We start from the raw sequence: 144,179 nt of genomic DNA, 5'->3' as shown, positions 1-144,179 counted from the left end.
AAGTAGGACACTGCCAGCGGGGTGAGATAACCACTTTATTCCGAAGCAAATCATCTCCCTTCAAGAATGTTCTTGGGTCAAGTGGTATTAATATGAAAACAGCCTTAATTTGAGATCTTCAAAAACTGTTTTACTACATTGGAAATGAGTGCAATTATCACACTCCATCGGTTCGCTCATTTAAAAAAAATGAATTTAAGAGGGCCAATATCAGACTAAATGACTAGTTAAGATGAATATTTTATGCAGTGTATACATCTTGTGATGCCCGCCTAGTGATGTTGTGTGGTTGAGGAAGAGAGGAGTGTTTTGCATGATGATATTAGAAAAATATGCAGAGCAATCAGCTGCATTTAAGGAGTCTCGTATTCGCCTCCTCAACCACCAGTGATATCACATTATCCAATTTTCACATGCAGAAAACATTTCACACCTGAGCATACTGAATCTGAACAGCCAACTGATTGTGTGGGTCAAAGCACAACTGAGTGTAATATGACAATGTTATTAGTCTAATTACAGAACCCCACACCAAATATGAGATTTTAGTACAACAGCTGTTTTATATTACAGGGTGTGAGGGGATGGATAATAATGGGCTTTGAGCTGCAGCGGTGCAGCAATAAGAACTTTTTTGTGTTTTTATACGGAGTGAGTTTTATTGAACAGATGGACCTCTCTTGTCCTGAAGGAGTGAGAGGTCTGTTAGTTTTCATTCCACCCTCTAACACTTTAATTAGAGGGGATTAAGTGGGCAGTAAGTGACCGGAGCAGGTGATCAAACACTGAACAGGGTAATAATAGTCACACATATCAGATGTACGCACTAAATGTGCAGGTTTTTCACTTTGGCTCCAGATAATACTGTGAAGTCACATTAATATGCATAATCTTATATGACACTATATTCTAACTCACTAAACTTAAATATATTCCTCTGTCAAGACTTAATATCCTCTGAATGAAATTAAACAAATTCCAAAACTCCCGGCACAACACAAGGACGTGATGAGTCAGATGATCATTATACATTCCCGAAGTGCTTCATTTGCCTCTGTAAAGCTGTCAATCTACCAAAGTGGTGTTAACAGACCAACAAATCATTGATTAATGTCTCATTGAGGCTAACATACAGTAAAGTCAAATATCCTCTACAGCGAACTGAAAGCCACAGAAATGCTGGTTTCAACAAAGTCTGTATTAACAGGTATTGTAACAGATGTGTAAAATACAAAAAAACAAAGCTGTCATTACATTGTTCAGGAGAGATTAACGTTTTCATCACCCTATTTAATGTAAATTAGGAACAACATTTTCAGGTGTGACCACACCATTTATATCTACACATAAAAATATCCTGGCATGGTGCTATACACCCCCTTCATGGCTTTGCAACGCTGTCCTTAAAGACAGCATATGTCAGGTGTCCCTCTGTCTTTGTATACACCTCTGCCTGAAGGTTGCATGTTTCACTATGTTGTATATCGTATGGCTGTATGTGAAAGAGATACTTCTTCTACCTCTGAGCAAACTACCACATATGACAGAATTTTACACTTTCCTTCTGAGTGAGTGGGCTGTTCTCCATCAACAATGCCAGCCGTGTACATATCTAGTAACTGAGGTATAGATGTCAAAATGTACACATGTGTAAATGTGTTTAAAAGGTAGAATATGAGTAGCACCTGGAAACTAGATTTGACAACACATGATCACTTGCACTAAAGTTTTTCCAAGAATTTTCGTACTTTCACGAAACAGAAAATCCAAACTGCACTCCTACATCGTCCAACGACTGGCCATTCAGCTACACAACAATATCGCCTGACACGTACAGTGAGGAAAACTCTCAAGCTTCCATTCCGAACGACTGCACTTAACCCATAATGTCAGTGGGTTGTCAAAATAGCAAAGATGTGATGATTTATCTGGCCCTAAATACACATAAGCTTATTCTTGTTTACAGAGATCACTGCAGTGGTTAGAACGAACCATGACAGAAATCAAGCATGTTTTACGATCAGGGAGGAAAAAAGTCTAGTCCTGAAGGAAACTGGTTGGATTACACGGCCTTTCGAATAAGTAACTATCTCCATGTGTGTCTATGTGCTCTCAGCAGAGACTGGTAAGAAACAGGATCCAGCAGTGACTTTCCACCATAGGAATGTTGGGGTTCATAAAGAGAAGAATTAAGAACTGGTGGCAGAAAGACAAAGACGGGGGGGGGGGGGGGGGGGGGGGGGGGGGGGTGCGGGGTGCGGGGCAAGAGGCTATGGTTGTCCATTTCTCACTTCTTCTCTGTCAGTGCAGATATACAGCCCTTTAAACAAAGCCCTCCTTTTAGCCCTGGTTCCTGATCTTAGCTTTCCTCAAGTCAATCTATCTTTAAATCCCTCCGTCCATCCATCCTGCAGGATGTGAGGAAAGAATCAAAAGGAGGGAAAGACTCTGTCAATCAACTGTTTGTCCACAGGAGAATGTATATAAAATGTGGTTTAGGTGTAAGCAGTTTCATCTGAAACCACTGGAAATAGTAGGAGTGTAACGTTCCAACATCTCTGCTAGGTAATGATTCTTTTTTTCCCTCAGGAAGGTCTTTGAAAGACTTTCAAAGGTCACATTTCATTCCAGTCCAGACAGACATAACTTAACTGCAATGCTTGACACAGCCTGAATTTATATACAACCCCATGCTGTCTTCTACCAGTGCCACGTAGCCATAAATCTAAGAATATCTTATAACTGGGACTTCTTTTGTAGAAATATTTCATGAGTTAAATGTAAATTATGACCATTTGATGAAGAAGAAATTCATCACAGGCTGCATAAGACTTTCAAGAGATATCTAGTAAGAAATATTTCCTGCTGAGCTTATTTAGTAAACATCCCGTTTCTCATTAAGATCCAGATGCACAGCTGTTAAAGCTTTTTCAAAATCAATTTGTTTGTCTCTTTCCCTCCAGCTCTGGCAAAATAAATGTACGTGCTGTCAGTATGAAATGACTCTTCCACGGTGCACTTAGGTCATGTTTAATGAAACAAACAACACCCCGCCCACCAGCGATGTGTTGCCGTCTCCTCGCGCTGCAGTTGTCCTCAGGTGACTTCTGCCAGGCTGGGAGAGAGTAAGCAGAGAACGAAAGAGTGGAGAGATGTCTCAGACTGCCCAGGGAACAGCGCAGCATCGGCTCACAAATCAATGGGTATTGTGAAACAGGGAGAAAAGCGCCCGCTGTGTTACACTGAACCAAACTGCATATGCTCGCTCCCACCTGTGGAACAGACTTGTGTAAGGGGAGACTGCGTGGGGTGTTTCTGCTTAAGATGGGGGAGATTTCAGACAATCTGGCCTCAATCATAGCCATAACTAATGTCACAATGAAAGATGAAGGGGAGGAAAGAAGGCTGGGTGGATTGTAAGAGGAGAGAGGTGCAAGGAAGTACAGAAAGGTTTATCTTATTTCCACATTTACAATGTATCTATGATAAATTTAGCTTGACTATATTACAGACGTAATCAAGACTGCATTGGTAGTCAACTGAAACACATCTTATGTTCTTGACATCTGCAGTGACTTATTTCCTGGATAAAAAGAAAACTCAGCGGGTAACAGAGTTATTTTGTCTGTTGGCATTTGTGAAGCCATGAATGTTTTTTTTTAAGATATCAAATGCCAGCTAAATTTAGCTAGCAAGTTAGCTAGCATGCATTGATATAGATTGATATTCATTTGATAAAACACCAACTCAATCGTCGTCTACATTAGTGGATGCCTCTGATACAAGGGCCAGCTCTATAAAATGTGGCTTCAATTTTGGGCTAAGTGTGTTTGGTTTTTTTTGCTTTTTTTATCAAGCTAAAATAATCCTGTTAATTCTCACCCAGGATATTCAGTTCTTTTAATGTCGAATGAGGATTGATATGTTTATCCTGTTTAGCTATCTTAAACTATCCTAAACTTGCAGTGCACTCCACATTACTTGTATTTCATTAGCTAACTCCTTCGCTATGATTGTTCCCCCCTTCAGCTCTGGAAAACCAATCATTGTTGGCCAATTTAAATGGATCACCAGTGGTAAACCAGTGCAGGAATGAAGCTAAATCATTCACTACAGTTGCTCCGCCCTTTAACTCCAGAAAATCAATCATTGTTGGTTGATGTAAAATGGATCGCTAGCGGTGCGCCAGTGTAGGAACATAACTACAGACTCCTGATTTAAAAACTTTGTATACTGAGAAGTACACAGAATAATCTGGCAGTGATAATTCGAATAATAGTTACTTAGAAACAAATGGTGTTTTCACAGAAAATAAATTATGTTGGATGCATGACTACTGAGGTTCTCGTAATATGCATGCGCTTTTCAGTGATAATCATAAGCTATTAAGATTAAAACCATAGTAAAACCTTTACTTGCATGGGCATTCAATCATTTTGTGAGTTTTAGTGTTCAAATGGCAAATTCACATTTAAATGTCAAATTAATGCCATGTGTGTATCTCCAAGGAATGAGTTGTTTTTTTTTGGTCACAGTATCTTTATATTGTATTTGGACTGGTTATTTTTAGTGCTTCGTTTTTAGAGAAAAATTCATGTATCAGGTTGAAATGTCTTGATCATGTACCATGTCAAATCTCATGTCTTATCCTTATAACTCAGTTATCCACAAACAAAGAACAGGCGCATTGCTACTTTTCTCTTGATGCTCAAAGTGTTCATGGCTGTGAGTTTTGTTCATCTTTCGGTGACCAAAACTCACAGCAGTTGAGTGCAGGATTCCTGCCGCATGCCTCTGCAGTAAAGGTAGATGAAGAACACATCGGCAAGAGAAGTAGGAGGAGGATGGGGAGATGATGGGACTAGATGAAGGAAGTGTGGCAGGTGGTGCAACAGTGCCCCCAAGTGAGAAGCGCAAGGAATAGCAGATTTTATAGCTTTGCCTCTGTTATTCTCTCCTGGCAGCCCTGTCTGTCCATCAGCAAAGAGCCATTACATGCATCTTCCTGTTTGACACCTTCTATGGGGAGCCATGCCGTTTTATGATTCAGGCTTTATGTGGCTTTCAGCCTAGATCACCCTGTCAGGCTTAAATCCCCATTGCTCCAACCTTTGACACATTACCCTCCTTGTTTACGGTGAAGAGCCCTCTGCCAGTAGATTTTATGTCAGTCAGCAAAATAAATGGAATATAGGTGCCAAGAGTCCAACAGGGCAAGAGTCAGGGAGTACAGATAACCATCACAGTTTACTGTAGAACTGGTCTTCAGACATTTTTTTCTACCATAGGAGGTATCTGTGGAGAAGAGTAGATGAATGTCTTATTTGGATGGTAAAGACAAGCAGAAAAGAGACTGTGAGGGTCCTTAATGTTATTCAGATCCTGCTGACCTTTCTCCTGACATTGTTGGTTGTTGTTTTTTTTGAAAAGGGCAACCATAAGAAATAGGAGCAAATCTTTCCATACAGGCAAGGAGCAGAGAGGGGAAAGTCTCTGAAATGCTAACAGTGTTTGAAATGCATGTAGAACTGATTACAGCACGAATACTCACTACTCAGAGATGCAACCTGGTAAGTGAGTCATGACAGTAACATGCAAAATTACAATTCTAAACTTCAATTCTAAACTATGGACATATTATCTATATAAAAAAGGGTTGAGAAAATTGGGCAATCTAAAGAATCAAATCTTCAGGTGATGTTCCACAGGTTAGAGAAAGCAGCAATGTTGTGGGAACAGAATGTGACACAGGTTGGGCAGACCCAAAGCCTTTGAAGGACAGACACATTCACCACATCTGTTTAAGATCTATGGGACCATGACCATCTGAGGCAGGAGAGAGAGAAAATCCAGAACTAAGAAAGCTAAGTTTTTCTAAACAGCACACCCGCTGTTCTCTCTGTCAACTGAAATTGGTCATGGAGAATCTGCACTTGCCTTCTTTAATGAGCTAATACTATAACAAAACAGAGGGAAAAAGATGATTGACAAGGAGACAGCGGAGGTGTGTGTCTCCTGCTATCAGAGAGAAGATAGAACAAGAAGGCACAGAAGGTAATGGTGTATTGATACTACAAGTAGTTTATTGGCCAAAGAGAAAGTTTTCACTGAAATATATAGTTTATCAGAAATGTTTAATAAATGATGTGTAAGAGATGGCCCAGCCATGTTTAATAGGAGAAACAAAATCAATAAAGACGCAATAAGAATGAAATGCGCGATATGCAAGAACTGTCTGGTAAAAGTAAAGTACACAGGCAACACCATGAACATGCATAGCCACTTGCAACGACACCACCCTGACCTACTCATCGAGAAAGTGGCTTATGTTAACTTTGCAAATCTACCTGCAAGAGTTAATGCAATACTTAAAGCAAGGCTCCCTTTCTTGTCCCCAGGGGTTGCCAGTATTATGAAGTCAGTCATTTGGTTTATTTGCAAGGACCTCTCCCCATACAGCATGGTCAGAAATGAAGGTTTATGCCAAATGCCACCAACACTGGAACCAAGGTATGACATACCGAGCTGAAAATATTTCACCGGAAAAGCTATTACAGCTCTTTATGATGAGACGACAGGAAGGGTGAAGGACGCGCTTCATTCTGCAGAGAGCATTGTGCTCACCTGCTATGAATGGGCCATGGAGTCTTACACGACAATCTGTGTGTTCAGGGACAAAGTAAGAGTACTTGGGCAATCTATGATGGCATCTACATACACTATCTTGCCAACAGTATTCACTCACCCATCCAAATAACTGAGAGGAGCTCAGTGAATTCGAGTGTGGTACTGTGATGGGATGCCACCTGTGTAACAAGTCCAGTCATGAAATTTCCTCACTCCTAAATATTCCACAGTCAGCTGTCAGTGGTATTGTAACAAAGTGGAAGTGATTAGGAAAGACATCAATTCAGCCATGAAGTGGTAAGCCAGGTAAAATGATGGAGCGGGGTCAGCGGATGCTGAGGCACATAGTGCGCAGAGGTCGCCAACTTTCTGCAGAGTCAATTGCTATGGTCCTCCAAATTTCATGTGGCCTTCATAAGCTCAAGACCAGTGCACAGAGAGCTTCATGAAATGGGTTTCCATGGCCGAGCAGCTGCATCCAAGCCGTAAATCAGCAAGTGCAATGCAAAGCATCAGATGCAGTGGTGTAAAGCACGCCACTACTGGATGCTAGAGCAGTGGAGATGCGTCATCTGGAGTGACGAATCGTGCTCCATCTGGCAATCTGATGGATGAGCCTTGGTTTGGTGGTTGCCAGGAGAATGGTATTTGTCTGACTGCACTGTACCAAGTGTAAAGTTTGGTGGAGGCTGGATTATGGTGTGGGGTTGTTTTTCAGGAGCTGGGCTTGGCCCCTTAGTTCCAGTGAAAGGAACTCTGAATGCTTCAGCATACCAAGAGATGTTGGACAATTCCATGCTCCCAACGTTGTGAGAACTGTTTGGGGATGGCCACTTCCTGTTCCAACATGACTGTGCACCAGTGCACAAAGCAAGGTCCATAAAAACATGGATGAGAGAGTTTGGTGTGGATGAACGTGACTGGCCTGCACAGAGTCCTGACCTAAACCCAATAGAACACCTTTGGGATGAATTGGAGCAGAGACTGAGAGCCATGCTTTCCCGTCCAAAATCAGCATGTGACCTCACAAATGCGCTTCTGGAAGAATGGTTAAAAATTCCCATGAACACACTCCTAAACCTTGTGGAAAGCCTTCCCAGAGGAGTTGATGCTGTTGTAGCTGCAAAGGTTGGACCAACGTCATATCAAACTCTGTGGACTAAGAATGGGATGTTACTTAACTTCATATGCGAGTCAAGGCAGGTGTGAATGCTTTTGCCAATATGGTGTAAATTTAGTGGCACAAAGAACATTAATACACTTTATTTTCATGTATTTTTTAAATTTCAGTGTGTCCACTTCTTCAGTGTGTCAAGCTACATCAGTGTGTTTGGTAACACAGTGTGCAACTAACTGTGCAAATTTGCTGATACCGTTCAAATAAATTGGAAGGGAAATATTGATTTAACTAGTTTTGACTATATTGGTCCGCTGTATTATCATTATAATGGGGTGTACGTATTAAGACTACCCAGATTGTACACAGCAACTTGTATTTGAGGTGATTAAATGTTACGTGAACCGTCGCTGTGCAATATTGCAATATATTGCAATATGCATCGTACTGCAATGTACTGTAATACAATCGTATTGTGCCCCATGTATCGTGATGTGTACCGTATCACAAAGTCCTTGCCAATACCCAGCCCTAACTGATGCTGCAGAAATTAAGTACTGAAACAGTTTCAAATTTTCAGAATCAACATGTAGTGAAAACTAAATTAGACAGGCAATATACAGATAAATTGGTGATTTCTATTGCCATCTGAAAATGCTGTTTGAATCTTTAAAATGTAACTTCTGTTGAAAGATTATATGCAAGTATTCGGCAAGTGTAGGGCTAATGAAAACATTTCAAACCAGAATAAACTCTTTCCCCTGGCAGTAATGCACACCATACAGTTAGTCTGCTTGATAATTGTGCTAATACTGCCAAAGGGCTAGCAGTTTAAGTCTGACCTGGAACATGCATATGAAAAACATATCTGCATTAATTATAGACTCAAGTACTGAAGCTTTAAGTCAGAGCAGTTCATGCATATGTGCACTATGCAATTAAATGTTCTGTGATTAATTACATGGGTTGAGTAATTTACGCATTTAGCATTCCTGGCAGTAGCATGTAAATTATTCTATTAGGAGAGACGGAGTAAGTAATGACTTGCACAAAAATGTGTTATTTAATTATTAAAATATTTAAAGTAAATCGTAATTTTATTTAAGATAGAATACAAATAAAATAATAACTAACCACATAGGCAGTTTTAAAGCAATAATGTCGATGCATGAGTGTAATAAAAATAAACTTTCAAAAACAGATCATCCACACATCTTAGTAATGAAGGTTTGGTCAGACATGACTCACTTGTTAAAAGTCAAAGCACTCAAAGCAAAATTTTGTAAATAATCATTAATATCTTATTTCACTGCTTATAACTATCATTGTCAGATTAGCTAATTTCTTTTACACAAACTAATAAGCTCAGCTTCTCCTACTGTCGAACAAATTTTATTCTGACAGGTTAGCAGGAGAAATAAAAGTGAGCTCCTCTTTTTCCCTTGTTCAGCACGACAGCAGCTTTGTTCTTAAAATAGTCTGTCTTGTGATTTAAATTCAGTCTGGAGTATTGAGAGCAATGAGACAAGATCAAAGAGGTCTCTTTAGACTCACTTACTGCAGAAGAGAGAGGAGGCGAGAGAGGAGAGGAGAGAAAATACAAGTCTCGCTGGATCACACAGGGAAATTGTTCTCTGCTCACTTCCAGCAAATCATATTAGATAGAGTCACTGTGGCAACTAGAGAAGATAATCTTTAATGTGCTCTTTAATGAGAAGGAAAATGTTTGTCTCTTGCGATTGAAGCCCTCGCTGTGCAAATTATATCCAAATCAGTTCACCAGCATGGGCTCTTCACTGATGAAAAGTGGCTGAGGGATAGCATTCAATTAGCACATTAGATTGACACAATCAGAACATGTAATGGGTTTTAAGAACCTGACTACAGGCTCATCACTCAGCAACTGTGAATGGATTCAAATGTTTCATTATTAGCCCACTGAAATAGGGATATTACTTTGGTCTTTTTCAGTTGAAGGAGAACCTTGAGCTGGTTCTAAATCTACTGTGTAACATCTACCTTGAGCCACCACACACACTGGAAGATTTGGACAGATTGGTCTGGTTTGCTATGGAGCACTGTAAGTCGCTGGTGAACCAGACAATGAAAGCTGTTCCAGAAACATCTAGATAGACATTTTTATTGCCTGTTTTAAAATAAAAATCCACATTAAACTTTCTCTTGTAAATACAGACAGTTGAAAACGTGAAATTCATTTGAGTATTCTACTTTCACGTAATAAATTCAAATGAACATTTTTGTTTTATCCAACTGTAATGTGAAACTAATATTATTTTACATGGGGAATGTATGTATGCATTGTAGCAAATTGGCCACATATAGATAATACACGACTAAGAAGTACTGCAGCTGTAACCCCTGATCCAAAACAGCTTGGACACTGTGCTAAATGTCAATAAAAACAGAATACAATCCCTTGCAGACAAACTGCTTTTACTGACAACAGTTTTAGGAAGTGTTATTAAACCCATGTGGTAATATTCTTAAATACAACCATGTGTTGGACAAAGTGATTAACCTCACCAAATCCTTCTTCTGAACAACTGAGCTTCTCGAGGATGTCTCTTTCATGCCCAATCATGATTCTACCACCTGTTACCAATGAATCCGTGTCCCTGGAACTTGGAATGTTCAAAACAGGAGTTTCTGAGCTTCCTACAACTTTTCCAGTCTTTAGATGCCCCTGTCCCAACCTGTTTGAAATATTTTAGTGTCCCCAGATTCAGAATTAGCAGATTTACAAAAAAATCTTAAATTGATTGAGATAACACATCAGGGTTACATTTAGTTTTGCAACTCTTTTCTCTCTCAAATTGGAGGACTTACAACAGACAAATTAAGTAAATATTCAAAATTAAAGCAACAGAGTCCGAAATATCCTGACTTGTAGTCATGGGTCAAACCGAAAAACACAGACTTTTACCATAATGCCACCAGAACCAATATCAGCTTGTGTCAGGTGACCAGTGTTCTCTAACTGAAAGTCAGTGAAATGTTCGCTGACTTCTCTTCCTCCCCGGGGTATTCCAGTCGGTCAGACTCAAGGACTGCTCAAGATACCAAGGACTGTGATGGTCTCAAAGTCTGCTGCTCTTAGTCCAAATCACCCGCTTACACACAGTATTTCCGCTATAAGCAAGACGTATTTCAGCCATTAAACAGTTAAAAAAACAAAAATGTAGCATAATTGGGAGGAGCTACGAGCCACTGCATCTTCATGCATTGCCATAGCCAAAAAGGAAGACTTCCAGCACACATTTAAATGATCACCTTCAGATGAAAAATCTGAATTTCTCAATTAATTAGAATATATTGTAAGTCAATTAAGGTTGGGGTTCTATCTGATGATAATTAGCTAATGATCAGATTTGCTCTGAATGCAAGATTGTTAAACCCCTACAATTATCCCAAAACCAAGCTGAGTGTGTGCAGTCGGAACAGATGTGTACACACAACACACGGGAGCACAAACACACTCTGTTTACAGTAACACCAAAGCTCTAGCAATTATGGAGCATCTTCACACGCCTAATTAAGGCTCTTCAACCGTTGTTCTGTCGGTTGTTTTTGTTTTCATGTCTAACATGCAAATTGTGCTAATCTGGCAAATTAAACACCCTGTCAAACAAACCTGCACAGATAAAAGATAATTATTTTAGATGACTATATGACTGCGGGATGATGATGTGAAGAGACATTTTTAACTCTGTGGTTCATGGTTTGTGCTTTATCAACATCTGTCAACTGTGGATGTTCTGGTCAAATATAATAGAATTACTGATCTAAGCACATCATTGCAAATAAAATGGAAATGTTCTCCAAAAGGGGAAGCAGTTTAACAAGTTCAACAACCCGTTCCATCAGAATAAAACCCCTTTATAAACCGGACAAAAAAAACCACTAACTACCACTAACATCTGGCTTTTGTCTTCAGTGGAAAAGGACGCAATTAGCACTCATTCCACGGTCAGAAAGTTCTGCGGTAGCCACAGGTATTCATTGGATCCGGGCCCGATTGGCAGCGATGGAAATATTTGGATTTGGCATGCGAATTTTTCCCCTTTTCCAGCAAGTCAGTATGATGTGCATTGGAGTTCTGGATATTGGTGTGTAAATCGTTTCCAACAGACTCCATTCAAGCATGACTCAACGAAAGAGAGACTGAAGTAAAAGTAAAAGTAACCATCATAATGTTATCACTGACTTGCATGCTACTTTCCACTGTTTCCGGCACATCTGTAATGTCAAACAGCACACATCAGAAAAAAAACAAAAAAAAAACGGAAAGGGGGCGTTCTGGTAGCTCAGTTGGTAGAGAAATCGGCCCAATGGTGTGGTATAATTTTACACATTCCCCATAACCCCAAACCCCTGTGCAGAGGAGAAACTGTGAAATAAGTCTGATTTTCTGCAGAGTAACAGGGCAGCTTCAGTCGACGGGTTGATTAATCAGATTTTCTATTGGAAGGACGTCAGTGAATTTGAATTTAAAGGTGACAAGTGAGAGCACTCCATGGTAATGCTGTATGATATCAGCTCCTCTAGGCAGCCTGAGAAGATTAACGGCAAGCTGTCAGCACAGTGTAATCACTGTGTGAAATCAATGCCTTTTTTCTCTGTGCTTGTCTGACTCTACTTCAAACTTACAGTCATTAGATTATAGGCGGAGGCGTTCATAGCCTGAAGACAAAGATCAGGACAAATGAGTAGAACCATGAAGAACTGTCTGCACGAGTGGAATGTAGATTAAATCGCTTAATGTAACATAATAGGTGTTACAAGTACTGTATATGTGCAAGCCTTACAAAGCTGGTGGCTTAATTTTCAGCGACATGAAAATAAAGTATACCACAGTGCACTGCTGGAGACTCATGATCTCTCAACTGCTGGCCACGTTGAAAGACAGGCTCAATGTGCAGTGAAAAACAAGTATTCACTTTGCATTCAGTATGGCATCCTGTATCTCTTGACTCAAAAGGTAAACCCATGTGTGTACACTTTTTTTGTTTGTGTGTTTCATCGTAGTTAATATACCTATCTGGACATATTTAGTCTGTCCTTGTGCTGTGATTCAGTTTAACTGGAATGTGACTTGAACACTGTCTGTGAAAACTGCCAGAATTTCATTGGTTACTTTAAGAAAACAAGCTGTGAGAGTTGGAAAGTGTTCAGATAATCAGCTTTAGGTCATTCATGTCAAGCACAAACAATCTTGGCTTTATAATCCTTTTTGCCAACTTGCCATCAACCTCACAATCACACTGCGAGCCATTACGTAGAAACCCAAAATACTGTATTAAAATTTCATAGTGTCCGTTCAACCCCCGCTGTGACAATAGAGCCTGGAGCGGGACATAAAAAGCTCATTTCTGGTTTGGATTGAATGCTCAGGAAGTGAAAACATACAATCCTTTTCATAACGGCGGAGCATATCAGTGCTTAAACGAATCTCATCATGCCAGCAGCTTTAGCCATCACTATTAATAATATCCACTTTTCATAAAGCTGCTGATTTCTTTTATTTACGCTCAGTCGTCTCTGCTGGCTGCCAGTGGAAAGCAGGCCTGCGTAATCACTGCTAATAAATTAAGCCCAATAGAACTGTCACATCTCATTTGGACTCATTTGCACATGATTGTGTTTGTTTATGTTCAGTCTGGTTGAAAAAAGAGAAGACGCTTTGACTGGCAAATCGCTGGAATTAATGAATTTCACTGCTATCCCTGCCCACCCTCCCCTCCTCCCAACGCTGCATGAGAAATCAAACGCTTTCTCTGTTTCCTCTGGCAGAAACTCAACATGGTGGAGCGATCCTGAGACGAACACAGCTGTCAGACGTCAACAGACATCTTTCTTTGATATGCTGCGTGTGTATGCGAGCGTGCGTGTGTGTGTGAGTGAGTGTGTGTGTCTGTGTGTGTGGAGGCTTTCTCCTGGATTATTAGTGTGGTGCATGTAATAAAAAGTAATCAGCGACCAGGGGAAAATGATTAGGCTGAAGATGATGACAGGCACTGAGCTGAACAGTGAATGACAGTCAACAGATCGGCAGCTCGCAACCACTCTCCTTTCATTCTGTTCCTCACACTTCCCTATTACACACTGCTGTCCTGATGTAAAGGCAGTTACAGTAATGTCTAATGTGTGGTGTTAAAAGGTTACAAAACAAGGTCACACCTTTATATGAAAATTTGAATCAAGTGAATTATGTTTTTGGACACTACCATAAATGAGGCAAACTGGATTCCGAATCTACAGCATTGGACTTGGAGCTAAATTAAGTTTTTGTCCTGGGCTTGATTAAAAGCTGGGGAATCACCAAAATTTAATAATTCATCATAAAGAGTACATGAATATATGTCCCAAAGATTGCAGCAATCCATTCAGTGATTGTTGTGACATTTCACTCTGGACCAAACTGATGAACAGACAGACCTAACTGCATTGCCATGCCTAGAGCCACAGCACTAGTATGGCTAATAATTTACTACAGAATAATTAGTAATTGTTTGTTTAACTGTTATCATAAAAGTAATTACAGTAAAGAAAATTTTGATTTGCACACAGACTCTGAGGCTTGCTGAGCAAAAGCTGCAATCTATGCAAGTGGCCTACACCATTCTGAGCACTAATACATGCTGGTGTGTCTGCGTTGGTCAGCAGTTAAATTGCCAAAATGACTGACGGTGTTGGTGTTTATATGCCACTGTATTGGGGTCATGAATGTATTCTTCATATAATGTCACCTCAAACAATGGTGAGTGAAACTGAGAAGATCTTCTAAGAGCTCGAACAAATAAAATATAGAACATTTTTACTGAAAGTACTGCAACGCATAAGAGAGTGGTGTTTTCTGTGCTTTTCCGGCTACTGAGAGACATGGATAAGGAAATGCATTTAAAGTATTTTCCTAAGTCTGGTGGTAGGATTTGACAACTTGGTTTGTTGCCTGGAATCACTAATTTCCCATTACTTTACGCACAATATGCCTTAAGACATAAGTCAGAGAGTGGCAGTACTGTCCTCTGTGTTTATGCTTCATGTGGAAGCCAACAGGCTGTAACAGCCACATACAGACAAGCATTAAGCACAGTGTCCTTTTTGGAGGTCTGTAAAGCTTTATGGAGAGCCTGCAGCCCGAGCGCCTTCCCAGTCCTTCAGTCATCCAATGGGGAGATACTGCAAGTGAGTTCTGGACTATGGAATTTTCCTAACTCTGACAGCAGCACAGACAGTAAAGGTGAACATCAAGGCATCACCACATGCTAGGAGCAACTACTACATCTACAAAAGCACATCCCATGAACCATATGTGTCAAACTGATCCAGTAAAGGGCCATGTGGCTGCAGGTTTTCATTCCAACCAAGCAAGAACACACCTGATTTGGATCAGCCAACCAATCAGCCAACCAAGCAAGAACACACCTGTGTTCTTGCTTGGTTGGAATGAAAACCTGCAGCCACATGGTCCTTTACTGGATCAGTTTGACACCACTGCCATAAACTATGAACTATGATTTGCTGACAGAAAAATTTACTGTAAAGCACACAAGTCATATAGATTCAATCTCTGCATTACACTGGCATTTGCCATGACAGGTAAAATTTTCTTAAGTTTAACATGCCTTGCTATAAATAAGCCATGGAATCAATTAAACACAGTTTATGGACTTCTTTGAACAATCCATGTGCAATCTAACATCCCACGTATTCTTTAACTATATCCTCCATCAGAACAGGTAAGTGGGGCAAATATATCTGTAGTCCTAAATTGCTTTTGGGAAACCGTGAAGTCTATCTGGCTTCAGTCCAGCAGCCCGTCAGAATCGCAACATCAATCACCCCTTTTCTGCTGTCAGGTACTGACCTGAACAGGCCGACAAGAAAAACCCCCCGATTACAGTCCTCATCAATCATCAGTGCGTGATCATGATATCTGAATACATCAGCCCACATCTCCTCCACGTCTCCACAAATCACTGCTCTGAAATCTGAAGAGGCAAGAATATGAACACAGCCTGTACATCTACAATTTCATTTATCTGTCCATGTCTGTCTGCTTGTTTGACACTCAGTAGATTGCACACACACAAACACACAGATATGCACACACACAGTGCAAGCTATTTATTTATTAGTGTAGGAAAACGGATGTTGAAGATAAGATAAAAAGCATTCCCGAGTTTTTTTTAGTGGAATGTTGTATATTGAACCTCAGGGCTTTTAGTAAGTAATTAGAGATTACTTGTTTGTCCTTAAGTCCTTAAATTTGATGATGCCTGATTTTAATCAGAAATTGATTATATCATACTTTATCTTGGCAAAAGTGTTGACATTATGTAATGTACTGGAGAGATGTCAACTGAAGTTAGCATGCTAATGTGCTAGCCCTAGTCTGTCCAGTCCATCACACTTTCACTTCACCTCATTGAAAAACACTCCATTCAATCTCAGCATAAACCAAATTTATCTCATCATATCAACAGTCTTGGTCACCTCTGGTTTAGTCTAAATAAATCCTCAGTTCACAGCTCTACTAAGAGTTTCTGCCCACTGCTGATGTCAGATGCTCTCTCGCTCCCGTCACAATCCACGCCTCGTGTCTCCCCACCTGCTATGTCTCCTCGTCACAATCCTTGTCAGAGCTGCTGTAAATCACTTCCAAACTGTATCCCCTGTCACCAAACTGATCTTTCAGGTCGCCAAATCCAGTTGAGCTGAGTCCTGACCTGAACTATCCCTTTGATGTGAGGTCCTGGTCAAGGCAAATTCCAGGGCAGCTGGCTCCACAGCTAACTGAGTCATGAGCTATTTAGCTAATAGTAGCTAGCTGCAGCCAACGATAAATAACAATGTGCAGCAGTTGTCGGTTACTCTGGTGATTTGTTTGCCACTATATTTTTGGAGCTACCTTTCAAATTCTGGCAATGTTTTAGATATAAAGATAAAAGTTTTTTTTTTCTTTTTTTTTTAGTAAATAAGCAGAGTTGAGGAAGTTTCTTGAAATATTAATTATTTGATCTCACAAAGTTACACACTGAAAAAGCCCCAAAATATGTTTTACTTGTAACTCAACTGGAAAAGTAATGACTTGTTAGATAACTATTATTTTCAGTCCAACCCTATTAAAGGTGCCCCATTAAGACTCCAAACCCTCCATATTCTAACATCATAACGTACTTAACACGTACAAAAATAGAAAACAAGATACGCACAGCAAAACGAAATGTTTCACAATGATGCAGCATGTTCACACACACACACACACACACACACACACACACACACACACACACACACACACACACACACTTCAACTCTGTTTACCAGTAGTTAATATTAGCAAGCCAGTTAAGAACACTCACTATTGAAGTAAGGCAACTGTCATTACAAGGAGTCACGGTCCACCTCTGTTAGTATAGGTAAACCACCTTCTTACAACTACCAACACAGCCCAGCCTGGGCCAACCTTACCACTGCGCATGAATGTCAACACTCCATCAAACATATACAGCAAACAAGCCAAATGCCAAATTGTTGAAGTATAGAAGTACTATTAAGATAACTACCTGTCTTTAAATGACATCCTGCACCATGGTTGTGAACTGCATGGGTAACACTGAGACAATAACATATTTAATTAATCATCTAATTATGAAGTATGATTTAATCCTTCCATTCATCAAGAGGGTGGAGCTTAAAAAATCGGAACGATCCTTGCAGCAACCTGCCTTTCCACACTGCGTCTCAACTATTCAGGTAAGACACAAACTGATGTAACATACTGTTGTGCAGCTTACTCTGAGAGAAAGATGGTTCAGCTGTACAAATAAATAATGTAATGCCTCACAAGGTGAGGCATGTTTTCTGTCTAATCAACATGACTTCCTTTGATAGCTGACTGTGTCAACATCCTTGCCCTTCACTATATGTCTCGCTCGGCTGCTACATCTTCCTACGCAACACCTTCCCGACGCTCCACAGCAGAGTCAGAGAGGATGAGATTAAAGAGGCAAGGAGAAAGAGGAAGCAGTATTTTCCCTCAAAGGTAGAGAGGCTGCGTTAATGAGCGGTGGTACGACAGTAGATTCTAATTAGGATGTTGAAACTTCTGTAGCTTTTAAAGCCTTCCATTCCTACCTTGCTTCTCCTTTGCCTTGTCTGACGGGTTGCCACTTTGTGTGCAACATTTTAGAACATCACCAAGTCATAACCCAATCAACAGGAGTTGCTGTAAATAAACAGAAGGACTGCCAATAAGATGTGCAGACTGGGCTTGTGTGATGACTTCACTGAAAAGCAATGCGGCTTCCCTACAGCGGTCTCTGAAATCTGTAATTGAGGAGCATATTGACCACCATTAAAGCCGCCACAGTAGTCATTGTACTGAAGAAAGGTGCGGTTCCATATCAAAGACAGCAGGGTGAAAATCAACAGTGCTTACTGGACACCCGGATTACAAAATCAAAATCCCTTCCTTGTTGCATAAAGCTTCAGAACATCAGCAAAAAGCAGAAGATACCCCTGGTCACAAAGGAAAAAGGAACATTAGCTTGAGAATCCAGATTGCTTGCCCAGGGTTAAATAAGGACAATTTGAGTTTGAAATAGTCTGTGAGTGGATCATCCATGAACACTGTGTTTTGTAATGCACTACCACTCAGGGTCACAGTTCAGATATTTGCTTGAATTGAAGAACAACAGAGATTTTGTTTCCTTGATGGGAGAGAGCGTAATCTTTAACATGTAGAAAACTAGGAACATTCATGTAATTGAAGATAAATTATAGGAAGGTATTCTTCTTTTCTACATCTTCAGCACCTCTTAGATCAACCTAAGAAGCACCTTTTTGGGTTTTGCGACTTCATCAGTTTATTGTTGCACATACTCTACCCGGGCTTTGTATTCCCAAACAAAAAGTTGTAGAATCTTTTTATTCATTTCATCCCTATAGTTACTTCTATGTTCCATGTGAAACCAGCTTCTCCAACATTCAATGGGAGAGCGAATGTTCATAGCCAATGAGCTAAGTGGTGTCTTCAAAATGATAATTACAAACATTTTGATAGAATTTAAAACAGAGTGCCAGATCCTGGACTTTTTTTCTGCTGGGTTTACACTCCACAGATTCATAACTCCCCTTTTCAAAATTTCCGTTGCAGGAAAAATCGCTGTACTTGGCAAGAAAATATATTTGCTAAATTAGATCAAAGAGAGCCCTCCTGCTGTTAATTTTTGGTTCAAAATGGTCTTTAATGTGTTACCACTTGAGAGGCTAATGCTGTACTTAAAGGTAATTAACATTATCTTTCTGTAGCAAAAAAGCACCAGAAAATATGTTGTCAATTTACTGTAGCACCTTAAAACAATCAGATTCAGACCTCAAAATGAAAGAAAGAGAAAGGCTTGCATGAATCAGATTGGCTTTTTGTGAGAAAAATTCATTGACAATGACAAGGTGGATACTGTGTGTATGGGATTCATGCTAAAGTATGAGGAGGCCCATTGCACTCCATCTGATTAATGATGAAGATGTAGTCAACCTGACATATTTGCTGTGCATGTGCTGTTTCTAAACAACATGGACTTGAACAACCACCCCCAGTAATAATGAAGCACAGCAGAGTGCCAGGAAAATTTAGTAGAGTGTCAGGAGCAACCTGACACTCTGCTAAACCAAAACTCCTACCATGTGCCAGCAAGTTTCTCTATAGGCTGTACAATTTTGACAAAAAGAAATATCATTATGGAACACACCTAGCTAAAAGACAAGAACTTGAAATATTTATCCAATTTAGCAGTATGCAACAGGTTTTGCTGAATTTGAGACTAATGTCAAAAGCCCATAACCATTGTGTATATTGATCTGTCTGGCTGTAAAGGTACTTCACACTCAGTGCTGTTTGTTAAGACAGATCCATCTTATCTCCATTGAAATGAAGTCAGTTTGATCTACTGCTCCTCCTGCTGTGGGTCATTTTCATTTTGTCGCCGAATGGAGAGTTGTGTGTGTGGCAAATGGTTGAGAGAAGCAGAAAACTCTTTTGGCAGACACGATCTTCTTTTGCGCTTAACTGGCCCGCACTACCACTCCCTTTGAACTGAACCCTGGGAAAGATCAGTGACACTTCTTTGGGGAAAGCTTCAGGAAATCCTCAATGCATGGGCAAATGTTAATGCTTCACTGTACTTAAGACTTAAGAGCAGAGGGGGACCTGTCGCCACACAAGAAAAGAGCCAATTAAGGCGTATCCCTGAGAGTGCTGGGGTTGGAAACTGTGGGGCGCAGAGCTGTCATGCTCAGTTGAAGCTTTAAGAGTGTGGTTTGGCACATGTTGTGGTGGCAAAACTGGAAGGCTGACGGAGTGGAGAGATGGTTGAGAAATGGGTAGTTCTTCAACACTGGCATTCATCAGTGAATCGTCATTTAACAAAGATGTTATCCCACAACTCTGCATTGTCGCTCAGTAGCTTAGTGGCAAAGCATCTTTTGATCGGCCAAGTATAAAACAACTGCAAAGTATAACTAAAGTATAACTAATTTTTTTCTCGCTGTTTAGGGATCACCATCCAGGAGCAAAAGCAGTGCTAAAAGTGAAAAGTCTGACGGAGTGAGATAGAAAACATTTTTCATGTTGACAACCATGGTTGAACTACCAACTGTGAAACTTCCAAGAGGCCTTAGAACCAACAACCAAGATCACTGCTGTTTGTCTAAAAAAATTCATTACATGCAAATTGTTTAGTGAATATACACACAACTAAAGTACCAGATTTTGCACTTTTACTCAAACTGCCATCTCTTATAGAGGAGGGTTATGTGAAAATTTTAATATCTCTCTTATTTGACTTTATTTTGTGTTCACTATGGCTGTAAAATAAAATGGAATACGATCACAGCCTTCATCTGAGACATTCATTTTTATGTTACAACTATTCTGCCGTAAGCTGCATCGGCAAATGATAAGTGTGTTATATCATGTGTTCATAGGAAGAGGGGATAGGACATTGGTGTGAGATACATGAGTAAAAATGCGGTGGATTAAAAAGTCTTTTTAGAACTAGAAATGTGTCAGAGATATTAAACCCAGCAAATACATTTTTCCACCACCAATTCTGATAAAAATATACCATAAAAACTGTGTGGAGCCAGATTCAAAGACAATTAAAGTCAAATGCTTCATTACTTTGCAACCAAAGGGAACAAGGTAATATTGTCCAATGACCTGTAATGTCACAAAAACCCCTCAATCATGGTCAAGCTGAAGTATGAAATCACACTCATTAACTAATCACTTCAACACATACAAACTGAGAGGATCCACAGGCTGGCGACAGGTGAACTGTGTATTAGTCACAGTTATAATTTTGAAACACACAGGAATACAGCAGTGTGTCTTTTACCACAAGGTTATTGCTTGTACAGTCTGCATGAAGATGGTATAGACTGCCATGGAAAAAAAAAAAGAAAATTCCATGAAAAAAACAACAAAATGGAATAATCCAAATTGTGAGTGGTAGTCCTAGTGCTAACAGGCTACATTTTAAATTAAATTAATTCAGTAAATATTATTGCTTAATTGGAATTACATTCAGGAATGTAATGTACAGGGGATTGCAAGTGTGTGCCCGTGCAGGTGTGCGTGTGTGTGCGGGGTCATAAGTGGCCAAACAAGACATTTGTGCCCTGGGCCATTTTAACAAGTAAATGGCCATGAAGCAAGCATCTTTGCATCAAACAAGCATCTTTGCTATTTAGGTAAGGTAATGATACACCTGAGCAGACTGTGATCATGTATAATCACAGAGATTATTCATAGGCAAACATCACCACCCTGTGGCCAAGGACAGGTTTCCCACAGCAAAAAAGTAAGTAAATTATTCCGTAAAGACCGGCTCCTTTGAATCACATTCTGGTATTATCAGTGAGCATCAATGTGTTTAAGATCACATTAAGTAGAATATGAGATCATTCCCTAAATCATGCTAGAGAACATCAATTAAAGCAAGCAGCATCTGATGCTTTCTGCATATACACACTGCTAACTCTAATGTGCCTTAGACTACAGTTTTATTGTTTGTGGGCAGTCATCTGTGTGTGTGACGGGGGCACAGGAAGTTAAGGTCAGTGCAGGCCCAACTTTAAATTGATGAGACCCTTTGGTGCTTTTCCATCAGCTGAGAGCCTTTGAGACGTCTGCAGTTATGAATCAGTGCCACCGACCATTTGACATGAAATGAGACATGGCTTAATGACAGTCTGGCAGCATTTAATGGCTAGTGGAGACACTACTAAAAGATGGTTTAAACGGTGACTCATTTTATGTGTCTGAAAAGCGCTCATCTGCTGCCTTAAGTGGAATGTGTTTAACAACGCTACTACATTCCTGTGATCTGGGAGATGAATTCAACTATTGATTTTTTCCTCCTCGCCTCCCTCACAGACTGGGCCACCAGAACACAACCAGACACTTTAAGCAGTGCTTCTCATTCATCCAGACACTGGTTTCCACATTGATTTACCAAACGCTTTGGATTAGCCAAGTCATTAGTCAACAGTATTAGAGATTTTCAGCAATTTGGAATATTACATGGATGAGCAGGGACTTAATGGAGACCCCAGTGTCTTCGAGAGAACAAGAGATTGAAAGGTATGGTTTGATAAGCAGCTGTACAAAAAAATATTAAAAAATCATTCATCATCCTTTGTTAGGTAATGTAATGCTGTTGGAGAAAAAGTATTTGTATTTCTTCAAAGGGAATTCTTCAAGCTGGTTCTCAGTTGGATCTGAGCCACTGGGAATCCACCTGTCCTCCTGGAGGTGTGCCTAGATTCCACTGTAAACACGCCCATTCATTCACCTAGCAATATGTACAGTTACCAAAATGAGTTAATCCTTCACCTGCTGCAGCCCTTAAGTTATGAACACATTAATAGTTACAATTCAAGCAAATATTGTGCAATGTTTCAGAATCTGACTGCACTGTGCTAACTTGGATGGGTATGTAATGTATTTGGGCAGCTCTTTTATACCCTACAAATTGTATTGGACTGAATTTCACAAATTCTGATGGTGAAACGAGTCATTTAGCAGGGGTTGTGAGGTTTTATTACTGTTTTATAGAGGCATCTTTCACAATGTTAGCTTTTGGGGAAAAGCGCATCACATGACGATGTAATTAAACAGCTTTGCCATGACAAAAATTGTCTTCAAGGCTTGGCACTCTTGGTTACGGTCAAGCCAAGCTCGTTAAACAATCATCTCATCTTCGTTGGTTTCAACAGCGGACTAAAAACCATACCGCAATCCACTGTATTGCTATTTACTGATGGGTGCACTGTCTTGAGAGAATGGGACACACAGTTCCAAAAATAGAAAATAAATATGTGGTGGGCCAATGTTGAAATTGTGGCCAACCGCCAAAAATAAATTAATGTGTGGGAAACACTGCAATGTCTTGATTAAAATCTCTATGTCCAACTCACCCCAGTAGCTCAGTTGGTAGAGTGTGCGACCCATTTACAGACACCTTGCTGCATGTCATTACCCTGCCTCTTGTCATCTCCCAAATGGCACTGCCAAGACAAGTGAAATATTTCTCCCCCACAACTTGTTATACAGTTTCATCAGAGTTTTTTCAGATTCCATTTCCTCATAGCATATTAGGGGATGAATAGGCAGTGCAGTAACAGATTTTTGCCTTATGTGTTATCAGCACTGTCAGGTTTAGACAGTTTTATCAGCGCTAACGCCAGAGCTCTCACTCTGAAGATCTGTCTGTGTTCTTTGTATCTGTGGACGCACATTGAAAAAATGCAGGACAAAATTCTCTAGTTGATTGAATAGCCCTGCAGCTGCCAGACTTAACATGAAGTTTGCAGATGTGTACATAACATAATCTGTCTGTGGAAAATATTTTTCTTCAGCAGGTATTTTAGCTATAACAACCTCCAGCTAGCTAAGCAGTTCTATGTTTATATGTGCAGTATTTATTCAGTTTGGGAAATCAAACAAACAATCTCTGGCCCTTCAAGGTGTCCTCAGCAGGGACTATATATCATCACAATTTTGCTCTTATGTGCCTTCCACCTTTGCAGAAATATGGAAAAAATGAGCAAATATTTTTGTCTTTGTTTGTTTTGTTTTGTGTAGAACTGCTTCTGACTTGTGTAATCTTGAAAAGCGCTAGTACTTGAAAAGTCCAAAAGTCAAAATATACTGAAAAAAGATTGATGTAATAATTTCCTATATCCACGACATGTTTTTGCCTAATGAAATCTTCTGCTTCAATCTATATTTGTTGGTGTTTAGCCTTTCAAAATTAACATTAAATTAACAAAAAAAAATTACCCTGTGCAAACTCTGGGATTTACAGCACAATATAATCAGAAATATTACTAATAATTCCACTTAAAACAGACAAATAAGTAAACAATTTAACCATGCAGCATATTCTGCCATGTTAGAATCAAAGAAAGCAATGAGAAATGGTAAAATAAACACAATCTGAGCAAGTAAACAACAACAGGCAGGCATGAATCTCTACTACTGGAAAACGCACGTGATATGAAGTTAAGTGGAGGATGGAACATCAGTAACGCAGTTGCCAGCTGAGCCGATCTACTGGAGCAATTTGATTTAAAAAAAGGGGGGGGGGGGATTGTGAATCCTGAATGCACCAAAAAAAGTAAATATATGGCCTGTGTTTTAAAGAAGCAGAATAACCCTTTACGGAAAGGAACACTAACTTTCCCTGGGACACAAAAATGTATCACGCTTCTCTGTAATTTTCACTGAAATGACTTGTAAACCCACTGCCAGTTGATAAGAGGTAATGAATTTTCCAATAAACAGCTACAGTCATCTTGGGATTAGTTTAATTATATCACAATCTCTTTGCGGTCTATCAGGGGGATCACAACCCTCTCTCATCTCATTATAATTCTATGTGAAGCTTTTAAATGTCCCAAAACTAAAAGCACTGATCTGCTGCCATGATTCCTTTAGGAGAACAAAAGATCTGAGGAGACATGGAGAGCAATTTCACAGTTGTGATCAAAATACTGAAATGAGCAAAAACAGGATACTGCAGCTTAAAACAGTGGCGGTGTTAATGTATTTGTTCTAATTGACTGATTTGATTGATGTTTAGTTCACTGGGCAGCAAGACTAATATGTTTCATGACTGTAGGCCTACAAATATCTCAAAATGTTCTCTAAACTTTACATAGTGTATGGCCATATCTTGAGGCTGTTTTCTGAGCAAAGCTGGGATTTCCTCATCAAGCAGGAACACTTTTCTCTTGTCCTCATTAATTCAAGAACAATAAACAAAAACCCACACAGATACATACTGTAACTGAAGCCTGATTCAGTCTGGCCACAAGGTGTTTTAGTGTTGAACATCCCTTCACCAGACCATTCTTCAAAAGGACAAAGTGCTCTTTGATTAAAACTGCTGCGAGCAATGCATTACAGCTGACAAATGGCCTTCCACTTATCCCTCTGAACCAGCACTATGATAAAGCTCCATCCTCACACCACACCTAATAGGAGCCACTGTCACCTTATAGAGACCCAATTTAACACATAACATGTGGTGTAAATTGAATGATGATGGCTTTCTAATGGGCGTGCACTCACCCTGGCCTCAGTGAAACTCACTGTGGCCTGATCTGTGTCTGTTTGCTGTTTTGGTGTAGCATTTGTTGTTTGAAGAAAGTTGTTTGGTGAATCAGTCTCTAACCTTTGGGCAGCTGTAGACAAGGATGGATTCTTTCCATGTGTCACTGGTACAAAAATACAACAAGAAAACCATGCAGTAGATGTTTTGTGTTTTCTGTGTATTGACAGACCCTCTTGTCCTGACAGTTCGACATTTACAGGTTTGCCAGCAAAAGTGGAGGAGGTTGGTAGAGAGCTGACAGCTGGAGGCTGATTGCTGAGAAGTGGTTGATCGCTACAACTCCTCCATCACCATAATCTACAAATACACACACACACACACACACACACACACACACACAGAAACACAATTACACACTTGCAGTCCTGCCCATCACTCCAAATGAAGCACTCTCAGAAACACATATTACCAATCACAACCTCTGAAAAATGCAAAACCTCCATTCTCTGCTGAAGGACCCAGAACCCACAGCATGACTGGCTAACACAACATCCTGGTTCAGTGTTTCAACCTTTTTGTATTTAAACAGAATAAATCAGTGAAAAGTGCAGTAAAAGTGGTGCAACAGCAGGAGGTCATCTGCCGGTCTGGTAACAATGTGCTTAAGTTCATTGATCTGATTCTATGTTCTAGATTTGATTTAATTTGCAAACTAACAATAAACAAACAATAAACAACGAATACAAGGTTAATTTGAGGTCACATGACGAACAAGTCTGCTGTCTGTGCTTTATTCTAATGTGCACTGTTGCTGGGGCAGCTTTTTTACTGGGCTCAGGGACTGCGATTTTTGTTACTGCATTAGAGGCTGAACAGCTATCAGCCACAGCCGCAGCTCTTCACTTGTTCTTTTGCTGAGGGGCTCACAGTAAACAAATACATAATTCATGTCCGAAAAACAGTAGAATAAAGTTAATATGTCTTAAGTAGGAATGTAACAGTACATGTCGGACATCACTGTTCATAATAAGAAAATGTCAGACTCAGTTCTGCTCTACACTCCAATTGAGAGAGGGGCAATAAAGCGTCTAAAAGCTGATTGCCATTAAATAATAAAAGGAGAAGGAAGCTAAATAAACAAAACAAAGAAGACACAGATACTGATTAAGCAATATGGAGAGTTCAAATGAGACACTGCCTGCTTCTTTCAAATTAGCAGTGTGGGTTTCCAGTGAAATATTAGCGATGGAGAGAAAGTGGTGGATCAGAAGAGGATACCGTGTCTTCTATTTTGCGGTATGTGACTGGAAATATGTCAAACTTTCCTATGCATATTAAACCGCATTTCCTAGATGTGCTTGCCTGCTTTTACACCTTGGAAACCCAAAACCAAGACAGATACTGAACTATGACTTCTGTGTTCCATTACAGCCCTATTAACAAGTCAACTTTATTTATGAATGTAATGTCAAATCACATCAAGAATATCTAATGACACTACTCAATTAAAGTACATCTAGACCATACTATTTAATTTACACAGACCCAACATTACCCCATGAAAATAGTGGTTGGTGACAGCGGCAAGGAAAGGCCTTTTGTCAGAATCATATCCTTTCTTTTTTTAATTTTATCAATAAAGCTTAATTTGAATGTTCCAATTTCTGCCTCAGTTTTCACCATGCACAACTCAATCAAATCAACAAAAACAAACAAAAAATATGAGCAGCTTTTAACACATTTATCCTTTTTGTAAGACATACACATAAGATGACCAGCTGACTGAGATTTGAGTTTCTTTGTCAACATGTAATATGCTGAACTCTTTCTAGAATAATCAAAAAGCAAATGCAATAACTCCATAGTCAAGTATTTCTGATTCACTGATTTCTGCTTGGGTCCTACAAATCTCACACTGGACATGAATATCAATCTTAAATTAATCAGTCAGAATCTCAGCAAAAAATATATTTACGAAGGGTAAATAATCATATCGAGAAAAAACATCATCACCCTGACATACACACACACACAGAAGGACACATAGGGTGTATATCAAGGGCAGATATTTTACTTCACTTATGGGGGTGGATAAGAAGAAATGTACAACTAGACCTACTGAAAAAAGATTCCGGATAATGAAAGATAAATCACTTCAGCATTCTACCGGCATGCTCTTAAATGCAGCTGCCAAGTATTTTGGCCATGGGACACACAAGGTTCAGCTGTTGGGTAATACGAAGAAAAAATGCTGTCATAACTGTGAATCTGTTTTGTTCTATAAAGGTACATATGTCAGACACATCTTCAAGCCTAATCACCAGGATGAGAATTTAGCAGTTATATTTCGCACATGTCATGGGCTACATATTGTATTTACTTTTCCACAACACATATCGTATTACATCAACATTATATGTTTATTAATGCATGCATGTCCCATTGACAAGGGACCACAGCATTTCAACATTTGTAAGCGTGACACCAGTGGTCATTTTTAAGGAGAACTTGGGATATTTTCCAGCTATGTTTGTGGCAACAAAGAACTTATATTTTTGATGGGAAGTTGGGAAATATTTTCGATGATAGACATTATTGAGGGGGGCCAAATCTTGGTTTCTCCCTTGACTCTGTCTAGGGTGTCTGTATATAATAGATACAGCACACATATATATTTAAAAAAACACAAAAGCACATTCTTTTCTGTCCATGAAAAGGTTCAAAGCTTGTATTCTCTATAGGACAGGATCAATTTCTGATCGAGACAGCAATAGTAAAAGATGGAGAGTACATTTCTCTTTCACGCTTTCTCTGATCTCAGTGAGTGGGGCCTCAGGTGAAGACAGCTGTCACCCTGATCTACAGCCCCCGGCAGCCTCAGTAATGTAGGCCAAATTGCCTGAGTCGCTGGAAATGATGCAGTCATTGTGGAGGAAATTGGAAATCAATTCTTGCCATCACTGAACATAACTCCCTTTTTTAGCCGAGCCAGGGCTCAAACGCATTTGTGTTGGCTCCGACAGCTCCAACAAAGATACCACTGCGTACAAAAATAGAAGCGGACAGGAGCAAGATAAAGAAATGAGAATGAGAAACAGCTGGGGGGATAGCAAAGCTACTCAGGCAGTTCAACCCAGAATGTTCTGTAGATTCAGTCAGGATGCATTATAGAATTTGACACATCACACATTATGATGAATGATGATGATTATGAATTGCAATGCCTGTGAGGTTACACATCCTGAACAATTACTGAACGACATTTGACCCCTGAAATATTGATCTATGAATATAGACTCATGAAAAACAATAAGGGTTCTTCTGTCGCTCTGCTTTCCAGTCCTCAGGGTAAAGATTTCTCATTTAACTGATTTCTCACCAGTAATTTCAAGCAGTTCTCAGTAATGAGTTTTCTTAACAGATTTGCAGAACTCTCTTAGCAAGACCAGATTTGGCTTCCTGGAGCTAATCTCAACATTGTTTACAACTCTGCTTATTTCTTCAAGGACACTTTCTCTGTCCCTGGAAGATTATGAAGTTAAAGGCCATTATGGTGTGTTAACAGAATCATAAATAAGGAGCTCTTTTGCGGACACAGTAATTGTTGATATACTACATATAACTCATGTAGGTCATAGCATGAGGCATGACAGAGTACAGTGCTTCTGCATGCTGAGCGCTTCATAACGACAATCCCAAGGGTGCCTGAGCTCAATAAGAAGCAATCAGCAACAGCGGCACGCCCTCCCCAGCCCGCCTCCATCTTCCCACAAGGCACCGCTCCAAGTCAGCCCCTATCCATTATGCATCAAAACCCGTGCTACAAATCTCCTCAAATAGAACAGAGTGTCAGGTATGATAAAGAACAATCGACCGAGGGGAGGGAATCAAGGCACCAAAATTCCCAAGATGAAAAATATTCCACTTTGCTCTCTGATGTCGTTCTTTGTTTTTCTTTGTTTGTGTTGTTATTCAACTTGTATGTTCATGTCTCTTGTGGGATGCTTGCCGAGGCACAAGTCATCCGTCATCCTAATTGGTTGTGTTTAGAGAGCAACTGTTGTGTTTGATAGAGAAGCTTTTCCACTCCTCCTGGTCAAAACAAAGCTGCAGTCTGCTATCAAAGATGGATAGCTATGTAAATACAAGTAGCCACAGATGTGATTATCCCAGCCTTGTCTGTTCGTCCGAATATTTTTTGCCTCAGTGTGTTCAGCTGTTGTAATACAGCATCCTTCATCTTTATATGCCTGGAGCGCTGTCAGACTAAGCTGGGTGGAACCCTGCAGCCACTGCTTCTGGTTTTAATTAGATTATATTAGTTAAGATGTTACTGGTTATGTTAAGATACATGGAGAACTCAAATGGTGGCTGCCACTCATAGAGAAAGTTCCAGTTCCTTTTAATCAAAACCTGATCTCAAATTTGAGGAGGAAAAATTTGCTGACAGAAGAGCACCTTGTAACAAAAACACAGAATTAAACAGAACAAAACTAACTCACTTGAGCTGGCAGAGAAGAAAATGTCTTATGAAAATGTAATTTTCCCACAGAAAGACTCTTAGAGGAACAAATGTGTCTAAATATGAGTTTTGGGACAAATAGGCCTCTCATGACGTTGAGCTAAAATTGGGGAAATCAAGGAAAACTGTATTTTAAAAATCAGAATTGGAACTTGCTGAACATGTTAAAAAGAAAAAAAATCCAGTTTTATGATCTGAATCAAACTAAACAACCTACATTTTGATGGTATAATATGAGTTGCATGGCATTCCTTAACTGTGTTCTTGCATCTCTTTGTGGCAGACTGTACTTATCAGGGTTTACAGTGAAGGACAAAGCCAGCCCCTGGTGATATATTGGACAGCAGGGAACGATGGGGAATTCATCTTTGTCGATCTACTACTTTACATGGTAACAGTTTTGCTCATAACAGCCCATTTTTCACTTCATCTAATCTCCTCACATCTTCCATTTTCTCCCACCCTCTCCTGTCAGAGGGACATTTAATGGCACTGACCAATCATCACTCATATTAATGTGTATTATCTGAGAAATCACATCACTTTTTACAACCTTACTCCGACTCTCATTTGGTCATCAAAATTTTAGATTCACGCAGGTTTTGGAAATCTTCCATAAAAAGTTTGCCAATGTCAACTTACAATACAGTGAGGGCTAGGTGTCATCACAATAATGGATAATAACCACTGAGGACAGTGTGGTCTGTATGAATTTAAAACTGTTCTCTACAGAAAAAAACATCAGCTTTATACATTTGATGAAATGTTTAATATGGCATACAATATGGTTACATTTTTCTCATTAGAGACTTCTTGTGACTGTGTGGATACTAAAAAAATGAGAGTTGCAGATGGTCTCCTACTAACAGTCAATGTTGATTACTTTTACGCATGACGACAGTCATTTACAAACATTAACCATGTAGTTTCAGTTAGTCCTAAATTTAACATAAGTTAATCATAGTGGTTGCAGATAAGGAAATGATAACTGGATCTATTATGGACATTTATAGCAGCTTTGGAGGGCACTGTGATCAACACACATGGTTAAGTGTGCCATAAGCTGGGTGAGCAATTACTATGAAAGCCAAGTATTAAAGCTAACCTAACATTAGGAGTAAATCATCAAGGCATACCCTTCTGAGAGTAAAGTTAAACGCTAAAGCAAACAGCACAACACTGAAATCGTTCCATGTCGACTCACCCATCCTGCCACCTTGCTAGCTTCAGTGTTCTGGGGACCTTACATTCCTCTAAGAACAGCTTGTTTATTGAGTGATGGAATTGTTTGTTTAATATTTTAAATATAAAAATTCTGACTTCTGTCTTTCTCAAAATTGCAGCATCCCATTAATTTATTTATGTACTGTACCTTCTCATTCTGAATAATTTTTTTTCCTCTACCCTTTACTGACATGTAGGGGAAAGGTAGCAGTCCTCATTAGACAGCTGCACACATGCAAAGTAGAACATCTGGACACCCACAGCCACCCAGTCAGCTCAGTGTGGCAGGTGTGTATCAAAATGCACATATAAAATGCACAGAGGTTTAAGTCACACTAAAGTCCTCAGGATCAAGCCCAGACTGTGCCTTTCACCCTCCATCACACACACACACACACACACACACACACACACACACACACACACACACACACACGCACACACACACACGCACACACAAGCACACACGCACACACACACACACACACACACACACACACACACACACACACACACATCACTGTTGATGCTATCTTCCCAGGCCATCCTCCATCTGCTTTCCTTCACCACAGCTGCAGCCAAGAGCAGCAACAGCAGCAGCATATGTCAGTGTTTGGATTGGGGAGCTGAGTTGAGCTCTCTGGCTCAGCCTTTCATCTGGTCCTTTGATGGGCCTTGCTGGCTCTGCAGCTGTGGATGAGAAGGTGGACAGCACACACTTCATGCATGCACTTAATGTAATGTAACATGTCATTAAGCCTTGTGGTCTTTTGATGGTTCCACCTATTTCGCTTGTGTTTGTCCATGATGTTTGTTTATTGCTTTGTCTCAGGAATTGTCTAGTTTATTTCACTGCTTTAAATTATTACATACAAGAATATTCTTGGGAACAGCTGATTTTTTTATTAGAAACAACTGAAAATCCATGTTGAAGTTACATCCAGAGTATCTCAAAGACAATTATCCATATAAGAAGGAAAACAAGAAGTACAAGATGATGATTCTTCTGGTGAGCCTGTATTTTCCGTTCAAATTATGTCTACTACCAACACTTTGATCCTTGATAAGGTGTTGTTGAAGGATATCTTGAAAACTAATAGCCAGATTTCCATGAAATTTGTAGTAGATAGCCTATTCATCCCAAGAGGATTAATTAAATCTATTGATTTTATTAAGCCCCTGCTTGTATTTATACCATATGAATGAAACATGATAGGCCTTCAAGCTCAAGTTCCAAAAGCATAGTTACATGTTACAAGAATCCCGAGCCTCCAGTAACACATCATTGCTGCACAGCTTCATAATAACATAATCCGTTCCATGCTTTGCTGTCACAGTATTTTAAAAGGGGACAAGTATGTAAATAGATGTTTGCTAAGGTCACTTTTGTCATCTTACAATGTGTTCCCCCACCCGTATTGTTATTCCTCATCAGAACTACAAGCCTTGAGGTATGAAAATGTGAGCAAAATAAGTGTGGATGAATGGAATCAGAGAAAGTCGGTGCCACGACATCTGTGTCAAAATAGCAATTACACGCTGGCCTGATTCATAACGATAAACGTAGACCGAGGTTACAGAGACCATGAACACTGTCTGATTGTGCCAAGGTTCCTGAATTCAATTACACACAGACACACACACACACAGAGGATGTGGGCAGCTCAACCAGGTGTGGAAACCTGGCTATCCCTGATTGTACTGGAAGACACAGTTACCTTTTGTGTGTGTGTGGCACACTGTATGTCTCCCAAGCTATACTTGACAACACACTGAGCTGTCACTCAAACTTCATCTGACCTGACAGTGAAGTCTCATGCTGTAGAGACACGAGTCTCAGATCTGTCTCAGACGATCCCGTATTTCAAGTCAAATCGCTCATGGTTTAAATCCAGACTGACAGGGAAAAACTGCAACAAACATCTGCACAGTGCTCTTTAGCCAGGCACTTGAGTCTAATCTCAGTGTGTCCATAGACAACAAATTTCAAGTGTGGTCCTTTTAGTCCAAGAGGGCTTAACAGTGTGGATAAGGGCTCTCTCACAGCCAATCTGAGTACTTTATGAATGCTTTCTGTAATCCTGCAGAACTTGCTTGAGGGAATAACCCATGAGTTACACATAAATGATAAAAACGGTAATGATATGGAAAACCTTGCAATGTCTGCTAGTAATTTTCAGAAGCAAAAAAAAGGTGCAGCCAAGAAATGGAGAGTGTCCAGTTTTCTGGAGAGAGGATTATGTCTTTTATCTTTGCCGATGAAGGATACCTGCTAGCTTCATCGAGCAATAACCTCCAGCGCACACTGGGGAGGTTTGCCGCTGAGTACTAATTGATCAAGGTCAGCAGCTCTAAATCTGAGGCCATGGTATTCAGCAGGAAAGAAAAATGCTGCTATCATGTAACAGGATTGTTCAAATGATGTCACATAAAAATATATATAGTCAAGCATCGTATTTTGCATTAAAGCTTTTAGAAGGATCTTTAATTTTTTGTTGATTCTGGTAGCCCTTTTAGATAAGGAATGAGTCTACTTTGTTTTAGGCCCTGTCCAAAACCTACAAGGGTATTTTTTAAAACAACTTTTTTTCTTTGCATTTTTGCCTTCTGTGCATATAAACAGCACTTAAGGTCAGTGAAAACAGGCCTCCTTTCAGGATACAGACATTCAGAACCTCGTAAACAAGGATGCAGACACCAATGTTTGCTTCCTTATGTGCCTTATCAGTGTATGAAGCATCATTGACAAATATGAAACTGTTGTGGTATTGGAGTATTAAAGTTTGCACATTGATGGAATGGATGTTATATTGTTTATATTAAGCAATTACCAATAATGTCTTGTTGATATTACACAGGAGGATTCTGTGTAATATCTGCCTTGTATTTCTGAACTGTCTTTACCTGAATGGCCGAATTTAATGCATTTAATGAGTGTTAGTGGATGGAGATAACTTCATTGAGACTGTTTCATAACCAGATAAAAGATTCTTCTATAATGACAATAATTAACATATTTTTTGTAATTGCTTCCATAACCATTTTTAGGATATAGTGTCACAGAAACTTTGTTTCATTTATCAGAAAGCTGTGTTTTACAGCACAGGGAATTAGATAAGGCTTTTTAAAAAGTCAATTTTTTTATTACATTGTAACCTCCAAATAAATCATAAGAGAATAAGATTAAAGATACATTTTATTTTAGATTTACAAACTAGATTTCTATTAGACTGTAATCTCTACACAGGTTGAGATATCTCAAGATGAGTCAAGATAAGAGATAAGATTTAATTTAGACCTTATCATTAGATTCTCCTGAGAATGTCATATGAAACAGCACCAGCAAAGCACACAGACAGATTGAACAGATTACAGAGAAGAAACATACACAGGCAACGTACTAGGAGTAATAGAAAGCAGCGGTTCTACTGTGATTCCATAGTGTGAATGTGCTACTGTGTGAATATGAAACAGGGTAGCACTGAACAAGGGCTTGTATGCTCAAAAATCCTTTGTACTTTATTCTCTTTATCTCGACTATCAAGGTAGGGAATATACTGCATGTAGCAACCATGTCACAGCTGCAAACCTAACTCAAAGCAACCAACTATTGGTGATTCAGTTAAACAGTCCCATTCTCTGTTCCTGATGGGGACTGCGTCTCATTGCTGCAGGTCAAAGACAAAGACTCAGATACAGAAGTGGTTTGAAGCACTAAAGTCTACTTATAATCCCTCTGTAATCCTCCACTCACTGTGATCCACTGTCTTCCCTGGAGGAGATGGAGAATACAGTCCTACTGGGCCTATCAGCTCGGTGCCATGATGAAAAGCACTATCCGATTTACTATTACAGCTAATTGGAGCTTCACTGTGCTAATTAAATCAAGGAGCCACCTGGCGTGTGACGTACAGTGTGTGTGTCCTAACAGAGATGAAAACCTCCTGCTCATGTTTATGTAGACAATCCAGATGATATTGCCGTTGATTTTTTTTATGCTCTCCATATGCACAAGCAGGCTGTCCCTTGCCTCATCTAAAAGCAACCAATGACATAAAAGCCTCGGCTGCCTGGGTGTCCTGAGCTCTCTGCAATCAGGACCATTTGAAAATGTCAGGCTCCCTTGTTAGCAATTCAAACAGGCAAAGAGGCAATTATGCCATTTTCATGTTTTCACCGAGGCCTCGCTGCCTCCGACACAACTCTGACACTGTGCCCCCATGTTTTAATACGGCCGACAGGAACATTACATTCCTCAGCTGCTATGAAAAACTAACGGAGCCATATTAATACCCCCCTCACTAGCCTCCCTTCCCACCGCCTCCTTCTCCTATCTCTCTCAATCACCCTTATCTCTCTCTCTCCAGCCCTCACCTCCTCTTTCATTTCCGAGACAGTCTATCATTTGGGAAACACGGTGGCGTGATTGTAGCTTCCGCTGGAAGGGGAGAGCCGAATGCTATCATCACTCCCAGGGCCATAATCAATAGTGTCAGTAATGGCAATGGCGGGAGGAGAACAGTGGATTGCTGCAGGGTCCTCAGAGATCATATTGGAGGGCTTTGTCTTTTCTCTGGCTCTCCCCACAGTCCTGTTAAATTATTCTGCAGGCGTTCCCTCTGTCAGACTCAGTCCACTGAGGGCTGCAGGAGGGGAAACACTATTCTGTTATAAAGAGTTTGGAGATCATGTTGCCTTCCAGAGATATGGTTATTGGCAAGGGTGTGCTTATATATCAAAATATGTGAATTTATACCCCAAGTCGTTCCTTCCATGCTATGCAGTCAGAAACGCATTCCCAATGTGCTCATATTTCCCAGTAAATAATCGACAACATTTTATCATCGAACATCACTAATTGATGTAACCCTCTTGTTTTTACTCAGATTATGGGCATTTTGGTGCAGCCTGCAGTACTCAACCTGTAAGTAATGATTCACTACAGCTCCTGTAGTCACATAAAAATGCCCCTGCTGGTGTTATTACCACATTTTTTAAAGGCTAGAATATTATGTTTCACTTGCAGGGCATATCCTCAGAAACATTTTCATAGGGATGGGATTTATTGCACATCGTATGTCTCACTAACATTTTGTGCTGCAGGGAAGGTAAATGGCCACATGAGAGGGACACACCAGTGGGAGAAGCTCACTCTATGAAAATCATTCCAGGCAGTAAATCAGACAAGAAAAAATAATGATCCAAGCTTAACATTTAACCTCAGTTTCAGTGCTGGTGACCCATCACCACAAGATAAGTTGCATTCACAGTGTTCAGTGTTTCCATGTTTTAGTTGACCTCTGATGGGTTCTTTTTAAGTTTAAAAACAAAACATGTTTATGATACCATTTACAAGAAGCATTTTCACAGCAATAGCTATTAAACATGTTCACCTGTCACTTTTTTTTCCTCTCAGGATTCAGAGAATGTATTACACCATGTAATCTGCCATTACGCTTCATCTAATTGCCATCAGTCTGTTTTTTACAGCCATATAAAACCAACATTAAAAACTGGCAAAATGGGGGGCTTTGTATTTTGTACAAGTACTTGTCACTGAGGTTAGCCCTGAGGACAATGATCGTTCATATTCTGACAGCGGGTCAGTTTTCAGTGAGCAATGAGATGAAGAGCTTCTGGCAATAGGCTACACGCCTCCCAACATCTCAGCAACACTTCTGCTATGCTAATGTCGACCTTGCATGACTGCACTAAAAACAAATGCAACAGAAAAAACAACTGTTGTTTTTTCCCAAATTCATGTGCTGTTAACACAAGTGACACCAAATTAACCAGGACTGAAATCCTACAGATTATATTGACCTGACCCTGTGACAAATTCCTCTACAATCCTTGATGCCCTTAGCTCAAATGTGATTTAAAGCCATTGCATTCTGAATAGTAAAGCAAAATCAAATGGCGTTTTATGTAATCCAGCATTGTGACATGTCATTGCACAGGCCAGCACTGAATGATCCATAAAGCTCCAGGCAAACTGCTGCTCTCTTGCACCCTGGCAGTGTTGAGAGGTGTGGAAGAGCAATCTGTTCTCACAGAGGAAGGCACAGAGAAAATAGGGCATTGCTGTCAAGACATGGGAGAAGCCACAGAGGACCTGCGTAGGATTAGTCAAGCAGGCCCCAAGCCGCATGACTGCACCAGCACTACATCATAAAGTGCACTTAAAAATGTGCTCAAACTACCTTGTAATGTTAACAGATGGCACGTTTTTGCCGTGCTTTCATTACATCTCAATTCAAATGTCCCCAGATGGATCTTTTCAACCCAGTGTGCGATTCATTTCCTCTGAGTGCTCTTACAAGACAACATTAGCACAGTCGCACGGTAATGTGAGAAGTCAACCGTCTCCACTCGTGACAGCAGCGCACAGCCGTGTTACTACTGCTGTGTCAAGGTGCGTGTTTGGGTTCTGATCCCTTCATTATTAGGTGCGCGGGGCAACGCAGAAGAAGGTACCTGATTATTCAACTGTGAAGCAGAAGAGCTTCACCTTAAAACAGGAAGTGCTACATTTTTTGGAGGCCATGGGAAAAAAGTATTTTGCCATCCTGTCAGGGGATGGGGGAAGGAGCTGGTGGGAGGGGGGAAGAGGGAGCAGAAAAGATACAATTTCACAGCTGAGCACGCCCGCTTGGTTCGCTGGTGTGAGCAGGAAAGGATTTCACACCTGAGGTAATAACAGAGCGGAGGCAGAAGATGGGATCAAATTTTTACACTGTTATCCGTCTGTTTCTCTTCATCAGGGAAGATAGTGTTGCCCTTTACAAGGTCTAAACTAGCACATGCTTTAAAAGAGCAACAGTGTCTCCCATTCACTGAACTCCACTTGTGCTCTTTTTTCTCTCTTAGCTCTTATTCATTTGGTAAGATTATTCATTGCAAGGTTATGATTTATCTGGGCCACTTTCTACTGAGTGAACTGTGTTGAAGATTTGGATTTAAGAGCTTTTTGTAGTCATAGAAATTGTTCTACAAACTCGTAAAATGTAAAATTTTATCTTCTGAGGCAACAGATTTTACAGTGAAACAGCCTTGTTCGTTTCATCTGCTCTTTGTCAAATTGATGAACGAATCAGCTAATCAGCATAGTATGATATGAAATCTTTATGACACAATCATCAGGAGAAATGAATTTCTAAAGGGGCAAACACACTGCCCAGACTCAAACCAATGGCCAACTGCCTTTACCCAACCACTCCGTTGCCTCTCGTCTGACCCGTTCGGCAGAAAAGTTGCGTTGAAACATACAGCCTCGCCTCATACTGCCAACTACACAGTAGTGTGTACGTTCTGCTCTTGAGCAGGATGCAGTAAGTCTTTTCTTTGTCATCTATGGTAGTAAATGAAGAGTCTTTGGGTTTTGGACTGTTGGTTGGACAAGAGAAGCAATTTGAATACATAATTTTGGGCTCTGGGAAAATGTGAAGAGCATTTCTCTTTTTCTGTGTGTGTAATTCTATAGACTAAACAATGTATTGTGAAAGTAGCCAGAAAAATAATTGACAATGAAAAAAAACATTATTTGCAATTCTAATCTAGTCAGGGTGTTCTATCTTATCTTACCAGATGATAGCATTTGGACATTCCACTGTGAAAGTCATCTCTGGGAATATGAAATAAAAAAAACAATCCACACACAAATACAAAGCAAATCTCCATCAGCCCATCATCTGTTAAACTGACACCTATGCACCTATGGCCGTCTTCATATTCTCCCCTCTCAACCTTCGACCCTGCTCCCTTCCATTGTAATGCAGAACCTATTTCAGCTCATTAAGTGCCAGTCAGTCAGCCCGCTAAACACATTCCTCAGCTGAGGAATCAATCTGCCATCTCTACGGGCCTACCGGCAAAGCAACACATACACCTTATAGCTGCGACGGTAGATAATCAAAACCCATAATTGCTTTTTAAATCACAACGTTAATGACAAGATCTCTCGATTGTAATGCATTGTAATCACGCCATTAATATGGATATGACTGCAGCATTGGGAGCCATCTGTTTGGCTGAGGCAGTGCTGGAAGTTTTCCAACAGACGTACTCATTTCAAGGACTGTATTTTGGCCAGCGACCACAGGCAACATAATCAATGTGAATGCCACCACCAGCACTGGGAAACGAGGGACCCAAATTGATCCATCAATCACCTATTCAGACAATGTTTATTCAGCTTTGCCTCACTTCACAGTTATTCACACTCACAGATGAAAGCTCCAATATAAAAAAGATGGCAGGGACTGCAGAGCAACAGCACGGCACAAAAACAGGCTCTCTTTACACAGGGCTTTAGTGTTCGCTTTTGGTGAGGTAGGTGATTGCCTTGGGTTACCTCTGGGTGGAATCAATTATACAAGCTTTTTAAAAGGCCCTCTTTGGTCTTCACAGGAATGTGCGAAGCGAGCAAGCTCCCGAGGTATCTAGCATTATTCCTTTTTATGTTTTTACATCAAACTTTCTCTTTCTTCTCAAACTTTTCCGTACTTATTGCTAGAGTGAAAATGTGGGGCATTTGAGATGTTATTGCCAGACTTCAATTCCCCCCTCCCCCCTTTACTTCCCCCTTATGACTAATGTATTTCCAGTACAAAAGCATATGTTGCTTTTAAAGAAACTCTGCTGCAACTCCTGGGTGCTGTCGCCTTGTTTGTGGTCGCTGAGGGGGAGAGGGGCAGGAAAAAAAACACTACTTATTTAGACTCAGGGTGGTTCTGACAGCTTCGCTTTATGTCTTATCATTAAGGGAAAGAAAGAGCCTAACCCTTTCTTTGTTGGGACATGGGTTTCTCTTTGAAAGTCTGGGGAAGCCAGCAGCGGGAGGAATGGGCATAAGGGTTATTAGAAGCATCCCAAGGGGGGAGAGAAAACTGGAGCCACATTTGTCCAAAGACTTACAAGTGCTCAGGAAGACGTTGCAATTGAAATGCAGGACTGCAAAGTCTCATCAAAACATGAAAAAAGCATGACGTCAAAGAAATCAACATAACAATGAGATTTTGTGAGATTCATGCTTCAAGTGACTGTGTTCTGCGTTTCGTTAATTCCAGTGATATAAATAACCCAAGAGTGTAGACAGGGAAGACTATAACTGCTCCCTTGATGATGAGGAATACCAGACAGACTTTATGTTAGGGTGACTACAGACACATTTTCCTGGTTCAATCCTGTTAGTTATACATCGAAGAAAGGCTCCTTTGGTGATAAAAGCAGACGCAATAGGAGCCCTTAACTTACTGCACACAGCACTTATAGTTTATGCCTTTCCTGAGCCCAATTTGCAACAGTTTCCTGGAGTTACAAAACTCTTGAAAGAGAACATTTTTGTTGCATCTTCCTAGCATAGCTTGAAGCACAGGAGTATGCAAACGACATGCTACTGTCTGTCTGTTACATCTCCTGCCAGGCACTTTAAATTTCAGTCTTTTTTACCTGCTGAAACATGGCTGCTTTGGGTCCTTTTTAGTCTGTGGTTAATTGGCAAGCTTGCCTACACACCCTCAGAGCAAAAGACAGTCTGCAGGGAGGAGGGCAACCAGTGCAACACATCTCATCTCTCTGCAGATTTCTTCATCTCTTGTAATTAATTGCATCTTTAAAAGAACAAAATGTAAATACGCCGCTGACACGCTGCCAATTAATCTTAAACCGCTGTCTTCCTGACACTTTCTGCTCAACCGAGGGGGAAATCAAAAGTTTTAGAGGGTGTTACGAAAGCTTTAACAGTGTCCCTTTGTTCTTAGCTACACATTGTGAAAAACGCATTCAGGCCTGACAAAGTGCTCCTGCTCTGTGTAATCAATTCCCTCAGCTTCTACCAGCCGAAGAAGAAGAGGTGGAGGGAAGATCTGAAGAACCCACCATCTCACTTGTCTCTCCTTGCTCTTTGATCAGGCAAAACAAGCTGCTTTTCACATCGAGCGAATGTAGATAAAGAGAGAACCACCCCCTCTGCATAGGGCAAACATTAATTCACTTAAAAGGTCATGAATCACTGACCCCCAGCCTGTGATCATTTAAGACTTGCAACCATTTTTACCAAATACTCTACCACATGTTATTGTGTTTAATGCCCTAAAGCACTGATATATAATGAGGTTTTTTTTTTTATCTTCAACAAAATGTTTCATTCATATTCAAACAGATACACACTGTTGTTCAAAATTTTTGACAGTGTCTTGAACAGTATCAGCACAATTGTTTCATATCAGCCAGAACAGACACAAAAGTCAATGAAGAATCAGTGTAAGGAGAGTAGGAACAAGATTAAAAATCCTATGACCAGCGCAAGTAGTGATCGAGATGAGTGGTATTCTTGTGACAAGCATAGAGCACCCAGTGCACAGATGAGACGAAAGCCGCAAAACAGGTGAGGAGGGAAAATCAAATCAAAATGTGAGCTGGAAAATTTGTCTTAGATGTTGCATGGAGAATAGCTCTCACATCTTAGTTTAGTATGTCTGCATGCCATCATTTGCTGTTTAGCACTAAATACAAAATATAGCTGAGGTCATTCATTTTTATATTGTATTTTGTCATAAAAAAATAATATTATCAAATCAAAAGGTTGACCTGATGTGGCATTAGATGAAAAGTCAGATTGTCGCCATAGTTATTACAATTCACCCACAAGTGGTGGCATGAATATCTGTACCAAATTTCAAAGTAATCCATCCAATAGTTGTGCAGACATTTCACTTAAAACCACAAATGTCATCCTCATAGCAGCTCTAGAGGAAACATTCATGTATCTCCAAAATCAGCCACATTAATCTGCTGGGAACCATGAGCCTGTGGGAACCTGTGCAAAATTTCAAGGCAATCCATCCAATAGTTGTTGAGATATTTCAGTGGTGGACCTAGCAATGAAACTTAAAACCTTACAGACATTACCATCCATGATTTAAAATGACAGCATGGCTAATAGACAAGTGGAAAACATAAAGGCATTTATCTGTATTTAAAACAGTTCAATCAAATTAATAAAGTTATGCTATATAAAAAATTAAGTGGATTATTCAGAATTCCCCCTTGTCCTTTTGTCACAGTATTGTAAAAATACTGCACACTTTGAGGGACCTTACTTCCAAAGTCAAACAGCAGATTTAAAAAGTCAAATATCCAGAGAGCACTACAGAGACAAACATTGTCCTTGTGGAAAGCTTAGCAGTAGTCACAGCAGCATGTGGGTGTTTTACTGCATTATACCTGAAGTGCCTTGTTCTCAAAGAGCTGCTGAGGCCAACAGGGCCTGCTAACCTCAATGACTCTCGTAACAAGCTGAAGTGGGATTTTCTGTTGCCTCTTAAGGGCTCGTCTTTTATTACTAGCAAGTAAAAAGAAGCAAATAGACCTGTGATGTGAACTGAAAATGCTGGAGGTAGTGTATACCTAGCTAAGTGCATTAAGAACACCATTTAGGTTTTTCCCTCTGGCGTTCTTGGCAAGATTCCTTAAGCAGCGCCGGCATTGTTGTGAAACGCTTTTCAATAAGGTTGGTGCTTGCATATCTTTCGCTAAAGAGTAAGCCTGAGAAAGGACAGGACTACATCGTAAACAGGAGATTCAGCAGAATCACGCGTCTTAACAGAGCTCTTAACAAGAAATAAAGGTCTAGCTATAATGAGTGCCATCATATATAGTATATATAAACTTGTTTTCCATAATGAACAACACCAACATAATTTGATTTAAAACAAATATCAAGTCACCTTTTGTTCACAATAGACATACATTATATCCCTGTAGAATAATGTCAGATTGCCAGCATAAAGTCTTTAACTTTTACACTTTAGTGCCTGTAATTTGACCCTGTGATAGTTTAAACAGCCACAGAGGAGTTACTGACAGTGTGCTGACATGATATCTTATTTTAAAATGAGAATCAGAATATGAAAAGCCTCCTTGTAAGCTGCGATCCACATAACTCTGTGATAAAAAATCGGTCAAGTCCTTTGTCAACCTTCTCTGCTCAGCTTCTTGAAAGTCAGTCTGTTTACCTACTGAAATATCATGTTTTTAATGGGTTTTGCAGCATGAGAGCTTGTGTCTAATTACAAAATGAATGTCATAATCAGGTATTTATAAATCTGTGCAAATGAGAGGGTTTTCCTTTGACCTGTCTTCATAATGAACAGAGAATCAATACATCTCTAATTTCCTCCTGTCTCCCCCTTCAGCGCCCCTTTTCTGCAGTTTGCAGGTATTTTCACTCTCCTAGTATTATGGGTGCTAGGTGTTAGAAGCACAATGGTAAAGCCAGTGAAAACAAAACTACTCTGTGATTTCACCCTCACTTGCTTCAGGCATCTCTCACAGCATTGGGAAATTGCAGCAGCACAACAAACTGCTCCACAGTGCTTCGTAAATGCCTCCATAACACCGAGAGGGAGGGGAACTTTGTGGATGGAAGTCGATTGAACCACTCCACATAATCAATTAAAAGACCTGTTGATTTTCTACCAAATTGAATTTTCTACAATATCATGGTTTTAGAATGTTGATTAAACATATATCTTCCCCTGTCAAGTATTTCACCACATCAGCAATTATTTATGTTAATGATTATTCCTGGATGCTTATACAGTAGTAAATTACTGTGTATAGAGGCATTTCCTGTGTATAGAGGCACATTTTGAAGTAAGCGTGTATTCACAAAATGTTACTGTTCATATACACTGTAAATCATAAACTATTTCACACTGCCACGTGAATAACTCTGATAGTTTTATAAAATAAGTTGTGAAACCTTGAAAACTGTACTCAGCTCTTCACTTCAGCTCTTAAAGGTTTACTTAAATCATGGGTTTAGTCTGACAGGATGAATCTGTTGTTTTAAGTGTAGCAAGACTGCCCTCTGGTGAATTAAAGGTATATATCTATTAGGATATGATAGTACAGCTGCAAAAATATGGATTCATGTGAAGTAATAAGGGCTCTAAATTAGTGGCAGTCACTTCAACTCACTTCCATGACTGTCTGTTCACAGTCTTTTTGAGCTCTAGAAGATATGTGCAATAAAAGATGAAGTCGATAGCATTTAACAGACTTCAGAAGTATTGCAGTATTCAGTATTAAAACAAGCTATAATTATTTAATAGAATATGCAGATTAAGAGTTGCTTAGGAGCATTACTCATAATTCCCATAATAAGAATTGCTCTAATGATCACTGCCCCAGGACCTTTAACAAGCCCACAAAAAAACAGTATTAGCCATTTAAGAAGAAGCTACACGTATGATATATACTCGGGGGTGAAGTTACATGTGTGAAAACCATTGCAACAGAATGATGGTGAAAAAAGATAAAGACAGTCTTATACATAAATTTCTCCCAGATAACTTTAATACCTCTATTTGGAGAGAATTAATAATTCTAGGAGCATTGGGTGTTTTCGCAGGGGAGCGCATTTCATCAAAAGCTGATCATGAATGATTAGTGGAGTGGTGTGCATTCAGAGCCTGAAAAAATCTCCAATGTAACAATGAACCCCTAAATCACATGAAAGTATGTAATATTAGACAGATGTCTCTTGTAGATAAGTCATGAAATATAAAGCAACAAATAGTTGGATTCACTTGCCACTGCACATACTGCGATGTGGCTCTTGCCTATAGCAGATATTGTGATGTCGATGATGAAACTATACATTGTACAGAACTTAACTTGACACACTTCTGCTGCGATAACACATCTGGATAACATGTACTGGTTTGCAACTTGGCCATTAAGTGACATTACAGGGGGAAATTCATTAAAGTACATGCAGCTTCCTCTGGAGCCTTTAGAATACCATTTTAACATATGTAGCAGTACTCCCCAAGACCTGTGAACACACTTTAAGTCTGATATATCCAGAGGAAGCACTCAGGATAGTCCTCTGGATTTAAATGCGCAACATTATAAATTCCAGAGTGGAGTAGTTTAGTCCAAAATAGGCAGTGGACTGTAACATGATATTTGCAAACGTAATTCTATTTTTCCAACACATTCTAACAATCTGCCATCTATAGACAAAACCATCGAGGAAAGGCAATAATGACTAACTTAACTTGGCCTAACTGGTTGCACTTTGTGCCATCTTTCAGAACTGGTACTCCAGCTTGACCCAGCTTCCCTTAGCCACATGGTGCACCTTAGCTGAAAGGAACTACTGCTATAGGTAAAACTGACCACATCACACACATTAGCAGAAAATTCAAATACTATGGTCTGGTGTTTCTATTTTTTTCTTCCCTTGGAATTTTTAACTCAGTATTTAATTGGATAATCTTTATAGTTTTGGGATCAATATACTAGATTTGCATACAAAACAAAACAAAACGTACAAGGAATAATCGGTCTTGGAAGTCATGTTTTTTCGGTAATAAGTCATTATGCAAAAGCATGGCGTTATATATCGTTCATTTACTTTGCGTGGAATCCTCAGTAGCAACTGGCACATGAAATTAATCATAATGTGTGTAAATAAAATATACACGCTGAGGAAATAAAATATGTTGTGTTTTTCAAAATACAGGGGGAACGAAATTCTGATTCTGAGAGATAATGACTTCACATAGGGCCAATGTGCACAGGTGTCACTAATGACATTAAACATGGCTCCGCTTTAATAAGGGCACCAGTACGCAGTGCTAGTGTGAGTAAGCTGAAATGTAACGTTACAATACGGACTTCAGTGTTTGGACTTCACAACTTCCTGATGGTAGCATCTCCAAATATCAAAACATTTGCATTCTTAAACCATATGTTACTTAGCGGAGGACTTTTTTTTTTTTTTTCATTTCGAGTGATATGTCGTAGTTAACGTCCCAGAAGGCTGAGCTATCCCGTCTCTGCACTGAAGCCACGCCTATACAGCTTCAAAACTTTGAAAAAGACACTATTAGGACGCTCTAAATTTCCCAGTCAAAATAGAAAGGTGATTGTAAAGTCGGAAATAAGTTGTATCGCTCAGCTAATCCAAATTTCACTTTTAGCATGTTGTTAAATGCAGGCCCTGGTGGTTTGCATTCACCTGACAGTGGCGCTCTGGAGCCTCCGTTCCGTTCCGCTCCTCTCCTGCGTGTCCGTATGTCGGGTATTTCTTCAAAAACACGTTAGCCTGGGCAAGTTAAGATACTTTTTCTAAAGTTTTTCAACTGCAGTCCTTCATACTTGAGTAACACCGACTAATGGTCACCAACGTCGCCACTCTTCTTCTGTTAGCATCTTGCCGAATAACGCAGGCTTCTATTCTAACGTAACAGTTAGCTAGCACCGAAATTCTGTCAAATATCAAAAAAAAAAATCGCGAGAACGGGGCGACTGAGAAAACTCCGGCCATTACAAATAAATGATTACTAAAGCAGCTTGTTCAGGCCAACTGTGCGAGATGTAGCCTACATATTACAAACTCATGCTACTTTGCACCTCAGATTTCTTATTTTTGTTTGTCTGTTTTATTTTTGAACTTAATTTATAAATAAATAAGTTTTGTCAAAAATACACCTCTTCATTGAACGGTTTTCTTTGTTTTATTACAAACAAATACAGTAAAAAAAAAAAAAAAAAAGCTCCACATATTATTTAAAGGCAACATTTTCCTTTTTTCAACTGATGAGAAAAAGATCACAACACTTGCAGCTTAAAAAAATATGCCTTCAGAGGTCAAGAAAATGGACCCATTTAGCGTTTAATGTGTTTGACTTTCTACAAAATCTGACAGAGTACATCACATATTTTCTAAATAATTTTCAAATCAGGTGTCAAAAATGAGTGGTGGAGAATTAATTCTTCAGTGCTTGACTGAAGTCCAGGACTGAAGATACTAGAATGGATACACAACACACGTCCCATCATGTGCAGAGAACGAGAGTAACCCACAACCTTACATTGTCTGAAAGCCCTTGAAGGTGACATCAGTCTGAGTCCATTTGTTCAAGATTAATGGATGTGTGTGTGTGTTGACAGCAGCCCTCTCAGGAGTGTGAATGTCTTTCAGAGGCAGTGTTTAGAGTTGTTGGTATAAGTCCATTCCCTTCTTCTCTTCTTCAAAACACATGTGTCTGCTCTATAGTCCATGAAGGGTGGAGCTGATGATGTCCATGAAGGTGGCCTCCACACAGTAGCAGAGCTGGACATCAGGATCAGTTCCACCCAGTTCCTCTGCTGTCCTCTGGGGTAATGTTAACTTGGATGAACCTCCTCCTGGAGTCACGGCACCCTGAGGCTTTTCCTTCAGATCCTGCAGGCCTGAGGCAGGAAAAAACAAATCATCTTATTCATGTTATTACTTAAACATTGATAGATCTCTCTAACTTAATCATCCGTGTCTTGCATTATGTTTCTGACTGTTCTACACAACAGATTTTTTTGCCATTTACTGGTATGTATATATCTACATATATTCATCATCTATATATCATATTCACATACAAAACAAGGCATGTGGTGTCGCCATGTAGGTTCTGAATATATGGATGTTGCCTTTCAAAATCCACATGCAAGATACTTATAACCTACTGCTAGAGTTGCCCCAACTCACTTTGCAAGATCAGTAATTGAGGCTAATCAAGGCTTGTTTTATATAGGATGAAAGTTGGCACACTCAGCAAGCCAAAGTGTACAAACCATGTCCATCATTGCACAGGCAAGAGTTAATTTGTTGCCTGTGTTGCTGCCAACCAGATGGCAACGTACTGGTACCATTGGTAGAGAAGAAATCTGGTGAAAGATCATATCCTTTCCCAAGATTAAAGAAAATCTTTGAAGGATGCATTTTCTTAATTCAGATCTATTCAACTGTCAAAAATATTGATCCAAGTTGGAATAGCTCCATTATATCTAATGCAGCCCTACTTTGGGTAAAATGTGGAGCTACATTATGTAGTAAAATGTAGATACTGGATCAAGACTCAGTTTTTAAATAACTCAAGAGTAGAGGATTAAAAAAAAATATTGGGACATGGCCATCTGCAGTTTTGAACCATATCGAATCCCATGTGTAGGGGCCAACTAATATCCATCCATCCATCCATCCATCATCTGTACATATTATATGTACGCCGCTTAATCCTCTGCAGGGTCGCGGCCAACTAATATCAACAAATTAATTAGCATTCTCTACTCTGACATCAAATGCACATTTTTCTGTGGATCTATGGCTTCCTTTGAGGGTTTTAATGTTGGTTGATACATGTGTGAACAATTTAAATAAGTTTTTCAGGACAGTGACTGCCAATGTAAGTGCAAATAGCTTACTGATCTGTGAAGACATCAGATATAAAGAGAGGGGATTCTGGAACAACAATGCTTATGCTAATATTTTTGTAAGAGAAATGTACTTTAAACATTTGTGTAAGGAGGTTCTTTCTTGATAACGTCATTGATATATAGTACATATAGTGTTTCTACACTGGTGGTCACACTCAACAACAAAAAATAATTGTTCCCAATCATGTATTGATAAAAAGTGTAACCTAAAGGATACAAATCTTGACAATACTATTTAATATATTGTTATAATGGCACACAAGTGACTAAAAATACTTACGAGCAATGAGAGGGTCAATGTCCCTGGCTTTGGTGGCAACGTCCGATGCACAAACTTGGCCCACTTGTACTAGCAGAGCTGCTACATCATCATACAGTGGAGGGAAGGCTTGGCAGAACGCCACCAGGCATGGCAGGATTGGCATGAAGAAGGAGAAACGCTTGGCACGAGTCAGCACTTAAAACAAAACACAGGCACACTTACAGTACACACAAGAGCTGCGTAAACAATAAATACAGTGGCTAAGAGGGCAGTACACACAATACCCTTATGTAATGGAGAGAGAATACTGCACTAACAGCGAAAGGCCAGATGGTGGCAGTCAAATATTGGGATATAAAATATCAACACATACTGTTTGACAATAGCTGATATACTGCATACAGACTGCATTGTGATTTACAGCATGCAATGACTCTGCTGAGAGCAAATTCAATGATGGAGACACCAGTAGATAAAAATAGGTAGGCAAGTAAAGAGGACCACAACCAAAGGCATCAATGTACAAGTTGTCAAGACGAGGAAACAATTCACTGACCTGTGAGGAGGGTGCCCATGACACTGATGGCTAACCTGGCCACACTGAGAGACTTTGGTAGGGCATACTGGGTACATAAGTATGACAGCAACTGGATTGCAAAGATCTGTGGGGGCACACATATTCACAACTGATTAAAAAAAAAAACAAGACAGTGTATAAGATGCTCTGGCACAAGACCAGGGCAAGTCTGGGATTTAAAGCCAGAAAAAGGGAAAGAGAGGAAAGGGAAGGTTGCGAGGCCTCACCTGCTTTTCCAACTGGGGCTGGGCCAGAAGCTCTGGGATGAAGTCCAGACAGATATGGATGGAGGGGATGCCTGCCACAGTTAGAGGCAGCAGAGCTTGAGGGTAACCCTGACAGCGAAAGAGCAAAGGGGGAGAGAACAGAAAATATAAATCTTGTGATAAAACCAAGAACGATAAGGGAGAAATAAGGAATTTGCAGTCAATTAAATCAAGTACATGTTTAAACACAAAAGTAATTATTTATATAAAATATGTGTAGCTGTGAATGCACACAGCAGCTTCTGCTTGGCAGTGTGGACAAGGGTGGATTAGTGTGACAGAGGGGGGACTAGTTTGATGAAGTCCACCATATGGCCGTCTGCTACTTCTGGGAGTGCTGCAGTCACTTAGCACTATAGCCATCGGCAGAATCTGGTGACTAATGGGGTCAACATGACTTGGCTCTTCATGAAAAACTGACTCGAAGGTCTTTTCAGCAATATGGCACTATCCACTCAACTACTCACAGAGAGCTTATCAGCGTGATAACATTGCTTTCTAATGTCTACATTTGACAGGAGACAAGAAAATCTCATCGTGGAGGAACTTCATTAAGAAGTAGGTATTCAAAAGAGTGTGCTTAACAACAAAGGGTCAAGAACACACACAAGCCCTTGCTGGTCTTGTCTTCAGTACTGTTGTAACTCTCTCCCTTTTTTTTTTCTTTTTTTGTTTCTGACTCAGTAAAGCTCCCTGCTTTCCCATTGTCACAGTAAAAACAACATATATCAAACGTACAGCCCACTTTATCTTTTCCCATTGTGTTACCTGAAAGTGGACCAACTTGGCAATGTTGGGGTCAGCGATGAACATCTGATGCAACAGACAACAGATGAGACACTGCACCTCCCTCAAGTCACTGAGGAGGCCTCCTTCTGGCTCGGTGTCCTCCACGCTCCCCCTGGCACTCGGCCCTAGGCTTCCCTGTTTTGATTTCCCTGACAAGGGGCCTCTAATGCTTCTCAGCAGGCTTTCCGTGTTGGCCCCATGCTGCTGCTCTTCAGAGGTTGGCAAACACACCTCTAGGAGAATTTGGACTGCTGCGCTATCCTGGGGTTAAATAGAAGTTTATAGGTGTCATTTCTTCTTCTGTAATAAAGTGAGAGTATGTAAGAGAGAGAGTCTATGTGTGAATCTGCCAGTTAGATGTTTAAATACTTGTGCTGATAGAAGGGCATTCTTCAGCTCCTCCCTGGTGACCTCAGGTGTATCTGGCTGCCCGGGCACACCCAGGTTCGAGACTGTCTGGCTCTGCCGATCAAAGTCAGCCGTCTCCTTCAGGTGGGAGTGTAGGTAGGCTTTTGAGGCCAGCAGGTAGCCATTCAACATGTGAAGGACAATGTCCATCAAAGGGGGACATCTGGCATAAAAAAGCAAACAGTTAAACCTGTAATTTTGTTTGCTTTGGTGAGGTCATCTGCTGTAATTTGACAAGGATAGTCAGGCGCACATCCACAAAACCGAGGTTCTGAACAGAAAAATCAGGAAGGAAGGAATTAAGAGGGTTAGGTTCTAGCACAGTGTCACTGTTGCCTTGATAAGCTTCATTAATATTGTAAACATGATTTTTATGAGGATATCTGCCAAAACAAACCAAATTAAAAAAGGATCTTGGCGGTGCGGTGAAATGCCGCAGGTTGGTGTAACGGTGTGGGAATCACTCCATGGTCCGTGTGTGTGACATGTTGGGAACTCCGCTGATAAGTTTGCCAACAGACAAAGCTGCTATGTTTTCTTCTACTGGCATACCGGTCCAGCTAGTGATTGTTTGTCCTCATCGGCGGATTAAAAATAACAGTAAAAAAACAGGAGGCAGATCATTACTGTGTTTTAAAGTGGGGGACAAGAGCAAACTGAGGTCAACATTAAGAAATGTCTGTTGTGTTCCCTCTGTAACATTTATCCATGTTAAATAACATGCCCTCCAACTCACCATCGTAAAATGAATAGGAAAACCTGCTTATATGAGCTACAGCCGCCTGGGGGGTTTCCCGGGCTGAGCTGAGCTTCATGTCAAAGTGTCCTTGAGCAAGACACTGAACCCCAAATTGTTTGTGATGTGCACTTGGCACCTTGCATGGCAGCGTATGTAATCAGTGTATGAATGTGTGCGTGAATGGGTGAACATGGCAAGTATTGTTAAGTGCTTGGAGTGGTCACTAGACTGGAAAGGCACTATATAAATGAAGTCCATTCACTATAAATCCTATTTACTCCACCCCAATGTAATATATATTCAGATTACACAGATTAACATTTTTTGTTGGAGAATAATGCCCTGCAGTGCATACTTCGTCATATTTGGTTTTTGACAATTGACAATTATAATGTAAATACACTCTTATGTTAACCAAGAAATAAAATATACTAGATTAGTCAAAAAATATTTAGGTGCAGCCCTACATTAATGTTACAGTATATATTTTTAAATTGAGAAACACTTCTTTTTTTGTGTTCAAATAGAGGATTATCATTATTATTAGTGTTAACATACAGTACACTGGCATACATCTTAAATTATGTGTTGATCCTGAACAGTAAAACATAAAAACTGCAGTAACAGTGTTTTAACAATTGCTTTTAAGGTATCCCGAACACCATTCTTGCATTGTGTGAAAATCAATGCAGCCAATTGTGTGGGTCCATACGACGTTAACCACTAAATGTGTACACAGGTCTTTGTACAAAGACACACAATGTAACACTTTAGAACATGTGTAATAGTTACCTGTACACCCTTTGATCACAACGCAAAACAATGAGAGGGTCCACCATGAGGTCATTCTGCGTGTACCTCTGCTGCCTGAGCAGCTTAGCTGAAGGCTGCAGGGCGTTTACCGTCATCACCCACAACCTACAAAACAGACACATTAGGTTCAACTTTCATTCATATCAAACGAAGGATTAAGAAGTTGAAGAAATGCCTGACTCAAATTGAGATAGCATGATAGTGTTATGCACCTATAAAAAGACATAGGGTAGTTTTTTTGTGAAACTGGAAATGCCTGACAAAAGATTGCTCATCCAAATGAATTACAAGCAATGAACTAATCGTGAACTGTCCACATTTTGTTTCCAAATAGATTTAAAAATTCAAGTGATCTCAGCCTCTCAGTCTTGGCCATGATCGAGCAGAGCTGTGCGGTTACAAATGTATTGTATATTAAAAGACAAATACTCCAAAGCTTCTAAAAGATGGTACGAGACGGTTCATTTACATAAATAACTGACTTAATCACAAATGAGCCTGTGGCAGCAGTTCACCCTCAATCTCTCATATCAGACCAGTGCTGAACTATACACAGCAGGGTATACTTGGAGCTCCAAGTCTTCCTGCAGCTTGTGCACCAGCATCAATCAGTTGATCTGTGTGAAATTTGGCACCACTGCCCTCGTCCTAGGTTCACCAGAGCCTCTTGTCTAGCCCTCTGCAACATTCAATACTATGAGAGGGAGTAAGGACGAGAAGAGAAGAGGGAGGGGGTACAATCCCTCACATCTCCCTCATGGTGCCTCCCCTCAGTTTTCCTGCCCTGTGCTTCTTGTTACAGACCTCTGTTGGATCGATAGGATGTCTGCTCAGAGCTTTGGTAACTGCAGTCCTGAGGGCCCTGGGGCAGAGTGAGGGTCACCCTCTTCTGTCCAGAGAGTTCACGCAGGCTGACACAGTTGCCTGGCTCAATACCTCTGATCTAGTCAACAAATAATCACTGAGCAAGCAGCCTGGGGTTAAGGGCAACATCTCTTGTTCCACAGGTCTTCCTTTAATCCATTTACTGGGTCTCACTTCAAGTTTACACAGCCTTAGGAGAGACAACACTGAGTCAAGTAGTACTGTTAACCTTTCACTGAAAAGACACACATATATAAATGTAACCAGCAGCCAAAAGGGAAATATCATGTAATCTGTGAATTCATATTTACATTTGGGCCTCATTTTTAATTTTTTTTTTTATTCTTTTTTTTTATTTACTCTTTACTTAATAATTTGCAAAGGCTGTCACATTCTAATTAGCGAAGACAAGATGCTTATCTGGACTCATTATTTAATCTGAGCAACCCAATACCAAAGTGATGTCATTAACTCAAGGCATAATAATAACACTCTAAGGCAAAAACATATCTACTAGGCAGTAGGCACATCAATTACCTGGTTCTATATAAAATTTTAAATCACATCATGTAAACAAATTGAATATTCCATTTACTACGATGTATTATCTCCATGTGAGATTCTGTGGTATTCTCACTAAAAGCGGCCACAGCAAAATATGTTATCCTCGGTTCAAAAGATCTCATTGTGTCCAGAGCATATACCTGCGAGGCATCACAGTGTTGAGGCCCATCCAGAGCTTGTTGAGGGTCTGCTGTATTCGGCGAGGCACGGCAGGCTCCAGCAGGAGAGCCATGCTGGCTGTGAGGGCCTCTGCATAAGGGATCAGATCTCCAGGAGAGAGCAGTGTTAAATGCTCCAGGATCCGCATCAGCCTGGGGCTACTAGATGGTAACTTCTGGAAGGCTGGGATGTGGGTGAGGGGGCAAACAGCTGATTAATCATCAAAGTCTAGATGTCTTATTTCCCCAACTGAATTGAGCCACACATTCACAAAAACTGAATAGGAACCAGAAACGCACAGAGCATTAGATAAACACGTCTGCTTAGACTTAATGGTGGTGGGAAGATACGACTGGAGTGATATCATCCTTTAACCTAAATCTACAAAAAGTGGGATCAAAGTTAAGTGTCAAAACTACAGAATTAAAAACAAACAGAGTGGGTCATCTACTGAAAGAAAGGGCTGCAAATAATTACTTTCACTGCCGATCTTGTCAAATTCTCACCATTCCTAGTTACATTTAAGAAGTGGGAACAAGCATTTAACATGTTAGAAAAATTATTGAAATGTTTAATTGATTATCAAACTAGTTGCCGCCACATTTTCTATAGATAAACTAATAGACTAATTGTTGTAACTTTACTTGAAAGTTCTGGTTCCACACCACTGCTGATCTGAAATCCCTTTCCCCCTCCTATCACCAAGCCCTGGGAAGAAGAGGAGCTATTTTTCTATTCATACTATGCTTTCCTTAGCAGAATTAATCCATTCACTGTCTTTCCTGTCAGCCTTTTCCTATAGAAGTTAGCGATGCAAAGGGTTCATAAAAACAATCCCTGGATGCCTTAAAACAACACAGGTATTTTGCATAAATACATAAAATACCAACGTATATATTACTGTACATTAACCTGCACAATGGTGTGTGAAACTGATTATCTGTAACACTTTTGTATTTTGTCAAGGATCCCTCCCAAAGAAAAGCCAATTACAGCATAATCCGCTAAACCCTGGAGGATTAACCACTGATATAAGATTTCAGCCAGATAACAGCTTCCACCTGTAAATGTATTATACAATATTAGGCTTGTTTCCCTGTACCACTCAAGACTGATAACACTACTTGCTCATCTACACAACCATGGATCCTAGATCAGTATCACTTTTACTGTTTTATTCTCTATTGAGATCTTTCTGAATGTACTTTTTCTTTACATTTTGCCCTTCAATCTAATCATTGTTAGGTTTACCTTTAATTCTATCTAATCAGCCTATGTATTGTCATTATGTTTACATTCACCTTAAGGGGAAAATGTGGAACTTGTTACAAGGACTTTGGTAATATGTCTCACATTTGAAAAGAAATCTGGTTTTAGCAGCAAGACATGGGATCTCTATATTCATAACAACCAGCCTAAACCTTCTATCTCAACCTTATATAGTTTATTTCATATCTTTGCCCTCCTCACCCTGGTGGAGCTGGCTCTGGGTGTATCTGCAGGTGTTGCTGGGGAGCATCATCCTCCTCAGAAGAGGCAGGGTACCGGTCACCTCCTCCTCACACACCCAGTCCTCAACTAGGCACAGGTGGGGGTAGTTGGTGGCCAGCAGCCTCAGCAGGGCAGAGTGCAGACCTGGGTACCGGGAAAGAATATTGTTTATTTGTAAGGTTATCAACTATGAGACTTTTTTTTTTTTTTTTTAGCTTTTTTGAAGGAAGGAATGAATGCAAATTTATTTTGGACATGTCAAAACAAAAAAAAAGTTGAATTAGTTTGACATATAAGCATAAAGAAATGAAAAGCATGTTGCATGTTTATTTCATTAAAGGTCCCATATTACACCATTTTTCATCAATTTCGCACAGCTGTCAGAGGTCCAACAACACTGTATTCGAAATGCATTGCCCCAAACCCATACTACTGAAATCAGGCTGTTTCTGTGCCTGCACCTTTAAATGCTAATAAACTCCATCAGTAAATTCCTGCCTTGCCTGCAACACGCCCCTCTCAGGGAGAGGATGCTGCTTACACTGACAGTAGCATGTGCTAATGTTTATGGTGGATGTATTGCTATGGCTCGCTGACATGATGTCGTCGAACCATACCAGTTTGACCCAGAATTGGACCTAGAAGGAGAGGCACCTGAAGAAATACAGACTCTGTAGCAGGACGTTTCAGAATGGTTAGTCCGTCTGAATATGTTACTTAGTTTGTTCGTATGTGTTTTTACAGTTACTACCATGTAGCTAATGCTAGCTCAAAGGTAACTTAGTCCTTCGGCAACTGTGAAGCTAGCTCTGACCGACGACATTGCGAAACACTGCCATCTTACTACTGGATACACCAGACTTCACTCGGAGATGAACACACACCCCCCCCCCACGTAATGACAGGAGCTGAATCTGATCAGCCTGTAGGAGCCCCGTTTTACCAGTGGGTGGGCTGCAGAGACATTGCAGGACTCCGTTGCTTTGCTCCGTTGGGAGTTGGTATGTTCAGGGAGGACCAGTTTATATATGGAGAGACCAGAGAAGACGTGTTTTTCATAATATGGGACCTTTAAAAAGCATTAACCCTATACCCTAAAATGAGTATGGAGAAGTATATACTTATTTTATCCTACCTCTTCTCCACAATTCAGTAATTAATCATAATCGATTTACTTCCTTTCATGAACCTGTGTTCCTTTGTACGCTCCCATCTAACTATATACAATTTTATATACTATGTATTTTTATTTCCTTTTTGTTTGTGTTTGTCCTTTTTTTCCCCCAAAACAAACAGATCAGATTATTTTCTGGCAGAGTAAAAGTCCATGTCTCACCTCCTAGCTCCTGTTGCAGGCCCTGAGCCTGAGTAACCAAGTACTTAATGGGGATCTGGTCCATCAAGGCTGCTGAGTAGGACTTTGGCTTCCTCTGCATCAGGGCTTGAAAAAAAAAAGAGAGAGAAAAGGTAGAGTGAGGCAAAGAAACTATGAGACAGGAAACAGAGAAGGTGAGCACATAAAGAAAGAAAAGGACAAGTGTTTTATTTGGCAGTGTAAGGACACCAGAGCCACTGTGCCGACGCGTTAGAGGAGCGGAGGTGATTTTTCATTGACGTGGGTTCATTACCACTGCTGATGGGCTTCATTACTCCTTCCTTGAAGGCTGCGGGAGCACTTGGGTAAACACAGCAATTAAAGAGATGGGCATAAACTCTCACATAAATCTGGCCTAATGAAGGGCAAGAGCAGTGCTCGTCATGGGAGAGAATAAACACTGACTAGGCTAACTGCTAATGCTCAATCTAACCTACAGCTGTCCTAGTTAGCTCAGCTCCCGCAGCCATTGTACTTGGCTCTTTGTCAGACCTCCATTTATTCTCTATGAAGCGGCCAACATTCAGTGCCGTGAGAGAAAAGGATGAATGACTGCACATCCAGAGTGAGAGCATCTCCAACAACTTCACAGAGGACAAAAGCTGCCTTTCTCCTTTCACTGCCTGACAAATTCCCTCCATCTCAAATACAATGTCTCCTTCAGTGGAGGCGATGACAACAGACACATTTTAGACAGGCAGAAGAGGAGAAAATAAGAAATAGAAAGGGAAGTGAGCCAACAGCACAGTGGGAAGCCTAGCAAAGTGCAGTGTTATAAGGGATGCAGTCATTATTGTCAGGTACATACCCAGTTGTTTGGTGCTTGCCAACAGGTTCTCCTCATAAGACAGGATGTAGTAGAGGATTAGGAGTTGGGTGGTGATGGAGTAGCGCTGTCGTCCTCCTCGACTGCCCTCCCCTTGCTAACCAATCACATAAAGGGGAAGCAAAACAACAGGGTATAGGTTAGGTAGAGGCAGCAGAATAGGGCTCTGCATTATCTGTTAATAGAGACACATGATGAATAATGGTAAAGAATGATAATTAAGTGCTTGCAATTTCAGTTTAATCACCACAATTTACACTGACAATATCAGTAGCTTCATATCACATATTTTGTGTTGTGTTTGTAGCAAAAATTTTGCTAAACCCTTTTTTAATACATTTGGGTATTTGGGGACAAAGAAAGCTACAGTTATGTCTATAACTTGATTTTAATGTTTAAAAGGGCTTTTTCCCCACAATGTATTGTAGTAATGCAGTCAAATGTAAATCATTACTCCTGGTTCACTGACTTTCATCTTAAGATCAGATGTACAGTACAATAAAGTGGTACTGATTCCAATAATTAACAGTTATAACATTAATGATGTAAACTGAATCAGGGGTTTCAATAGAGACTGAAAGAGAAGTTGTGATATTAAAAATAAAAAAAGGAAGTAACTCAATTACTTCTGGCAACTTAAGAGACAAATGGTGCCTTCAAATACTCATACATACTGATACAGATATCATCAAAGAAGAATATGTAAAATGATGAACACATCAGGAAACAACATCAACTGTTCATGAAGCAGGTTTACGTTTTGGCAGTCCCCTAAAAACCCTTTGGCTGACTCACCCCTGCAGAGCTCTGAAAGACGTTGAGGATCTCCTGCTCAGTGATGGGCTGGTTGGTGGCCTCTGGGTTGGCCTTGGATGCTGGAGTGAGGATGGAGTTAATGTAGGCATCAATTAGGGGAATCAGTTGAGTGTGGATGGGGGTGGTCGTCTCACAAAGTTGGCGATAGATCCAATCCTGGTAGATGTACACGGCACCAGAGGGCAAAATTAAAAAAAAAAAATAAAAAAACTACAGACTTTGGAGCTAATCATCATTTTTTGGAGCCATCTAGTGCACATCTCCTACCTTGATGGACACTTTGTGCTTGGTGAAGGCTCGGCTCCGAAGCAGCTGGTAGATACAGTGGATGGGGAGGAATCCTGTGATGTTAGCACTTAGGTTGTTGGTCACTGCAACCCTCACAGCATGGGCTGTAACCACCTACACCCGAGAAAAAAATAAACAAGTTATCTAAACAACACCACTGGAAAATAGACCAACAACTCCTACATATACTGTATTGTTTAACGTCACTTTATAATGTGAACGTGCACAACTTTGGCTGAATGTGATTTCTTATTTTCTGGTTTCTTCACTAAGGGCTCCATTGTTAACAATGCTGCTATGAATTTTGAAGTGCTTCCTTCTGCCATGAACATGCAAACACGTCGGTCACTGAAGGCGCATTCGCAGCTGTAGCCATCGGTTCCGGTAGTGTACTCGTATGAAAGTGCACAGACCGAAGCTTTGTGACTGGCATCTAATTCATGACAAGCGAGCACTTTTTTCCTGCTGCTGCCGTACAGTAGCTTCTTTGAATACATGCCGCAGAAGCACGCACCCAGCCACCTCAATTTGTGGCAAGTGTTGAACAGCTTAACATCTCCAACATTTTCCTCTATCCATGCCCAGCACCATTTGTTTTTAACTCCACTCCCAAGTTAGGCTGTATCTTCACCAGGTTTAATTAACTTTGCTTCGAGTCGAGTTGCAGGGTTACAACATCAACTCACATTTCTTGGCAAGAGCTGCCCTACTCTGGCTCTGATTGGCTTGCACTAGTTGGTCGGAAATCCGGCACCAAGCTGGAGAACTTTAAGCCCTGCATTTATAATCATCAGGAGAATCACAAAAGTGTTTCATGAACACTGAAAAGTTCCTCATAGTTGCTTTAACAGCTTTAATAAATTATCATCAATTATTAAATACATTATTCAAAACAATTTTACAGCATCTTTTGATGGGAAAAATAAAGGAGCGCTGATGGGAAAAAAAAGCCTAAAATCCTACAAATCACTGAACACTGGAATTTACATGTTGACAATGTGCAAGAAGGACTGTAATGTATGCACCTGTTCTGTGAAGATCTCCTGTGTGAAGATAGTCTTCATTTTGCTTAGAGAGCTGGGCTTGATGGCAATCTGTACAAAGTTGAACATTGGCACAAAAAACAAAACAGATAAAGAATGTCAACAATGGAAGGTATACTGTGAGTGAAAAACAACCTGCAGGCAACAGTGCTGGTATTCTGTAATTCCCTCTTTTCATTTTTCATAAGAAAATTCTACATGGCAGGCAGAACTCTGACTTGAGAGGATTGCCCTAGGGGTGGAAACAAACAGGCTCTAAATCCAATTACATTACACATCTTAGTGGAAAATACACTGAGACAGGAAAACTACTTAGCACACAGGCAGGATACAATAGTGCACTTAATAAGTGATAAAACAGCAAATTGGCCACCGGGTATAGAGTGTCTTAGTAGATATGTGTATGCTGCAAGTGTTTCATCAGTGATATAGTCTTTATATGTGCCCCTGCTGTAGTGGAGGAGTGGGTCCAGTAGCTGGTCAGCCAGACTGATGTATTGATCACCGTCTCCTTCCCACCTACCACCTTACCTTCATGCCCAAAGTAGAGCACACCAACTCAATAATGGAGCTGAGCTGGTTGCTATGGAAATACATGGCAACCAGTAATAGCATCTCTCCAAAAGAAGCAGATACGCCTGCAGCACTAGAAGGAGGAGGACACACATATGAATGCAAGGCAAGTGAGAAAAGACACATGGACTTGTCCTTAATCCTGGATCTTACAGGACAGATATTTTAATTAACTCATTAAGCTAGCTGCATCAACCCACACACATCGCTGCTCTCACACACACTTTCTTCATCAATATGTGTCTCTTTAGTCACTCCTAAATTCACTTTGAGGCTCATGATTTACACTTTTTCAACTACAGTCACAAACAAACACACAATCATATGCATTGCTGCATTTTGTTGTTAAAACAGGGCATACAAACTTAATTTTAACATTAAAACTAAACCAACCCTACAGAGTTTATTACTTTCAGCTGCAACAAAGAACAGTTACCACTAAGCAACACACATTTGAGTATGAATTCATTCATTAAATTATCAAATTTAATTATTTAATGTACGCTAATTTAATGTAATAAATGTTAATAAGCAATAAAAGATGTGAGCACTGATTTTCTTTTACATTACTAGTTTACTGAGTATTACTCAGTGGTGTTTAATGATTAAAACAGCTTCTCAAGTTAAGACTGTAATTACTTCAAGTAACTTTAAGACAGTCGCTGCTTTTGTTATCACTACATCTAGTCAGGCTCAGTCAAGACTATGTCAAAATTAGAAGTGGGGGAAACGTACACATATTTATATTGTGATAATTATCACACCATTATTCAAATATTTTCAATCATAAAAAGTAGTAGTTAAAAGTATTTTTAAATCACAGTCTAAAGTTCAGCTTGTGTCATTCAAGCAACTTTTTTGTAATTTACAATTTTACTCACTTATCATTTGAACATGCAAACCAAATACCAAAGTTTATCCAAAGAACAAAACCTGTTAAATAATGCCTCACTATCAAAGAGATTGCCCTTACCTTTCAAAGTATTCCTCCTCTTTGATCATCCAGCTGAGCCACATGACCATCAGCTGTTCCTGTTCTGGAGTGCTGGACACAGACACACACACAGACACACACAGACACACACAGACACACACAGAGGATAATGCTCGCACTCAGTATGACAAAGGACAATATTAACCAACTGCCAAGAGATACAAAGCAGACTTCTGGCAGGCAGCATGCACTGGCAGAAAATCAACACTCAATACCCCTATTAGTTGAACAGGGTTTGTGATCCCAAAGTATTTGTGCTTAGTGAATAAAACAAAGACTTCTAAAAGTAGGAGGTAATAAGACAAGCTCTCTGTACCTAACCAATGTAGGGAAGGCAAGCAGCTTGCAGAAGGACAGTGAGACAAAGCGAACACCAGCAGGAGTGGCAGGGGGCCTGCTGGTCATCAACTGCAAGAGCTGCTCTGCCTCTTCATCTGTAGGCCTATAGAAGTTGGAGAAAGATGACATTTTGCTTTACATTAGCTTTTAAAATCTACAATATTTTGAACAAATTCACAAACTGTGGAACATTTTTAAAATATATACTATATCTAACACATTCTGAGTTAATAAAAACAGGCCAAACACTTAACTAACTCAAATAAAAACAACCACATAGACATCAGAATCAAGATCACTCAAGTATCAAATTAGGGAGGTTGCTGCCTCTTTGACTTACCTGAGGCCTGCGATGCCCATGAGGGCACAGTACAGTCGAAGCAGAGCACTGGCCTTCACCACATACTCCTCTCTGAGGCCAGAGTACCCTGAGCCTCCCCCCTCCTCCATATCACCGTCATTGGGCACGTGGGTGCTGCGTGAGCGCGGCAAAATTGCAACCAGCTCCAGCAGCAGCTGTCTGCGCATCTGCCACAGCACCGAGCTGCTTTCTCTCTTACGCTAGCAATACAAAGACAGAGCAAGGCAAAGGCATGAGTGCACTGCACTTCCATCCAAGTGTCTACATAAGGGCTCCAACTTGTGAATGTTTGGCATATCGGGATGACAAATTAAAAACAATAAACAATCAATTAATTAAAAAAAAAAGTCAACAATGCACTCACTACTTCAAATAACTGAAGGCCAAGACATTAAAATTAAGTTTAGATTTGGGTTGGGTATGGTTAGATAGTAAACATGTTGACATCTTATGAAGAATATCTAATCAAAGACAATAATAACTAATGTAAGCTTTACCTAGTTTAACTTAACCTAGTGCCATTTCATCCAGTAGACCAACATGGTGAAACTCTTGTATTGTGTGCCATGAGTACACCATAAGTACAACACATCTGGTCTTGTCACCTCAGAAAGTTAAATTTTGCCACTGTGTTGCAAATTAAATAGCATTAAATGAAATCCAGAATAAGGCCCTCACCTGCTGTCCATTGCGAATGAACATGCTGAACCAGGTGCGGACTTTGCTATTGGTACCCAGCAGTAGCCCACTGACATAAGAGACGAGGGGACTGACTGCCTCATCTGCGGTATCTGGTTTATAATCCAGAGTCAGAGCCACACCCAGACCAGGCAGGTGGCACTCCTCCACCTGGGAATACACAAATTAAACACATTCAGTACTAGTACTACAGTACAGTACTACATCATGTTTCAATTATTTGAAAGTCCATTGCGATGTAAACATCTCGTTTTGCATGACATTTGATCAACAGTTGAAAAACAAAATGTTTTTGCTTAAAAAGAGACTAACAATTCATCAATTATCTAAAGCTGTTGATGAACTCATCATTTCAGCTCTACTATGTCATTTGTGCCTGCATGTTATATGCTCTTTTAACTGATCTCAGGACAGTTTTGGTATGAGTGTGAGTACTGCTGATGCATTCTTCAGCAAGGTTATGAATTTCTACTACCTCCCGGGGACTCGGTCGATAACTGACCTTGTGCTATAACCTTCTTGAGAGCAGGGGAGAGGCAAGAAGACAATTTTCTCCCTTCAGGGATAGTATCACCAAGTGTATCACAACATAAATCAGTAAAGACAGAGATCTTCTGGATTTCTAACCTTTATGAAGTGTCTGTGTGAAATAACTAGAGAATAAAATGTTACAGAAAAACATTGCCTCTCACTAGCCTATTTAATCAGGAATTAAGAAAAAATGGCTGTGAGCTTGTGGTAACCATCATTTCCATTATCACTTAACCTGAAGATTCAATCTTTAATTTTTTGAATAATCGATTAGCTGTTTGGTCTATAAAATGTCAGAAAATTGTGACAAATGCCCATTTTAATTTCCTTAAGTCCAACGGGAAGTCATATTGTACTAATAATGGTTCAAAAGGAAATATATTCAATGAACCATCATGAAGGACAAAGAAAGAAAATAGCAAATCCTCACAATTTAGAAGCAGAACTAGAGAATATTTTGCATTTTTTCGCATCGTCATTTGACAGATGTTATTATAAAAACATGGCTTATAGTCGTTTCAAAGCTGTTAGGTTTGGCATTTAAAATTTCAAGACTTAAGCCAACTTAAAACATGCAACCACGTTTCAACATTGTCAGTTATTGGAAACATCCTGTATCAAACATTTTGATATGAAAGCATGTTACACAAACTGATGAGATAAACAAGTATTAAAATTAGTTTACACATCCATAATTAATGTGCAAAAAAAATGCATCTTCAGCAGAATATAGCAGCTGTGATGGATTCTCATACTTGAAAAAGATAAACTTTGGGATTCTGTCGTTTGTTTGGAGTCCTGTGATTATATTAACAGTGACTTACCACCATAGCTCTGATGTTGAGGGCCTGTGAGGGGTTCATCTGACATAGCTGCCTGAGGGCTTCAGTCCTGCGTCGACCACCCACACTCTCCTCATCCTGACGCTCCCCATTCTTGATCAGACCTCTACAAACTGCAAGGAAAGCAAGCATATGTAAGCAAAAAAGCTGTATAACACATAAAAAACGCAACATATTCAAATATAAATATCATATTTCAAGTCTAACAAATTTCCTTACAGCGGATGCCTTGAATCAATCGATTTAGTGCCTATAAGGAATATGCTCACTAAATTTGATTTTCCAACCAAGTAAGGGAAATACTGATAAGAAACAATACACTTTACCGGTGTATGTTAATTCAACAACGTAATCCTTGACTTTAGTCTCCTGGTTTTCTTTATGTCACTGACATAGAATAAAACTGTCTTCATCATTTCTCCAATATCATGGCCAACTCATATTCCCCCATAAACTGCAGAATCATGACTCATTTATTTGCCTGTAAATAGGATTTAATAGCCACCAGAAAACAGCATTTCCACAGCCTTATCTGATTTCTTTTGTATTTATCCACAGCTGACAGTTTAAAAGGCAAACTGTTTATGGTTTGCTGATATTATGGCATGGCCTGAAATGATATTCTCTCCCTTCTATGTCACTTCTAGTTCATTTCATAACCCTGAACAATCTCCAGTGGTGGTCTGGTCACCAGCTTCTGTTTAACATGACAGACCTTGATGCTTCTAGACAGGGTAATTTCCCACACATCACCCTTAGATCAATTAATTTCACTTTCAATTCAATGAAACAATGAATTTTCCTGTAACAGAGCCATACTGACTCCTTGTTTTTGATTGATATGTCACTGACACTAAAGTTACTGACTTGACCCTCTGTGTGATAAGGAGGCACCAGAGAGAGCAGGGATTTTTTTATAATGCACCTCTCGAAGCACACACAGCACACTGTGAGCCAGAGCGTGACAATAATGTTCATCAATCAAAGACAAATACTCCCTTGGGCCAGTGGCATGGCTAGAATTAGAGAAAACACCTGAACTCAAAAAGAAAACATGATGACACAGACTGCCTCCAAATTCAACACTGTTGTCACAAAAAGCTTCTAAGGTAATGTTAAGTACACCCTCTTTCTGCCACAGCAGGTGCGCTCACTAACCATACAAGGCTACTACTGGCAATTAACCAGCCACTGTGTGTCATATTTTCAGCTGACAACATGTGTAGTGTAATGCGATAAATTACCTTCGCTGAAGCTGTCAGGGACGTTGGCAACTAACAGACACAAAAACCAGTCTCCGTTGCGAACATGAAGCAAAGCCTCTGCCACATCTATGATGGGCAGCAGGGAAGGCAACTCTGTGAAAAAGAACACATAAACTCACATTGTAGACAACAATTTGTCAACTGCAATGGATAATAGCACTAGAGTGGATTATTCTCAAACTGGCTGTACAGAGATATTAGGAAGTTTGTCCTTATATACTGTACAGTTAATGTGTGCTCATATAATTTTGCTCTCATTATCATCAAGCTGTCAATTTTGTTGCAATTTAACCAATGAGGTCCTGAAATTGCTAATTTCAGATTATCAATTTGACAGAGTGCTGCACTGATTATATATTTGGAATTTTGCCAATGTTTCTTTTCAGGTATTTTGATTTAATTAATTAATTAATTAATCAATGTTTTTATTTATTAATATAGATGCAAATTATAGCATTTTTAAAATCATTTTTATGTTTGCCAAAAAGTTCTTTTTTTTTTTATTTCCTCACAGAGCAGGTGTCTATGAACCAAATGTGCATGAGAATAAATGAAGCTTTTGTTCAAAAGTTTATGCTGCAGTTTAGTGTATATAGTCCTTATCCAAAACACGATGGACTTTCTCAGACTGCATTCCTACAATGAGAAAAAAAAATGTATCCCATAATAAATCAGTATTATATCATTATCAAGATAGGGGACTATATGTCATCCTAGACTGTGGATATCTTTATATCATGAACTGGCATATGTGTCGTCTTTTCCTGATTTTAAAGGCTGCATTACAATAAAGTGATGTAACTTACTGAACTTACCAGAATGTTCTACTTGTTCTAATGTTTATTCAATACATCAACATTACTGATGATTATTTACATTTCACTGTGTTAATCATTTGTTTAAGTTTTGTTTTGTCAAGTACAAATAGTTATCCCTATAATATTTTTTGCAATGTTAATATTGAGGTATATTGTCAGAAATATTGTGTCCCAACATCTATGAAGTGATTTTGAGGTGATTTCAAAATATTGAAATGCATATTGTGTATCGTGATGTGTACAGAAGCCTTTGTATTCAACACTACCCCACTTCCACCGCTCCTCTGGGCAAACTATTAAAGGACATGAAAGAAGTTGGGTACCTGCTTGTAAAATGCAGAGGACATCAGCCACCTCTTCCAAGTAAACAGGGCTTTCAAAGAGCTCTGAGGACTTTAAGAAGAATTCTCCATTTGAGTCTACCACCTGAGAGACATCAAGAGAAACAGACTGTACAGATCAATCATTCAAGGCACACTATTATGTGAGGAAGAAAGTACTGAAGGATGTTGCAATTCAGAGAAATATGTCATTTGTCAGTCAATGTGAGAGAAACTTTTGGGAATTCTTTCTGATGCCAAGTTAACTTTTGCCAAAAAGTTAAAGCTACTGTGCAGTCTTGTTTCTTTCACCAGAGAACCATTTACACAAGAAAGGTGTTTTTGTTCTTACAATTCTTAATACTACTAAATAAGTTATTCATGCTTTAATAGATTTTTTAAAAATCTTTAGACTACTTTTCCTCTCCATATTCAAGTGCAAAAGATGTGTCTTATACATCCATTATACAAAAGACAGCTGCCAACAAGTCAACTAAAATTAGCTGGATTTCTGTACCGTTTTATCCCTATCAGTTATCTGGGTGGGTTTGAATGGCACACTATCCACCATCTATAAAATCAATTATTAACAACCTTTATACATTGAAACTGTGCATTTTATTCAACTTCAATACACTGTCTTTTCATGTCATGGTGGCATTTTGTTGTTATTAGAATCATGCCTGCAAGTACCATTTGAGCCAAGTTAATTTGTGTCGTCAGGATCCTTTGATTTACTGAATTATGTAGGTACCTTATTCATGATGGCCAGCAGTTCACTGAGAGTCAGTCGGAGCCTCCTGAGGGGATCACTGTGTTCAAACTCGAGGGTCAGGCCATGCTGCAGCTGTGACACCAGGATGCTTTCTCCATTAGAGCCACCTGCCTTGTGCCTGACAGAAGAGATGGCACATTGTGTGTACTGCAAAATGAACTTAGTTACCACGTCGTGACAATCGTATCACCGTGTGTAAGTCATCTATACCTTAGCTGCTGCTCCTTCCGTGCATCCTGCTCCAAGGCATGAAAGTCCACAGACAGGAGCGCTACAATGGAGTTGACAGCCTCTACACCAGAGAGCAGGCGGAGGATGAGCTTCTTGTCCTGAGCCCAGGACTGGCTCTGATCAGCCGGAGCACACAGAGCCATCCTCACCAGGCAGGGCAGCAGCAGCCTCAGCTCTGGGTCACTCAGGGCAGCCAGGCGCACCACATCCACCTTCTGCATGGCTTCAAAGGCATAGGGGCTGACAAACTGTAGCCCTGCACTGTCTGCCATCTCTCCGCCAACACACCTCGAGGGGACAGGCAAAACAGACCGTGTAAAGTGCAGAATCTGAAGCCACGTGAAGCAAATAAAGTGGACAGGCTTCTAGTTAAGGCATCCTATGCGACACGAGCATATGCACTGCTTTAAAGGTTGAGCAAACACTATGGGAAAAAACTCTACAAAACTACTCAAAGCGACGCACAGCTGGTGGAGTTAACGGTAGTCACATAGTAGCAGTACATTCATTCATAGTTTCTCTAGCGCGCTCACAAACAATGTCTTTGCTAGTTAATTTGTCTCGAGTTTAGATTAGCTTATATAATTTGATAATTAGCTTATATGAAATTGAATAAATGTTGCTATTATCACTATAACGTTGCAAACAAGATAAATGCTGGCCATCGCGAAAAACTAACGCTGCTGTTAACGTTAGTGGTGCTAATGCTAGTTAGCTAGGAGCTGGAATTACACATCGTCCAAGTTGAGCTGACGAGGAAAGTGCTTCCCCGAAAATCAAATATCACTCCAAGTCATGAGTGGCACCCCGAAATGTTTGACACGTGTGATTTTGAAGCACGACAAATATCGTATAATACAGCTAACACCACCGAGGCGTAGCTAATTGCTAACTAGCAGTGGCTAGTTGCTATTCACTGTCCCCATTGCTTTAAGATCGACTCTTAGCATGCTAGTAGCCAGCTAGGCTAGGCTAGCTTGTCAGACAACAATACTCTCATGTGCTGTCTGGTCCGTTCATGCGGCATAAACACTCAATGCAAGTACAACATCTAATGGAGAATCATCTTACCTCACTTATTAGGATGATAATGAGTCTTTTAAAGGATAAATTTCACCACCGAGGCCCTCAGACCTCGGACTCGGCTTGTGCACCGTCAGCTTCTAACGTTATTGGGGAGTCCTAAGCCAATGACAGAGAAAGAAGTTCGTCCTAGCAGCTGCCGGCAGGTTTATGGAACTGTGTTGTCTTGTATATTTTTTAACGCCTTGTCTGTTGTGGTTTCCGCATAGCCACTCTTAGCTTCGTCCACAGTGAGTACTATGTCAGTGTGACAGTGAGGGAAGTGGTGCAGTCAGCAGCCTGAAGCAGCGCTGACTAACTGGCTGTAACAGTGACAGTGTGGAGGCAGGACGATGCTCCAGACCTGCCCTGACTGCAGGCAGCGGTGCGATCGTCAGGGGCTGGACTGATGTGAACACCTCTTACGAGTACGATTTAATTTGCAGGACAAAGCAGTGGCATCGGCATATTTAATATATATTTAACTTATACAGCTTGATCAAAAGAGCGATTATCTAATAGCGACACCATTGACCTACACGTGTTGATGGAGGTTCTCAGTCATCCTGGTCATGGTAACTAAGTGCTGTATCGTGGGGTAACTTGAGACTTGTGTCAGTTCTTTTAAAAGACGTTTCACCTCTCATCTACATGGGAAAAGGGCATGTTTACCTGATGACTACACCTTGAATAAAAAAATTTTTAAAAAAAGACCACAAGTGTTTGAAGAAACCTCCCATTCATGAATAATTTCTGCTTTATGAATAATAAATGAAAAACAGACAGTGTAGATACAGTACAGTATCCACTCATCAATCTCTTATGGCAGACAATCCCTTCATTTATATCTGGACAGGCTGCAGAAATTAATATTTTGATGACATGACTGATTTACAGAATTAATGTCTAATCTTAAAAAAAATATATCTAAATTAAACCACATTAAGATGAAATGTGACATGGCACACTTGGTTTTAAAAATAGAGGGGTGATCATAATTAAACAAATACCCTGACTGACTGTCATTCAACTATCGTGCATTTAGATGTCCCTCTTCAATGCTGCCGACTTTTAGCTACCCCTGTCACTGATGCGTTGTCAGTGTGAATTCCACTACGCTGTCAAGGGCACAGTGACAGCAGTTGCTGAGGGATGGAGGCAAACAGAGCAGGACCTCTGTGTATTCAAAGGCTGCTGACAGCGAGGGAAAAAAAAATATGCAGAAAAACTCTCAAAAGAAAGAATTGCCAGCTGCTACTACACGACCCCGGGGCAATTCAGCAATTTACAAGTGAGATATCTGACTAAAATTATTATTCAGGGTTATTCCAATGCCTTTCCCCACTTGTGAATAGAGCGTGCTAACAAGCTTGCAGACCTACTGTACAGCAGAACCAGATGGCGAACTGCAAACAACCATGATTCCCCAAAAAGAAAACATGGCACTGGACTGAAAAATTAAATTTGAGGGTTTTATTAAATATTGAATGTATTTATCTACACTCAAAAGAAGACCAAATAACATTTTTGTTGGCCAAAATTTTCCAAGCCAACAAATAGTGGCAAATATGCAAGGTAAAGAGCAATACCAATGGATTTTCAATAGTCAAAGTACAGTTTCCCTCTGAAACAGGAGAAATCCAGACAGTAGACCTTCCTTTGCGCACATACACTGCATATCCAATGGGCAGCCATCCAAAGCTGGTTTAAGTTCATTTACACCACACATTTACTTTCACACTGAAGTAAAATGGGTTTGGTCTAAATGCATCTATAACCAATCAAAAGTGGTGCCAAAAGAGCCAAACCTCAGCCAATCAGAATGAGGAGAGGTACAGTGAACTAAAGGGGATGTGCTGAAAAGGACACTGCACGTCTGCCGTCGAGACAAATGTTCTCGCCTTCTGGCTCTCGTTTTATTCCTCCCCTATAGAAAAAGAAAAAAGGTCAAACCTGTGGTCAGCTACCTCCAAGAGATGCCAATAGCTCTCCTTCCACTCCACTATCGGTGTGCTTGTCCAATTGCACATCACAGTCCCCCTCCCCAAAGCAATAAACACAAGCACAGGAAAATAAGTTGACGCACTTTATTCCTAAAACAGAAGCCACACCACCAACTGCTGGCATGGCATTCATATATAATTATTTATATATATTGCCGTTTGGTTTTTGTGTCTAAATGTGTGGTATAAAATACTATATACAACAATGTACCTCTTTATTTGAACACAGTGAAGTTCATTGCTGTACAAGTCCTCTGTAGCTACAGCTTTGCTGTAAGTCCTCCATGCTCAAAGGCATGGAACATAATTCTCCACTCTAATTCTTCTGTACATTGTGACAATACAAATATTCTGTCTCCATTACAAAAAATAATACTCTAAAAGCAACCTACTGGGACTTTATTTAATTTTTATGGGATTTTTTTTTCCTGGTTGTTTTTTTTTTTAATTAAGACGATTACATATATCTTAGACCAATTGCTTTAAAGCAGGAAGGTGATATAAACCTTCTCCATTTTTTATATATAAAAGAGGTTAAGAAATAAGACAAATTATACATTTAAAAACTTACAATAAATAAGATAGATGCAGGCATTTCATTTGGATACTATTTCATCCAAAGGAATAAAATGGAATTTCAGGTCTTAAAACCAAAGATCCATTCTTGAGTTTTTTTTTCCTCAATCAAATATGTCCCTTTTCTTCCAATAACTTTACAGATAGACTCGTCTCTCCAATACAGACTGGCCAGTGACTTTGCTGCCATGCTACATACCATGACAACCAATCTGTCATTCTCTCACGTTCATTCATTGCGATTCAACATCTTCTTTATTCCCTTGTCTCTGTGTGCATGTCTCTGAATCACAGGGACAGGACTGTCTCAACCAGTAACAGCCACAGGGGGCACAGGACCGTCTCAGCTTAGAACAGCCGTCTTATCCCATCTTGGTGCAGGATCCAGCTCCGTAACTCTGGTCTGGTTCTCGCAGTTCTCTTCAGTCTTGATGAAACTCCCCTTTTTGGAGTTGCCACTTTCCTCTTCTGTGAAATGCTTCCCCGACACTCCCCTCTGTAATTGATGGTTACAACATGTTCATGATGAAGTTGTACATCTGGTTGAGCACCACAAAGTGAATGGGTAGACACGATCGTCGGTCCTGTGTAGCTGGGTCACACGTCAGCCAGGAGAGGGCGTTGTACTGCTCCAGCACAAATCTGTTCAGGCATACAAAAGAAATACAGGTACTCTTTATTATGGAGATGGAGGTTGACATACTGGCCTCCAAAAGCAAAACAAAGATGACATTTGTTTTATAAAAATGTTCAGTCCAAGTCCACAGTTATACAAAATGAAATAACTTTAATCTTAAAAACTACTTCACTTAACTTTGAAGCTGTACTTAAAAAAAAATCCACTATAAACACACTTGGCAGGGTTTCAACAATACTTATAGCAGTGGCGGATGTGTTCTGGTGTTGCTTACCTGAGTACATCTGAGGTCTGATTGGAGTCGAGGGGGTGGGAGTGTTTGCTGTGCAGTAGTTCATCTGATTGCACTGAAGACACATGGAGGTGCAAAGAGGCCTGAGAGAGGGAGCACATGGCATTATAATGAAGTTAGGAACCTTTTATCACATCTCATCTAAATAATTATAGCTCTTTTCACAGAGTGGTGTCAGCACCAGAGAGTCTGTAGCCAATTCCAGAAGTGAGGGATATGGTGCTAAAACTATGTAGTTTTCTTGGATGTACCTTTTTTTTTTTTGCTGCGCACAATGGTTCAGTCGAAACAACACCACTTACTTTGCAACAAAACATATTTGCATGTCATTAATGGCTTACACGTGAACTGCAGTTTTTAAAAGTTGTGGTTTTGTGGAGAGTTGTGTGCTGGACTATTTCTTGGCCAGGAGCACTGGTAAGCTGGTTTCCTGGCAATCAGCAGATACTCTAGAAAGTCACTGCACCCAGCCAAGAAATGGTCAATCATACAACCCCTCATAAACCACATATGTGGCGTTATTACACTTCTGTTTTTATACAAATTAAACAAACAAGATATAAAACGCTAACTGATGAGCTTTTGGAGGTGCTGGTTCACAGGAAATGTCTTTTGTGCCAGTCTAAGCTAATCAGATGCTGGCTGAAACTTTACATTTAATGGACAGACGTGACTTGGTACCCATTTTCCACAATAACTCTCTCAAGGAGGTAAATGTCCAAATAAATTCTGCAAAGTTGTCCTGTTCAACCATGAAAAAAGAAAAATGTGTCCACTGTACACTTGTGTAAAGGGGTAGCCCTTAAAATTAAACATTTGAGAGCATTATAGCCTGATACCTTGAGGAAGAGTGGACACTGGTTCTGAGCCTGTGGACAGGCTGACCAGAACCAGTCGGGTAGTGGGCCGGCTTTAGCCGTCGAGACAAAGTAGCCGAGGGCCAGAGGCTGCTGCAGGAGGTTAGGAACCTCTTCATGAGACTCCATCCGATCTGTACTCTGGCCCTGCAATAAAAGGCAAAATCAAGGTTAGCTTTGTTTCCATACGTCATATCACATGTACCATCTGATCATGCTATATTCTCCCTCATTTAACATGAGGAAAGGGAGACATCATGAGGTGTGACATCAATCAAAGGCCACTTTGACCTGTGTGCATGCACATGTCATCTCACCTTACTGCCATCCCCTCCGTGGTGGTAATGAGAACCAGGGGAGTGTACTGGTGAAGTGGTGGGCGAGATGTTGATGATGTCTGGGTCCACCAACTCGTTTTCCTGGTCCAGCAGGTCAAAGATCCCGATAGCGTCTGACCCATCTGAGGAGAGCAGGAGAATAATGCAACAGGTCAGTTTCTTTGAACTGCTTAGCTTCTGTGTCTCTGAAAAACATTCAAAATCCTCTTCACAAACTTTCTTCTCCCTCTGATCTGTATGTTAATGGCCAACATATGCTGGTTTGTTTTTGTAGATTTAACTTGCAAAGCAGACACTTTAGAAAATATATTGTGGACCTTTTACCATCAATGCTATTGTGTGGTTCATTTAGCTTTTCACTGAGTACTGGATGTATGTGAGCGTGCATCATGTTGTTGGCAACAAATATATGTGCACAAAGGAAATAAGCTTCAGAGTGCTGTAGATGCATTAAGAATGTAAGCATATACTAGTACAAAACAGACTCTTAATAGACTGGAAAAGTAAACAGGAAGGATTTGGATAAAAACAGTATATATTCAAAGGGGAAGACAGTAATTTCCAATCACACCTGAGACTTGGCTCTCCGTCTAGAAAACAGGCTGAGCAACGCCAAATTAAAAACACAAGAGCATCACAGCGAACGACTGCAAGATAGATGAAGGGAGCACTACTGACCAGTGGTGGCGTTGAGAATGTCGATGTTGGGGTCGATGTTAGTGTAATTGGAGCTGGCCACTTGGACGAAAGCTGAGGTGGGGAAGACCAGGATGTGGGTGCAGGAGGTGTCCTGTGGGGTGCTCAGCTGGGACGTCTGCATGTTTAAGGTGGTGCTGCGGCCAAACACAGAGCCCGTCGACACCGAGTCTGATGGGATTCACAGAGGAAGGAGAGAGGGTCAATAAACAGTGAGGGTAAGAAGAACCAAACAAAATGTCGCTTTCTTTTTATAAACGATGCTGCAATTGATATTTTTCTTCGTGGATTTCAATTTATAGTTCTTGAAAAGTCTGGCCAGCTGATTCCAAATTTCTTTCTTTCCAAGAACTATAATTTTAAAACAACATATTTAACATATTCAAATTCAGCTATGTAAACCTCTGTGTATATCATAGTTATCTAAGGCTAACAGTGCTTTGTTTATCTCCTTCAGCCTGAAGAGCTTTTAAGGAAGGAGATGTCCTCAGCCCAGCATCACTCATCTCAGTCCTGGTATGATCCACTGACAATCCCCCACTCGTTTCCCAAAATAAACCCATTGATCTGCCTCTCCATCACACCGCTTTGAGATCAATGGGCATCTGAGAGCTAGTGCTTTATGAGCGAAAGGTACATGATCTACCCTGCCATCAATCTGATCTGGACAAGGAGGGGACACGCATTGTGATATGCTGCTGCCATCCATCACATCCTTTCAAACAGACACACACACACACACATTCAAACAGACAAACACACACACACACCTCGGCGCTGCCTTTCTCAGCGCGACTCGAATGAGAAGTGTGCGTTAAAACAGATAGTAGGTGTATATATAATCTTTGCCCTGTGCACATACTGTACCTGGCATGATGATAAAGGATCCCTGGGGCTCCATGGCAACCAAGCACACACTGAGGATGCTGGGCGTATCTGAGGCGGAGATGCCACACATTCTGCACATCTCCTTCAGACGCCGACTCAGTGACTGGAGGTTTCTCCTGCTCAGCAGAATACTCCAGTCTGAACATCAAGAGAGCAGAGCAAAAGGGATGAATGAACATGTTACACGCTGCTATCAAACACACTTGAATGCTCCTTTTTTTGGTCAGGAAAAAGCATTTAAGCACACCAGTCCTCCTTACCTTTTAACTCTCCATGTCCTATCCTGCCAAGCCGGCCAATCACCACCCTCCAGGGGACCGATGTCATTTGTACCAGTCCCAAGCACCAATCCCAAAGTTTCTGCAGGCCGAGCCGCCGTACAGAGCCCTTTTTCCTCCGTGCCCTGCAGAACACACATGTCGGAAACGCTTTAGCATATTCAGGACAAAGACTAAAATGTTGCTGAATAGGGTTCGACTGATTTTTTTCAGGGGCCAAGGCAATTATAAGTAATCAAGGATACCTAAAACCAATAATTGAAACAGATATACACTCACTGTATTTAAATGCAATATTGAGGTACTTGTACTTAACAAACCTAACATTTTAGTTGCTAGTTACTTTGCAGATTCAGATTACACATGGTTGATAGGCCATTACTCCTGATGTGTAACTAATAAAATAATGTTGTGGGGGGCCACTGCAGAGGGACTACGAGAAATGGCTGAATCAGAGCTTAAGCAGAGCATTTAACAGCTAGAATTACATAATTAATGCAAAGACATCAGGGCGCTGATATCGTGCAGACACGTTGGTGACCGCTTCAGCGCACCTTTTGTAAAGCTAGACATTTGTATTGCAGCCATGAATGAATGAGTACGGCATATTCACAGAGAAAAAGTAATCAGTCCAAAATGTGGAGGATAATAGCCAGTCCCAGTGTGACTGTTAGGGTGTTCAGAATGCAATGAGCCAGATTGTTAAATTCAAATAAAAGCATAGTGTCACAGCTAATACATTATTTCCCTGAGTTGTGTCACACCTGTTAAGTGGCATTTAGTGATTCCTCGAGACTGTCAATCAAGACAAAGATTTTAATGTTAAGGTTGGTAGTCCTACCTGTTGGGTACATCGATGTTGATGATGCAGGTCTCCAGGAGTTCCCCATACAGGTCAGTGCACGTAGCCAGGATCCAGCGCTGGTCGTGGGACAGACAGTATCCCACAAACAGCACGTTGTACTTCTGCGACGCCTCCCCGAATGTCTCCCCGAGCTCCGTCTGCTTGTCCTTTACCGGTGCCAGGATGAATGGAGGTGTATACAGACGCAAACACTCCGGCCTCTGCAGGTCGGAAGGTGGAGAGAAAAAAGGATTTAGGAGAAATGTTCAACTTTTCTATGCTGATGGACACACATTTGACATGCTCCACAAGTGTAAATTTTGTACGCGCATGATTGGCTTTCCTCAAATCCTAATTTCTGCTGAGTTCACATTCAGGGTATCCTTATAACGAAACACTGTCCCTTGTGTCACCCCAATTGTTCCATCCGTATCCCAGTTTTACCAGCGAAGCAGCTCAAGGTTTGCTAGTGTGTTAAGGGGAAAAGGTAGCAAGGAAGTGAACTGAATTAGGTCCTGATCTAAAGCGCCCCTTTGTCTAAACCTGGAGTCAAGATCCCATTATGGAGGTCTCAGGGAGCTAGCCAAGCAGATAATGGAAAGAAAACTCTGGACCAGCAGAGGGTTACAAGTTCCTCTGGTCCTGTTCCAGCAGAAAAAAACTGCAAGGATGGTTAGGACTAAGAACTCTATATCTAACTGCTCTTCTATCTTCTCAGTGGCAGACTGAACACAGACAAGGCAAAAGGTTGGGTCAAATCAGGTCGGGTTCATGTCTGGTGGGAGAAATCATGGCAACTATAATGCTGCTGTACGGGCCACAGTGTCAGCCGCTGTCTGCTCGCCTATCGATCAGAGGACAACCCTAGCATGTTGATGCTAACACACACAGCCGACAGAGCTGCTGCTGATCAGCTAAAGGGCTAAACTGCAACTGCAAAGCAGCGCAACACCTTGACAGTGGGATTATGTCAAAGGTACAACAGTGCAAACTGCTCCATCTTGGCCATGTGTTGCATTTACCTCTGGGCTTTTCAGTGCTGTGTCGATGGCCAAACCAGGGCCGAAGCCCGTCAGTGACTTGACATTGGTGGAGGTGGGCAGCGGCCGTCTGCACTGAGCAAAGACAGAGAAGGCTAGAGACTTGAGGTGCTGGGCGTAGATATGACGGTCTTCACCTCGCACTGGCTGAAGCAGGTACTGGCACGGGACAATCTGAGGGAAAAGACACCAGTTGTTAGACAAAGGAAACTTAACTGTACCCCTCTGCCATAATGCTCTGACAAAAAAAATTGATGAAACTGGGTAAGAGCAGTATTGCTCTTGTACTGCCTTACACTGTTAAGGAGTTCCTTTTTTTCTAATCACTCTTCAAGTGTGAATAATTTACTGCTACTGATGATGGATAAGACAGCTATGATGCAACTGGGTGCTATCTGTTAACCTTAAGGAGGAACTTACACACAAACGCTGAATTTTCTCTTATGCAGCCACCTTCACGATAATGAAATACTATACGGTCAGCAATTAAAATGTGGCTCTACTGAGATCTCCACTTACCTGTACAGATATAGAATTGCGGATATGTGGGGGCAGTAACTGAAGCATCTCAAGGTAGCAGCGTAGCAAACCCAGCGTCCACACACTGGAGTGGGCCGGCACAGGCCCCGGGCCACCATCGGCCTCCTCGTAGCTAAAGGGGTCCACGATGTAAACAACGATGGCAGGTGGATACGTGATGGCGTGGGACTCCCCGTCCGTGGGCACACCTACCTTCTCTCGTTCCAAAGTGCTGAAGTAGACACAAGAAGTTCACACGCACAGTATTATACAACTATTTATGTCCTTGGGTCAGTTCTTTTTATTTTTTCCTCAGCTTCTGAATGGCTGAGTCATATTTACACTGCTAAAAAATAAAGCCTAGCAACCTCATTGCTTAAATTAAATGACTTAGATATATGTTTAGCCTTGCAGAAGATCCTGAAGTACCTTTCAGGAGGCTCTGTGGGCCCCTGGGCCTGGCTGCTGGAGTTGTCCCCTGAGGTGCCAGTATTCTGGGTACCAGCCTGCTGTCCCAGCTGTCCACTCTGGGGGCCCCCTCCCTGGCCCTGGCTGCCGATGTTCCCAAAGGGAGGGAAAGAGGTGGGCTTGGCAGAAGGCATCCCGCTGCCAGGCTGGCCTGAGGATGTCACCAGGCTGTTGGATGACGCAGAGCCATTTGCGGACCCACTGTTGCTGCTGCCGTTGTTGGAAGCAGAGGAGCCTGCAGCGTTCACTGAGCCCTGCTGGCCCACTGAGCTGGAGGCAGAGCTAGAGAGTTGTGTGGATGATGACTGGCTAGACGAGGGCGGGGGAGTGGGCTGTGTGAGGAGGGAACTGTCCAATGGCTGTGATGCGAGGTACGGAGCTAAAGGCAGAAAGCATTGGACTTTTATTAATTGCATGACACGAGAAAAATAAACACAAAGAAAAATAAAAGGACACTCAATTTATTACATTTCAACTTCACCTCCTCCTACACGCATTTCAAGCTCTTTTTCAAGCAGCCAAGGCTGTCTAGCTAGCCTTTTTTATGACTAAATCAAGTGGTGTTGAAGGTGGAAACTTAGCAACAAAGAACTGACTGAGGCGAGCACTGAGCGAGAGAGAATCCAGGCACCACGAAGAATTTTTAAAAAATGCAGCTGGCTATAAAAGACACGTACCGAGGTTGTGGCGGCACACTTGTGCATAGAGTTTGAGCTTAGTGAAGGCGTCGCTGTTGCTGCTGGCAGCCTTGAGGAACCAGTCACTGACTGGCTGATCCACCAGGGTTTTTGCCCCATTTCCACCAACGAGGACTATGCCGTCGGGGTAGCCTTTAGAAATGGGCCGGTGCTGACCAAGTCGACATGACTATAGAGAAACAGATACAAGCAGAGTGGCAAAAAACATGAATGTGTGAACTGGTTCACTAATGTCATTTTAAGCATAGTTAACTAATGCAGGCTTAAGTGTGGTTGCAGTGCTTCGTTAATCATTGATCATGTCAACAACAAAATATTTTCTACACGTGTCCAATAGAAAGTCTTTATTCTGTCAGGACTTAGTGTTTGATAATTATTGTATTTCCACAATTACCTGCCAAACCTGAGGTAAAGAGAAGACAGTGTTACATTTGGATAGTGCTAATGCTCAGGTGTTTTATCAGATTCTCTACCTCGTAGACAGCTGTGAGGTCTCGGAAGAAGCTCTTGGCACCGCTGAGCAGGGCCTCGTTGTCAGGACAAACCACCAGGTACCCAATGTCCCGCTGGGAGCCGAAGGGATCCAGCAACAGCTTCTCCCAGTAGGGCAGACCAAACGGAGACAGCACCACAAAGTCGTACTCATAACCCACCAGGAAGGTGGGAATGGGCAGGGGCTCCGGGGACTCGTCAGTGCCTGTGGGAGTGAAGTGGGAGGAGGAGGAGGAGGAGGAGGAGGAGGAGGAGGAGGAGGAGGAGGAGGAGGAGGAGGAGGGGTACACCAGGTGTGGAAGGAGACAGAAAGAACGCAATACCAGTAAGTGAGTGTTGTTAACAGTTAAGGTGTCAGCCAGCCTTCTCTCCTCCTTCTGCCCTCCACTGTGATCAGAGTGTGAGGTCACCAAACTATCTGACAGCTCCTCCCAACAGAGCTGACATCTGGACCACAGCAGAGGGACCACACTGCTTATTGATCTGACATCAGCCAGACACACACATCCCAAATGTCACACACACCAACAAGATGTTGAAATCATCCCTACAGTCCGGGATTGGACCATCAGTTTTGAGGTTTTTCCAAGAATCACACTCCGACACCCATCATATATACAGTATGTATGATGATTTTAATACAGCTAACTAGATGATAGCAAAGCACAAATCACAACTGTGTATCAAGTGAATAACCTTCCCCAGATTGTCCCCAGCTTTACCGTAAGAGCCCCGTCCAGCCATCTTGTGGAACTGCTGCCAGGTGAGGGGACCCTGAACGCCCCACGACCTCACCGTCCTCTTCTTCTGGATTGCATCCTGGAGTAGAGGCTGGAGGGATAACAGCACCCGCAGCACGTCCTGAGAGCACAGCGCACTCACGTCCACTGCTGGAGAGAGTAAAGGGGAGGGTACAGATTATTCACAACGTAAGAATCTCAACAGTCACAAAGTGTATGATAATCTCTTAGTCCTACATTTAGTTATGGTTATTCGTAAATGTCTAGATGTAACTTTGTTTGGCTTAGAAGTAATTCTGTTTCTTCGTCACTGTTCATGTACAGTGGCTTTGTTCTCACTGCAGCAGCCCAGGGTTCGAGTCCCTGCCTGGGGCCCTTTGCTGCAAGTCACTCCCCCTCGCTCTCTCTCACCCTATTTCCTGTCATGTCTTGAGCTGTTCTATGAATAGAAAAAAAAAAAGGACTAATTCTGTTTCTGATAAAGTGATGAGAAAAATATAAACTGGATATATTGCTACAAAGTTTACAAAACTTTGTCAGGGGTTATTTTGATTACCCTATGTTAGAAGTAGTGTAATGTTCTCCACAGCAAAAAAAGAGAGGAAAATCTAAACTGTGGTCTTTACTCCAAAGTTTACCAAAATTCAGATTTATGATTCATGAAGTTCAAGTTTCATCTGTCTGAAGAATATTCTCGAAAAGGACAATATCTCAAAACAAAACAATCTCAGGTAGAATATTGGCACCACAAAAACAAAATGTTTCAAAACAACCTCTGCAAACATTTTTCCACATTATCTTTGATAAATACACTTTTTTTTTTGTGGTGAAGAAGTGTTTTTCATGAATGATTATTTGAAGATGGCCTCAACTCTTTTGTGGTTGAATTAAAAGAGGCCAAAAACTACAGATGCCAAAAATTAAAAAAAATAAAGAGTTTGGTGTCCACGCATTAAAAACAATCTAGAATTCCATGTTTCTTACCGTTTTGTTTGGCCCAGTGGTGCAAGCAGGTGCTCTTGACCAGCGCCTCGTCCACCTTGCCACCCGACATGTTGTCCATGAACTGTCTGCCATGCTCCAGCGCCATGTAGCAGTCGCTGTGGTAGTCCTTCTCCTCCACTCTCACACAAGGTGGTACTGGAGCCCCGCTTGGCCCCCGTGTCACTATGTCATGCTCCAGGGTTGAAATGGGTGAAAAGGGGTTCGTACACTGGTCCTGCAGGAGGAGAATGAGCTCATCTGGTACGCGGTCGCCCCTTCCGACTCCTGACTTCTCGAGCGAGGAGAGCCGAAGCTCCTCAAAGCGCTTTTCAGCCTCTCGGCTGACGTCCGAGCCGCGGCCGATGATGTCCAGCTCGTCCTCCAGGAAGAGGCCCGAGCCGTTGCCGTAACGCCGGTTGACCACGGCGCTGAAGCCGCAGCTGCAGGTTTCCTGGGCCTCGCTGACCGGGTCGCTCAGGTACACGCCCACATCAGCTCCTTTTATGTTCATGTTACATACACAGATGCAGCAGCTGTCAAAGTTGCAGTCCTTGAAGAGGTTCATGACGGACTCCGAGAGGATGAGGGTGACGTAGAGGCTGTGGGCCTCAGGGATGGAGGGGACGGTGGCCGGCTCGACTGAGTTGAGCGGTCGGCACGTGGAGGGGGTGGATGCTGGAGAGTACAGGTCCGAGTTCTCGTATTTGAGGGAGCCCTGGACGCTGGAGGGGCCTCGAGGTGTGCGTGGAGTGCGCGGCGTACGTGGGGTGGGTGCAGAGAAACGCGGGGTGGCGGGTGACGGCAGGATACCTGTGCCACTGTTACTTGGCGGGGCACTGTTGGACATGAAGGGTGTGTGGGTCTGAGGGGTGTAGGTCTGGCTGTAGTCCTGGTCCATGGTGCTGCCTACACTGGGGATGTTACTGAGGGCAGAGAGAGATAAAGGCAAGAATTAGAAAAAGGAAAAGGAAAACTTTCCCTGTCGATTAAGCTAATTTTCTCAGTTTCTTGGTCTATAAAATGTCAGAACACGGTGTAAAAATGCTGATTAGTATTTCCCAAAGCCCAAGATGACGTCTTTAAATGCCTTGTTACATACAACACAAAAAGATATATATAGTTGACACCTAATTGATACTTAATACACGTATCTGACAGTGGAAGCCAGGGGGAGTCGGTGGTTGCTTAGAGTATTTCTGTGATGTCCAACGAAGCCACTTGGACAATGAGAAATGATTCCTATTAGACAATTAATAAGAGTAACTATTTCGATGTCAGCTTCCAATGTCAATGTTGTTCAATGTACTACATTCTCCACAGTAAAAGAAAAAAAACTCTATTTACTGTAAATTTAAATGAGGCATGAAAAGAACGAAAACTCCCTGCACTAGTACACAGCACATCCTCGTGTTCTCTTTTAAAAACCAAAGCAGCAATGTTCGCCACATTGCCTCAAATAACAATATACTGTTATCCAACTGTCTCACTGCATTTGTGAAGAGAGTTCGCGCAATAAGGCAGTAGGGCACGACCACATTCACAACAAAAGGAATGCAGAGTGGGTTTAAACTGCACACATGTTTACACATGAGAGAACAAGAATGCATGATGGAGGGAGAGAGAGAGAGAGAGAGAACGAGAAATGGGTAGCAAAGAGAGGCAGCAGGAGAGAGAAAGACATTCAATAAACATTTCAATGAGTGGCCCTCTGAGGTAAGGTTTATTAAGGGCATAGAGAGTATGAGCGAGAGAGAGAGTGAGTGAGTATGAGAGTGAGAGTGAGAGTGAGAGAGAGATGGAGGGAGGGAGGGTGAGCACATCATGTCCCGAGCTGTATGTGGGGAACAACTTCTGGCACGGACCCATTAGGAGGAAGTCCCTGCACAGCTCTCCCTCTCTCTGCTGCAGCCAGGGCACGTTCAGGATGGGACGCAGACAAGAAGGCAACGCAAACGCAACATTTATCTCTTCATTTATCTTTATCATTATCTATGCCCATGACTTCTTGGACACTGGCCAAGCTTGGTCAAATGCAGAAACCGCTCCCTCCACTGAAAAGTCCACCTTAACCGCGCTTACGCCTCCAATTACACGCTTAATAAGAAAAAGAACATAATGAGCGCTACTCATATTAAAACTATTTTAAATGAGAGCACCTTTGTTGCTTGTTCTGCTCTACATTTCCTGTCATGCTCCAGTGTACTCTAAAAAAAATCTTAATAATCATCAGACAGAAGTATAGCCCCACTGTTGCAATTAGATTTAATTCCTTCCTATGCAAAAGTCAAGTCAATATTTCCAGCCCTGAACCTGCTGGATAAACTGCAAGCTGACACTTCACTTCTCTGTTATTAAACCACACATCACTCCTTTCTTATGAGGCAAAACATTTTCCAATCACGACCATACCTGAGGAAATGCTTGGGCATTCGCTCCCGGCCAGTTTATTAGCCCACAACTTTTGTGTTCCTTGTGTAAAACTGAATGATTTGCGGTGCAATAAATTTCAGCCAAACACGCTAAGCGAGGCTGACATTGTTAAAAGCTGAAATAAGAAGTGCATCATGGTGAAAGTTTCTGCTCAGAGCAGCAAGATTAGATTTAGATCAGTGAACCCTTCAGGTTTGGTGAGCCTGCCGGATTTCATGTACCCGGGTCAATGCGACACATGGGTATAATAAATTGAAGCCCGCACAAATGTAATAAAGCTTGCCTGCTCTGATTACAAAACAAAAATCAGAGAATCAATAGAACAAAAGGCAGTTAGTGTTAGGACGTCTCTGATAAGAGATCCCTCTGTGTGTGTGTGTGTGTGTGTGTGTGTGTGTGTGTGTGTGTGTGTGTGTGTGTGTGTGTGTGTGTGTGGAGAGTAGCAGAGGTGTGGCTGTGAGGACTTCAGAGGAACAGTGACAGATATGCTCGAGACTCCACGCTGCTATGAGCAGTGAGGTGGCATGGAGCCGCTGTGGGGGCCCATCTCACCACTCCAGTGATAATCCTCATCTTCAACCAAGGAGGCATTTTGCACTCATTTCCCTGCCCTGCCTGAGGCAGCCATGCATGAGAAATTGAGCAGCCTGCTATGGGGGTGTCCATGGGAGAGACCAGAGGATGTGCGGACAGAGAGGGAGCACAGTGGCAGTGCATGCTTCCTTGCACACAAAATGCAAACCAAGCTGCACAGCCTTGGCATTTCTTCAGCGGGTTTAGATTAGAATGCCTCAGTAACCATCATGGTAAATTATGGATGATCTTTGAAACGAGTTAGATAAAAATTATTCAGAAATAAGGCATGTAGAGTGTCAGCGAGACCTGGCACTCACACCACTGGAATCACTCGATGTGATTCTGTTAAGCGGATGATTTTACAGAGTGCGCTTTACTGCCTATCCACAGTTATTTCACATTAAAGATCTCAGCAGCGTAATAACAGCAACGCCCACACACTATAGCACTACAGCAGCATACCTGTCCTTGTTGAGAAAGGTCATGACAGGCACGGGGTTGAGCATCTCTCTGCCCATGGTCCAGCTCGGTCGGTAGATGCAGTCCTCTGGTATTTTGATGGGCGGGAGACACTGGCTGGGCAATGCCTTCAGAGGAGCAAACATGGAGCAGCCTACGAACGCCTGGCACAGCTCCGGCTTGTACACGAATGAATAGTCCTGCAAGACGGACAGAAAATAAGGGGGGGGAAAAAAAACAGTTAGGGCACAGGGAAACATGCAGAAGATAAGTCAAGGCATTGCTGGCTAACACTTTGCAACCTTACATTCCTTCAAACACAACATCTGTGGAAGCTTCAACTTAGTACCTCAAATAAGACTACTTATATCTGACACAGAGGGCAAACTTCACATTTCCAGGAACTACAAAATGAATCATGGTGTGCAATTAGGCCCTTACAATAACTACAGTAGTTGAACAATAATGTTCCAGAAATGCCAGAAACTACGCTACTGTCATTTTTAAAACATGTTTTGGCATTGACTGCTGATAATATAATTAATGCAAACACAATTGTTTGATTCTTAAGACCCTCAGACACTGGGATTGTAATTTGAAACCAATAACAAAATATATAATAAATTATAAATTATTTTAAAAATCACAGTAGTAAAACCTTCAATTCTCGTGTGTTCCAAAAACGAAAACTGCATGTAAACAAAATGGGCAATTACCCTGTTACCCCATCTGCTCATTAAGATATTTCAAAGTGCTGGCAATTTATTGAAGGTCAGTTGAAAAATATCAAATTACCTATTTTTTAGTCACAAAGAATCTAAAAATATGTGTGTTCTAGTTGAAACCTCAGAGGCAAAAATATTATCCTCAGGGCTGTATTCCTGATCTGAAGGGCAGCCTCTGATCAAGTGGCCGGCCAGCTGCCTCAAAACGAGCATGGCCAAGAACATATATCCACCAACCATCATTCACTTTGACTTACAACATCTACGAATTCTGGCGGTAAATTCAACCTAATGGTTTGGTCAGTCAGTCACTGACGCTGCAATAATCCACGACAGATTTACGGAGTCCCACCCCACCTTGATCTCAGATGGCTTGGGGCTGCAGAAGCTCTCCTCCACCTCAATCTTGAAGTGTCCTCCCAGAGACGAGGTGCCGTCCAGCGTGGTCATGCCAGGGTTGGCCTCCATGCTGCCGTAGTCCTTGCTGCACATGTTCATGGGTGAGTAGCCCATGATGTGCTGCTCTAGGGAGGGAGGCGTGGGAAACATTTGGTGCAGGTCTGCTGAGCCTGGCGGAAGAGAGAAACAAGGGGACATCAGAATATGACAAGGATTGTAATGTGTTTGAGGAGGAACGAGAGCAATAGGGAGGGCAAGTCTACTCCAGCATTTTTGCACTTATCATGAAGCTTTGATAAGGAGATCAAAATTAATTATGTTTGGTATACAATGTTTTAATTGCCCAATACACAGCACTTTGAGACACAAACTATCTCTTAAGATAACAATTATGGGAACATGAGGACAGCATCATATGGTAAGATGGGTAATTTTAAGCTGTTAGAACTCTGTTAGTGCTTCTGTCAAGATGCTTGCTGATGTATGTTTTCTTGCTTGGCAACCAAATATGACAAGGAGCTGTCTTTACAGGCAGCCACCGCGTAAACACAGAACAGATGAATACTTATTAGATAAGCTTTAACTCTAACTGGCATCTCTCCCACGGCTGATGAAATGTTTACATAGTTTGTCACAGTTCAATTGGCATGTTCGTTCACATTTTTTTATTTATATATCAGTGAGAATATTTCCGGCTGTTTATACAAAGTTGAGAGGTGGGTAAAAGCAGAAGTGCCTTCTTTTTATAGTAATTTGCTCTCTACTAGAATGACTGGTTTCCCGGTGAAGATATCTATGTATATCTCTTTGCAAAGAGAGGGGCAAAGGCAGAGACTACTTGCAGGGAATATAGGAAGACAGCACTCACAACATGTTTGTAGCTGAAATTTCTTCAATGGGGCCTAAAATACACATTTCCAAGTATATGGGCAGAGGCTGAGACTGTGCCAGGGTCTGTTCATGAAACTAAAGACAAATGGTTGATCTGAGACCAATTTGCTTCAGAGTAACATTTGAACTATTGTAAAATTCTCCTTAGTCTTTTAGTCTCATATGCAAAAATATAATAACTTAATGATAATGTCACAGAATATACTGTACGGTACAGTCATTGTCAAGCCAACAAATTGCAAACTGCCAGCTGCAACCTAAACACTCGTGTACCGTGAAGTCCAAACCATATTCACCACCACTAGGTGGCCAAGTCAAGGGTGAGCATCAATGATGCTTGCATGGTAAAAGCCTTTATCTTAATTAAAGGATTTAAAGGATATGTTGCCGTTTCACTCTTGTGAAATTTTGAGCAGGGGGAATACTACATTTAAAACTGAACTGACTTCGGGCAAGATCTAAGTGTACCATTCTTAATTTTCAAAGGACTGGCACGGATGATGAATCGGATTCTAGATCAACACTTGAGGTAAATCCATCCTTGCAGTTTTAAGTGACACGACACATCAACGTTCAGGGAAGAGAGAGAAACATCAGTGCTGACATGTTGTTGATACATACTAATGCAGGACACGGGGTCCAAAGTGGACTGCTTTGGTTCCTTGCCACCAAATTTCTCGTCCGTTCCATTCACCGGTCGCCTGGAGCCAGGCTGTGGACAAAAAAAGAGAAGTATTTTAATACATGATCATTCTGGTAACTCAAAAAAATCAGTTAATAATAATACTACTCTAAATGTATTCCTGTCATATTTCCCGCACCCGAGGGCCTGCGAGTCAGTATCATACATGACATTTTGTTAGAGTAACTGCAGTGGGTGGTGAGAACTGTCAGCTGATGATGAGCAGAGTGAAGACACTGCGCTGGCACAAAAATGCCAGTGGAAACACACACTCACACACAGACACACACACACAAATACATGGCCACCCCAATCTGGGTGTAATTAGATATTCATTGCAGTGTGAGCCAAGGTCTCTACTAACCGCCAGATCATCCTCGTCCGAGTTGAAGAGGTTGTCCAGGTCGTTGATGGACACCACCAGGTCTGTCTCATGGATCAGGCTGGTGGAGGCCATGCGGTTGGAAGCAGCTGCCCGCTGAGCATCTGCACGAACAAACATACTTGCTGTTAATGCCAAAATATCTTTGTTTTTACTCCTTGTCCACATGATGAGCTATGATTGTTTGTGCAAACTGGCTACCTTGACTGGGTTCAATTTACTTTGCATTCAGCCAATTCACGAGAGAGATTTTCTTCCAAATTCAATAACTGAAACGCTTGTGGCATGACGAATCGGATGTACGAGATTTAAATGAAAAATAACTGAGAAAGGATGATCCCTATTATGTGAATGAGTGTAGTCTCTATTAACAAAACTTTGGGAAGACTGAACTGAAAGAAGCAGACAAGTTTTAATTGGTATGCTGAATGAACACCGTCTAGGTTTCTTGAGGTTGTGCAGTAAGGCTGTATGTGTTTTATCATAGGCATCATTGGTAAAGGACAAAAAAAGCAGAAAAACATACAGCTCCACTATGTCTCTCTTTACATTTATTTTGTCCCATTGTCGGCTTCAGCTAAGGAAGAAATAGTTTGCCCCACACGTCCAAAATTCGTAGAGCACACAGTGTTTGCCTGAGATTTTTTTCTAGCATCGGTGCTCTGAGTCCGTAACCTAGCAACACTAGGGGGTTATTTTGAAAAATAACCCTTTAAATAGTGACTACTGGTGAGATTTTGGAAAAAAAAAAAACATTCATTTTCAGAATTTCAGAATCTAAGACATGAGACAATATACTAAAATAGTATAGTTTACATTGTTACATAAGTTGACATTGCTGATTGAAATTACGTCAACCTCTTGAGCATTAGGGAGCTTTTTTTTTTAGGGCTAACCCTAACCCACATCAGATAACCTTCCACAACAATTGCAGGCTCTTTGGTGAAGCTCTGCTTTAAATAAAGTTCCATCGTGACAAATGAATGGACTACATGCGGAGTGACATGAAGACATGAATCAGAGGCACAAAAACGTGTACAGCGGTCATTGTGTTAACCAATACTTGACCCGCAAGGTGAGAGCCTCATTTTCAGGTCGGAAAAGCCTGATTTCCAGATTTAACCAGAAGAATCACACCCCTGGTTTATGTGACAGCAGCCAAGTCAGAAAAAAAACAAGGGAGTAGATAATAGGAAAGCTCCTTACCATCTGAAGGACCTGCTCCTCCATCTTCACCCTGTGAGGAAAAAGAAAGATGGGATGGTTAGGAGGAGGGGGGCAAATAAATGCACATGCCAATCGAACCAGACAGATAGATCAAACAGAGAATATTTGATTAAACGAAGCTCAGTATGTGAAGTCCAGACAGACAAATTGTTTATAAAAAACACGACACCAGTCTTATGTAGATGAAGCTTTGTCTTGTACTTAATGAGGGCCTGCAGCTGAGCAGAGTCTGTTTCATTACTGTGTTAACATGTGAGTGTTTGAAATCCTTTGGGTCCATAACTGTAATTAAGAACGATACAAAGAAATCTGACTGGACCACAGTTGGGATACATCACGATGCAGATGGAAATACACAAAGAGTAACATGTGTCATCGAGCAGCCAGACTGTCTTACTGAGGGGGGTCCCTTCTCGAATCGAGGCAAAAATGATAACAACAATAAGAGTAATAAAAAAAAAAGAGAGAGAAAATAGGAAGAACCGAGAAAATGGACTGCTTGCCTCTGCTGTGGCAAATGAGATTTCCAGAGTGGATCAGAGTGAAATCATGATCCAAGGAATGGCCTCTTAGGCTCCCACCCAGACATCAATATGTGGGAGGGCCAGCCTTCTGTCTGTGTGTGTGTGTGTGTGTGTGTGTGTGTGTGTGTGTGTGTGTGTGTGTGTGTGTATGTGTATGCTCTTATGGCAGGTTGTGTGTACACTATGTGCTGAGACATTTCTAGCTGGGAAACAGGAATGTTATGTCCTAGCCATTGATTTCATTACGCTCCAGGGCTTTTCTCTGAGTAACGCAGGCTTTAATCTGTCTCCCTTTAAAGGACCAATCCACAGCAGAGCACTACATCTGCACCAAGGCCACAATCTATAGGTGCTAATGATGCCTTGACCCCTTATCAATAACCTGGCCTTGGGTGGGAATGTCTTGAGTCTTTTACATATTGCAAAAGCTTGTTTAGCTACAAGCGTGCCTGCGTCAGACTATCCCATCACCCTTTCTCCTCCATCTCATTTACCCTCGAGGCTCAGACATAGGCGCACCACTTCTCTGTAATGGTATGTTGATGAGATGATTGTGCTTTACAGCATGTGTCACACCGGTCAATAACTCTCCAGTTTGAAGATTTCATAGAGTGATCGCTGGAGATGCTCATATACAGTTCATAGTAGGTCGCTGCATTCTATAGTGAGCCACCAGTAAGTGGTTAAATACTCTAAACTATGAATAAAGATGCTGCAACAGCTTATCCTGCTCCAAATCTATGAAGAGGAAATTCTCTTAGTGCTCCACATTTATATTCCTCAACAGCCAGGTAGAAAGCATCTTGCAGCTACAAAGATTGAAAAAAAAAAAAAATGCTCAAGGAAAACGGCCCTAACAAGGAGGAACACCCACACACACACACCGCACACACCACATGAAGCAGACAGTGGAAGGGCTCCATTGCACACACTGCTCTTCGGGGACTCTCCACTCCACTGAGAACTGCCTTCACCCTTACATTCCTGCACAGACCGGGGGGGACGGAAGAGAGGGAAATATTTGAGTGCGCTTTTTAAGCTTAATGGTTCAGTGAGCCAGGTTTGATGCTGTGGTTAGACTCCTGGCTCAGTGGAGCCTGATGCAAACATGGAGCCAAGGAATGAACACACACACACACACACATCGAATTTCCCTTTCAATGCTGGGGGCGATCCACAGCTAACAGGTGGCCCTTGTCTGGAGCCGGAGCCAACAAACCCAGAGGCAGAGGGAAAGGACTATGGTGGGAAGTGGCAGGAGGGAGAGGGCAGATCAAATAGGAAAAACATAACAACTTAAAGGAAATTAGACAGGCTAACTATTTGGTGTTCCTGTGGGCTCAACTAACAATGCTGGATCCAGGGATGGCTTCCTGTTCAGTTAGACTTGGGCAGCGGCAGCGGATGTATGTGGAAAGTGGTCGCACCGTTATTTTTAGTGCAGTATTGCTTAGGATGCTGATGGCCTATTTTTCTACTTCGCCTGCTCCCTGATCTTAAAGTCGGCCCCTCTTGTCCCCCTTTTACCTTAGGCGACTGCTGAGGAAGGCGTGGATGAAGTGCTAACTCTCCGTGCTGCCTTTTAGGAAGGCTTCACACCGCTAAGCATTTTTCAAACTGTCAAAGCCTTTTTTTTTTTTTTTTTGCATTAAATCCAATGGGGTGTGGCTGCACACAGGAATGAAAGCAGCCAACTTGGAAAAAGCACTGCGTGTGGCTTATTTCTAGGCAGAGTGGAGTTCAGTGTGGACTGTTTTTCAGGTCAAGTAGTCACACTAAAGAAATGGCAGGCTCGAGTTGAAGTTTATGACAAGAACCACCCAAACCACCAGAGCTGTAGCAATATTTTGCCAAGCTTTGAGGCGATTACTCTATGCTGAATCACGCATGCAACACACACACTCTTATGCTTCCAAATGTATTATGTAGTGTTTCTGTATTAAAAAGTCTAGAAATGACTAGACCTTTGTTATATATTTTAAAGAGCTGCAGAGTACACTTATATACTCCTGAATGTTTAAAACTATGTTCCAATTTATAGAAATCGGTCACTTGGCAGAAGTCAAAAACGACATTTCCTCGTATGTAAACATTTCTGCCCAAGTCACGTCGCTCAGATTTCCATCAGCAATGGTGGCTGTTCAACAATAAATACGACAACTCCCATGATCTCATGGTACTTGTGTCTTTTGTTTTGATTTGGAGACCCCTAGCAGCAGAAATGACAAATAAGTATAGTAATAAGTATAGTTTTCATTTCAACTGTAAAATCATTTGTTTCAGGGATGCACAAAGGTAATGGTTGCCAATACAGATATGCAATGCTCTTTGTCTGTATGGAAACAAGTTGCAAAAATGTTTTCACAGCAAACACGTTTGTTGTTGTAGCACGGTCTTGCAATTTGCCTGGCCTCTCTTTGATGCTCTTGTCCAGAGCAATTAAAAAGCAAAAGGGAACACTTAAACAGGAAGCTATAATACACTTATTAAATCCTGCAAGTCCTCCAGTTCAGAAACATTCCTCACTCCTCCAGCTCGACCAGCCTTACCTTATGTTTCTTGCCTGGCTCACGCTCCCCGCCTGCCTTATCCTTCTTGTTCGAGAATGTGAACTTGACATCTCCTTCCTCGAAGGCATAGGGATCCACCTCCGGCTCGTGATCTCCGTCGGTTATGGTAGCAGATAGGTACTGGTTCCTCCTGGCTCGATACATCTGAACGCGTTCTTCAGACACCTTCAGTGGACATTTGGATGTGGACATCACCCTGGGAAGATGGAAAATCAGTTTGGAGAGTTAGCACTGGATTAGCTGTAGATGACCATCAGAAAGAGTTACAGTTTTACGGAATATCGCCCAGTCATTCCATTCCAAGAGCTATGCTTCAATTACGGACCAGTGTAAAAGAGCAGTCAGATTACATTCAACAGGAACATCTCTTCAACTACTCTGCTTTGGCCTGATGCTGCCTGATATCATATGTCACATTTGCTACAATGTTTATCTGCAGAAACAGAAATGGCAGCGATTGCAAACAGTTCTGACAGCTGTCATGCAGCAGAACTGGGTGCATCATGTTTGTTGTCAGACAATTACATTTTGAGCAGATTTATAGAAACGTGGTGACTGCCACGCTGACTGCTCCTAACACTTACAGACAGACACATTTATCACTTGTTACTGTGACAGGGCTCATCAGAATCTCTTACGTGGCTCTGACTGTGGCCTACTTGTTCCTTATATGTAACAGGACAGGGAGGGATGGGAAAGCAGAAAACTACTGGGAGCTCAAAGGGAGAGGAGGGACTGACCCAACTTAGGTGTTATCCCTCCCCTTCGCTGCCTCCTATATTTTTCTGTACTTCTGTCTTCTCGTCATGCCTGTCCAGCTCTGATGTGAGGTGATGGTGTGCAGTGGCCTGGGCCAGAGATTAGCCGCCATTCAGAGCAGTGGCTGGAGGATTACAGCTCTCTAGAATAGCCCATCCAAGCGGCTGGCCCCCTTGGGATTGCATAACCCCGTCGAAAATTCCCATTACGGCCACCCTACGGCCTGCTGGTCACTCTGTCTGCCTGCCTTCACACCGGACAAGCCCCCACCCCCATGCTCTGACCATCTGTGATCGTCTTCCTTGCTAGCAGCTCCTACTTGGTGCAAGACTGTCTCCAGTGCCTGCCAATCTGACAGTATTTCTCTCAGCTTCAACTGTATTACAATAGGAGAGAGTTTTATCTTTATCCAAACCCTGCCATTACTCTACCACTCTCATAGCCCCAGTGTGTGTGCGTGTAGAACCAATGAGTAGTGCTGGCCCTGCACATTGGTGATGTATGATGTCAAAAGGGCACATAGCAAGAGATTAACATGCTGTGTGTGGCTAAGCACTATGCCTAACATTCAGAAACTGCAGGATGAGAAAGGGGGAGAAGGTGGGTTGTGCATCATTACTCTTTCAAAACAATTTTCTCTGGTCTATTGAAAGTGCCCCAAAGCGGCCTGGGGCCACTTTCCAGGGAAAAAGGTGGGAGGGTCTGGATGTCTAACTGCTTAGTCAGTCTATGAATGACAAGTCTTTATCTCCACACGTGTGAAAAAAAAAGACAATTGACAATGAGCATTGATTGTTAACTGGCATGTGTCACTCACTCTGTGACCGACACCAGGTTGTCTTGCGATGCCAAGGCGTCGTCCCTCAGCTTGTCCCCCGGCAGTAGTGGCGTGGGCAGCTCGGCTTCTTTCCTGCGGGGTAGGTTGAATAACCTCCATGGTGCATGGGAGCTGTCCTCCTCCAAGTTGACCGCTGCGCCAACATACACGGTGGGCTCAGGGGGCTCAGAGTAGGTCGACCCTCCAGGGTGGGAGTGGGAGTGGGAGTGATGGGAGTGGAAGTGCTGATTCAGACCCTCTGGCCCTCCGGGCTCCTCGCCGCCACCCTTCACCCCAACCAAGCAGGGCTCCGGGGGTGGCTGGTAAAAGTGTTGGCTGTTGGGGGTTGAAGGGTTCTTCATGCCCTCCCCTGACTCTTCGCTACGCTCGCAGGGGTGGGGGCTAAGTGGAGGGGGTTGGGGCGAGTTGGCCTGTTCCGACGGCCCAGTGCTGATCACCCCACTGTGGAGCTGGGGGGCTTTTTGGAGGGCGGACACATCCGCAGAGCGTATACTGGTGAATCTTCCTCCATCCTGACCCCTCATGGCTAACCTCTGGCCGGCTGTTGCCTCTGTGTCTATTGAAGCATCGTCGCTGGTCAAACTGCGATGATGAAAGGGTGTCTGGGGTCTTTTCTGCTGCTTGTCACCTTTCTCCGGCTTCTCTCCCCCAGCTTTGTGCTTAGTAGGGGGCTGGGAGGGCTGGCCAGCTGACTGGGCTTGGCCTGGGGTGCTGCCCATTCGCTGCTTTACTGACTTGTATCTGCAAAACAAAACAGGTACATGTGTTACTACTGGTGACATGAACAAAACAGCAGCAGAGACAAAAATAATCTCACCATGAAAATGCACAATGAAAAAAAAAATCTAATCCTGAGCAGTTTGTGTAAAAAATAAATAAAAAACCGCCCCATAAATAGTTCCATCTGCTTCTTCTAGAAAACATCAATTACCTCAATTACTCTCACCTGCAACATAGCAGCCTCACTAATTAAACTCAAATCAATTAGCAGACCGACAGTTAAGTTGCATGAGTGTAAGGCTGCAACATCTAATCCACAAAGTTGTTGCACATTCATAATTCTATTTACTCTTAATACTCATGCACATGACATGAACAAAGTGCATTTCCTGAAAGCCTATACGTGACCACTTTCCAAAACACCTAAAAAGAGAAATCACAGCAAATGAACAAATTGCCGTCACTTGAAAAGAAACAATATCTCACTCCTCCATAACTCCAATGGCCATTCAGCTAGACCACATGAGGCTGATCAGATGATAAATTACATTACACACCCTACCTAGGCTTCACCGTGATCACTGGGTTGGTCGCCTAGTTGATCACCGAACCTGCCTATAGCCAACCCAGCCACTTCGCTCACCTTCCCATACCACTACCATTCCACTGCCTCTTCTTGCCTGGATTACTGTGCTTAGTACGGTGGCTTTACATTAGCATGTTGATGAGGAAGCTGCGTCTCTTTAATGGCAAGGGTACTTGTGTGCCCTGACAATTCGATGTCAAGATAAGCAGACACATGGAAGGCTTCCATCTAGGAAACAGAGCTAATGACCATTAAAATTGGCAATGCACATAGCTTCCCATTTCTGTGTCGCCAAAGTGTTGGGTGACTTCCAACAAATTAACATGCTCCAGCTGACTGGCCCAATCCACTCTGCTGTCGTCTGCAGTCCGGGCCGACTCTCCTTCCCCCAAGTGCAAAGGATTCCCCAATGGAGGACTGCCCAAACTTGTCAGGTATCCCACCAATCAAAATTCAGTTTAGATTGTACTTTATAATTAACCATGATTAAGAATTGTCTTTCAATCTGTTAGATTGCTTCAGATTGTGTGGAGGCCAGTCAAGCATCCAGCTCACTGACTGCTCACTGCTGCTTGTGTTTACACGTACCCTTGTGAGTAAAGCAGCTGGTTGCAACTGTGGTTGGCCGAGATAAATGAAAAGCTGACGACTGACGGATGTAGGGGACAGCTGATTTGCTTTTTAATTCAAGAATGACACACTGAAGACAGTGATTAAATTTAAATGTACTGAACGAGGAAATAAACATAGGACTCAAAGCGAGCTCTCCGTGAGGCAGTGTTTCAACTGTAGCCTTTCCCTGCCAATTTACTCACAATATGCATCTACTGTAACTGTGCCCATATGCTCTAGTAGATAAAAACAACGGTGACATTTAAACAGATATGTCTGATCGCATTCGACATGTTTTGAGCTCATTTGTCAACATTACTGTGGGAGCATGCAACACACACGCTCTTACTCTTATTACCAGGGTATCCCTGAAATGTTCCATTGGAGGTCAAACTGTTCTCTCTCCTTCAAATGATTCCCATCAATGTGGGAATAAAAAAAATGTCTGACTTACAAAAACACAGCCCAGCAGAGGTTTCAGCCCCGGCGCGGCTGTCATTTACACAAAATAGTGATAAATTGAAAAATATGAAGAATAATATTCTTGTCAAAGTCTAGACGTGGATATAACTAGCAGATATTTTGCTGAATGCGGCTCTCTGTGCCACTGTTCAAAGCTCTGCAGACTTCATGTAACCTCTTTGAAAGGCTTTTGACCACACATTCATACATGAGCAATACCTACACACACTTTACATCCACATGGGAAATAACTGACCTGGAACAGCTGCAATATGACCTCTGTGAATGCTCCACAAAATCCCAGGCCCCCACTTTGTCTGTCGACTCCTCTTCACAGGTACCGTTGGTTGCGGCTGAGAACTTCCGCCTGGAGAGAGGGAAAAAAACGTTTCAGACACAATTGTACATAATTGTAATTTTGACTTTTTCATGCAGCAGAGATAGGCCCAGCCTTATTTTTTTTGAAACACAAATGCTAAAAAGACTTTTCTCAGGTCCCTTCAGCGTACAATGGCGAATGGGAAAAGCTTTTTGCTGAGGCTGTATTCATTGCTACTGCTTGGAGCAACAATATTTTGGCTGACAAGCCAACAGCTAACTCCAGCCGACACTCTGTGCTTGGTCAAGGGGCTACAGATCCCGGGTTGCTCCCAATGTGTCAGTTTCACTGATGGTGAATACAACAAAAGACCATGGGCCAAAACCGCATGCTGACCCTTACTTTAATTACAAGCAATCATTATTTCCAGACAGGTTTATCTGGGATTTTCCTTGTATGGTTTATGTATGAATAATAAAGTATTATGTGAGACTGTTTGACAACGATGCAGTGTATATATAACAGATGCGCAGTCAGAAGGTACAGGAAGTACCACCAAGAGGCAAGAGTGTTAGCGAGAAAGAAAAAAAAAAAAGAAAAACTGCCATCACACTTCATTCAGAGTTTATTCAAAAAATTAGCCAAGCGTGGCATCTGAGCCTGTGTAGATCACCTTGAACCAGTTGAAGAGGTTGAGTTAATTACATTGTTTTGAACTGAAAATTAGAATTCCAACTTCCCAAGAGTACTTGAACACTGCAGCACAGCCAATCAGTCTGTGCTCATTTCTAGAGACAATAACAGACTCACTTGTTCTGGGCTCGGTTGATATTGCACTCTTGCCAGACGCGCTCCACCACCTGACTGGCTAGCCGTCGTGGAATTTTGCCTCCATGGTGACTTGTTCTGTCCACGCTGAACGCGTCAGAGGATGAAGGCATCTTAACCCACTTCTGGGCCGAGTGAGAGTCCACTATAGAGGGAAAGAGCAGGGTGGAGAGACATACAAAAAAAAATTCCAATTCAATAATATTCTTAAGCAAGCTTTGTCTAAGACTTTACTGAAGTCTTTGCGGTCCTGTCTTATAAATGTGTTTATTCCATTACCTGTCTGTGACTCCTCAGGCGATGTGGGAGGGGTGAGGGTCACCAAAGACATGGCGGGCTCTCGCTGGGAAGCAGGCACTTGGTGGCCACCCGAGTAGACGGCAGTGCAGTGGGAGGACCCCACAGGGGCCACAACAGGGATGTCTGACTGGGGTACCAGCACTAGGCAGGCTGGGTACACCATGCGCACACCACCTGTGCACACAGAGGTGGGATGTTCAAGAAGCACGGCAGTTAATTCTGTATTTCAAACAGGGAATCTCACAAAGGATAAGCTTGATGATGTATACTTTAAAAACTGACCTACGAGGACCTCCACAGAGGCCAGAGAGTCATCCTCCCAGTCCATGTCCTCCCCCTTGTCTTCCGACACACCCTCCTTGGCACTAGGACTGATGGGATAGAACTGGTTCCACTCCTCAATCAGCTTCTGGGTGGGTGGGTCTGACATCTTGAACGACTGGCCAGTGAGCGTCCCGTTCAGGCCGAAAGGACTCAGGATGACTAGTCAGAGGGAGAGGAAGACAACACACGTCAGTGTAAGAGTCGTCAAGTTTCAGTCACTTTTTGACCATTTCCTTGCTTATTTTTACCACTGCACTCCCTTCATCGTCTCATCTTCAGCAAACTTAATTTCTACCTTCTGCTCTTCACCTCTGTACTTTTTATTTCTTTCCATCACTCTGCAATCCTTTACCCATCCTCTTCCATCCATCTTGTATAAATCATCAGTCCTCTCATTCATACCATCCCTCGTTGACCATCTTCAATATATTTTCTTGTCCTATTTTTATTCTTGCAACAATCCAATTCTTCTCGCCTTGATCATCTTTGCTGGTTTCCTTCTCCCACATATTTTCCTTTCCCTGTCATTTTGCCATCTCGGACGAATCAGCTGTGCTCTGACCTTTCCAGAGCACTGCTGGACCCAGTCGGTCCCGGCTGACACGCCAAATACTTACAGAGCAATCCAGACACCAATTATTGGCAAGCGGTGGCCTCTCAGAGCCCATAAACAGAGGCTTATAAAAAGGGCCACTCCTCGGCAAACACACTTGACTGCACAGACATATGAGAGTCAGAGAGCCCATCAGTCTTCTTATAGAGCAGACCTACATCTATCAGAGAATAGAGATAGTAATATAAACCAACATGCATAATGCATACATATGAGCACAGAGACCATATGCAGATCAACTTGACACGCATATATACTAACGCAATCTGTCAGCTTGTTATGCATCTGTTCGCGTTTTCTACATGCGGCATATATTTAAATGTGGATAGGGCGTATAGAGGGTGGGATGGGTGGGTGGATGAGCATTAGTTAATGTCTCTCTGCACTGCTTTTCTAGTGTGTCATTACTATACTGGATGGCCTCTGTCCAAGGTATTGATCCTGCGGCTGGACCAAAGAAAAGCTTCCAGGATAACAAAAATGGCGGAAGACAACAGAAGAAAAAAAAGAGTAGGAGAAACGGAGAAGAGGTGCACCTCTCAAATGGTCCAACACTTAAAGATAAGATCGCTAAGACCGTCATGAAATCAAATCCCATTTTTGAACCATTTGTGGTCTGCATTTTATCTGCAATAAACCACTCAATATATGATTACCTCTCTATACGGTAGCTTTTATTGGTAGTGGCGGAGTCTACCAGTCTCGTGCAGGATTCTGATTGCCCACCTCAGCCCAAGGGATTCACAGGAGAACAATCAAGTGCAATTTTATCTCACTGGTATCAGTTTTAACATTTGTAAGGGGGTAATGGAACAGGAAGCAGCTGAAGAGCTGCAGGTGACAGGGCTGCATAACTCCAAGCCTTTTGCAAGGTAACCAACTTTACTGTATCCCTCTGTTGTTTGGAAGAAATGATGCTTTTGCAAATATTTTTGACTGACTTCTTTATCAGACCAAGGTGATTTTGACTGGTTGGGAAGTGAACAGATAGACCAGCTGCTGACGTACCACTGGCAAAGTAGCTGCTCAAGAGTGTTTAAAAGCATCTTTGGTTGCCACAGTAACCCCAGGTGTGACGTTGACTAATCTTGAGCATTACAACTTTGGGAAGTTTTGATAATACCTGGTTTGATGGAAAGATCGAATATACCGATGCAAAATTTAAGGACGTTTTGAAGCCAGTGACCAGCAGAAATGATATTCTTCATCCAGGTGGCATTCAAAACATTTGAATACTGAAACACTGTTCAAAAATAAACCGCGAAAAACATGTTGTGCAGACACAATGTATCCTAGATGCCCCCTCAGTCTAACGTTCACCTCAGCCAACAGAAAATACTACCTCAGCAAAAGAATTGACCCTCACTGAGTAAAGAAAAAAAAGGTAATTTATGATGCAGTACACAACAACATCCAACTATGGTTGATCATATTAACCTTAATTAAATGTAACTCTTGATCCTTTTCCCTTGCTGTATTTTTATAGCTGCACACACACTGCTATGACCTGAGGCCAGTTGTAGAAGAGAGATCAAATTCAGCACAATTATGGAAATGGTTTACCGTTTTCCGCCATCGCCACCCCGCCGCACCCTCCCCTCCATCCGTACTGCCTCTCTCCCTTTCTCTCTCTCTCTCTCTGACTGTGAGTCTATCTCCAGCTCCCTGAAGACATGTCAAATGTGCTCAGATCAGTGTAATGGGCTGAGAGTTCATTACATTCACTCTGCGCCCTTTTATGAGGTCACATCCTGGAGAGGTCTGCCTGCCGGAGCGCTCTGCCGCACAGTAAACCAAGCTTGGCAGAGGTGAGAGGGGGAGAGAGGGGGGAGATGGATGGATGAAGGGGATGGAAGTCAGCCCTTCCTCGACGCTATGCTTGGTTAGCCAGGAGGAGATGCACTGCGGCGGTGAAAACACACACCTGCGCATAGACATACACACTGTACTCTGATGACTGAACACGCAGCCTGTGCTGATCGTAAAAAAAATACGCACACACTATGGAGACACATGTCCGCTTCATTTGGAAGCAGTGTTATCTCACAATGCACAAGGAGGAGATGTGTGTGTGTGTGTGTGTGTGTGTGTCTGACAATTTAAAATATTCCTATCTAGATGACTTGGAAAATAGAAAAAAAAGGGTAACTGAGCAAAGGCAGGTATTCAATGACCAATAAAATGAGTCATGAGTGACCATATGCTAGTTGTTGGCTGGGGAACAACGTGCTGATCTTAAAGGACTTCAAAAAAACCCATCAGCATCCCTACAGGAGTACATGCACCAACTTCCGATGATCATTTTATTTTTATCCAAGGCACTAGTCTCTAACTAGACGGGACATTATCACCTCCCTTCAGGAGTGCTTCAGAGGCAGTCAAGGGGTTGGCTATATGGGAATTACTGTGGCGAATGGAGGGAGTGATCACTGTTATTACTCTGGAGGGGGCGTATGGCGAGGAGAGAACTGAACCACATACATCTAACTACAGATGAGAAGGTAAAAGAGCAAAACTTCTCTGCAGGGCTCATGTGTCGCTCAGCTAACATTTGTTGGAGAGGAGTAATAAAGGCAAGGTCATTTTAAGATTTTAAAATCTGGGCTGACTCCACTCAAACTCAAGTATGTTTAAAAATGTGTTATAATAATAATAATAATACAAATTTTATCTTGAGTCTGTTTCAGGTTGTTTAGTCAGATAAAGAGATATTCAAACCTCACTTTTGGGACAAACACAAACAGGATAAGTGTGTGAAATCATTTCATTCTAATAGTGTTGTTCAGAATTTTCTTCCCTGCACAAGATAATTCAAAATGTATCATAGTCATTACATTACCAATTCTATGTGTGAGTGGAAATGAAAGCAAACAATGGTTTTGGGATTACATAGTCTTTGGCTTAGGGTGGGGTAATGAATTTAGAGCCAATGATGGAATATCATTAGAGCGGCAGATTTTTATAACTACACTATGCTATAATTTAAAGTGACTACAGGGGCTTTTCTTTTTTTATCTGGCAGCAAGCCAATCTGTAATAAACGACAGACTGACTGGAGATTGTATGCATCATCTCAGCGAAAGCGCACACACAGCTTCCTAATACATTCCATTCAAGAAATTGCACTCCTTAATTTACTCTGAGCATTTAACATTTCTAATCAAATATCTTTTTAAATGACTTAAAAAGATTTCGTATTTCACTCCAGTTAACTCAACCTTAATTCCCCAGGGCAACAGGGGGGTGATTTGCTCTACAACCTAAATGGGGTCCCAAAGATTAACATGTTTAAGTAGCTTCTGTTAAAGGGTAGTGTCAAGTTATATCTGAACTGGTTCCCTTGGGACTTGTACATGCAAAAGCATATCAATTCTACAAAGTCTGGTAGGTCTACTAGAGTTATCTTGGATCCAAACTTTTTGCCTTTATTTTACAAGGAGTTTCCTGAAGCTGAACTGTAACCTATAATGCATTTGTAATCAACAACACGGCATTTAGTTTGTTTGTTTTTTTTTAATAAATGCAGCTAGGTTAAGTCAAAGGATGAACAGTTTTAAAAGTGGCTGACAGCTGCAGTAATGCCAGCCAGATATTGTACCAAATTCAAAATCTGGGGTCGGACTGAGCAATTCTGTACACCTTGGTCCAGTTTAATTGCTTAGAATGGAAACTGTTTGATTATTTGCAGTAAATGAAAGATTCTTCTCAGCTGACTGATTCTGAATAAACTTGCAAAGCAGAACACAACAACAGGCAACCAATCTTTCTGGCCTGGCCATCTGAGTTCACAGGCATGTGTTCAAATATGCAAATGTCAGAGGGCTTCTACTGGATTCTGTCAGCTGATTACGGCCTTTTGTTTTTGAATCAGGGATTCCATTTGGTCGTGAAGCAGATAATTAAATAAAATGAGAAAAGAGACGTAGTAGTCAGATTTATTTTCTCCCACAATAATCATGCTGTCTCTGCAATCAGCTGATCAGATCTGGACAAAACTTGAGGGTAATGTTGTGTCACCAAAAACTTTGTAGCACTCCATTAGACGGTCAAATCAAAGTGAGACAATATAACACACTGCGCATACTTTGAGGAAAAACATGCATATGATGTGTGCCAGCAGCAAACATTTGAAAAGGACATCCCAAAGCAAACAAATAACCGATCAAGCAAGGTGGAACTAAGTTTCTAACTGGACAAGAGTGGGGTGCACAAGAAACGTCTTCACTTTCCACCTGTGCATTCTGAGCTGCTCACAAACTGCCATGTGTCATGGACCAGACACCCACCTTGGAAGGGACTGGACGCCTGCTGAGCCAGAGTGAGGTGCTCCTCCGTCAGGTGATAGACGGGCTGGTGCTGGTTGATCTCCACACTCGTGCACACGTTGCTCTCACCATGCAAGAAGAAGGTGAAGGCGCAGGATAGGTGCTCACTGGGAAGAAGAGGGGAGAGAGAAATAGAGAGATGAGTCATTTGGGATTGCGCTGCTTTAATATTCACCTTTGAAAAGGAGCACCGCTTGCAATGAATAACTCCAAAAGAGTGCAAGGTGGAGAAGTGAGTGCTGTAAGGAAAGGGAGCAGATCAGACGGCCGAGTTCATGTTCCTTTTCACAGGGAAAGAAAAGTCGTCAGGGAAAGGAAAAGTAGAAAGAGAAAATATGATTATAAAAGCATGTCTTTTCTACTTGTCTAAGTCTACAATAGAGACTCTGCGCTCTCACTCATATTCTGCTTCAACATGGCAGAAAGTCCTGATAAGAAAGATGCGGCCAGAGATAGATAAGGGAGTAAAAGAAGGAGCTACTAATCTGTGCACCCGCTGGTGATATAAGCCTGTATCAAACTGTTCTGATGGCTGGACAATATATATAGTCTGACAATATAGTAGTCTGACAATGCTGCACACAATATTGCTAAATGTTCGCAGCCCTCTAGAGTAGGGGTGGGACAAAATATCGATCAATATATTATATCGCAAGAGGCACTGATTCCTTTATATTACATTATATTAACATATGCAGGTGCTTTAAAGAGATTCCACCTCAGAGTCACTGCCTTGTAAATGTTTGTGGTGTAAACTTCTGATTCACACAACTCAAATTTAGAGTTTTAGTAAGGCATAGTTGGATCATGCCTTTTAACTTCAAACTATTCTGCTGTTTATGGCTTTTTTCAATGGCAAGAATACATGCGCGAACGTAAAGTTGAACTCTGTGTGTGTGTGTGTGTGCGTGCGTGTTAAACAGGCACTAAGCTGTATGCACTCTTTATATACCGTTTAAATTCAGCTGCCAATTTATAAATTAAATTAATTAATAAATAAATAAATAATTGTGGGGTTATGTTTTTTCTTTTTGAGCTACACAGACTTCAAGATGCATCGTAGGTACAATGTATCACAGAATCACTGTTTGATACTATTATCATCATCAGCATCATGATAGTGTCACATTCGTGAGTTACTCTGTGAGTGCCAGCCCTGCTCCAGAGTCATGCTAATAGTAAAAATAGAAATCCTGCTTTCCAAAGAAGGCGGAATGCTTGTAAAACTGCGGTACGATCATTTGCAAAAGCTTTTCGACCTACATTTAACTGAACGCTGTACAGAAAAGGACCAACATCTAAAAGGGCCACGCAACATGATAAAAAAAAAAAAAACAAATCATGCAGTGGTTATTTAAACCCACACTACAATGAGCACACAATTCACGCTTTACTGTGACTGATCAGTTTTGCGTCATAAGTTGCACTGAATAGAATGAGAAAAATCATGATGATGTGACATTTTTGGGGGTTTGTTATAACATCATTTTAACAAAAATGTTGAGCCTCTGCATTTTTGTTGTTGTAAATATGCACTCATTATCAACTCAGTGCCTGCAACATGCCAAGTGAGAAGACGCACAGCTCCCCTAATTCATTTGGAATTACGGTTGCAAACAGCACATATGGGTGGGGAATTTGAGGTGAGAGACTTTAATGGCCTGCAGAGGTCAGGGTGCAAGTAAGTCAACACAGCAGCGCTCACAGGTGGTATGTGTTTGTGAGTGTAGTTCTATCCATCTAGTGTAGATAGCACTGTGTGTAAAACAAAGGGGCAAGCCCTGACTAACCCTGGCTTTCCAGCCAGTACGCTCAGCTCCAACAGTACCTTCTCTCTCTCTCTCTCTCTGTCTGTCTCCTACACACACACACACACACACACACACACAGCAGCTCTTCTGCTTACAACAACGCCTGCCTGTGCCAGTCTGACCTCAACAGCACACAACACAAGTGACAAGTTGAAGAAGAAACGGAAAGCAAGGACACAGCAGACGGAAGGAGAGGGGGGGGCAGAGCAAAATGCGGGCCATTGTCTGCAGGCTTTCCTCTCTCTTTCAGCCCGCGCTCATCCAAAACACACACCCACGACGCGCGCGCACACACACACAAATCACACAAGCGCAGGGAGTGCGAGAGAGACAGCGCAAGTGACGGATGACCAAATGAAAGAGGACGCTGTGAATTTGGAAGTGGATCAAAGAGGGTTGCCTCCTCCGAGGATTTGGTTAAGCAAATATCAGTCTTCTCTCCCCGTCTCTCTCTGGCACACCTACTCTGCAGAGGATTAAAGAGAAGGAGTAGAGCGGGAGAGCGAGGCAGATAGAGAGATGGAGAGCGAGAGAGAGAGAGCACTTCAAGAAGATAATACCACCTACGTAGTGAAGAGATGCCCTAAGCCCCCCAGAGCTTGACATTCATCTTACACATTTTTTCTGAAAAAATTATGTGGTGCTAGTTAGTCCCATGGCCATGGGTGTAAGATATTCATATTCTACAGCTGGAAGCAAGTAGGCTAATGAAGGTGAGTCAGAGAAGGAGGGAGACTTGGATATCCTCAGCAGTGCTAAAACATGCAAAACTCAGATATTGGACTGCTACTGCCATGACATTTAAGGAGCGTTTCAGATTTCTTCAAGTCTGTCATAATACAACACATACAGGCTTATTTGTACATTAAAATAGCTGTAATCATTCCACGCGTTTGTACTGGCCATGACGCAATTCCTTTCTAACGTGATCACAATGTAAGTCATCACGGATGAAATTTACAGTCCTCACCCTGTAAAATAATTCATTCTTAAGCTAATCTAAGGCTTCGGCAGTCTGAGTTACTGGGCGTTCAGACAGAAAACAGCCGTGCGTGCTGTAGTTTCACAGAAACTAATACAAGACTTCTGCAGTCTGAGTTAAGCCAAATCATGCAGGTGTCTTTCAGAGTTTCCACACTTAGTGTTTCGTTCGAGGGCTGCGCACGCAGGGAACACAAAAAAAGGGAGCTTCACCCTGAAAGGTTGCAATTTTGGATGATACTCTGAATAGCGCAGGATCGTCCAGGAGAAAAGCTGAGCATCAACCTTTACCATACCATGAGGCGACATCATCCAGCAGTTAAACGCAGAGTAAGGGCACATTCCTGGTAAATTACAATGGAACACAAACACCGTATCTCGACTGTTTACCTCATCATCATCACAATAAAGATAAAATTATTGTTAGCGTGATTGCTTTCCGGAGTAGTTGCAATTATATTTTCTTGTGATATTAGACAGTGCTGCGCAGTGTTTTGGCATCTGATAAGCCCTTACAACGATAGAAACAGTCCCCAAAACTCCAACCATGCAGGGCAGTTGTCGATCTGAACGTCCACTAACTCACACAAAAGTCTCACTTTAGCCCAAAATTAACTTAACAACTCAGTTTTGCTAAGAGGGGGAGACATTTAGAATAGTCTTCCCTCCACAATAAGGGAATGCCCCACATACTCCTCTTTTAATGGACAACTAAAACAGTGGCTCAAATCACACCAAAAGTGCGACCATTACCCATATCCTTCTGGGTCTGGTATCCTATCGATTGTGTAATATATTGTTTTGTGTGTGTGTGTTGTTTCTTCTATTTGTATTTTATCTATTTATTTGCTGTTTTGGGGTTTTTTTGTTTGTTTTTTTTGTTTTTTTACGGACTACGGATGCAAATTAGCAGCTCTGCTATAACCCGGCATATTTACAGAGACATTTTCGATGTTCATTAATGTGCATTGTGCCCATCTAAAAAAAATAAATAATAAAGTTAAAGTTAAAGGAGACTTTCTTTAAATTGCCTCGTCTTATAAGGCCTACAGCATATTACAGATTACATGCCAATTCATAATATAATTCAATCATCCAAATGCATTAAAGTGTGCCACAAACATTATATCAAGGGAAGAAAAAAATGTACTGTGTGTGTAAAACATCAGTATATTGTTTAAATGGCCCAATATTGTACTAAAATCTAAGACTAAAATCCTGCAATATAACATCTTAATAGATATTAAGCACAACAAATATTACTTTCAGTTAATACACAGAATGAAATGCATTCTTAGTGTACCATAAATTAGCCGAGCATGCAAGACACATTGCATAATTAGTCCCTACTGCATAACACCAGGAAAAACAAAACAGATTTGATGGGGAGGTTGAAATATCGGTTGGGTGCTATTCCGAGCCTTGACCCAAATTTTATCACTCACTTAAAGTAACATTTTGCTCACCCTTTAAGAACTGAGTGTATGCGATAGTGTTTGTAGTGTGTGTTTTCTGTTTTACATACAAACAGGCAACACAGAGGGGACACAAAGGTATAAGTTACATTCGACTCCTTTTACCAAGTTGTACATGTGGGTTGTGTTGTGTGTGTGTGTGTGTGTGTGTGTGTGTGTGCATGCTCCACTCCAGGGGCATGGCATGACACCCAACCACCTGGAGGCTGTGTGAGAAACAGCAAGTAGAGTAATAAAGACAGGGGTTACAATGGTAGTCAAGCATGAGTCCTCCTCATTAGCAGAACTTGGACTGAGACAGGCCAGAAAGGAATGTTAGGGGTTATTTAAGGTTCTCTTGAAAGGAATAAGCTACTTTTTGGAAGATGGGCGAGCTGGTCATAATTACAAGAATGTATTTTTAAAGAAGAAAGAGACAGGCTACAAAAGAGAGGGACAGAGTGTGTTGTTGCATTCTGCAGACGTCAACGGGACTGCAGTCTCCTCTCACTCACACACACACACACAAACACACACAAAGAAAACCTGACGCTACAAATTCACACACATCTGTGTTTGCAGGCAGGACACTTGTAAGCTTGAGGTAGAGGGCTGCCATCTGTGGCTCAACACACAGAAGTACAGCCCGGCTCTCACACACAGCATCAGAGCAGATTCAAATCAATTCTTGACAAATGTGATTGTACAGATTGCTCCGCCGGTGTCAGCTGACGTTAAGAAGATTATCTGACATGCCAGCTGTTGGCATTGACACTGCTGCATGCTAAATGATCACATTACTATCCTGCGGTGATTAAACGATGATATATGTATAAAAATATCACTTTACATATGTCACTGACTCGGAAATCAAAAAATATGTCTGCCTGTATAAACAAAACATGCGCAGTTGAGGCATATTTACTTCTTCACAAATCATATGAAAACTGGAAATAATCCTGTATGTCAGCCTCATAAATAGTTCTTTTTATACACTATTGACCCAACTAAACATTTAGACCACCGAGCTGCAGAGGGATCGGCGACAGAGACATGGCTCAAATATCAACAGGTGCTTGGTTAGCGCTTGGCCCAGCAAGCACCCAAACGTCAACAGAAACAGCAGCAGCGTTCGCCGTCCTGTCCACACACGTGACATCCACTAACACGCAGCGTCATGCCAAATTCAATTCTTCTGCAAACATCCACGGCCTGCTGGTGAGGCAAACACAAAACACACACACCTCAGCGTGTGGGCCACACATACACCGGCAAACAACAGCTGCTGAGCATGGTGGGAAAGTGTGTATGTGTGTGGCTGAGATCAGTTGAGCGGGTCAAGTGTAGCAATGAGGAAGTTAAAATCAATAAGTGTAGAAGGGCTCTCCTGTACATTCAATTCTTCAAACAGATTAATAAAGCATAAAGGGGATACCTTTGATCCAGGTTATTATTTAGTGGTAAACTCACTTGTTCTGTAGACAAGGTGAAATCGTAAAGGAGGAGTTAAAGATTTTCAGAAAAGCACATATTCACTTCCTTGCTGACAAGTGGATGAGACGATTGATACCACTCTTGTGTCTGTACCTGAAGCTACAGGTAGCAGCAAGTTAGCTTTAGAGCTTAACCATTAAGATAACAGTTGGCCAATATAAGCTTATTACAAATATATCAGTATCGGCATCTTTTGTGTTGTTTTTGCATTGTCATTTTGGACACTAAGGTTTAATGTTGAACCGTAACAGTATTACGTATGTATCTGTCACGTGTTTGATAACCACATTTGAGGGAGGACTGCAAAAAATGTGTCTTTACGTAAACAATTTTTGTCGAGAATGTCCAGCAATTCTTTACTCCATAATAACAGCATAGCCATTGGCCCTAAATCCAGTATCGGTCTGGTTTGAGTTAGCCAAGCTGCACATATGAAAAGGGGGATAGCGCTTGTTTAGCTCTATAAAGTCTACTAGGCAGCACCTCTAAATCTTGACACATTATATCTTGCTTGCTTAAAAAACGTTGTTTTAAGGGGTGACAGACTATGTCTTGGCAAGCGGCAGTGACTTCCAGAACTATTCCTTTAAATGAACATGAATTATCCTTGAATTATTCCCCGTGTGCCTCCATTCTAAATGAAATCCTAATGAAATTAGGATTTCATTTGAAAACAATTTCCTACTTTGCCTGAAGGTCCACAGAAACCTCCTGAGGGACCCCTCGAGGGCTCTACTCCATGACACACTGTGTCTGTTTAAGTATGTCGAACCTGCCTCAAGACTCAGGTTCTCTGGGATTTCAGAATGTCATCTCCCCTTCAGCAAGATACTGCTTGCACTTCAAAAAAGAATAAAGGGGGCCAAAACCCAAGGCCAATGTTGAGTGTAATGTATGTGATTAAAACACCACCTGTCAGCAGCCCACTGTGTATGAGCTAATGGACACAAAAATCCCTCTCTAAACTACTAAATACTTCCAATCTCATTTGTTTGCTCCACTATTAGAGGAATTAAATGCATCATTTTAACAGTGGAGAGAGAAAAAATGAGACTCAGCAGACTGCACTCTACCCAAAATACTGAGTTTAACAGCCCTCAAAACAACTAGATAGTTGTCAGAATATCATGTTCATTAACTAGAATTGAGTGGGATTCCACTTTTATCTCCACCTCTCCCTCTCAGTCATGCTGAGAGAGAATATAAAGGAAGGAGGGAGGGTTGCCGTCGTAGCCTGACAGAAAGACACAAGATCTTTTAATCATCTTTTCTCTCTCCGTCTCCACCTTTCCTCCCACTCTTCATCTATTAACTGCCAAATACACTGGGCATCTCTCTGATCCGCTCTTCTTTTCCTCTCCTCGCCACCTCCACCACACACGGCGCACGCTCACTCACCCGGCACTGCGATTGTCGACAGAAGCGCTCCCTGCTCCACCTCTCAGATGCAAATGGCCAGTGGCCTTTGGCTCGGTATGGACACAATAAGATAGTCCGGTGAGGATTCGAAATGGGGCCACATACAAAGCAGGGCAGGTGGGCACATTTGCCTTTAGCTGGCATGCCATGGAAACGAGGTGCCAAAGGCCAGCGGCAGCCTGTGCAGCGGCAGAGAGGGAGCTGTGTGGGACTGACAGCCTCTGTCAGTGTCACATGGATGGTCTGTTGTGTAGCACGCCATCCCCAAGTTTTGACTTTTCTTCAAAAAAACAGATACATGCATCACAGCTTGTTTCCTGGCAGTATACAGAATATGCCTTTTGACAAGTCACTTTATCCAAGAGCTTATTCAATGCACCTTCACCGCTGACACACTGAAGCGGAACAAAATGCAGCTTTTTTTTAGTTTCGTCAAACATTTCCAAGTTGCACTGGACACTATATTCTGCATCTTTTCCACTGTTTGCCACAGATCCCATCTCAAACACTCAATCTGCAGATATAATTCTGAATTAATCTTTTAAAATGTGAAATGTCACCAACTTTTTAAAAAATACCAATCGCAGTCTAAGATATCTTCAAAGTGCTTGTTTTGTCTGACCAACAGTTATGAAAAGAAAGATACTCAGTGTACAATGATGTAAAACATTTGCCATTTTATCACACTGTTTAGACCAAACAACTAATCAATTCATTTTTTAAAAAAAGTCGACAGATGAATGTACACTGAAAACAGTCGTTCGCTGCAGCCCTACAAATGAGTGTTTGGCATTTTAGTTTGATAAATTACTGCAACAATTCATCAGTTAACGAATAAGCTGCTGATTAATTTTAAGTGCTGCGACTAATCAATAAATGTACATTAAATAAATAAGCAAACTTGAACTTTTAAGATGGCCGATGTGCTTTAAACACCTAAGTCATATTAACTCAAACTTCTGTTCTTGTGAGAATTATGTCTCATCTACTGAAAACCTTTGCTTTTTTTTTTGCTATCTGACAAAAATGATGGACAACTGCAATGATGGGAAGACAGCAGATTGCTCTTTCTGAATAAAACAATGGCTGTGAGCAACGCCATCTCATTTATTTTCTGTGAGTTATCTGCACCGAGCCTTGCCAGCAGATTAATTTGTGGCTTGTTGTTGCAGCAAATGGCAGCGAAATCAGTTGCCCATGTAAACCTACAGGGACAGAGCATCCCGCTCCACTCATTTACTGTCGGAGCTGTTAGAAATGAATGTGCACTGGAATTTTTCGTACCACACCATTTTTATGTTCCTGCCAAATATTCATGCATTAGTGGCATTTTTATTGAGTTCTACTTCCCTATTCGTGTCACATTTGTTGCACTATCCTACAATATGTTGCTCCTGTTCTTTAGATATTTTCAGCCAACACGAGTGTGCCTAGGCTTGGCAGGATTTCTGGTTGCCTGCTTGTTTGGTGTCTGTCTGCTGTTTGATTTGTTTGCTTGCGTCAAGGTGAAGGGTTATTACAAGGGGAGCTTTGGCTAATCTGCATTTTACTGACATAATGACTTGTATGCACTGTCGCATCATTTTATCACTGCTCTTTTGATCAAACTGTCCAAGTTTCATCACTTCTAGCAAGTCAACACATTCCAGCAATAGGGTAACAAAAAGCTTATTTTCAGGCATCAGGTGAATGATTAGACACAGAGTTATAAAGTCAATATGAAACTTGATTCAGGGCAAATCAAGAGTCAAATGGAAGCCACTCAGCCTGAAGCTTAAACGGACAGTTTGGGGGAAGATATGAAGATAGAGACGGGAGAAAAGGGAAGGAGGCTGCAGAGCAGTGACATTCCACAGATGTTTGTTGGCCTTGGCTGGCCGTGCTCTAAGAACCGGGCTTCCGTTCAGCTCATGTACACTTCCTCAGCACAACAACAACAGCAGCAGCAAGTGTCACTACTGCTGGGACCCTTCCATCTCTGGCCATTTTGCATTACAGTGTCCAGTGGGGAACTATGGTCTGTCTCATACGTGGATATGTGCCATTTGCAGCAGCTTGTTGTTACGATCTGGGGCATGTAAACAAGTTTTGACCGGTCATGTGCCGCTGCAGTGACAAGGCGCGCTGGCATTGGTGAAGTTTCTGGCACAACATCATTAAACAATGTTTGCGGAATAAATGCGTACGATATCACTCGGGCACTACATGAACAAGGATCAACTTTTTTGAATAAGGACAGAGACGTAAGAGACATGAGGTGACTTGCCAAGAAACCATAGTTAGCGTTTTCTACAAAAGCTGTGTGGAGTCCATTTTTCTGAACAACACTGCCATTATTGAGTTAGCGTTATTGTTTACACAAAAAGGCAGAATATCTGAAGACTGTGCAAATTTGACTTTCATATCCATGCCCCATTAGAAACTGACAAGGGACAACACACATATTTTCATGAAATAATAAGGTGTTTTGTTCAAGAGTGAAAGATAAAAACAAATAAGGGAGGAAAGATGGATACAAACAATGAAGGTGGTAAACAGCACTGAATTAGAGGACACATTTCCAGGCTGATATAATCCTCCCCACTGTCTAGCCACCTGACCACTGGGAAACAACAGCACTGTCTGCTGCCAAAGTAACACAAGCACACAAACACACAAAGCCCTGAGAGACGCAGCAGCGCCGGCTTTAGCGCGCAGTTCACACAGGAGAGTAGGTGCTAGAGAAAACACTAAACTGAAACTCTTACGGCCGGCACATTCACTTACACACTCTCAGAGCTCTATTACTTTGAATTGATTTCCCTCTGCCACAAATGGAGAGGGGGGTGAGCCTCTTTATATATGTCAGATTAAACTTGGAAGGGAGAGAGAAATGGAGAGAGATAGAACGACAGGTCCACAAAAAGTGGAGAAATCCGATCCTCTGCAAGTCTATCATAGCCACACAGAGATACAGCCTCCGCTGAATAAAGATAATACTGCCACAGCCCTGACAACAAGTCAGGTACCCTGCTCCCTTCCTGTTTAAGCTACATCACACTCAGATGCAGACGCACACACAAGTACGCACACCCCAGGGTTCCTCTAATACACCTGCTGTCAGCTAAAAAGCAAACTGTCTCAATCTGAGCCAGATACCTTTGCGCTTCTGAAAAAAAAAAAGAAAAAAAAAGAAAAAATCTTTTCAGCAATTATGCTCATTACCATGTTCACATAATCACTTTGCAACTGCATCGTGATGCAACATCTGTTCCTTCTTGTGAAAGAGGCACTCAGTATATCACTGCAGTGTGATATGCATTTAATTGTACATACAAAGAACATAACATACTCGCAACAATCCTGTGCTTTAACGGTGTAGCGTACAACATCCTATACACTGGTCATTGAAAACTACAGATATGGTTGTATGTAAAAAGGGTTGAAATTTAAGCCTGTTTAAAGCCATGCTCATACTGAGTCATTAGGTCATCATGCCCTTAGTAATATGAGTTGTGCAGTTGTAATAATAACGGTTCATCACCCAGAGCCATGGCCAATTAGTCAGCCTCATCCTGGATTAAAGCTGGGCTTCTGCACTTAACCCACAAAAGGGAAGGCCTGCTTTGGCCTCTTTTTCTTTCAAATGAGCTGAAACGCTTTTGGAAAATCGTGTTAGACTGCAGTTAGTGTGGTTGAAATTTTTCGACTACCAGCTGTGACACATTTTACATGCAAATATAACTAAATGCAATGGCCAAGTTTGTGGGTTTTTATGTGGCTCTGTGTCGAGACTTCAATATCAAGTTAACAGCTTGTGGTGCATTTAAACTTTTATTGAACTGATAACTCTGCTTTACTGTGACTCTCAAAATGTAATGTTTCATTTAAGTCAGCAGATACGTTTCTTTTATTTGTCAAATCAAGGGGAGAGAACGCATTCAGTATATTCCCTTATACTTTTTATACTTGGCAACATTAGCGCCAGTGGATAAGGCTATGTGAGCTTTTTCCAAGTAAATCATCAATGTGTGTTGGCCTCAGTACTATGCAAGAAAAGCGACTGATCAGGAGGAGAACATTTTCAAACGCACCTCAAGGGGTCAACTTCTCTTTGGCGAGACATCAGCCGTTATTCATGCCTTGTGCATTATGCTAGTGGAAGTGTGCTTGTTGATGCTTTGAAAACATCTGTTGCACTAATGACACTCTCCGCTGATGGTGGGCATAATGCAGCATTAAAACAAATGTGCAGCAGAGAGGTATCAAAGATTCATAATAAAAAGTGCGCATTCAGCAGCACGTCACAACAACAACTAAAACTATTTTTTTGCATTGAATTGACTACTTTCATTAACACAAGTAAAACAAAAAAGTCTGTAGTGGATTTACATACCTCAACTCAGCAGAGCAGTTTCCAACTACAAAGTTGTAATTCTAACAGACTGGATGTTAAAGTGCATTTTGCCTCCTTCCACTTTAACTGCACAAAATCCACAAAGATATTCTTTTAAATTAAACATTATATTTCTTACACTGTAAGAGGATGAACCACGCATTCTTTGAGTCGATGGCTGCACAGTGAGAAAAGAGACCAAAAGACAAAAGATCCTGGCATCCACTATAAGAAGGGATTACATATTTGACAACCCTCAATGTATTTTGAGGATACTTTAGATGCATTATTAGCCCATGCAATGAATTTAAAAATTTGGGATGTTAAAGACTAATCAATTCATTAGTTGTTGTTGTACTCAAAGTCTAAATACTTACTTATCCAATATATCAAAACAAAATACCAAATACTGGTATCAGAAAATGTATCTAATCAAAAGTGAGCCTCACTATGGACTGGATATTTTTGGGTCAGTTGATCAATAGAGATTCAGAGATCAGACTGGAGATCCAAATTAAAATAAAGACATCATCATTTTTTGATATTTTGTTTATAAATGAAGTAAGTGTTCTTTTAACTCCTTATGTAGCCTACTCTGATTGTCCACTGAACATAGAGGAAGTCAGTGGTTTAAACAGTTGTCTAATAGAAAGACTTATTTTATATACTATTCATTATTAAAGCAGACTATCAGTTAAATCAAAATGAAAAGTTGTGTTCCTTATTGAAACTGAAACATACATTTGGCTAGCAGCGAGCAAGTGACGCCTGACGGATTAACTATGACGACTTCTTCAGACCTTCGCTTGGCCCCGCACTCTGCCGTAGCCTCTGGTCACATGGAGAAGGTGGGAGGAATGGGAGGAATGCAGTGTGCACTGGCTGAGGAGGCGGGGTAGAGGAACATGGGGGATGAAGGAAATGTGAGGACACAGGATTCCCTCAGTGAAAAGTGACATGATTGGCCCTGCTGTTACCCCTGAATTCTATTGCTGACATAAATACAGGTTTTCTCGCCACTACAATACATAAAGACAACAAAAACTGTTAACTTTAAAATGAGAGATTCTTTGCTCTCTCAGGGCCACTCACTGGCATTAGTAGAAATGAGGAATGCGTTCAGGAGTGGAAACTGGTAGCCTCACAATACGTTTTACTGAGTTTTCTGATGGTCTCTTGCTTCCAGTGTTATAAACAGTAGAGCCTGACTGATTACTCGGTTGGCAGATGTTATCCACCAATATTGGCCCTTATCGGTATCAGCATGCATGTTGCTGATGTCAGCAGATGTGAAAACTCTTTCGGTGGCACAGATAAACAAATCCTTTGGCTGATTAATAATTATCAAAATTCAAGTCAAGTTTCCTTTTTCAAAGCCCTGAGGTCATTTTAGACAATAATGTTTATGGTTATGCTGTAAAATATCCTGCTTCCATTACAAGTTTGATACCACATTTGAGGGATCAATGCAAAAAACTGTGCATACATCAGCCGATAAAACAGTCCCCAGAAGTCATGCGAGCAAAAACGGTGTTAAAATATTACTTCAGTAAAAGGGAGAATCTCCCATTTGAAAAGAACTTGAGCAGAAGTATCTGATATTAAATATTCTAAAGTATCAAAAGTAACTAATGCATAGTATATCATTACAGTCTTAGTATATTTTATATGATAACATGTATACATACGTATACACTGTATGCTATGGGGTCAAACAATTATCAGCCTGATGGAATTTCTGATCACATGTATTTTTCTGATTATAAGATTATCAAGTGTTTTTTTCATCCGGTTTAAAGTGCCTGTGTCAAGTAGTAGGAAAGAAGAAATAATCTAGTAACGTACCTCACAAAATTATACTTTTGAGTAAATGATTATCTTAACATTCCATCACTCTTTGCTTCTTCACACTGCCTGAAACACTAAGCTTTTTGTTAACCGTGCACACGCTGTCATGGGATATGGATATTAAACTCCTTTTAGTAAATCAGAGTTCTCATTCACTTGGTAACATTCTACGTTGTTCACTATGATAGAAAGTCATAATTCATCCATGTCGCTCAAGTAACATGATTTACTTATTTCCATTGGGTAATAACTTAATTAATAAATACCGTTTCAACCAGTGCAATCAACATAAATAATAGGGTTTGTCTTGAGGCACGGAGATAGCTACAGTGTGGGGTCTTTGTAAGGTCAGTGGTACAAAAGGCATTGCTTTAAATTGCAACGCTAAAGTGATGCAAAGGGAAATTGGCTATTAATAATGTATAAGTGCACAGCGATTAAGGAAATGGTCCATACCAATGAAAAACACTGGTATTTTCCTTTAAGAGCCATATTTATCTTGTGGACAGGATCTCTCCAGCAACATGATATATCCAGAGCACCGGGTCACATGGTCCCCCAGCCCAGTCTCCCCGGAGTTCCTGTTGCTAGAGAGACTGATGAAGTAGAGGGAAGCCCAGGGGGTAGGGGGGCCAAATGTAGGGGACAGGGTGCTGAAGTGCGGCGCTCAGTTGTCCTGTTGATCTACATCAGCACTATTAGTCCCCTATGCACACTACATGCCATTTCGTCTGGCTGCATTCCTTGTGTCATACACCAGTAATTCCGACGAAACGCTCATGTGCCAGCCCCTCCGCTGACCTCCTCGCTGTGGACTGGCTTGCATGCCGATTGTTGACGAGCATGTTTGTGTGGCTGCCTCCCTGTGTGTTTGTGTTGTGCTGGGAGCAGGGAGGGGATAAATTTAGCGCTTTAGCCCCAGACTGGAGGCAGTGGCCCTTTATCCTGCACTGTCCTACTTAACAGAGTGCTGCTCCCTGCTTCCGCCTGCCACAGCGCACCAGGACTCACACATTCACCTCCCAACATTGGGCCACAAAAAAGGGAGGAAGAGCAAGAGAGTCACATGCGTTTATGCAGGCATATTTGTTATTATATAACTATGCTTTGCATTAATTCATTATGATTTGCTCTTGTGGTATAAGCTGATGCACACTGGCCTCATTTCACAACAGCTTGATTTGTTAATGATGCTTTCAGTCAGACAGCAGCAACTAAATGCAGACGAGACTTATTTAAATACAGCGGCGTAGTAATCTAACACTCTCCTGATTGCAGCGCAGTAAGAGTACACTGTAGATCTTGTAAATGCTGCTTTCATTACACAGTGCATACCAAGCAGATAAAAAGAAATGAGATCCCCTTTGTCCTGATCAAATTGAAACATCAAAGCGGGCTGGATTTAATGTTGCTCTGAATTTCAGTAATGCAGCCAATTAGGAGCGAGTCAACGAGCTAGTCTGCCTTAAGCTGACCAATAGAGCACGAGCATCCCGCTTCACCTTGGAAACACACGATCCCATGGTGCATTTCCCTGCTGCCATGACAACCAAGAGGAGCTCTCCCTTGCTCGTTCCCTCCCTCCCTCCCTTCATCCCTCCCTTCATCCCTTGTGTTCTCTCCCGCTCTCTCTGTTTCCTGAAGCCAGTCTACCTAGCAGCATAAGGTTCACACAAACAACCACGCTGCACAACTTGGAGCCGCCTGTACTCCAGACAAAGAGAATAACTGTCAGCTGTATCAACTCGTACTGCTGCATTCGCAGTTCACGTTAGGAGACAAAGGCTTCCACACACTGATGTGCACTGATTCTTTTGAGAGACATATCAAAAACCACTTTTATTGTCGCCAATATTTTAATCTAACATTCATCTCAACATATTTCTTTATTTATTTTTCCAATCTCCTAAAAATACTAGTCTCAAGAAATATGGCTAATTCCTCATGTTTTGATAAGAGAAGCAGACAATAGGAGCAACTGGCAGCTCCAATAGAGGTCATCATTATCAAAGATTGTGAAAATACAATTTGCTGCTAACTGCTTACCACACACATCAGGCAAGAAGGAGAGAGAGAGAACAAGAGAGAGAGAGAGAGAGAGAGAGGGAGAGAGAGAGAGAGAGAGAGAGAGAGAGAGAGAGAGAGAGAGAGAGAGAGAGAGAGAGAGAGAGAGAGAGAGAGAGAGAGAGAGATGATGATGATGTAAGCATTTCAACACAGGCTGAGGTCTGGGGTTGAGGTTATGAACACTGTCAGCTGGCCACAGCTTCCACCAACTGGTGACTTTGGATGCCACACGGGGGCTGCCTGATGATCAAGCGTGATGCCAATAACGAGATTTGATCGAAGCAGACCACAAAAACAGACCTTTTAGTGGGGCTGCAATTTACTTATTTTCATTATTGATTAATCTGCTGATTATTCTCATGATGAATTAATTAATCACTTAGTCTATTTAATGCCAAATTAAAACTGAAAGAGTAGTATTTCCCAGAGCCCACAGTGATGTCTTCAAATCTGTTCTTCTCCCAAACACTTCTTATTTCGCATCATAATTGACAAAAGAAGTGCAGAAAAGCCTTACACTGAAAAAACCTTCCAACCAAATGTGACTTGAAAAATGGCTTAAACGATATATTGATTATCGTACCGATAGGTTTTGTTAAATCAAAAAATCAATTAATCGACAATCACTGCAGCTTTAACTTCTAATATTTATAACTTTCAGAAGTTGAACAACTGTGCTGCAATGGTGCATTCAAGTACAGACAAACTGATTAGTTGATCAGTTGCTATTATCAATAATTCATTTCATAATCAATTCATTTTTTTTAATCCCAGCATCTACACCACCCAGCTGACCCAAATTCTAACCTTGGGTAAATATAACATTTCTGAATATCTGAGATCTAATGACAGACATCAATAATTCTGGTGAGAAGATTAGCATATACTCTAATTTTATTGTCACTTAAAATAAATAAATAAATAAATAACAGGAAACTTGGGATTTTCTTGGATGCTAATCCAATTGTGATTCAGGAGGAGAGGCAATCCTAACTAGTGGCTGACCCACAGGTCAATGAAAGGTGAACAAGGTCTTTAGACAAGACAGATGAGCAGAAGTAAACAAGCACCGTCATCTAATCAGTTTAGTCTGTGTTTAGGGAGGAAGGGGAAGTATTCAAGAATGACGGGCAATAAACAATGTACAGTAAGTACACTTCTCACTGGACAATAAGTGGGATTTCCCTGGAACTTTTACATCACACTACCTGTGGAATCAACCAGTCACCCAAAGACCTGAGCACTGACATAAATGGGACCATTATGTAGAGCTGCAATCTGTTGACTCGACAAGAGAGGCAAACTGAGTAGGTCACTATCGCAAATTGTGACGAGCATTTGTCACAATTTTTGACATTTTAGAGACTAAAAACAATTACAAATAACTGGCAAATTAACTGTCATGTCATTTTACCTACTAGTCTCCCCAGGTGGTGAACATGCTGAATTTATATGTGGGAAAGTGGGAGTGCTGGTGGGACAAACCAGAGTTTCGTTATGGTGACAGGCTCTGCATTAACAGCAAACTAGAGCTCTGGATAACACAGAATCAAAAGAGGGTAGGAGCCATCATTGTGTACTTAGCATTACTTACTCCCACAGAAACAAAAAAAGCCAACATTACTTAAGCCATTTCACAATTACAAACACCACAGCTCTACATCAATTACAGCTCAGGAAATGTTTCAGTGTCAGACCAGCTGGTCTCGGCGCAGTAGCAACATCAAAAAAAACAAAAAACACACACACACAAAAGGGGTCGAGTACATTTCCGTCACAGTTTTCTGGTGCTTTGTTTGTCGAAATCCCAGCGAGGCCGGAGCACGGCGGAACACACCGAAGGGAGAGGACAAACATCCTTGACGACAACTAAGATTCAGGGTGGTTGCACCACTATTTATAACCTGCCCAGTCTGCTCCGTGACAGCAGAGGGGGATGGAGGGAAGGGGAGAGAGAGAGGGAGAGAGAGGGAGAGAGAGCTCAGAGAGAACCAGACACACAGACAGAGGGTGGCCTGTGAATTCCAGAGCAGAGGAAAAGACCATTGTTTTTTTTCCCTTGACTGAGGCCCTCCTGTGATCAGCCTACTGGGTAATGAGGCAATAGAGCTAAAAACAAGCCATGAATATAGCTTAAAAGAGAAGTGGCTTGTTCTTCGGTATTATTTTGTCTATTATTCTGCCAGTTAAGTGAAAATCTATCCTACTCACTCTTAGAGATGAGAGTCATTGTCTACAGATGTAAGGCTCTGAGAGAGTGTACATTAAAGCTGGCCACTCTGATCTGCCAGCACACATTGTGATGATGATAAAGACAAGCTGACAGCAGGTAGCAGAGTTCTGGCCATTTCTATTCAGTACAGAGCAACTGGCCTGCACACACACACACACACACACGTGTCAGTGGATACACAAGATTATGTCACCGCGTGGCCCCTGTAGTCACCTGACTGGGAAATCTGGCAACAACACCAAAACAACTCCAGAACAATAACACTCTGACAAATACACAGGCGAAATACAGCCTCCTTGATTCTAGAGCTTTTTCCACAATTTAGAGGCTTCTGTCTGCTTTCTCATCCAACATTGCCCAGCAGTTGTTGCAATGCCAGCATAAACTTTTTTTTTCAACTCAAACTACAATTATAATTTCCAAACCACAGTTTAAAAATATTTTTTTTCAAAACTTAAAAATCCACTTGACTACAAACAATAGGTGTGTGTTAAGTGAGAGAGTCGGGGTGAGGTAGGCAGGGAGTCGTTGGAGGTGCAGGGCAAAAACTGCTATGGTCATTTTCTCTGCACTAGCCACGGCTCCATCTCTTATCAATAAACCCAGACACCAAGGACAAGAAATCCAGCTCAGCAGATAGCATAGAGGAGGAGAAGGATGTCTCAGTTGTACACAAACACACTCAGAGCATGAGGAGAAAAAGGAGAAAGAGAGCGCTGGCACTCCTTTTCAGTCTTTTTAAAAAAAAACACTAATATCATGACTGTAAAGTAGCGTACAATGCAGGGACGTCCACAGCTGATCCGTGATTTTCATTACATCAATAATGTTAAATGACGTCTGGGCCATTTACAATGCTTTCTTTGATAGCCTCAGGTAGGGCCAGTTGACAAAAGTGACCAAATGCTCCCCATTAAAAAAATACTATCTGTAACCCAACCTGCAAACAAGCAACCGGCACGTTAACAATGGGACACGCAGAATAAATAAACAGGAGCCAGCAGTTTCAAGTGAACTAATAATACGGTGATGTGCAGGCAAGCTGAGCGGCTTAGGGTTAAAAAACAAGTTCACGTCGCATATAATTTAGCTTCATTTGGCATGTAAGCAACACATCTACACCCCCCCGCTGCTGGTTGAAAACTGCTTTTGAAAATACTTTGTTGATGCTGGAGACAGAGATTCACAGTAAAGCATCGTGTTAAATGAAGCAGCAGTTAAATACCATGCAGGTGATCTTGGCTGACATTATTTTGTTTTTGTTACAAATTTTAATGTACTATTATTACCCAGGGCTCAACTTGCACCTGAATGCTAAAGAAAGAACACAAATGTACGGGCTGTACAGAACAGCAAGGGTGGCCAGTTTTTCTTCCCCTTGGAGAGCCAAAACTGGTACATAACCAAAGGCCACAACAAGGTATTGCATTGTTAAGATGCGAAATGGAACTAAGATCCCGAGTTCTCTCAATACACCTTTTTCAGAGCAGACATTTGGACACATGACGTATGTAAAAACAAGTGTGACTAATCCTGTTAATAAAGGCTCTGAAGCTACATGAACAAAACCTTCATTTATGTGATTAGTAACACCTGTTTATCCTTTTTTTTCAAGGCAAAATAGCTGCTATAAAAAAGCTCACATCATTTTTTTTTTCAATTTATTTTTATTTCTCAATTTCTTTCATTACACCTTATGGCAGGCCAGTTTGGCACCACTTTTGGCAGGTCTTAAGCTTTAAAGCCCAGCTCAAAATGTCGACATTCAAATGCTATGCAGCTTTTTCTTTTGCATGATAGTGAGTGTCTGATTCCCAGGTCAGCAAATACTGATAATAATGCAGTTTTTATACTGGGCAGCAAGCCGCCAATTTGGCTGTCCTTTTCGCGGCTACGTCCGCCTCAGAGTGTACCATTTTTCCACCTCCATTGCTGTGTAAATCCGAGCCGTCGATGTGCAGGCAACTGCGTGAGATTGGCGGAGGTGTCGATGACGTGCACTGCTGTGCGACCCACAGCCGGGGAGTTTTAAAACCAGGAAACAGCTGATCACAGTAGTCAGTCCATCACTTCATCTGCGGAGGTCATCTTCATCTCAGCAACTGGAAAGCCGCTGAGATCTGGGAGATGCTAGCGTCTCCTCGGTCTCTGTAGCTGTCATGGTTGTCATCTTGCTCTTGTAGTGGCAAGCTACTAATGGTCGCTACTTTCAAATGAAATGCCCCCCGTTAAGAACCCAGTTCTACACTACAATGGGGTGGAATGTAAAGCTCTAATTTTGAAGACAAATTCAACCTGCTTCACTGTTCATGCCCAACTTCATGCTTCACATCATGTTACATGTTTATGCCTACCCCAGTGGCGGCCAAGTGGCGGCTTTTTGGAAAAGAAGGAATATTACACTTCTCCTTTAGATAGACAAGGCGGCACACTGCAGCCTTTACCTTGCTGCACATGTGCCACATTTTCTTTTTAAAAAGGGGCTACTGATGCCGGGTTGGACCAAGCCAACAACACCTGTGAATAAGTCTCAACATTCAACTCTCTCTCTCAAGATTCACTCACACATTACGTTTAATGGTGGTGTAGCAGCAATGGAACAGCATGATAAGTGGCATTTATCTAACCACAATAACAAAACAAAAATCTGTGTCAGCTATAATGCTTTCATAGTGAATCACTTTTTAAACAAAAGATCAGATTATGTATCTGCATTAGCTTGGCACCCTTGCGCTCTGTTAAATCCAACAAATCGTGCTATTCAAATTGAGGACTTTGTTCAACAATTTTTATGGCGCGATGATGGAAGAAAATATGACAGATTTGATGAAAACCTCAATAGAGGCTTCAAATGTAAAAAAAAACAAAACAAACAAAAAACATTCAGTACAGCTCTTCAAAAATGTGATTAAAATGAAGATTGTATTAGACCAGTATCATAAGACACTTAAATTGAGATCAGCAGCAAATAAAACATGAGCAGCAAATCCCTGGTACAATATAGGACATTTAATAAGAGCCTCTTAATAAGCAGTCATAACAATACATACTGTATATTTGCATCAGGTGCTGCAGTGGGAGCAGAACCCCTCACCCTCGAAGTGTGGGTTCAATAGCCTACACACTCCACTAAACATAAAAACTGTGAACCCTGCGCCTGTTGGAGCAGTGCTCAGCCTGAGCTGCACCAGACCATATCGCAGCCAAACAACAAGAGACATAACATGTCTGAAAGGGCAACACCGAGTAGAAAAAAATGCCAAGACAATACCCATTTCCACAGTGCAGGTGCATGCACGGAGCACAGCCATAAACAAGAGACGACGTGGATAAGAAGTCCGCAGAGCGAGCGGTGCCAACGTACCTCTTGTTGATGGGCTTCTCATCCTTCTCGTACGGTTTGACAAACCACTTGCCAATGCGAACGAAGCTGCGATTCATGAGGCAGCGCTCCAGCAAGTTGTGGATGGCTTTGAACAGCAGCGTGCGACATTCGTAGGAAAGGCCGTTCTCCCATAGCCCGTCATCCTCGGCTGGAGAGAAAAAGAAGAGAGAGAGAGGCACAAAAAGGTGAGTGGAAAGCTTTAAGAGTTTTTGTGCCATTTTTACACACTCGTAATAACTACCCAAGGCCAACAATGTCAGCGTTGGCAGCACAAAAACTCCATTTACTGCCGCAGCTGGTAGAAGCAAGGAATAAAGCAGCCTTACACTTGTTTAGATGGTACGTTCCCTAACACAGTCATCAATGTTTACAAGATTAAGTATGGGAGCACCAACTGTCAGGCATACCTCACATTTCCCTGTATCACCTATAAAGTTTTTAAAGTAAAAACCTGTTATTTTATCACCCAGTTTTACATTAATTATACCTTAAAACATGACTCGTCTCAAAGTGTGTTTATTTCTGAACAGCAAACCCCACAAATACAGATTTGTGTTTGAAGAAGGTTCTTCAACGAACGCAATCACAATCATTTCATTTCTGAGTTCACTGCTCTTTGTAAGGCTGTGCTTGCATTATTATGCTATAATACTATAATTACAGTGGCATAAAATGGTCTAAGAATTATAATATTGGTTATCCCAAGTACTTCTAGAAAAATATAGCCTCCAACAAAAGCAGTTATTGTGACAGGCCTACTCTGACATGCCATTACTCTCCACACAGGTAGCTCAGGAGGACTTGATGCCTCAGCATGAATATGTAGGCACCGTTTGTGTGTATGACATCTCTGATGTCAAGTCTGAGCTGAGTTTCACATTGACAATCTTTCGGACTATACACAATCGATGGTTTCATTGCGAAATGCCTTGCAATTCAACTCTGACAAACTTTCTCGCAAACACAGGCGTAGCTGCGAGCGTTTAGGTTTCTAATCAAACACACCGAGAGGGTAGCTGAGAATGGGATCTGGTGAGAATAATCACAGAGTAAGAAGTGTGACGAGCTCACTCTGGCAATCTGATAAGTGTGACAAGCCATTTTAAAAACGGACCTGCCAGTTAACATCGGACACCTTGATCCAGAAATTGCACATTTCCTGGAATGCAAAACAGAAAGTCATATCTGAACTGAAAATCTGAAAATCATACCCAAAGAAGATGCAAACAGCAGTGTTCTCACTAGCACAGAGAGAGGTTAAGTAGAAACCTGCTGCTGCCCGCTCTCAGACTGTGGAGGTTTCAGGTGCTCTGCTCCTCTGCACATTGAGTTTTAATGCAGGGTTTAGGGGTGTAACGGTGCACAAAGTCACAGTTCAACAGTAACCAGGTTTTATTTTCGGTGCGGAGGGAAACACCAAGAATTTACGTCTCTCCACTTGTAAATGTTTAAGAGCGTTAATCTTGACTAAAATATAACCAACTGGGTGACATTAAACTTAATAAAAGGCAACAGCAATGTGCTTTAAATCTATGTGCACATGTGGGAACATTGTATTTTATTTCACACACTTTGACCATACACACGTACTTCTGCAAAACTGATTATAGTAACATTCCACTGTCATTGTTGCTGCTTGAGTGAGTCGCTGTTCGAACACCATAGGGGGGAAGGACTTAGCACCCTTTTTCAGCCTCCCTCCAGTAATACATATATGCCGGAGATGCTGTTGCAAATACGCCGACTTGTTTGATGTCGCTCATTTGTGTTTCTCCACAGGTTGGGACAACCAAACTAGTACGGTTTAGCCAGCTTTAACCGAAAGACACACCGCCACTTTCACACTCTCCGAAAGAACATCTGACTTTCTGTTCTACACCTGCAAAGAGTTACACTGTAATTAGACTGCGTTAGGCTCACAGGATTCTAATTATTTAGTTAGTATGGTGTACCGAACCGAAACAAGAGACACACACCAAAGTGAGTGTCCTGTAACACGCTGTTCAGGATGAATAAATGTACCGTTATACCCATATCAGAGTTGCTTTCTGAATCACATTCTGTGCTGGCCTGAATGCTGCTCTAATCTCATTAACAGCCACTGCTCACATCTTACAGCACTTAAGCTCCTTTCAGTCAAGTCTCCAGCAAACATCTCTCCGAGTGTGCTGTCTCTGCCTGAGCGCAGACGAAATAAATACCGGGTGTGACCCACCCTTCGTGTCAGTTTGGCGTGCACCAGGGAGGCACGAGCCAGCCCACAAGCGAGTTAATCAAAATTTATTGAATTATTAAGTGAACCCTTGGCTTGCAGTTGTAAAGATAAAGATTTTTTTAAATTTAGCCGATTCCAGAGCTATCAAAATAGGAAATTACATTGATTTCCTTCTTTTAATAAAAGAGACAGCATGGGCCCTGTGCGCCGGCCTGGCAGTTCTGAAAAGCTGGAGATGCTGAGGGCTTGAATGTTTTTGTTTTTTTTTCCTTCAAACAATTGCAAACAACATCTGTGGGAAAAATGCAAAAGAAAAAAAAAAGTGTCAACTTTAATTCCAACCTCATCAAATCCACTTTCAAATGCCACAGCTCTGCTGGACACCGCAAGTTCAGCTAGCCTTTAAAACATTATATCCACTCAAAGGAAAACAACCTCAGGCTAGCTGCCAAGTAAAAAAGCTGCTACGTGCTCGATGATTTTGAGAGCAGCAAACTAATTCATCAGGTGCACACACATCTTGAGGGATAAGATCAGGAACACAGAAAAGCAGGGCAAAGGCAGGAAAAAGGCCGGAAAACAGCAATTTCCTATTAAAATTTCACAGAAAGTGCAGAATAAAAATAAATCAACAGCAGTGAAGCACCATTTAACTTTCCAGAAAATGTGGATGTGATCGAGTGTGCATGGCATCAAGAACGCTTTTCACCACGTCTGCTTTGAGTGATTTAGCAGCTGGTCTGGCCGTCCTGAGAGACGAGGCAGGCAAGAGGGCAAAAAGTCAACAAGAAAAGAAAGCCAGCCCACTGAGGCACTGACAGCAGATTAAGAGAAGGGACAAGAAAAAAAACAAACAAAACAAAAACAGGATTTAGGCCAAACTCTAATGCTGAAGAGACAGATCAGTATGACTGATAACATTAGAAAGAAGGGGAGGAAATGAGGAGAGCAGCCGGGCTCAAATCTACAGCAAGAGACACATCAACCCAGTATGTGCTTTGCAGTTCGACCCGCAGTCCTACTGGAGTCCTCTGTGGACGATTCTCTAAAACTGGCAGCAAACCTCCCTACACCTACTACATCACATCAACTGCCATGGCAATCCCATCTGCTTCACTCTGCCAAGACCACATCTGCCCCATACCTCCTCCTCCTCCTCCTCCCTGTCGCCTGTTCCTCCTCAGTCTCTCCCTCGAGCGCCGAGCAGCTCTAAAACAGGCGTCTGGTTTACATCAAGTGTTCTTAACGACCTCATGTTCATCATGCGATGCCTGCTGCAACGCTCCCCGCTTCAGACAGACACGGAGACGCAAAATGTGTCCGTTGAAATCTAGCCCTCGTTCCGATGTAAGCAATGTGACGCTCACAAAAACTGGCAACGCAGCTTTGAAAAATAAAAAAATTAAAATTAAAAAATAAAAACCCAACCAAGTATCCAGGGTAGAGGTTATACTCCAGGATAGACAGAATTTGAAATTTGTAAACAGAGGAATCTCCATGACAGTTTTCTCTGGACTCCATGACAGGGGAACAACTCTTGTACTTGTTCTTGTACTGTCCCAGGTCCTTGAATAAATCACATTAGCCTTCTTCAAGACAAAATCAAGGGAAGAAGCCTCAGCTATCAACTTACTCCACATAAAAAAAAAAAATTAAAAATGGAAACCCTTTTAACAATTGAAAGAAAAACATCAGTAGATTGAAAGGGAGTGGATCATAACTTGTGAGAGCCTTGTATGACACTTGATTCACCTGAGACTCCAAGATGCAACATAGTAAATCATAGCACAGTATTTCTCAACAAAAAAATTGGGACCAATCCTTGTTTTGTGCAATCTTGCCTCAGAGTAAACACTAGGGCTGAAATGAAATTAGTGTCATTATCAGTTATTTTACTGATTATTCATGGAGTCCATTTGAAATCTGAAAATATGTATGACATTCACCGTTTTATCTCTTAATATGGCTACACAATATATCGTTATTATATCATTATCATGACATGAGACTATACATCGTTTTCAAATGTTTTGATGTTGTTGTATCATGTTAAGGCATAGGTGTCATCTTTTCCTGGTTTTAAATAATGCATAAGAGTGACGCTATCTGAGTCATTATATTCAATTAACCACTGAGTTAACCACAACATCCACATTACTGATGATTATATTACAAAAACCTACTTGTGTTTTTTTTGGGGTTTTTTTTTTTGTACAAGTACCTATTGTCATCCCGTGTAATTTTGTCAAAATATCAATATTGAGATCTTAGGTCAATCATATTGTCAATTTTTCGGCTTTTAGCCGTTATTTTGACAGCTCAGAGTCAGACAGGAAAGCAGGTGAGAGAGAGGGGAAGACAGGAAGCAGAGCTGCCCCAGGCCGGAATCAAACCCGAGCCACTGCTGAGGACTCAGGGACTCAGCTTTCATACCTGTGACACATGCTCTATGAGGTGACCAATGTTTAACACTTGAAGTGCTTTTGAGTAAACACTATCATAATAACTACATTCTCCTATTGTAGATAAGGAAGGGAAAGCATCATCACAGTTATAAAACCGATAAAAAAGCAAACAAGGCAAAGTGTAACACAATTGCTTTTGCTCAAGTGGAAATATGCAGTGACATTAACGTTGCCCAGGCTGACTCGTGTTTCAAGTTCAATGCATCTGACTGTGTTTGCATCTGATTTGCGTCGAGGTGCAGCTTTAAAATATAACAAACGATTATATGGAAAAGATTTTTGTACCTATGATTGCTGTAAATTTTCCTCTTACATCTGTGACCCAAAATTGCAGCATAGTGACGGTCGTGTGCGTGCACATGTGATGAGAGGGCGGGGAACGGTGCGCGGTGGTCAGTGCACAGGGCGAAAGATGAGTGGCCTCATTTAAACAAAGATTTATGGGCTCAGCTGATGGCTGGGACACTTTCATCTCTCTGCCTCCTGTGTAGTGGGCCCACACGATCTGACCTTTATAAGAGCTCTTAAGCGGGTGCAGAGCAGCTCTATTAAGAAGATTCACATCTACCTCGAGTAAGCAAGTAAAAACACATTTTGAAACAAAAGCACACAGAGCCTTTCCTGTAGCATCGAGATACAATGCAGCAACGGCACTCTGCTTCACCTAAGAACACACCAAGGGACCTATATGAAGTGATGAGAAAGTTTGGGAATTTAGCAAAAGCTGAGGATGTATTTTTGACCATGCCCCCCTAAGTTGCTCGTCTGTGTATAAGCAATTAGGGCAGCAGTCAGTCATTAAACAGCAAGATTAATGCCTTGTGATCGACTGCGCTCAGGGGGATTCTACCAAACCCGGCCAGAGGGTTTTCTCCTCTCCTCCACCTCCTCCTCCTCTTCCTCCTTATCTGCAAGGAGAGCGAGCGAGAGAACCAATGGTGCTGTGTAAAGTCTCCATTACTAATTAATGAATATTTCTTGAGCAGAGAGGGGGAAAAAAGAGAGGGATAGAGAGAGAGGCGAGGGAGACTGCGCCCATGGGCCAGAGTTGCATGCATGGCCGAGTCCCTGCGCTGTGCCAGTCAATGGAGATCCATCAGAAGAGAGCGAGAGAGGGAGATGGAGCAGGAGGAGAGGAAAGCGGAGGGTGGTTCACAGGCAGGAGATTAGCCCTGGAAAATTGATCCCCAAGCACAAAAGCCATCGGCCTCCACCACTTTTTCCTCGTAAGAGCTGGTCTGGGTTTATCTATTCATCACTCTCTATGCTGCACACTGAACTTTGGGACCATCTCTGAAGGCAAAAAAAAAAAAAAAACACCGCAAATCCTAAGCCAAGGTAAACCAAGTGTATCACTGACCAGTTTTCTTTGATGCACAACGGCTTCTCTGTGGACACAAACCTAGTGTGTGTTCCCGACAACTCTTGGTTTGAGTGAATTTCCAGCATTGTTATGTCAACCATCGAATAGTATGAAAAACGAGAATATTGACAGGTTGCTCACGTCATTCCTGGAAGTAATGTTTCTGAGCAAGTTCCTTAATTAGTTTTAGCCATATCGTATAGCCCAGACTCTTCACTGTTCGCTTTAAAGTTTTTCAGAAAGCCTTTGTCTATGTTTACAGCTGAAGAGTGGAGATTTCAGAAATTCTGTTTGACTTTCACAGGCTGTCCAAGTCAATAACATTTGGAAATTCTAAAGGGTGAGTGACATTTCTCCTTTCTGAATCCTTGCCTGGGGCATCCGCTGGGCTGCATACAATGGGCCTTACATCATTGAGGGACTGAATCTGTATCGCATTCATTTTTTTTTTTTGTGTGTCATCGCTTCTGTCCTTATCCAAGGGAGCAAATATGCCATAGCAAACTTTAAAATAGGATTGCAAGTGCCGAGTCAGACAACCACATAACTGATGGCTTGACATTTTGCTGTAGGAATATAGCTCTGTACTAGACAAATATGATCCCACGCTTTAATATTTGTCATAAAGATTAACGCTTTAAGACCACAGGCAAGTTTCGAAAAAGCAGATACAAGTGATGCTGGGCTCCAGGCTGATGGAAGCAAGCACTAGGAAACAATGAAATCTAATCAAATAAAAGTGATTTAGTGGATTTTATGCAATTGGCGTTTCAAAATCTGTCTAAGATTATTAAAAGAAATCTGAATTTGAAGTCTATCATGTGCAAGACATCATCATTCCACACCAATAAATCAGTCTGCTGAGTACTTCCTTGCTCATTCTCTGACATTTCATCTGATGCTTCCCCGCATGATACAGCAACAGGAGACCAAATGAAACCCACTGTTCTCTTGAGCAAATCACAGAATTCTCTGGGTTTGAACACTGAACACAACTGTTTGTATTTATTCATGCATTTTGGTGTCTGGGATAACATACACTTGGAAGCAGCATGATCTGTAAGCTTCACTCCGCCTTCAAGCCATTTTGAACTGCTCTACACACTTTTATTTACATATCTGTTCAAAATCAAATCTTCAATTTCCAGTGGGTTGTCATACAGGGCGGAAATTACCCATTATTTTCATTCTTGATTAATCTACTGATTTTACGATCAATCAATGAATCATTTTGTCTATTAAAAAAAGATTCTTTGGTTTCTTTAGTTAAATCAATGTCACAAAACCCGAAGACTTTAGAGCTACCATTTTCAGTCGGAACGAACAACAATAAATCACTACATGTAAGATGCTGGAAGCAGCATGAGATTTACATTTTTTGCTTGAAAAATGGCCGAAACATGTTTTTCCAATGGTGATTCATGTTCATTAAATTGACAAAGCGATCAGTAAAGCAAGAGTCAGCTTATTGTGGAAGCGCCACACTGTAAGGACAACAATAATTTAATGCAATAGAAAAAAAGGAGAGATAGCATCAACAGATCTCAGAGGTCTCTGTATTTGAATATTCTGTGTCAACGAACATCTGTATTCTGCAGGCAGTGCTTCGAACAGAGAACCTCTCAGATATGACGGCAATTCAATAATTCTGAAGTAGTGAGAGCTTCATAGAATACAGGAAAAAAAAAAACTGTCTGACCAGTAAAACAGTGAAACTTTCAGTCAACACAGCCCTCACAGACTACTGAAATATGCCCTTTGGAACTAGGTATTCTGCCCTGAGGTGCAAAAGCAGGGTTGTTTTTATTTCACCCTTGATTCAAATAGGCACAGAGGAGAGTGGTCAAACAAGAACAAAAAAAAAACACTATGAACTTGGCAAAGCTAGAAAGATTCCAAGAATTACTGCATACTTGCAAAAACCACAACAACTACGAGTAGACCATTGTGAAAAACACACTCACAAGTGCTGCTAAATTGAGCTTTTCTTCTCTCAATCACTGGATGGATCCCAAACAATGTGTTCGCCATCAACTGTTGGAGGATATGGACATTTTGAATGCAATCCTCTCCTTCCCTCCCCCACCATTTCTCTCTCTCGTTCTCTAGGGATCTGACCTGACACCCAGTAATGAATAGATGTGTGAGCTCCAGGGACCTCAGTGGAGATGGCTGGCTGATAACCTGCTCTGGACAGCAGATGACAGTCTCTCCCTTTTAACCTTCCCCTCTACAAATAACAGTCCCAGCTGTGCTGCTCAAGAAGGAAAACGCATGGATAGATCTCCAACACGCTTCCAAGACGGCTAGACACACAAAATCAAATGCATTCATCAAATCTGATCTTTGTAGAAAATCTCAAAAACCTATTTGTTCTTTGGTTGTTTTTTTTTTCCCCCTTTCAAAATAAATTAAAAAGGTTAAGAAGGACTGCAACGTGAAGCCCGCTGCTCCGGATTCATGTGCAGCTGAGGGAACAGTGAACTAGGAAAGACCCAAGAGGGAAACATGGTGCCAGACTTCCAGCAGTGGAAGCCCCAGTGGGACTTTGTTGTACAGGGGAAGTACACGATGGAGGGTGGGAAGAGGGACCAGACTAGTAAGAACTTAGGAGAAATGCACCACGGAGCAATTACCCTCACAGACCGACATCCATTCCTAATTTCTATGCAAAAAGAAAAAAATGTAAAAAAAAAAAAAAAAAAAAATCTGTGGGTCTTTGAGGGGAGGAAAAGGCAGCCATTTATCTTTTGCTTTGAGTGCTCCTGGTCAGGAGATTCCACCAGCTTTTGAAAGAGAGAGGACGATGAAGAGAGCAAGGCATTTGCATAAGAATACATGCCTATACTCAACCACTGCAAGGGTGGGGGTGTTTAATTCAGCAATGGCATTCACTTGTTGGGAATAATTTCTGTGCATGGCCAGGGGAAGATTAGAATAGGTTTGCTCGTTGTGTTAGCAGAGCAAGGCGGGTCGTCCAACAGTGTGGCGAAGGGGCTTGGTGGTTACCCTTACATTCCTTCAATGGTGATTAAGTGTCAGACGTTAAAAGATCCCTCAAGTTTTCCGCCCTTCACTGCTCTCATCTCTCTAGCTCACTCCTTCTCCCCTCATCTCCCTGGAGAGAAGGGATTACTGGCACGCTGGTATACAGAAATGGCACTTGCTCAAAATTAAAAGACTTTCACAGGCCTCTAATCTAATGAGGGTGGAGGGGGAAATGAGCAAGTGCCATTTCAGCTTGCTGAAATGAAAGGAAAAGAGCGGATTTTCATGTTTACCGCCAACATTGCACTAAAGACTAAAAAAAGAGACTGAAAACACAAAAAGAAAAAAAAAAAAAAAACTTTATAAAAATTCCCAAAACAGGCCAGGACCAAAGGCAAAAAAAATATCCATCGAACTAGTCAAGAAGAAAAAAAGTGCAGCGTTTTAAAGGCGACAACAGTTGTGACATTCAAGTTGAGTCGACAGGTTGGGCTGGGTCCTGCAGTCGTCTGCCCTGCCAACTCTGCTGGTATTTGTCGATTCGCGCCTCCACAGGCAGAGCACCCAGGAGAGTCCACAAACGCAACAGACTGTCAATCATCATCCACGCACACGCAAACACTCAGAGCAGTGATCTTCAATCCTGATGTCCAGGAAACAAGACAACCTTCAATTTCTGATTCCATCAGCATTCACATTATGTCGCCTTATTTCCAATAAGATGGTCAGAGCAAAAACCAGCAAGAATCTGGAGCCTTAGCAGAAAAATAGACAAGTTCTCTGCTACAAAAGCCCTGGTTTGTCAAACCTGTAGCCCACGTCAGAAGGCCAAAGTATTTATAGCTGTTCAAATGGCAACACTTGAGGGCAGTCGTCACAGAGAGAGGAAGATTGTTTACATGTGGCCATGATGCACAGGTTTACATGTAAAGCCATCAAGGTCCCAGCATTCCTCCATCTCCGGCTCAGCTGTGTTCTCAGGTCTCAGGACACACCATCCTGAACACACTGATCAGCAGCTGCACGTGGTTGTTGGGGGAAGGAGGACGAGAGAAAGAAGCCCTCTGGCTGACTTTAGATCCATCTAGAGGGGCCGCTCTGCTTCATTTCACCGGCAGTCCCACAGCAGCTACAGGAGGGGAAAAGGCTCAAAGGAGGGAGGGAGACATCTTCCACCAGAGAGAGAGGAACAGCAGCGTCCAAAACAGGAAACACGGATTACACCGCCCATCTGGGAACCATTCACACCGAGATGCAGTTGAGTCAGGGTGCAAGACACTTGAGGAACATGAGGAGTGGGGAATGTGAAGAATCTCATCAGGTGCCCAGAATGCACGTCTCTGTGGCTGTCCATGTAAAGATCATTCTGAGGAGGTAAAAATGCACTGTACCTGTGTTGTTTATCAAGAATTAAAAGAGCAGATCTGAAACAGGTTCCGCCAAGAGCCCTGCCATAACACAATTCATCATTTTGTTTGGAAAAACCAGGGAGGATGATGTGCTGCTGATTTTTTCGGTCAATATTCAATTATTTCATTTCTATTTTCTGGAACACAGGAAGGTGTTGTCCCAAAACCAGTGTAAGAACATAGCTCTGACTCCAACAATTTCCAAATATAGATTCCCCATACCATCCGCTCCTGCTTGAAATGTGGCACACTCCATTAGAGAGCCCGAGCCAGACACTTCAGGTAATTACCAGGACCCGTTAGGCCTGAATGAGCTGCCCATCGTAGCCTTCAGCTCCCATTTTGAGTCTACTTCAGGCACAATGTCCCATAATGAAGGAGGGTCACAGACAGGCTGTGCTTGGCTCAGACTCCAAAGTTCAATCTACATGGCAGAAAGCATGAATAAAAATGGCCTTTTCCATCTTCCAACTCTAATGTTACTGTTACTGAAGAGGGAAAAGAAGAAAGTGGGGGGTGGATGCATTTGCCTCGTTTCCACATGGCTGCTCCTGCATGCAGGGTCTCTCTCTCTCTCTCAAGTTATAATCGGACTGAGCTCTGCTCCCTCTACCTTCTTCCTCTCTTGCTCGTCCTCTGTGCAATAGCGACATGTGACTTTAGATTACTTGTTCCACTAAAAACTACAAAAATAAAAGAATAAAATGCAAGGTGCTGCTTCCACCTGCTGTAAGGCAGTGGTCACTCAAGACATGATGCCCCATGTCTCAAACACATGTGCAATAATGCAACGGTGTGATGCCCGCTGTCTCCAGAGAGAAAGGGTTGCCCTGCAGGGCGTTGGTACTACCAACCAACCTGGCCGGCTAGCTTATCAGTCAGAGGAGGGTTAAGAGGGGGCATTAGGGAAGTCTCTCATCACACAGATATTAACATTTCCCTGAGCCTCTCACTTACAGGGCATCTCCCCTGTACCTACCTGACAATCAAGGACTGAAATCTGTATCATTTTTCATTGTACAAACCAATAACCTATCTTGACAGGGTGATCGATGTTCAAGTACTGCTTTTACAAAAGCTGCGAGCCCTCTACACTTCCAGCTATCTTTTACAGCCATCACTCTTTTTAGCTATATAACCTTGAGTGAATCCAACAAAGGGTATATTTGTAGTTGAGGTGAATTTCATATTCATAGATTATTTTTCTCACCAGAGCAGTGACTCAAAGACTCTCTTTTCTCTGTTTCATAATATAATTTGCCAAAACAACTAGAGAGCCTAACTTGTCTAACTATCTGCCTAACGATTATGCAGCAGCACGGTAAGTTGTTACTGCAGAAAGTGTGATTTCCATGTCATTTTTATTATAGAGCAGGTCTAGTAGCTAAATACATACTGTGAAAGTATCAAAACGCACACTCCATGGAGAAATTCAGACACCTCAAACAAGCCCTAAGGACTTTGTAACACTGTGATGTCATTAAGAGACAGACACTCAGACAGAGGGGTAATATAGGTGCAGCTGCAATGGACAGTACAAGAACAACAATGTTTTAGATTTTTTCAAAACATCATATTATAGTAGACAGCCAAATTCAAGTCTGATTGAACATAATAATTGACCTTTACAATAATATACACGTGTCAGAGAAATAAAAAAATTTAAAAAATCCCTGCAAGCACTTTCAGTGTTATCCAATAGCCGACCCTGACCTCTGACATACATGTAGTGAGGAAAGAGCATAAAGAGAATGTGCCTGCACAGCTCAAGAAAGAAAAACATGCCCTTATGTGTATGCCAAGAGGCCCCTCACCTGCAAGCTCATGGTGGATGAGATCGGCGAAGTTGGGGTCGTCCCCCCACCAGAAGAGCCAAAGCTCCCTCCGGCCCGGCCGCTGGCTGCGCCGCCATACACTCAGCACGTCTGCCTTCAAGCAGCGGCTGAAGCTGCATAGGATGGGGTCCTCCTCTGTCACCGGGAAGAGGATGGGTGCAGAGGTGGGACCCTGCCACACAAACCTCTTCCATTTGATCCCTGTCAAGTCAGCCTGCAAAACAAGGGAGGGGGAAGAAGGAGAAAAGGAGACTGTTAGTGTGCAGAGTCGCTGCTTCAGGATCCACTCAGCACCTTGGAGTAAACATGTGCTGAGCAGAGTGTAAAGACTAGGTATTAATCCTCTTTTATGGGGCAGTTCACCCACCAACTACTTCTGACAACAAGACGCCCAGGCTGTCAAAACTTAAGAATAAAGACAAAAAAAAAACCTGTGGGAAATTGGAAGATGGAAAGATACACAGTAGATGACAAGAAAACAGAGCACTATTGTGTGTGACTGAAATGGAAATTGCCCGGAAAATTTTGGACATTTGTTTGTTTCTGCAAAGAACTGCGTACTTGTGCTTCAGGTCCTTTCAATATCACCATGAACAATATGTTCGAAAACACAAATAGGAAAAAAACTAATGCTGGTAAATGTGGTCTCACCACCTTAATCCTCATTATTGGTGAGTGCTGGGGGGGGTGCTTTGCCTTTCTATAAACGCTGTCTGGCTTTTATAGAGAGAACAAAACACACAGGAAAAAGCCTCATAGGCAGTAAATCACTGGCGGGGTTATTAAGTGTTAAAGCAGGAACATTACGCTCCACTGCTAGCTAGCACTGCTGCTTATCACCCAAGCGCCGACAGTCTACCCATGTCTACCTAAACACATGCACACATACACACACACACAAACTACTGCAAAGAACACGAACACACACACACACACACACACACACACACACACACACACACACACACACACACACACACACACACACACACACACACACACACACACGATACCTTAGGCATACATCCCCATTTCCACTGGCAATCTTGGTCCTCTATCTATCCTTGTAGACATTTCAAGTAATCTGCGCGAACATGGACTGTTCATTTTCATGCCGTTTAGTCCTATTCCGTTCAGGCTGAGTTGGCAAGCTGTCCCTCTGTATATTCAACCAATTAATCCATTACAATTCAGGGGATATCTTAACTCAAGTGCAGAGGCGCTGAGCCTGAACAAGTGGTTACCCGTGGTTGTGGCCGAGCGGTGGTCTTTCGCCTGGCTAGGGATAAGCTGGGAGATTTGTGGTGTTAGTTGTTATGGTGCTGGTGGGGGTTGGGGGGGTAGGTTGAGGACCGTCAAAACAGAGCATTGTGTGGAGTCAGCTGGAGCAGAGCTAGATCACAACAAGTTAGTATGCCGCGAGACGTTGCAAGCACACACAAACCGGTTGACAAATCATGAATAAACCTGAGGTTAAAAATAAACGACTGTATTAATGACACCTGTACATGTCCGGGTAACTCACAACAGCAACGTACAGGCTAGATTGTTATTCCACAGTTATGAAGTATACACTGTATGCATCAGCAATAAACAGAAAGCATGTGTTTAATTTGTTCCACCACCAACTCCAGGGAAAAAGTGACTGGCAAGCAAACAAAAGCCCAAGGTTTCATTGTAGTGACACGGCAGTTGTCGGGACACATGATCGAAGCATCATGATCTCTGATGAACAATCTGGCTCGGGACAAATTCAAAAGCTCCCACACAAGCACTGAGAACAAGCTCTGAGGTGCAAGCAGCAGAGCTGGGTCTTTATGTAACGTCACAGCTGCAGCAGTTAGGCTGCTCCTTCCTGCTGGAGTGTGAGAAGAAGCACTATGTTACACCTGCACCTTGCTAGGAAACATCTGTGCACACAAAGCACAGGGAGGGTGGAGACAACAGCTAACTGTGAAACCAGAACATGAGCGGCACCGATAGACAATTAGTAAGTGAACAGCCGCATCATCTTTACTGACCACGGCCAGTGCCCAATGATAATGGTGTGTTTCTTTTAAAAGGGTTTGTTTAAAAGAGCCCTACAGATTTTATTATTATGGTCCACTCCTCTACGTAGATATTGGTTTGACACTTTTAGATGTGATCATGGTCTGCACTCAGACAGCCAGGCATCCAGCTGACTGACTCTTATTCAAATAGGCAACCCGCAGTCATGCCTGAACTCATTTTATCTGTTGGTTCTAATCAATTGCATTATTGTTTTTTCCTTGTTCTTTTTACATTTGCGTGCTTTGTCTGAAATATCCTTTATGTACACACACACTTAAAGTAGCCTTAAATGACAACATAACTGTAACCAACGACCACTTAATACTGGGGAGATGTACATTACCATTGCTCTTACAGGCCAAGTCTAATACAATACAACACAAGATATGGTTACAACATAACGTGCTGACATTTTGTTACTGCCAAGGTAAAGTGCACTGGCTCGTATTTGCATCAGAGGGTTAAAAGGCCACTCATCCCTAAACACTTCCTACTGTATCTCGTTCTGTGTAAACTTCACATCCCAACACAACACAGGATCATATGGCAATGCAAACCGCTCTCTATCCAACCCGCAAACAAATCAAAATTTGAGAAGTGCAATAAGGCAGTTACACCTAGACTACATACTTGCACTACCAACCGTCCATTAGGTATTGATGAAGCAACATTGAAAAAAAAAATTGCTGGTGTCAGACTTTCTAAAAAAGCAACAGAGTGATAAGGCATTCTTCATTCAAACAAACATGCAAGTCTGTGACACGTGGTCATGAGAGAGCTGAACAGTTTAATTTACAGTCAGCTTCCCTTGCATCAGGCGTCTTTTACAGTGGCACGGCGACTAAACACAGACATGTGTCTCTCGTTATTGACTGCGGTACAACTGTACATGCAGAGCAACTTCAACCAAACGACCACATCCTGCGGGCACTGAAACTTTGACCTGGTTCATTTCTGAGATTTAGCTACTGTAGTAGCAGTCCCAGCCAAAATACTGATTAATGCTGCTGCTGCTGCTGCTGTACTGCTAATGTGTGAATGAAATACAACAGCCTACGAGAGCAGAAGGCTGGGCTCTTCATCTTACGCTACACTTCTATTCATCACCTTTTTTTGCGACTGTATCTGTCACTATTAGGATGTTTGCATCTATGCTGCAGTTTCTTTGCCAAGTAGGCAACTGAATACATTATGAATCTCTCCCTTAAGGATATGCGGCATGATATATGGTGTACAGGAAAAAGCAAACCAAATGGCGTGTTATTAATGTCAACAAGCAATTAGCTGCAGTAATTGAATGTATTGTGTTTATCATTTTAGGACTATGTGAATCTCCACCCTCATTATCTAACAGCATTATCGTTAACAGACACTACACTATCAAACTGTCACAGCCACCTCAATTCTTCATCATCATAACTCTCGGCAATAAATGATCAGTGCAGATGCATCTCACACAAAAATGTTATTTGAAAGACACATTTAAATGAGTAATGTCACCAGTATTGTTTTAATAGGGGCATTAGGGTTGAAATGAGTTACATCATCACCATCATTGTCATTTAAGATTCAGAGTGATCTTTTCTCTTTCGCACTCCTTGGATGCTACGGAGCAAAAAAGGTGACACGTATTAACTCGAGTCCTCCCACTTCCAGCGAGACACTGACTGTGGATGTGGCGAGAACTTTAACTGGATCAAACAGAAACTCCACAGAGCTTAATAGCGACTACACTGTCTAAATGTTTGAGAAAAGTGAGAAAGTGATCTGAGAGAAACTCAAGAGCGGCAAGAGTTCACCTTAAGGACACGCATCTAAACCGGCTGAGCTGATTTGGGAGAATTAGACAAAAATGTGGGAAGTCACTTTCAGGGGAACAGGTCTCCTCCCGCAAGACATCGAGAAAAATCTGTTTTGTTTACGCAGGAAATAAGTACTTGAGCGGCGGATTCAGACTGGATGTAACTAATAAAGACTGAAAATGTGTTTCGGTGATTAATGATTGCGCAAACAATAGGATCAAACCAAATGTCCCCGTTGAAACACTTACGTTTATCTTTGAACTGTGCTTGAAACAGAAACAACTACACAGATTGCAAGCATTTAACTCCTAACAACAATGCATTCTTAACAACATTCACAACAACAAACTGCATTCACTATTTTTTCCTTCAATGCTATAGTTATAACCTTTACAAGCAATCTTTCTAGTTGCACAGATGCACAGTAGGCTGCATTATCTAGTGATTAAACAGCTGTTAAACTGCATTTTCAATAGTACTAAAAAAGTAATAGATGGTTGGAGTGTAGAAAAATGTTGTACAAACTACAAACAGTATGACATCAGATCTGTTTTGGTCATAAATGTCACAAGATCAAAGTTTGCACGAACCACATCTGATGGTGTATCAAAGCAAACTATGAACTGCAGACAAAATATATGAACTTCTGTCCTAACATATTCCTGAGCGTGAAGAGACAGAACTGAATTGCCCCTCTGTCAAAGACATCAGTCCTCCACTCCTCATCCACAATATCCAAGAGGCAGACTGCTCTATCAAGGATAAATGTGCCTTCTGCAGTTGTTCTGTCTGTTCTTTCAAAATAAATTAGTGGCAGCCTGTGTGCAAAAACAGCGGCTGCCAAAGATATCTGTGTTTCCTTCCAACGTTCATGCTTTCCAGGCACTGCAATGATTCTACACGGTTTTTTACCCCTGGCTATGTCTTCATAAATGTTCAGGTATGTGAGCGACTGCTTGTGGGTCATGAGTTTTATCTTTCATAAGCCAAAGCCAGAAATCACACTGCGGCATTACGAGGGCAATCTAAACCCAAAGCCACTGGATACGGGCAGGAAGTTTTCCTGAGGTGACGCGTACTTGTGGGGGGGGGGGGTTACGACCCCTGATTTTGCCAGCTGCTCACCTTCCCTCTGGCCACTTAGGGTTCTGGGGCTCAGCAGGGAACACTGTGTTCAAACAGCTGCCTTCCTGCCTTTCAAGATATGAGACAAGCAACAGGTGAAGCTGCTCAAATCATGTTGCAGATGCTCCTCTTCCACCGAGTCTCTTTTCCTGTCTGCCACCTCTCACAGTTAACCCCGTCAGCAAACGTGAAACCAACAAGTGTGCCTTTGCATTTTTTCGTTGAGGAGAATGCAAATTCGCCAGTTTCATTTGAGCTACTGGACACACAGCTCTTGTCAATTTATTGTGTGCCACAGTCATGCATCGCCGACCTGAAGACTTTTGCCAGGTGCTTTTTTTAAAATGTTTAAATGCACTCTGAGACTGAAATACACAGTGGCTCTAAATACAAATTTCCTGAAACGTCAGCGACATAGCTGCACAACACAGGAACATTTAAACTGAATTTCACACCGAGTTAAATCCATTAAGCCCCCTTTAAAACACCGGGGGAAAAAAAGTGTGCAACAAGTAGAAACATACTCCAGAGAAAACTATCCACTGAAAAACTAAGGGGGGAAAAAGTCCCACAATGTGTTCGCATTCTTTCACCATAAAACCACAAAGTGGAGTCTGTTCAGTGAGTGAGTCATAACAGCAGTGGTGTTATGCTTAGTCTCAGTGTGCAGGAAAATGTCAGCCAGACAGGCACAGCACCACAACTACCAGCCTCTGCCTCGCCTGTCCACTGTAGCCAGTGCTGCCTTCAAGTGCTGTCGTAAACATTGTAATTACGTGTTCAGCACACACACAATCGACCCAACTAAGTAGTATTGAGAGAGTGGGGATTTTCTGCAATGAAATGTTACCTTTAGGGGGGCTGACAGCTTGGAAGCTGGGTCAATTTGTGGTTAAGGCAGCGTAGTATTTCACTGTAGTATCATCATTTTACTGTATTCTCTGTCAACATCACTTGTATTGATGCATTCCTACTCTTACCCCTCACTCAACTTTTAACAACTTTTTGAAGATGCACATTAACAAATCTATCTAGGATGTTACTTCCACTGTCTATCAAACTGAGTTTAGTCAACTTTTTCTAAAATGTCACATTTCAGCATCTGAAGAAGTCACATGTGCAACTTCCAGGATTGATGAGGGCAAACTCTTTAGTTTACCAACAAGTAAAACAGCAGTTACGCCTGCTGACAAGCCAATTAACTGCAACAACAAACACATTCAGATCATGTTCACGATTATCCAGCCACTCGGGCAACACCTTTACGTATGCGGCTCGGACTGGGGACTATACAGCTGAGGCTCACTCTGCTCTGTTTATCTCACAGGGGATTTAAAGAATACCTGTGAAGTCAAAGTGACCAGGATCACAACCGCAACTATTTGAGGGGGGGGGGCACTGTCACCCAGCCACAACTGTCATCATGATATGATGAGGAAGCTACTCAGAGACAGACAAACAATGGGAGACCCATTATATGCTACAGCCCAGGTTACAGTAGTAAAGAGTAAGGTTCAGCTTTGTAGCTACCTAGATGTTTGTAAAGCCCAGGAATGTATGCCAGAGATTATATAATCAGCCCAGGGCCTGTGCCCTAGTTGGTGTGAATACTAGAAAATGAAGTCCAGGGAGATTAAGCCAGTGACAAACAAGATGATGGCATATTACATAAATAATTAACGCTTTTCAAAACAAATGCTGTTGCCACGAACAATGCTTGTTACATGCTCGCTGCAGAGAGGGGGGAAAAAAAAAAAAAAAAAAAAAAAGCTTTGTGGGCAAAGCGTAAGGGGCGTGCTTTAATAGACGAGCCGTGCAAGTTGACAGTGGTCCCTTCCAGGAGTTGTCAGTGTGTTTCTGCAAAAAAACACAGCAATTCACAGCAAGAAGAAGCACAGACTTGGCGAAAGGAACTTCAACTCTGCAAAACTAAAAAAAAAACAAAACCAAAACAAAACAAAAAAGTGCAAGAAGTGTTCGGTGCACGGGTCACCGCCACTCGATAAAAAACATAGTGGGAATGTAATGACAACGAGATAGGAAGTTAATAATAAACAAGGTGCTGAGGCGACAGGGAGAAAGTGCCACAACAAGTAACTCGCCCTGCAGACAGAGTCGTGCTTTTTTGGCAGCGAAATGCACAACAGTTATTTCCGTGCTAGCAAGGGGGGGTGGTGAGATGTGTTTGCTGTGTCTGTCCTGAGAAATGTAGTAAATGAAAGCTTTGCGAGCGGAGTGGCGTTAACCTTGGGTGTTTGGCATTTAGCGAACGGGAAAATGAAAATGTTGCGGAAAGGAGGCAATAACGGACAGGCGGTCACAACTAAGTGGCAAGGTGTTAAAACAAGTGCACACGGCGACATTAGCGGACTAGGATACCTTGTTGTCCTGAAATGATGTCAGCTCGACAGGGCCGTAAGCCTAGCTAAGCTCGGCTCCTATCAACTGATGCCTGTGCGGCTAGCGTTAGCTTAGCCCCCGTTCAGCTAGTTAAAAATGGCTGCTTTCCTTTAGTTTTAAATCTCTTACCAGACAGAATAGATTGGAATGGCAATCCTCCAAGCTGGCCCCGTTTGGTATATAACAAGAACTCATCCTTCTTCACTGCGAGGTCCAACTCTCCATCATTTCACGTCCCGGGAAATAAAGAACAATTCGCGGATTTGTGTTTTCTGAGATGTGCAGGCTTAATCAACGAGAAATATTTTTTGTAACATTTGGCTGGAGGATAGTTAATTCAACAACCTTCCGATTGCAGTTCCCCCCGCCGGAGCTAAAAGCGGATAAAAGAGACTGTGCGGTCGCTACGAAGACATCTCAAAAGCGCACAGTAGAAACAAATTCAAGGGAGCGAAAATTGTTCATAAAACAAAAAGAAAAGGAGAGCAAAGAAGCAACTCTCCCCCTCCCCCTTAGCCCTAAAACGGTCTCTGCTTTAAAAAAATAAAAACGTCCTGTCTTACTCCTCCATTGCAAAAATTAGTCTAAAAACGAAATACATCCCGTAAAAGCCTCTCGAAATATGCCATCGGCCTATATTTCAACGATTATTTCGATCATTTTTTTCAGCCTCGGTTCCTGTTGGTTTCCATTTGAATTCATGGATTCCTTTCTTTAATGGCGGCCACAGGGACAACTCTGCCTTCCACAGCCTATTGGCTCGTTCGTGGTCAAAGCTTTGTCAAGCTAACCGAAGACACACGGACACACGTCAGAAAGTAGGCAACATTTCCGGCGAAATAAAAGCAAGGAGTTACGTTATACGACATTATCACTAAAGCTATAAACAAAGTATTCGGGGAAAAGCAAAATGTGTAAACTAAATGCAATTACTGAACACTATATTTGATGTCCTTTGGGTATTTGTCCCAGAAAGAAATGTTGCAACGTGTTTTTTTCCATGCTTGTTTTATTTTGACAGTCCTATCAAGTACTTCCGCGCTCCAGTATGGTTAGCG

General features: G+C 41.6%; 2 protein-coding genes across 2 annotated transcripts; both read right to left on the bottom strand.

Annotated features, from left to right (window-relative positions):
* Positions 1-46,769: 46,769 nt before the first annotated feature.
* ints2 (integrator complex subunit 2) lies at positions 46,770-68,914 on the bottom strand. Its single transcript, XM_037119809.1, has 25 exons — positions 68,509-68,914; positions 67,417-67,725; positions 67,186-67,324; positions 66,435-66,537; positions 65,273-65,386; positions 64,011-64,141; positions 62,635-62,805; positions 61,936-62,156; positions 61,573-61,698; positions 61,236-61,307; positions 60,221-60,335; positions 59,672-59,740; positions 58,626-58,760; positions 58,338-58,514; positions 57,525-57,639; positions 56,678-56,782; positions 55,321-55,485; positions 53,832-54,033; positions 52,243-52,368; positions 50,673-50,874; positions 50,283-50,564; positions 49,476-49,583; positions 49,228-49,333; positions 48,690-48,866; positions 46,770-47,389 (listed from the first exon to the last, which is right to left on the bottom strand). Exons 2-25 carry the CDS (start codon positions 67,707-67,709, stop codon positions 47,208-47,210), a joined length of 3,636 nt encoding a protein of 1,211 aa, XP_036975704.1. The 5' UTR covers positions 67,710-67,725; positions 68,509-68,914; the 3' UTR covers positions 46,770-47,207.
* A 1,656-nt stretch (positions 68,915-70,570) lies between these two features.
* med13a (mediator complex subunit 13a) lies at positions 70,571-143,316 on the bottom strand. Its single transcript, XM_037119287.1, has 30 exons — positions 143,251-143,316; positions 135,722-135,956; positions 123,447-123,615; positions 102,362-102,507; positions 97,421-97,621; positions 97,118-97,312; positions 96,821-96,983; positions 95,948-96,058; positions 93,291-94,052; positions 91,694-91,910; positions 88,600-88,630; positions 87,376-87,497; positions 86,951-87,041; positions 85,397-85,608; positions 84,318-84,514; positions 80,850-81,772; positions 79,848-80,015; positions 79,107-79,330; positions 78,613-78,802; positions 77,897-78,314; positions 77,468-77,699; positions 76,931-77,122; positions 75,906-76,129; positions 75,047-75,189; positions 74,766-74,924; positions 73,881-74,069; positions 73,182-73,324; positions 72,847-73,011; positions 71,990-72,090; positions 70,571-71,720 (listed from the first exon to the last, which is right to left on the bottom strand). Exons 1-30 carry the CDS (start codon positions 143,314-143,316, stop codon positions 71,588-71,590), a joined length of 6,522 nt encoding a protein of 2,173 aa, XP_036975182.1. The 3' UTR covers positions 70,571-71,587.
* Between the last annotated feature and the right edge of the window lie 863 nt (positions 143,317-144,179).

Source organism: Acanthopagrus latus, chromosome 13 (assembly GCF_904848185.1).
Source record: "Acanthopagrus latus isolate v.2019 chromosome 13, fAcaLat1.1, whole genome shotgun sequence".
In the NCBI taxonomy this organism is placed as follows: domain Eukaryota; kingdom Metazoa; phylum Chordata; class Actinopteri; order Spariformes; family Sparidae; genus Acanthopagrus; species Acanthopagrus latus.
This window is presented reverse-complemented; position numbering and strand designations above follow the sequence as displayed.

Bases quoted from the DNA above. Each gene is read 5' to 3' on its own strand.
- ints2 (XM_037119809.1), bottom strand. From the start codon at position 67,709: ATGGCAGACAGTGCAGGGCTACAGTTTGTCAGCCCCTATGCCTTTGAA. The intron at 67,325-67,416 runs GTATAGATGACT...CTCTTCTGTCAG, and splicing joins CGGAAGGAGCAGCAGCTAAG to GCACAAGGCAGGTGGCTCTA. The intron at 64,142-65,272 runs GTAATTTATCGC...CTTTCCTTGCAG, and splicing joins CCCTGACAGCTTCAGCGAAG to TTTGTAGAGGTCTGATCAAG.
- med13a (XM_037119287.1), bottom strand. From the start codon at position 143,316: ATGAGTTCTTGTTATATACCAAACGGGGCCAGCTTGGAGGATTGCCAT. The intron at 102,508-123,446 runs GTACGTTGGCAC...TCTTCTTCCCAG, and splicing joins GAGAAGCCCATCAACAAGAG to TGAGCACCTATCCTGCGCCT. The intron at 74,070-74,765 runs GTACAGTATGTG...GAATCCCATCAG, and splicing joins ATCCTTTATCATCATGCCAG to ACTCGGTGTCGACGGGCTCT.